Source organism: Nannobrachium achirus, assembly GCF_963921795.1.
Source record: "Nannobrachium achirus genome assembly, chromosome: 22".
In the NCBI taxonomy this organism is placed as follows: domain Eukaryota; kingdom Metazoa; phylum Chordata; class Actinopteri; order Myctophiformes; family Myctophidae; genus Nannobrachium; species Nannobrachium achirus.
Genome location: NC_137829.1, coordinates 36532848 through 36677026, shown reverse-complemented (window position 1 = coordinate 36677026; position 144179 = coordinate 36532848). Strand labels below are relative to the sequence as shown.

General features: G+C 41.4%; 3 protein-coding genes and 1 pseudogene across 4 annotated transcripts; 2 read left to right on the top strand and 2 right to left on the bottom strand.

Moving 5' to 3' along the window:
• Nucleotides 1–26848: 26848 nt before the first annotated feature.
• On the bottom strand, nt 26849–40464 carry asb1 (ankyrin repeat and SOCS box containing 1; the record flags this gene model as incomplete). The annotated part of the gene is made up of 5 exons (XM_080753150.1): nt 26849–27093; nt 28905–29296; nt 31231–31533; nt 37474–37612; nt 40365–40464. 5 exons carry the CDS (start codon nt 40462–40464, stop codon nt 26954–26956), a joined length of 1074 nt encoding a protein of 357 aa, XP_080609276.1. The 3' UTR covers nt 26849–26953.
• On the top strand, nt 33027–33823 carry LOC308308104 (chymotrypsin A-like; annotated as a pseudogene). The gene has a single exon. The product of its transcript is annotated as a chymotrypsin A-like (transcript).
• An 8829-nt stretch (nt 40465–49293) lies between the features above and the next one.
• Nucleotides 49294–97460, bottom strand: traf3ip1 (TNF receptor-associated factor 3 interacting protein 1). Its single transcript, XM_080753713.1, has 15 exons — nt 97232–97460; nt 91291–91359; nt 83757–83918; nt 80487–80615; nt 78637–79092; nt 76330–76404; nt 73075–73150; nt 72443–72463; nt 71999–72086; nt 69690–69776; nt 68938–69076; nt 67373–67409; nt 67199–67275; nt 52368–52585; nt 49294–49763 (listed from the first exon to the last, which is right to left on the bottom strand). The coding sequence occupies exons 1-15, from the start codon at nt 97352–97354 to the stop codon at nt 49598–49600; spliced, it is 1923 nt and encodes a 640-aa protein (XP_080609839.1). The 5' UTR covers nt 97355–97460; the 3' UTR covers nt 49294–49597.
• A 21786-nt stretch (nt 97461–119246) lies between these two features.
• Nucleotides 119247–131317, top strand: agr1 (anterior gradient 1; the record flags this gene model as incomplete). The annotated part of the gene is made up of 7 exons (XM_080752884.1): nt 119247–119349; nt 119672–119735; nt 120750–120802; nt 124985–125061; nt 125732–125795; nt 128360–128443; nt 131247–131317. 7 exons carry the CDS (start codon nt 119247–119249, stop codon nt 131315–131317), a joined length of 516 nt encoding a protein of 171 aa, XP_080609010.1.
• Between the last annotated feature and the right edge of the window lie 12862 nt (nt 131318–144179).

Genomic DNA, 144179 nt, shown 5'->3' with positions numbered 1-144179 from the left:
AGGGCCTTTTGGTGGAAATATCGAAAATAGCCGACCTCCAAGCTCACAACGCGTCGCGCTGCGACGCGTTATGAGCTTGGACGTCTGCTATTTCCGGTGCTTGATACCACACTGAACCAAGCATAATCAAGTCAATATTGGAGATGTGGATTACGTGCCTAGCCCTAGGTTTTTTCAACATAAGATGCTTCATTCAAGTTCAGGAGAGTTTATACAAGGCAATTCTCTTGAATGCTGCCTTCAGGTATGGCATGGAAAGAGGGCATTTGCATTTCTTTCACCATAGTAAAAGTAAGCCATTTACCATGAGAGGGAGTGAGTTGTTGGCTGATTTACCACTGTTTCAGGGTTGTGGCCCTGAAACAGTGGTAAATCAGCCAACAACCCACAACCCTCGAATGGTAAATTGCTTTTCTACCACTTCTACCATACAAATGAAAGAAAACACAGTTGTAACTTGCAAGGTTATTTAGTTACAATCATTAATTGTTTCAGTGGGCAGGGTCCATGAGCCAACTCAAGGTTGTTGACTGATTTACCACTGTTTTAAGCCAATCAGAATCCAGTATCTGAACATGTGACCACAAAAAGTGGTAGAAACTGCATTTATGGTCTGGAAAGGGCAGTTTTTTACAGACAGATAAAAGGGCAGGGGCTCAAGCCCCCTTTGATGTCTTTGTGTGCACGTGCCTGAGAGAGAGAGCATCAGAGAGACAGCTCGCCAGGCATCTCAAACCACACGTCCTCGACGTGGCCCAAGGAGAGCTGGAGCACCGCAGAAAAGGAAGAGAAACAGTCAGAGAGGGACAGAGGAAAAAGTGAGAGACGCGTTCCAAAATCCTAACAACAATCGTGAGAAAGGGTTTCACATCCATCCCGTGTGTTCTCTATCAGTGAGCTATAGCTGGCCGTGTCAGCAGCCGTGATGTGAGCCTCTAGAGCAGTGGTTCTCAACCTGTGGGTCGGGACCCCCAGGGGGGTCCCCAAATTATTTTGGGGGGTCTCCAGATGATTACCTTAATGTGCAACATTGTTTTCTCACTCAACAGTATACAAACCAACATAAAGTTTAAGTGTACAGAGGGTATCTGCACATTTCTAAAGTGAAAAATTGAAGGACTTTTTAATACATCTAAAATGACAAATTAAACATGGGCCAAATTGTCAAATATTAGAGGCAGAAATTGTGAAAATAGCAGATCTACATGCTCACAACGCCTCGCGTTGCGAGGCGTTGTGAGCATGTAGATCTGCTATTTTCACAATAGAACCGTGTTATACAAAATGTCTCAACTCTTAGTACTCGTCAGGGTGGGGGGTCCCCAGCTAAAATATGATTATTTTGGGGGTCACGGCCAGAAAAGGTTGAGGACCACTGCTCTAGAGCAGGGATGTCAAACTCAAATAGATGGGGGGCCAAATGTAAAAAATTATAAAGGTCGAGGGCCGGACTGGTTCAATGTTTTTTTGAATGTACTGAAATGATTGCGCATATTGAACCTGGACCTACTGTAACACAGCCTAATATTTTCTTATGGCTCTGTCTGTAATTTCAAGTGAAAACATTTTTTTTTTCAACTGGCAAACAGCAAAAAAGTACTTCAAAAATCAAATATGTCCCTTAATAAATGCAAAAATTAAACTGCATGCATTAAAAAGGGAATTAAAGCTCAGCTTGCTGCTCTATGATCCTCACCAATCACTGCTTTCATATAAACTAGCCCTTACCCGTTCAAAGATATGAGCTCTGAAATGATGTGCAGTGTGTGGGTTATGGGATGTGCACTGCACACAGTATATGAGGGATGGAAAGTAACTTTAACTGGTGCTTGCATGATAATATGTAGGAGCATCATTGTAAGAAATACCCGTTTCGTTTACTGTATACCGATCTGCATGATTTTTGGACAACATGTTGTCCGGCTGTTTTCACTAGTTTAGTTCATTTTTTTAAATGATAAAAACAAACGGTTTTGGACACACCCGACAATGACGATATGTGGTTCTCAAACGTTTTCATGTCAAGGACCCCCAAAATGATATGTATTTGGCCACAAGCCCCATCTCAAAATAGCAGATCTACAAGCTCATAGCGCAGCAATCGGTGAGCTTGTATATCTGCTATTTTTGAATAGCCAAAGTATAAAATAATGGTTGAAGTGGTTAACACATTAAGTGCCTAGGATAAATGCCTGGGATATATGTAAATACAGTAAAGTTGTTTTGCCTTACCCTGGGGTCTGGGCTGTCCGTTGTACATCCGTAATGGCCGTGGTTTGTTTACATGAGATGTTGACGTGCACGCAAAGTGAAAATCCTCCGCAGAAACCCATTGATCTTGCAACAAGGAAGCCTCATTATGTCGAAAAAATACATTTTGATCCCAAGGCTGGCATTTTTCATGGCAAAATAGCGCCCCAAAGATGGTTTTCCGCCATTACGGCCAGTTTCTAAACTACATCTGGGAAAAAAGTTAAGTGACCAAAAATCAGCGCATTTTCACCCCGGCTTTTCAAAATAAGAGCTGAGGCCTATGGGAGTAAAGGGTTAACTAAATAGGTTTTTAAGATTGTAAAGTGACACGGATGCATTTTCACTCAGATGTCAGTCAGTTTTGAGTACTAAAAATGGATGCCTCCGTTTCAGTGTACGGCAAGATACTGCAGTCGTCCCTCTGTCAAACACTGAAATAATGCACTTGATTATTTAAAAAGGTACAGCGATTTGTGAGTTTTGATTGGTTTGGAGTAAAACACATCATGACTCCATCATTTTTTATGGAGTCATTTATGTGTTGAGTGAGTTTTATGGATCCATGAAATCTTGTAAATCTTTGGGGTATGTTTAAAACAATGTGCGGGTGAAAGAATCTCTCCTTGATCCTTGAAAAACTACTTTTTGTTTTGGACATACCGTACGCGTTGTTTGTCTCGCAAGGGAGATATCCTGCCATTTGGCACCGGGCCAGAGGGAGACAGGGTCAGGGGTGTCGCACCAAATTCTGGGCCCTGGGTACAAGGATTTACTGCGGCACAGAGGCGTAAATTGGGTATGGCAAGATATGGCAGCTGCCATACCTTGGCTACAGGGGGAAATCGTGCCTGTTGCTAAGGTATGGCAACATGACTGGTGTCTAGCAACATGACTGGTGTCTTGCAAGACACCAGTCATGTTGCCATACCTTAGGTTTTTTCTGAACTGATGCCGCTGCTGCGGCACCCCATGAAAGTTCTTCATAGGGGAGGGGATTTAACCCATTTAGACTGGGAACGCATTATTATTACGCATTGTTTTGTGCTTTAGCTATTGAAAAATAGCAGATATACAAGCTGCGAGCTTGTAGATCTGCTGTTTTTGGAAAATTGTGAACATTTGTGATTTTTTTTTTTTTTTCAAATCCTTCTAAGGTTTTTTGAAAAACCTTTGTTTCTATGTCAGACAAGGCTGTCGCACAAAAGTAGTGAAAACAGCAGATCTACAAGCACACAACGCCTCGCGGTGCGAGGCGTTGTGTGCTTGTAGATCGTCTGTTTTCACTAGTTTAGTTAATTTTTTTAAATGATAAAAACAAACAGTTTTGGACATACAAGGTTTCCACCCGACAACGACCATATGTGGTTCTCAACCTTTTTCATGTAAAGGACCCCCAAAATGATATGTATTCAGCCACGGACCCCCATCTCAAAATATTTAGTTCCAGGGACCCCCAGAAGCAAAATTTGAGTTACAAATGTTCGCTTAAAAAATACATATATTCAAAGATTTGCACTCGGCGCCGCGCTGTGATCATGTATATCTGCTATTTTTCAATAGCTAAAGTATAAAACAATTAAGGCCCCTCCACCTTGGGCCCTAGTACCGGTAACTCAGTCCCACTTTTCCCCCCCTTGAGACACCCCTGGAGACAGGCTATATAGACCAGGGGTTTTCAAAGTGGGTGACGGGGCACCCTGGGGTGCCGTGGCGGCAGTCCAGGGGTGCCGCGAGATCATTTGAAAATATTCAGAATTTATTTGGCCACTTGAAAAAAAATGTAGTATCATTTTAAACTTGAAGTACAAAGTTATTTTCAGTCAGTTCTAACCAAAATGGCTATTATCTCAACGTTTTCCTCGCAACATAATCACTAAAATATCGTCACTGTCGGGCAGAAACCTTGTATCTCCAAGATTCAAATGTGTACGTCTTTTGATAAAGTAAAGCCCTGCTTCATCATACAAGACTGTCGCACAAAACTAGAGAAAACAGCAGATCTACAAGCACATGTGTGCTTGTAGATCTGCTGTTTTCACTAGTTTAGTACATTTTATAGATGATAAATACAAAACGAACGGTTTTGGAGATACAAGGTTTCCACCGGACAACGACGATATGCTACAAATATAAGGTGCTGGGAGTGAAAATTATAATGTAGGGATGCCTCGGATTAAAAAAATATTCATGGGGTGCCCCGAGACAAAAAAGTTTGGGAACCCCTGATACATAAGTGACACAATGTTTGCATGGCTTCAGTTTACACGCTGAGGAAGGCCTGTGAGGCCGAAACGTCCACATGTACTGGCTGCTGGGGGAAAGCAATTTAATAAACAAGAAGGAGTCTATCTAAAGTGAGTGCTGGCGTCCTTGCTCTAAGTTCATTGTTCACCTGAGCCGTGCACCCTAGACGAATGTTTATGTGAACCACTTTTTTGACGAGTGCTCCTCTTCTCTCTTCCTGAACCCCTGATATAGACTACACTCTATCCACAAAGGGTCAGATATAATGTAATGGCAGCGTCTCAATCTGGAGATCAACTGGTTTGAATAACCAGCGAGTCTTAATTAAAGAATTATACACAATAGAGGTATTTAAACAGATGACAAATCAAAATAACATATGATTAGGTAGATAGAATTACCCTCCAGGATTGATTAGCTACATAAAGTGTACCGACTATTGTCCAGATCAAAGGCCTGTAGCAGCTGTGCGTCGTGTTGCCCTGATATTTACGCTGAGGTGATTTTGTTTTTTCTAGATTTAAGCAAAGCACAGCTCCACACCGGCTTCGTCCATGACAGAGGCAAGGATAGTTTGGACTAAAACAGACCTTGGAAGAGGTTGTGAGGAAAAGAGAGAATAATTATTTCATGTTTACTCAAGGAGATGGCTAACAGACACAGGAAGCATGAACAATAATCTTACTTTGGGGAGAGGACATCCCAGCACTTTCCGTACATTGGTGATGTCCCCATTCATACATTCAACCTGCAACTATTTAGTATAGGGGTGTAACGATATAGTAATTGAATCGAAAAATCGATTTTAATTTGCAACGATACTATATCGATATGCAAAAGCATATATCGTTTTGGCCTTGTATATCGGTATCGTTTTGCAATGCAGATAATCGGTATCGAATCGTTTTGCACTGCAAATAATTGATTGTATAGAAACTAAGTATTTGTGCCTTGTATTTAAAATGTTTAAGAAGGAAAATTAAAAAGAGGGGTTTAATTACTCTTGGTATATCGATAAATGTGTGTAATCTCTGTGTTCATGTCAAGGTGCGGGTTTGTCCATGTAATTGCTAGAAAATCAGTGTTTACTTATATCCATAATAATAGATTTTCCCTTAAAAACATGCACTATTGACACACAGATTTAATGTCTTTGCTAAATAGTTACTATGGTATATCGATTTTAAATCATTGAATCGAATTGTATCGCCATGAATGAACCAATATCGTCCATGTATCGCATCGTCGACCATGTATCGTATCGTTGTTAAAATGTATCGTTACACCCCTAAGATTTTGTATTTCAGACACCTTGTATAATCTCTACATTAAAATAGCAGATCCACAAGCTCACAACAACTATAGAAATTGAAATCGAATTCAAGCTAATTCTTTGCAACAAAAAAAAAAGTATACCCCAGTATGCAAGGACATTAAATCCCAAGTACCTTCCTGTTAATAATCAGAAAATAAGTGTTTGGTGTTGTTAATTCCCTAAGTTTGTAAATCAGTTGGTAACACTTTAAAATAAGGTACCATTAATAAACATTAATTAACATTTATTAACATGCTTATTAACAGTTAGTTAATAGTTAATTAACAACTTTAATAACTATTAATAAGCTACTTTATTAACAATTAAGAAACCATTTATAAGACATTTACTAACATTAAAAAAACATGTATTAACATGCTTATTAACAGCTAGTTAATAGTTAATTAACAACTTGAATAACTATTAATAAGCTACTTTATTAACAATTAAGAAACCATTTATAAGACATTTACTAACCTTAATTAACAGTTATTAACATGCTTATTAACCCTTAGTTAATAGCTATTTAACAACTGAAAAAACTGTTAATAAGCTACTTTATTAACAATTAAGAAACCATTTATAAGAAATGTACTAACCTTAATAAACAGTTATTAACATCCTTATTAACATTTAGTAAATAGTTAAATAACAACTAACAAACAATTTATAAGAAATGTATTAACATTAATATATCTTAACAAAAATAGATAATAAAGAGGTTATTCAACCTTAATAAACATCTAATAACCTATTTAAAAGATACTTTATTAATGAATAATAAGCCATTTATAAGTAGCCTATTAACCTTATTGTATGGTTAATTAGTAGATAGTAAGAAAGTTGTTCAACCTTAAATAACATCTAATAAACAAATTATTAGCCACTTAATTAACAGTTATTTAACCGTTTATTAAACCTTAATTTAATATTTCTATATGTTAATATGAGGATAATAAGAAAGTAATACATCCGTAATTAACACTTAATACACAATTAATAAGATACTTAATTAACAATTTATAAAACCCCCATAACAAACTCATTAACTATATTATACTTATTAGCACATTAACAGACATTAGTTAGCCTTTATTAATAGCTCATAGTGCATTTTTTAATTATTTACTAACCATTTATTAACACATTAATTAAGTATTTTGCAGTACCTATTCTAAAGTGGGAGCAGTGTCTTATGAACATTAACAAATCATTAATAAAGCACTCATTAAAAACAAATTTGTTTCTTAAAAACATCAACACATTGTTTATTAAGCATTTATTAACACATTAATTAAGCATTTCGCAGTACCTATCCTAAAGTGGGAGCAGTGTGGTATAAACATTAACAAATCATTAATTAATAACTCATAAATAATGGAACAGTGGCTTGTTGACATCAACAAAGTGTTAATAAAGCATTAATTAACACATTAGTTAAGCATTTTGCAGTACCTATTCTAAAGTGGGAGCAATGTGGGATAAATATTACCAAACCATTAACAAAGCAGTCATTAACAATGGAACAGTGTCTTGTTAACATCAACAAAGCGTTAGTTAAGCATTTATTAACACATTAATTAAGCATTTTGCAGTACCTATTCTAAAGTGGGAGCAGTGTGGTAAAAATATTAACAAACCATTAACAAAGCACTCATTAACAATGGAATAGTGTCTTGTTAACATCAACAAAGCGTTAGTTAAGCATTTATTAACACATTAATTAAGCATTTTGCAGTACCTATTTTAAAGTGGGAGCAGTGTGGTATACACATTAACAAAGCATTAACAAAGCACTCATTAAAGGACAACTTTGTTTTTTACAACAAGGGTTCATATTTTAGATTGTAATTAAAGAATATAAAAGATGAGTGTTAAAGTTATTTCATTTACATCTTTCTATTGTCTTAGAGATTCTTATTTCAGTGGTTGGGGGCATGCGTACAAGTGGCTAAATATGTAATTTTACACAGAGTAAGCCCATTCCCAAAATACAACGCAACCTTTCATGGATTGACGTGACTTATGGGGGCTAGAAGTGTTACTGTAAATAGCAATAAAGAAACTGCTGGCTTATTGTGTCTAAAAAGACATATTTGGCCACTTGTACGCATGCCCCCATGCGTACGCATGCCCCACATTTTAGCACAGTAATCGCGATAAAACAATAGAACAAAGCAAATGAAAACATTTTGGCACACACTTTTTCTTTTCCCTAATTACAATCTAAAATATGAACCCTTGTTGTAAAAAAACAAAGTTGTCCTTTAACAATGGAACTGTGTCTTGTTAACATCAACAAAGCGTTAGTTAAGCATTTATTAACACATTAATTAAGCATTTTGCAGTACCTATTCTAAAGTGGGAGCAGTGTGCTTATAAACATTAACAAAGCACTAATAAAGTATTTATTAACACTAGAACATTGTCTTGTTTACATCAACAAAGTGTTAATAAGCATTTATTAACGATTTGGCAGTTCACATCTACCCAAAGGGGGTAAAAACAGGTCCAGAATACATTATGTTCACATAAGTTGATTTAGCGACTAAATATCTTACTAGATGGGGGTTTCTGCCGAAACAATGATCAAATGTGAAAGCATGATGGCATATAAAAACAAACTATTTAACACCCTTTTCCCCCTTTTTTATCTATAGACCCAGAAATGCGTAAATTGCCTTACATAGGCATTTGTGTAGGTTCTATAAAGACTATTAAATAAATACTACAATATAAGGACTACTTCACAGACTTTCAAGCTTTGTTCATATAATTGGTCCTAACTAATGCTCATAAATTAGGGTACCATTGGCTGTGAACAGTTTAGGAACCCGCCTACCATCATTGATCGGGAAACCAAGCTAATAGAAACTGCAGGCTTTCTATTCCTGGAAAGTTAGCATGACAGAAGCTATTTTTGTCGTGTTATTAAAAAGTTAAAAAAGTGTCACTGGTAAGCAGGTTTCTGAAGTGTCCATAGTTGAACATCTGTGAAGTGGTCCTTTAAGCGTTGTTGATGGCATACTATATAGCCTTACCAGGACTGGGAAATGTACTCAAAATATATTGAAACCGATATCTGGAACCAAAACTTTATCATTTTCATGTTGGTTAATTGAATAATCAAGGTGCAGGCTTTAAAATGATTACCTTCACACACAAACTATGAAAAACATCTGAATGAATTGTATACTGTACTATTATGTATTGTTGCAGAATCTTCCATTCAGTTGCTCAAGACTGTCCAGAATAAAATTCATTTAATGCTAACAAACAGCATTATTCAAGCATACATTTTACAAATTCTCTTGGAGGGAAAATATGTGCCAGTTGACTTAAGGTTTGTGTCCTACTTGGGTATTAAAATAAATGCCAAAAATTGCTCCTACTGATGTCCTACCCTACTGGCTCATCTGCCAGTGAAAAGCCCCCTTTGGAAGGACGTAGCAGCTCTTTTTTACTTATATTTTATTAGTAGTACGAGATAAAAGATCAAAATGACTGGATACTCTGAAAATAGTTTTGGGTACAGACACTGTCACTTTCAACATTTATCTTACTTTTTACTTTAGGTAAATAACAGGGGGTTATTTATTCCTAAAGGAAAGCTGTAGACAAACAGAAGTAGCAATGTTTTGGGGCTAGTGATTCCTTTGCAGTTCATATAATATCATTCTAGTACAACTATCACTGTTGTATACTTCTTCCTCTTCTTGCCATCGTTTGAGGATGAGGAGCTTGAGGAATCTCTGGCGAAGGTGGCAGAGGTAGAGTAACTGGACTCGTAGAGCGACGGTACAGATGGTGACTTGACAGATGTTGCAGACTACTTTCTTTCACTGGTGTGTCTAGATGCTGTGACAACAAAAGGCAACGTTTAAGTAAATAGCAGGTTAGGAGACAGTCTTCAGGCATTTTAGACATTTTTTGTTCATAAAGACGTTCACTTTTCAGAAGGTGTCTGTGTTGAAAATATATTTCGTTTTTTTCATTTTGTGAAAAGATTACATTTGGAGCTGGAACTGGTTTCTGCACGACAGCAGAGATATTATAATTATTACACCATTTCTGTGTTTCTGTGGGTGTTAAAAAATAATCTAGAAAAGGGTTCATAGTAGTAAATTAATCGGTGGAGGGACGTGGGGTTCGAAACATCATGTCCATGGTGTAAGGAACAAAACATACAAAAATATCTGTAGGGCCGTCACCAAAATAAAAAGCCTTTCCCAGCCTTTTTTGAGCTAGGTCAATTCGACTCGGCCTGTTGTAGAGCCACCATGAGGCTGATTTGAACATTTTCAAGTGGCATTTCTTCCTTAGCCTAGTGCATGGGTCTTCACCAGGGGGTCCGCGACCCCTAGGGGGTCCGCGGAGGTACTGCAGGGGGTCCGCAAAATTATTTAAAAAAAAAAGATTTCCTTTTTTTTTTTTTTTGCCATTTTCCACATTTATGTTAAAAAATAAATCATGATTCTATCCATTTTGAATAGCTTGAATACATGATTACTATGCAATTGACATATTGTTGATATTATTGACATTTGTCAGTTAATAAGTAGTTTGTTTAGAAATGGTTGTGGTACGGCCCACCCTGGCTGCTCGCTGTAACTTGTACATGTTTAAAATAAAAAATATGTCGTAGCTCCGACCCCCCCACCCTACGAGGTGGTAGGGGGTCCCTGCTCCATCTCCCCATCAGTTTGGGGGTCCCCGGCCTGAAAACATTGAAGACCCCTGGCCTAGTGGGAATTTGTGTGCAGTTTCACTGTAATCAGACACTACTTTCCTGATTTGCAACATTTTGTTGGGCCACCTCTACAAACTAGATTTCAGTGTTTTTTACACAGTGAAATACACATTGGTAAATTAGCCAATTAATTTATGTGTACCGATTTGCATTTATTTGGATAAAATCTGGAGGAGTAAAAACAATGTTTTACATAAGTCAACCTCCTTATATCTGCCTATAAAAGGCAGATATAAAAATGCATGGCAAAATAAATAAAATAAAATAAAATCCCTGGCCTCAAGAGAGTACGCATAAAAGGTTTTTAGAAATCAACCTGTTATAGCGCCACCATGAGGCCAATTTGAAAATGTGGCATTTCTTCCTCGGCCTTGTGGGAATGTGTGTGTATAATTTCACTAGCCTGGTTAATAAACCAGACTGCACAACACCACCCACCGACACGCAGTGAGGAATTAGTATGAGCAACGCCAGGCTATAATTTCACGGAAACCGTACGCTGTATTCATGATTTGGGGCATTTTTTTCTTCAAAACAGAGCATCCTGCAAACTTTGAAAGCCAATCTGAGCCAATCAGGTTTGAATATTACACACGCACCACCACTCACTTCAAACTTGGTTTGATTTTTTTCCCCCTTCTCCACCAGCATACAGTATCAGGTTGCTACAATTTCTACAGTCCAGTAACTACAAGCCCTGGCCTCCCCCCTACCAACAACATACCACACAGCAGCTTCTATTTTTTTCTCTATCCCACAAAAACATCAATCAATCAGGTAGTCACATGTATCACAGTAAAGCTCAAATTATAAACAACAATGGTGTCCATACATTAGCATAATGACTTAATAGTTTGGTCTCAGTTGTTATATGTGCAAATAAGCCGAAAAGCTTACTAGGATCTCCTTTTAGTTGACCTTGTACCAGTGAACTTTACTGTCGTGAAACTGTACCTTTTCCTATACAAACTTCTAATAAAGTCTTCAATCAATCAATCAATCAATCAATCAATCAATCAATCAATCAATCAAACAAACAAACAAACAAACAAACAAACAGGGATAGACAGCACTTTAACTCTGCAGCAGCAGTGGGGCCTCCTACAAAATAGTACACCAGTTATTTTAGACAGCAACTTTAGCTTAGCTTACTTACTTGATTTAAGGGACCCTAAACCTAACCTCACTAAAACTAATGCTGTGAGGTGGGGAACATAGAGAGGGGAACATAGAACCTGGGGAACATAGGGTGGACCCCACATTGATACAGGGTGTACCAAAGCATATGTTACAAAATTGGACACAAAGGTTTCAAACCCATCATTGTTTTTTTTTTTTTAAGAAAGGTATCTGGACTTTAGCAAGCAATCAATGTATGTAGGACCTAGCTAGCAACAGGGATTGAGGCCTGTATTGCTAGCTATGTGTTATCATCTTATCAACACAATACTTGACTGAATTATTTTCCCTTCACAAACTATAATAACAAAAGTGATTGTTAGCTATCATACAGTATATTATATTATCAACAAGTTATTATGATCTTGTGGTGTATACATACCATTAATGTTCACAGCACGTTCTCAGACCTCCTTCTTCTTCCTGTTTACTTTTCTCAGACCTGTTCTTCTTCTTGGCAGTTGGCAAACCAACTTAGGTGCATTACTGCCACCACCTGGATTGTGTGTAACAATTGATCTCATATTATGCGTGACAGGCAGTGGTGTAAAGTAACTAAGTATGTTTACTCAAGTATTGTACTTAAGTATATTTTTTAAGTATTTGTACTTTACCTGAGTTTTCCCAATTTCCAGTACTTTTACCTCTACTCCACTACATCTCAAAGGCAAATAATGTACTTTTACACCACTACATTTATTTGAACACTTTAGTTACTAGTTACTTTGCAGATTTTGATTATTATTATTACAAAACATACCATAAGTCATATACTTCAGCTATATACATTTTGTCCATTTGAAAATAGCCGATCTACAAGCGCATTGTGAGCTTGTAGATCGGCTATTTTCAAAAGATGTTTGTAGAAACTTTGTACACTTGAAAACTTGAACTGCAATATTCTGCATAATGAGTACTTTTATTTTTTGTACTTTAAGTAACATTTAATGCCAATACTTTTGTACTTTTACCAAGTACATTGTGAATTCCAGACTTTACTTGTGAGGGCACACTCACATCAAACTAACTACCGTCCTATGAGAATGGAGAGCTTTTTGCAGAAATCCTCTGTACCGGCAGCAAACTGCCCCATTCCCATTGAAATACATTGCCGGAATTGGGAATCCACTCTCATATGTAGTTTGGTGTGAACGTCCCCTAAGGGCACGTCACACAGGAAAAATATTCTACTTGTGAGAGTGGATTCTGCCAATGCATTCCAATGGGAATGGTGTGGATTTATGGTCTTGCACAGCTTTATGCTTGAAGAGAGAATTCGCTGTCTGGAAAAAACAGTTGGCTGAGCACAAAAAGAGTTTATCAGCTGACACCAAAGTATGGTTGCTAGCTGATAAATGGATTCTGCCAATGCATTTCAATGGGAATGGAGCAGATTTTTTGAGAAATCTGCCATTTGAGGATTTCTCCAAACATAATTATGTTCCATTCCCATTGAAATGCATTGGCTGAATTGCGACCGTCAGGTCGCTACTATGAAAAGCTACACCGGCTGTCCCTCCGTCCGTCCGTCAGTCTGTCCGATGCGTCACGTCACGTCACACTTTTGCCCTACTCTTACTCCGCCATGCACCGTTTCCCCTGTCCATACCAAACATTGCACACACACTCCTTGGCTGGCAAACCACAACCTCCAGCCCTGATTTCTCACATGGCCCTGCTCTATAGCGCCACCATGAGGCTGCTTTTCGCTGAGAACATTAATGGACACTGCTCCTACAGATCTTGCCTAAAAATCATGCAAAGTGGTACACACTATATCCCAACTCATGTCAGCAACATGCATATATACCATTTCCCATATTCCCTCCTGATAGGCTACACTTGCCATCTAAAGTTTGCTGGATTGCTCCCTTTTCAAAATAATGCAGCAAATCATGAACACCACTAAGACTCCCTAATCGGGAGACCAGTAAGACTCCCTAATCGGAAGATAAGAGACCGTTAGGTTGCAGCGTGATTTTAGGGCAAAATCTGTAGGAGCAGTGTCCAAAAATGTGTTTGAAAAAATCTGCCTGATGGTGGCGCTATATGGGACAGATCCATGTTGATGTCATGAGTGTAGACATACTGTGTACCGATTTGCGAGATTTTTGGGGCGTTTACCGTGACCCTTAGGGTACGGTCACACCAAACTACCTATGTGAGTGGATTCCCAATTCTGCCAATGCATTTCAATGAGAATGGAGCGGTTTTGGCAGATATCCTCTACTGGTAGGAAACCACTCCATTCCCATTGAAATACATTGGCAGAATCGGTAATCCACTGTCATAGGTAGTTTGGTGTAGCCTTAGGGCACAGTCACACTGGAAAATATAATATGAGAGTGGATTCCGCCAATGCATTTCATTGGGAATGGTGTGGATTGAAGTACCCTTCTGTCCAATCGGGTGAGTCGAAGACGGACTGTCCCAAGCCTCACGAAATGACAAGTGGTTCAGGCCTGGCGCTACAGGGGGGCCTGGGGGGGCATTGCACCCTCTATGCAAAGTCAAGAAAATATCAAAAACAACACAAATATTGGCTGAATATTATTATATATTATTATTACCATTATTATTATTACCCCCTTATTATTATATTTTATTATTATAAAACTGGCATCTGTTGTAGGTATTATAGATTTATAAAATGAATATTCATTATTACTAGCCTATATAAAAATATATGTGCCCCCTCACAATTTTCAAAAGCCCCCTTTGTCATTTCATCCTGCATCCGGCCCTGAAGTGGTTGTCATTGGTTATCGGGGGAATCCACTGGCTGCGAAAAACAGTTGGTTGAGCATAAAAAGAGTTTGTCAACCTGCCAGCCATACTTAAATGTGACCATGTCCTTACAAGTAAAGTCCGGAATTCACAATGTACTTTGTAAAAGTATAAAAGTATGAAGTCCAGAAAGTAAAAGCAGTCATTATGCAGAATGTAGGCTACAAACATCTTTCGAAAATAGCAGATCTACAAGCTCACAATGCGCTTGTAGATCGGCTATTTTCAAATGGACAAAATGTATATATAGCTGAAGTATATGATAATAATAAGTATATAATAATAACCAAAATCTGCAAAGTAATTAGTAACTAAAGTGTTCAAATAAATGTAGTGGTGTAAAAGTACAATATTTGCCTTTGAGATGTAGTGGAGTATAGAGGTAAAAATACTGGAAATTGGGAAAACTCAGGTAAAGTACAAATACTTAAAAAATATACTTAAGTACAGTACTTGAGTAAACATACTTAGTTACTTTACACCACTGCCTGTCACGCATAATATGAGATCAATTGTTACAGACAATCCAGGTGGTGGCAGTAATGCACCTAAGTTGGTTTGCCAACTGCCAAGAAGAAGAACAGGTCTGAGAAAAGTAAACAGGAAGAAGAGGAGGTCTGAGAACGTGCTGTGAACATTAATGGTATGTATACACCACAAAATCATAATTACTTGTTGATAATATAATATACTGTATGATAGCTAACAATCACTTTTGTTATTATAGTTTGTGATCATGAAGGGAAAATAATTCAGTCAAGTATTGTGTTGATAAGATGATAACACATAGCTAGCAATACAGGCCTCAATCCCTGTTGCTAGCTAGGTCCTACATACATTGCTTGCTTGCTAAAGTCCAGATACCTTTCTTAAAAAAACAAAAAAAAAAAAACAATGATGGGTTTGAAACCTTTGTGTCCAATTTTGTAACATGTGCTTTGGTACACCCTGTATCAATGTGGGGTCCACCCTATGTTCCCCAGGTTCTATGTTCCCCTCTCTATGTTCCCCACCTCACAGCATTAGTTTTAGTGAGGTTAGGGTTAGGGTCCCTTAAATCAAGTAAGTAAGCTAAGCTAAAGTTGCTATCTAAAATAACTGGTGTACTATTTTGTAGGAGGCCCCACTGCTGCTGCAGAGTTAAGGTGCTGTCTATCCCTGTTTGTTTGTTTGTTTGTTTGATTGATTTATTGACTGACTGACTGACTGATTGATTGATTGATTGATTGATTGATTGATTGATTGAAGACTTTATTAGAAGTTTGTATAGGAAAAGGTACAGTTTCACAACAGTACAGTTCACTGGTACAATGTCAACTAAAAGGAGATCCTAGTAAGCTTTTCGCTATTATTATGCTAATGTATGGACACCATTGTTGTTTATAATTTGAGCTTTACTGTGATACATGTGACTACCTGATTGATTGATGTTTTTGTGGGATAGAGAAAAAAATAGAAGCTGCTGTGTGGTATGTTGTTGGTAGGGGGGAGGCCAGGGCTTGTAGTTACTGGACTGTAGAAATTGTAGCAACCTGATACTGTATGCTGGTGGAGAAGGGGGAAAAAAATCAAACCAAGTTTGAAGTGAGTGGTGGTGCGTGTGTAATATTCAAACCTGATTGGCTTAGATTGGCTTTCAAAGTTTGCAGGATGCTCTGTTTTGAAGAAAGAAATGCCCCAAATCATGAAAACAGAGTACGGTTTCCGTGAAATTATAGCCTGGCGTTGCTCATACTAATTCCTCACTGCGTGTCGGTGGGTGGTGTTGTGCAGTCTGGTTTATTAACCAAGCTAGTGAAATTATACACACACATTCCCACTAGGCCGAGGAAGAAATGCCACATTTTCAAATTGGCCTCATGGTGGCGCTATAACAGGTTGATTTCTAAAAACCTTTTATGCGTACTCTCTTGAGGCCAGGGATTTTTATTTTATTTTATTTGATTCGATTTTATTTATTTTGCCAGCAATTTTTTATATCTGCCTTTTATAGGCAGATATAAGGAGGTTGACTTATGAAAAACATTGTTTTTACTCCTCCAGATTTTATCCAAATAACATGCAAATCAGTACACATAAATTAATTGGCTAATTTACCAATGTGTATTTCACTGTGTAAAAAACACTGAAATCTAAAGTTTGTAGAGGTGGCCCAACAAAATGTTGCAAATCAGGAAAGTAATGTGTGATTGCAGTGAAACTGCACACAAATTCCCACTAGGCTAATAGTAAGGGAAAGTTAGCCTATTGCTACATCAATCTGGGAACTAAATCTAAATCACTAGCTTTCTTCACAAATGTGTTCACAAAGGTGTCTACTATCACCTCTGAACTTTGTCAAACCTGGGATTAAAGGGGGAAAAATAAAACATGGCCAATATGAACGTATGAAGTGTGTAATTAGGGTATTGTTGGGCTGCTGAATCCATTCCAACCATTAGTTATAAGTAAAAATGACTCTTTGGCCATAAAAAAGGCCTAATTGGCTAAGGCTTAGCCAATCATGTCATTCGAGTTCACCTGTGTCCTGTTAGTCCCTATGTTTTAAACCCTGTGTTTGAATGTTCCTTGTCAGATTGTATCATGTTATCCTGTGAGTCATGTGTATTACCCACCTGATCTTGAATAGTTTTCATGAATTCAAACACTACTCCAACCTTTTTTTTATTGCCAATATTATATGTCTCATGGACACACAACATTTGGTGTGGCCTATTTTATGGCCAAGGAGTCATTTTAACTGAAAACGAATGGTTAGAATGGATTCAGCGGCCCAAAAATACCAAAATTACACACCTCATACGCTCATATTGGCCATTCCCCCCCCCCCCCCCCCCCCTTTAATCCCAGGCCCTCGGGATACCCAATAACTTTGATTGGCTCCCACAAAGTATGTCAAGGGAGTTGGGTTTGACAAAGTTCAGAGGTGATAGTAGACACCTTTATGAACACATTTGTGAAGAAAGCTAGTGATTTAGATTTAGTTCCCAGATTGATGTAGCAATAGGCTAACTTTCTCTTACTATAAGGAAGAAATGCCACTTGAAAATGTTCAAATCAGCCTTATGGTGGCTCTACAACAGGCCGAGTCGAATTGACCTAGCTCAAAAAAGGCTGGGAAAGGCTTTTTATTTTGGTGACAGATATTTTTTTATGTTTTGTTCCTTACACCATGGACATGATGTTTCGAACCCCACGTCCCTCCACCGACTAATTTACTACTATGAACCCTTTTCTAGATTATTTTTAACACCCACAGAAACACAGAAATGGTGTAATAATTATAATATCTCTGCTGTCGTGCAGAAACCAGTTCCAGCTCCAAATGTAATCTTTTCACAAAATGAAAAAAACTAAATATATTTTCAACACAGACACCTTCTGAAAAGTGAACGTCTTTATGAACAAAAAATGTCTAAAATGCCTGAAGACTGTCTCCTAACCTGCTATTTACTTAAACGTTGCCTTTTGTTGTCACAGCATCTAGACACACCAGTGAAAGAAAGTAGTCTGCAACATCTGTCAAGTCACCATCTGTACCGTCGCTCTACGAGTCCAGTTACTCTACCTCTGCCACCTTCGCCAGAGATTCCTCAAGCTCCTCATCCTCAAACGATGGCAAGAAGAGGAAGAAGTATACAACAGTGATAGTTGTACTAGAATGATATTATATGAACTGCAAAGGAATCACTAGCCCCAAAACATTGCTACTTCTGTTTGTCTACAGCTTTCCTTTAGGAATAAATAACCCCCTGTTATTTACCTAAAGTAAAAAGTAAGATAAATGAAAGTGACAGTGTCTGTACCCAAAACTATTTTCAGAGTATCCAGTCATTTTGATCTTTTATCTCGTACTACTAACAAAATATAAGTAAAAAAGAGCTGCTACGTCCTTCCAAAGGGGGCTTTTCACTGGCAGATGAGCCAGTAGGGTAGGACATCAGTAGGAGCAATTTTTGGCATTTATTTTAATACCCAAGTAGGACACAAACCTTAAGTCAACTGGCACATATTTTCCCTCCAAGAGAATTTGTAAAATGTATGCTTGAATAATGCTGTTTGTTAGCATTAAATGAATTTCATTCTGGACAGTCTTGAGCAACTGAATGGAAGATTCTGCAACAAGACATAATAGTACAGTATACAATTCATTCAGATGTTTTTCATAGTTTGTGTGTGAAGGTAATCATTTTAAAGCCTGCACCTTGATTATTCAATTAACCAACATGAAAATGATAAAGTTTTGTTTCCAGATATCGGTTTCAATATATTTTGAGTACATTTCCCAGCCCTGGTAAGGCTATATAGTATGCCATCAACAACGCTTAAAGGACCACTTCACAGATGTTCAACTATGGACACTTCAGAAACCTGCTTACCAGTGACACTTTTTTAACTTTTTAACAACACGACAAAAATAGCTTCCGTCATGCTAACTTTCCAGGAATAGAAAGCCTGCAGTTTCTATTAGCTTGGTTTCCCGATCAATGATGGTAGGCGGGTTCCTAAACTGTTCACAGCCAATGGTACCCTAATTTATGAGCATTAGTTAGGACCAATTATATGAACAAAAAAGGGGGTTTTTACCCCCTTTGGGTAGATGTGAACTGCCAAATCGTTAATAAATGCTTATTAACACTTTGTTGATGTAAACAAGACAATGTTCTAGTGTTAATAAATACTTTATTAGTGCTTTGTTAATGTTTATAAGCACACTGCTCCCACTTTAGAATAGGTACTGCAAAATGCTTAATTAATGTGTTAATAAATGCTTAACTAACGCTTTGTTGATGTTAACAAGACACAGTTCCATTGTTAAAGGACAACTTTGTTTTTTTACAACAAGGGTTCATATTTTAGATTGTAATTAGGGAAAAGAAAAAGTGAGTGCTAAAAGGTTTTCATTTGCTTCGTTCTATTGTTTTATCGCGATTACTGTGCTAAAATGTGGGGCATGCGTACGCATGGGGGCATGCGTACAAGTGGCCAAATATGTCTTTTTAGACACAATAAGCCAGCAGTTTCTTTATTGCTATTTACAGTAACACTTCTAGCCCCCATAAGTCACATCAATTCATAAAAGGTTGCGTTGTATTTTGGGAATGGGCTTACTCTGTGTAAAATTACATATTTAGCCACTTGTACGCATGCCCCCAACCACTGAAATAAGAATCTCTAAGACAATAGAAAGATGTAAATGAAATAACTTTAACCCTCACACTAACTCACACTAACACTCACTGCTTTGTTAATGCTTTGTTAATGTGTATACCACACTGCTCCCACTTTAAAATAGGTACTGCAAAATGCTTAATTAATGTGTTAATAAATGCTTAACTAACGCTTTGTTGATGTTAACAAGACACTATTCCATTGTTAATGAGTGCTTTGTTAATGGTTTGTTAATATTTTTACCACACTGCTCCCACTTTAGAATTGGTACTGCAAAATGCTTAATTAATGTGTTAATAAATGCTTAACTAACGCTTTGTTGATGTTAACAAGACACTGTTCCATTGTTAATGACTGCTTTGTTAATGGTTTGGTAATATTTATCCCACATTGCTCCCACTTTAGAATAGGTACTGCAAAATGCTTAACTAATGTGTTAATTAATGCTTTATTAACACTTTGTTGATGTCAACAAGCCACTGTTCCATTATTTATGAGTTATTAATTAATGATTTGTTAATGTTTATACCACACTGCTCCCACTTTAGGATAGGTACTGCGAAATGCTTAATTAATGTGTTAATAAAGGCTTAATAAACAATGTGTTGATGTTTTTAAGAAACAAATTTGTTTTTAATGAGTGCTTTATTAATGATTTGTTAATGTTCATAAGACACTGCTCCCACTTTAGAATAGGTACTGCAAAATACTTAATTAATGTGTTAATAAATGGTTAGTAAATAATTAAAAAATGCACTAAGAGCTATTAATAAAGGCTAACTAATGTCTGTTAATGTGCTAATAAGTATAATATAGTTAATGAGTTTGTTATGGGGGTTTTATAAATTGTTAATTAAGTATCTTATTAATTGTGTATTAAGTGTTAATTACGGATGTATTACTTTCTTATTATCCTTATATTGACATATAGAAATATAAAATTAAGGTTTAATAAACGGTTAAATAACTGTTAATTAAGTGGCTAATAATTTGTTTATTAGATGTTATTTAAGGTTGAACAACTTTCTTATTATCTACTAATTAACCATATAATAAGGTTAATAGGCTACTTATAAATGGCTTATTATTCATTAATAAAGTATCTTTTAAATAGGTTATTAGGTGTTTATTAAGGTTGAATAACCTCTTTATTATCTATTTTTGTTAAGATATATTAATGTTAATACATTTCTTATAAATTGTTTGTTAGTTGTTATTTAACTATTTACTAAATGTTAATAAGGATGTTAATAACTGTTAATTAAGGTTAGTAAATGTCTTATAAATGGTTTCCTAATTGTTAATAAAGTAGCTTATTAATAGTTATTCAAGTTGTTAATTAACTATTAACTAGCTGTTAATAAGCATGTTAATACATGTTTTTTTAATGTTAGTAAATGTCTTGTAAATGGTTTCTTAATTGTTAATAAAGTAGCTTATTAATAGTTATTAAAGTTGTTAATTAACTATTAACTAACTGTTAATAAGCATGTTAATAAATGTTAATTAATGTTTATTAATGGTACCTTATTTTAAAGTGTTACCGCTATTTTTGCTTCTTTTGAATTGGAATCCTGAATGATTTTTTGTTCTTTTTTAATTGGAATCCTGAAATGTAACATTTTGATTTAATTTCAAACACATTTAGTTATAGACTCATGTTAACGTTATGGACCTAAATACAAATACATTGGACATTTTTTTTTATTAATACTACTATACTAGTCATTAAGCTACTAATATAGACTGACGGAATTAAAGCAGGTCATGTTTGGAATTGTAACAGCTGAAACCAATAATATATCAGTATTCCGGTATTAACCTGCGGGCCGCATTAAGTGAAGGTGGGGGCCGCATGAGGCCCCCGGGCCGCCAGTTGCCCATGTATGGCATAGGGAAAGTATAGCCCCGAATTACCGGTTAGGCAATGGCACTGGGTGAAAAATGGGTTACAAAAATCGTGGGGGAAAAAAGTAAAGAGATAAAACTAGCATCCCTATTTTATACACATCATTATGGGTGACATTTTGAAACTTCAGAAACAGCAAAAGTACAATCTCACAATGACGTGTTGTCAGCTTGTAGATCGGCTATTTTTGCCATGAATATAGGTGTGCCTTGAGATTGTGACTTGCATATTCCTGCGCCTTGTGCACAAGTTTGAAAACCACTGGTCTATACTACTATGTGGACATAACAGTACCATAAGAGTCCATAAGAATGACCTTCATCTGTAAATGTACAATATGTAGTTGTACATAGAACAATAACATGCCCTAGAATAAGTAAGTATTTGCACATTTATGCTCAGTCATTTGATCACGTTTATAATCAGACATACAAAGCAATGTGTATGGACACTTCAGTACAATACAGTTAAGAATACAAGGAAATACCATTAATACTTGCAAAAATGGCAACAACAGCAGCAACCAAAAACAGATTTGGTAAAACAGGCTCACACCAAAGCCAACCATCTGAGTCATAATTAAATAGCACAGCATCTGGGTCAGAGGAATTTCATTTCTCATAGATATCATTCATGATCTTAATTACATTATTTTCCATAACAGATTGTCATTGTCTCCCTGTAATTAAGTTTGTGTTGGTATTCAGTCCTTAACCATGCCCACACATTTAATGCATCATTCATCGAACTGATTAATCTTTGTGGCAGTTTTTAAAGGGATGATTCATCAATTAAATCAGCCATTCGATCTCTGACATTTCAATCCTCAACCATGATAGGTCTTCAATCACAGTCAGACAGCCTGTTTGACATAATCAATGTTTGAAATAAATGAAACGTCATTTTAATGCATTTTAGGGGTGCTAGCATTCTATCCAACTATCTAAACATTAGGGGTGTAACGATATAGTAACTGTATCGAAATATCGTTTTTAATAAAAAGAATCGAAGTATATCGAAATAAAAAACTGCTAAAATCGATTCGTATCGGTTGAGTTTGTATCGTATCGAATAAGTAGTGAAAATAATCGATTGTATCGATACTACCTAAAAAGAAAACATGAAAAAGAGGAGTTTAATTACTTTTCCTTTGCATATAGCTACACTGGTCTATCAATAAGTGTGTAATATCTGGGTTCATGTCAAGGTGCAGGTTTGTCCATATGTGTTCAAATACAATGTCCATGTATTTGCCAGATAATCACTGTGTTTACTTATTTATATCCATAATAATACATGTTTCCCTTAAAAACCTGCACTATCTTTTCACATATATTTAATTTCTTTGCAAAATAGTTACTATATCTATACTATATCGATTTTAAATCATTGAATCGAATCGTATCGCCATGAATGAACTAATATTGTCCATGAATCGTATCGTCAAACATGTATCGTGATATGTATCGAATCGCTATTAAAATGTATCGTTACACCCCTACTAAACATACATTGGAAGGTAAGCTAATGAGTGAGAACAAAATTCCTGGGTACTTTGACCCTTGTATCTCTTAGTACTGGAAGCTTCTAATGATGATCACATTCTACTACTGTTGCAGTCAGTGTAAGTGGAGCAAAACAGTAGACAAGAACAAGTTATCTAAAAGTGTATCACTGAGCCACAGCATGCAATGTTTTCTCTGCTTCAGATTATAGAATTACAGTATAAGCCAGATTGATATATTGGATTGACAGAAATATCGGCCATTATTTCACTTTGACGGTATCTGCCAATTTGTAGCCGATGTGTCCTGATTTTTAACCGCTTTCATCCTGGCGTCCCTATATTTTGGGGAAGTCATTATATTAAATAAAGAAATAGCAGATCTACAAGCTCACAACATGACAAGCTTGGAGACGGGCAATTTTTGAAATATCCGACAAAACATTGGTCTCAGTGGGCTAGGACTCTTCCAAATGTAGTTCATACTCAATAATCCACCATTGTTCAGACTCTACTGTAAGCTATTATGGAATCTGAAGGAAGCGCATGCGGAAGGAGCGCTTGTTTTATGTGATGGCGACGGAGGCGTGCAGTATCAGGCGACCTTGATCCACGCGAGACACCGGCGAGCGAGCGGCAGCGAACGAGTCGCCATGCCGAGCGATGTGAAGGTCGCATGAGCCGACTCAGCGCCGTTAACGAGTTATGTGCCATTATGGACAGAATAGTAAATCTTCATCCCCCCCGACCCACCTCGTTTGGGGGGACAGGATCAAAGGGTCATCCATTAACTCATTCTGTGCCGATCCCGAACTAGTTCGGCTTTATTTCAATCCAATACAATTTTTTTTTTATTAATTCACTTACCCCGAGCTGCTTGTAGAGTCGTGGGTGGTCCTGGCTCGCTAGCCGCTAGCCAGTTAGCCATTCTACTCTGTCCGATGATATATTCCATTAAAAATGGTTTAAAATACATTTTTGAGCTCCCCAATGTTCACCCGATGTTCGGCGCCACTTCCGATGAGTACACGAGTGTGCCGATCCCGAAGTAGTCCGGCTTTTTTTAATTAAATGAATAAAATGATAAGAGGCCTTCTGAAGCCTGGCCTGATTTTTCTAGCTACTAGCCGAAAGCTAGCAACCTCCCGGCCGGCCGTCATTTGCGAACGAAATCGCCAATCTCCGCCTAATCCAATGAAAGACCACATCTTTGAAGGCTTATATCTCTGGATTGTGTCTTTAGGGAAGCGGCGCGAGGTTTATTTACGGCGAAATCGCCCAAAAATGATCTTTTAGATGACAAAATGGGAATAGCCATTCTGTTAGCATTATCATCCGGGACATTTCCATGACGTGCATGAACGTGAGCACGTGAGGTCCTGGAAGGTGAGGTCCTGGAAGCTAAAGCGCTCGCCTATGAGAGATACCCTGGCATTCCTTGGCCCCTAGAGGGCGCTGGCACAGAATGAGTTAAGATAAACAGGTTACATGATTACATGTTGTTGGGGCCAAAATATTATTTTTTTACTTTTTGTAAATTGAAATGAATGGTCTGGCCTTGCCAATAATGTCAATGTACATTTCTTATGGTTGCCATGGTTGCCTCCGGCTGTCAATCACTGAAGGTTACCATGGTAACTGATTTAAACCTGCCAGTGATTGCGGCCAGGTGGGGCGATGAGTAGGACGAGAGCAAACGGTTTTCGACCGTGATATGGTGTCTGTGCTCAGTGTTTGTTGAAAGGAATCTTTTTTATATATTATTTTTGTGAATAAACGGATTGGCATATCCAAATACATCTTGGAACCCTGGACATTGAGTTAATGAATCGACACACACGCGTCAAGCCTATGTTTTTAAGCTTGTTGCCCTCGCAGTAGCTCTTATTGGTAGAAGAGTCTACACATGTTATGCTTCTGATAAGATGATTAGAAAGTGAGTGATTAGCATTTTCAGGCTGTAGTCACAAAGCTTTATCCATCAGGAATGGTTATAGCCGGGGACCCAGTCACCAAAATGGGAGGGGACATGTGATTTTCTGCCGTACTTTTTATTTCTGTTTTATCTATTAGTTTGGTCATTAAGGTCCACAGAATGAGAGGCCTGCTCTGCTGGAAACATCGCGAAAGAAAGTTATGGCCATTTGTATATTCACTGTCCCATTGACTCCACTAGAAATATTTAAAAAAAGAAAAAAAAAGTCTGCTTTAATTAGCATGTGAGGGGTTAAACTGGGGGGTTTTCATGATCCTGAATCCATTGCAAGCATTTGTTTTGCATGAAAAACAATCCTTGGGCTAGATTTCGGCCCCCCAATTACTTTGAAAAGTGATGAGTCATCACCTTTTTTCCTCTTTTCACAGTTTTGGGCTGCTGAAAGTTAACCCAAGGAATGTTTTTCATGCAAAACAAATGCTTGAAATGGATTCAGAATCATGAAGAACCCCTAGTTTGACCCCTCACATGCTACTTAAAGCACATGTATTTTATTTTTTAAATATTTCTAGTGGAGTCAATGGGACAGTGAATATACAAATAGCCATAACTTTTTTTCGCAATGTTTCCGTTTCCGTAACACATTTTAATCGCACTTAGTTTTTGCACCACAGAACCTTCAGTTTCGGGCATACCGATCATAGCGATGCACTAACCAGGAAGAGACAACAAACGCAAAGGCCTGAGAAGGAGGCGGGAGGAGCTGGGAGAGGGTTTGGGGAGGGGTGGGCAGGCCTGCTGAGCAGAAGGTGGGGCCAAAACTGTCTCAATAGCGCAGTCCTCCCACTCAGGACAAGGTGGTACTGCAGCTGAAAATGCTCTGAAAGCCAGGCAGAAATGACAGGGGCTCTGTATTCAGGAGTGGTAATTTAGCCTCAAACCTTTTGAAAAGGTTTTTTTTTCTTCTTTTTTTTGGGACACAAACAATGTTACAGTATATACATTATATTTAAATAGATGGTGTTGAACCTTTAATGCATGTCATATCCCGCCCTTCCTGTCCCCCTGTTTACCGTCCTACATAAAATGCTCCAAATAAGTCTTATAAAAGAAAGGTTTATGGTTTGAGTCAGACCAGGCAGAAATCTGTTGGCTGATGTCAGATGCTAAGGGTCGATTCACACTCTAATAAGGGGAGCCTAACTAATTTCGGTTCGGGAGGGCTCCCCGACCGAAATTATTTAAGTTCGGGGGGAGTCGATTCATACTTTCTTAACGGCTAGTGCCGAAGTCGCTTGTACATATTGGAGGTCCATGGCATCACATTATAGACGTGCCGCCTCTCTTGCTGCATGCATGTCATCACACAGTCACAACTCGTCGTGGAAAACTTATAAACACGGAACACTAGCAAAGTTGTGTTTAAGCTCTTCTTTTCTCTTTAAAACAGTCGGCGACTAGCGAGACACGCAGCAAAGCTGTGTGTGTGTGTGTCGCGCACGCGGCTCCCAGTCCACCACTCTCGTCTCCAGCCAGAGCGAGAACCAGATGACAATGTATCCGCTCTGCGACGCTCAATACACGGCTAGTCGGCCACACAAGCATTTGGAAGTCGGCGTGTCTCCCTCCCAAACGACCGCTGTTTCCTTGGATTCACAGCCGAGAATATGAACTTGAAGCCGGGCTGAATGAATGAGAAAACACAGCTGAGTACCGAAATTAAGTCGGGAGGTCACAACATTTCGGCAGCACCGTGGAGCCGAGTTTAGGTCGGTTGACGCCCCCCCCGAACCGGGGAAGACGACCCATATTTGGGTTTGGACAGTGCCGAACCGAAATTAGTTAGGCTCCTTATTAGAGTGTGAATCGACCCTAAGGAGGAGCAGAGGGACACACACACCCAGTCAGTTCTGATGGAGCAGGAACTTCTTGATGGGGTCGGGGAGCGGCAGTGACGTCATGTGGTCTAGAGACTCTAGACGGTTCTTGCCCATCGCTCTGCGTATCCTGATCCGACACAGGTGGCTCAGTCTATGAGGACATCCTGGGGAGACAAAGGGATTGATTTTAACTTTGGAACTCTCCTCTCAAACATGGCTCAAAAAGAAACTGTTTATGGAAACGTGAACATGAAGCTACCGTATAGTCCCGACGTCAATTAGAGCCAGATCGATATGTCGGCCATTATTTGACTTTTATTTATCAGCAATTATGCAGCCTGTGTCCCAATTTAGAGGACAATTTCAACCTTATCTTAATTCATCCTCACTAATGCTCATTTAAGATGGCACCATTTATGTCCACTTGCTCTGTGTCTCAGAAGAGGTCTGTGGATAGTTTAGAAGGTGGAGGGGCCTTAATTATTTTATACTTTAGCTATTGAAAAATAGCAGATCTACAAGCTCACAGTGCGGCACAGCGCTGCGAGCTAGTAGATATTCTATTTTTGAAAAGTCGTGAAAATGTGTGCAAATCTTTGAATACACATATTTTTTAAGCAGACATTTATTCTCAAATTTTGCTTCTGGGGTCCCTGGAACTAAATATTTTGAGATGGGGGTCCGTGGCAAAATACATATCATTTTGGGGGTCCTTCACATGAAAAGGTTTGAGCACCACTGACATAGAAACATGCGTTTTTAAAAAAACCTTAGAAGGATTTAGAAGACTTGCACGAACTTTCATGATTTTTTCAAAAATAGCAGATCATACAGTACAAGCTTTGGATATCATCTTCAGAGCACAGAGAACACACAGATTGACACATGCAATGTTCGAATCCAGGTTGTGTTATTAATAGCACACATAGCTTAAACATCAACTTCTCATGGTTATGGGTGGCAATGATGTCGGAGTTATGCAGAGACCGAGTCATAGGAAGTTAGGAACACACGCCTTGCCCATACTTAACTCAAAAGTCTGCAAATATGGACCAGTTATTTATAATATGCATAAGACAGCAATTTCCTGTATTTTAACTCCTTTGCTGCCCTTTAAAATGGCCACTTTCAGGCTAAACTACCATATTTACGATATTATAATTTCTTTTTTAGCGTGCATGGATCATGCACGGCCATGCACAGATCATGCACCACGTGTGTGCACGCCGTGAGCTTTCACACAAGACAAAATCCACTTGGAAATCTGTTCAGGCTCAATTTTATACAATATGTAGTAGGGGGTCCCTGCTTTATCTCCCTCTCAGTTAAGGGGTCCTTGGCCTGAAAACGTTGAAGACCTCTGACGCTAAGGTTTAAGAAACGATCCGTCCCCACCATCAATACTACTGCGTCCACGGTACACACCAGCATCTCTGTCACAAGGCCCCCCACCAATCCAAACTCCAGGGTTCCCACACATTTTTACCGATTAATTTACAAAACTTTTCCAAAACTTTTCCAGAATATTTAACCCAATTTCCAGGACTATATAACAATAATTCAGCTCAATAACAGGTTGCTTACTCCTATGCGCAACAATGCCCAAAGACAGGTAGTGTATGCCAGTGGTTCTCAACCTTTTCAGGCCATGACCCCCGAAATCATATTTGAACTGGGAACCCCTGCACCCTGACGAGCACTAAGAGTTGAGGAATTTTGTATAACACGGTGAAAATAGCAGATCTATGTGAGCATGTAGATCGGCTATTTTCACAATTTCTGCATCTAATATTTGACAATTTGGCCCATGTTTAATTTGTCATTTCAGAAGTATAAACAAAATCAATAACCAAAGACAATGCATAGCTATTTTTTCCAGGACCTTCGATAAATTCCAAGACTTTTCCACTACTGGAAAAAATCTTTTTTTTAATATTTCCAGTAATTTCATGACCGTGGGAACCCTGAAACTCACTCCTAGCCTCCATGAAGAGCCCGAGCGCCTCTTGGTTCACCTTCCCCCGTTTGGCCTCCCCCGCCAGGCCCGTGTCGTCGGCCCCCCAGGGCACCAGGGCCGGGTCGGCGCCGTGGTCCAGCAGCAGCTGGACGAAGGAGGCCTGGCAGCCGTGGCGGAGGACGGCGTCCAGCAGACAGGAGGCCAGGCCTCGCGCCAGGGCCTCGCGGCAGACGGGGCCCGTGTAGTTGTAGTCCGGCTGGGCGCCGGCCTGGAGCAGCAGCCTGAAGCAGGCGAGGTGGTGGTAGGCGGCGCTGATGTAGAGCGGGCACACCACCAGGGTGTTGAGGGCGCGGGCGCTGAAGAGCGGCCGGGGACCCAGCTGGTGGTCCACGTCAACGTCTGCACGGAACCTGGGGGGAGGGGGGGGGGGTGTCACCCTGTGTTAAAGCAGTGGTTCTCAACCTGTGTGGTCGGGAGCCCCAGGGGGGTCCCCATCCACCTGTTTCCGCGGGGGTTTACTGGAGATTATTTGGACCTGTTTGCACCACACTTCCGGTTTAACAGCAGACATACAAGCTCACGTCGCGTCGCAGATGCAGCCTGTTGTGAGCTTGTAAATCACACTCGGCTGCGGCGCCGGAAGCTCGGTACAGCGTCTGCGCAATGCACTATGGGGCGTTGGAAACTCGTGGATAGGTACCTTACCTGTGCCAACCCTGAGTTTCCCGAGTTTGGGCCGTTTTTGAAGATTTTTTTTTTTTTTTTATGATTTTGGACCTCCAAAAATGTACTAGGTATGATCGCGATTGCGAAATTGCATGTTTAACCCCCATAACAAACCCCATATTTCAAACATGGCAGCCATGTTTGTTTACATAATGTAAAAACAGAATGGCTGATATCTCATGAATTCCTGACGAGATTTCCAAGCGGATTTCTTTTGTTTGAAAGCTGTGAACAGAGATCTAAACATAAACATTTCAATTCAATAAAGCAATGACAACCAACAGTTTCAGGGTTGTTTGGCACTCAGCTTCGCCTCGTGCCACAACCCTGAAACAGTGGTAAATCAGCCAACAACCCTATCATGGTAAATGTCTTACTTTTTAAATTATTATTTCAAATCATTTTCAAAAAAACTAGCAATTCCTTGGAGAAATAAAAGAAAAATGGAAGAAATTACATAAATTAGAAAACAAAATGTTTAAGAACTGGTGAAAGTAGCCGATCTACAAGCTCACAACGTGGCACGAAGTGACACGTTGTGTGCTTGTAGATCGACTACTTTCACTTGTTTGGGTCCCGGCGGGCAAACACCATTTCTCTTTTGGGGTTTGGTCCGGTTCGGGAGCGGAAACCACTTTACGTCATGTTGTAGTCCTAGACTACACTTTGGCCAGTTTTAACCCAAAATATTCCCCTGCACTCAAGGACATATTTTTAGGACCTACCCTAATAAATACCCTAATAAACCTCTTGATGCGGCATGTTGAAAGATGTTTATATTATGTTCAATCATTTAAAAAATAGTGAAAATAGCAGATCTACAAGCTCACAACGCGTTGCGATGCGACGCGTTGTGAGCTTGTAGATCGGCTATTTCCACTATCAATGTTCTTTTTAAAGTGTAAAGTTGTGAAATATGTCCTTCACTTCTTTGTATATTTAGGTTACGTGTCATATCTGCCATGTGCAATTTCAAAGCCTACAAGCCAAACAGAAATTTAATTGTCAATGACAAAAACACAATTAAATCGTTAATCGCAATTATTTGCAGGGTTCCCACACATCTTTACCAATTAATTTCCAAAACCTTTCCAAAACTTTTCCAGAATATTTAACCCCGATTTCCAGGACTATATAACAATAATTCAGCTCAATAACGAGTCACTTACTCCAATGTGCAATGCCTAAAGACAGGTAGTGTATGTCCGTGGTTCTCAAGCTTTTCAGGCCGTGGCCCCCGAAATAATCATATTTGAACTGGGGACCCCCCCACCCTGACGAGCACTAAGAGTTGAGGAATTTTGTATAACACGGTTCTATTGTGAAAATAGCAGATCTACATGCTCATAACGCCTCGCAATTCTCACAATTTCTGCCTCTAATATTTGACAATTTGGCCCATGTTTCATTTGTCATTTCAGGTATTAACAAAATCAATAACCAAAGGCAATACATAGCTATTTATTCCAGGACCTTCCAGGACCCTTGATGAATTCCAAAACTTTTCCAGTACTGGAAAAATATTTTTCTAATTTCAAAATATTTCCAGGAATTTCATGACCGTGGGAACCCTTTATGTAAAATGCCATAATGGTGACAGCCCTGCTGAACAGCTCACCTGATGAGCTCCTCCAGGATGTCCAGCCTCCCCACCCGCACGGCGTGGTAGAGCGGGGTGCTGCGGTGGTGCCGGCTGCCGTTGGGGTCGGCGCCGGCCTCCAGCAGGATGCGGACGCAGTCCAGGTGGCCGTTGACCACGGCCACGTAGAGCGCCGTCTGGCCCTTCACGTCCACCAGGTCCACCTGGGCCCCCTGGGCGATCAGGAAGGCCACGCAGGCGGCGTGGCCGGCCGTGGCGGCGATGCGCAGCGGCGTGCAGGGCAGGCAGCCGCAGCACCACACCGACTTTTCGTTGACACGCCTGGACAACAAAGAAAGCAGTGGTGGAAAAAAAGTATTCACATTGTTTGCTTAACCCATTTAGGCCTAGAACTATTGAATGCTTTAACCAGTGAAAAAATGCAGATATACAAGCTCACAGCGCAGCACCGAGTGCCGCGCTGCGAGCTTGTAGATCTGCTATTTTTGAAAGTCGTGAAAATGTGTGCAAATCTTTGAATATGTGTATTTTCAAAGCGAACGTTTGTAACTCAAATATTGATTCAATCTGGGGGGGTCCCTGGAACTAAATATTTTGAGATGGGGGTCCGTGGCCAAATAAATATCATTTTGGGGGTCCTTCACATGAAAAGGTGTGAGAACCACTGCCATAGTAGTCTCTCAAGAACAGACTAACTGAGCTCCATTTAAGTGAAAAGGACCTTTTATTTGGCCAGATTGCTGACATAGAAACATAGGTTTTTCAAAAAATCTTAGAAGGATTCAAAAGACACTTATAGAATCAGGTCAAAATTCTAATTTTCACGATTTTTCAAAAATAGCAGATCTACAAGCACTGAGTGCAGCGCTGCGAGCTTGTATATCTGCTATTTTTCAATAGTTAAAGCATTTAAATGGGTTAAAGTAGGACTGTCATCTAAAGGGGTACTGTCACTTTAAAAAGTAATCTTAAAACATTAGTTAATATGTAAGTAGGAGATGTCTGCGCTTCCCAGCAGTTATTGGTAGAAGGACTCGTTGGTGCTCAACAAGGACAAACTATATCAAAAAGACATTACCTGGGCACTTCAAAAATGACTACCCAGATAAAAAAGATGGAGCACTCAACTGGTCTGCACGTTCATTTATTGTAGAGCGACAGGGTGACTGACGTTTCGATGTGATGTTGGTGATGTCACCAATAATGCTAGTCCCGCATTGGCTGTTACTGGTGACGTCACCGAGGCTGCGTTCTTGGTGATGTCACAAACAACAAGTGCGACCTGATATAGATAACACGGTGCAAGTTGGCACCTCGGCAGAGTGCCAACTTGCCCACCCACATACATAGAGACAGCACCGAACAGCCTTGGTGACGTCACCATCAGTTTGTTCTGGGATCAGACGCCCATACTGTAGGTTCGGCAATTTCCGGCTGATTAGATGTTCCGCCCTTTTTGCCTTTTGCAACTCCTACAGATTTCTTTCTAAACAAGGACTGACAGATACAGAGATTTCCATATTTGGGCGTAGTGAAGACTGAGTGACGACATGGTGAGGATACTGTAATTACAGTATTTAAAGGGTTGCAGTCACCCCATCAGTGCAGATGCAATAAGTGTTATCCGGGGTCTTCTATTATAACCAAGACTAGAACCTTCAGAGACCAGCTTCTACCAGGAGAGAGTTGAAATACTTATCGTCTGTGCTAGAGTTAGACAACCAGTGTGCTAGAGTTAGACAACCAGTCTTTGTATTGTATAACTCCATTACAAAGGACGCTGCAGGCAGCCTGCCAAGACTCGAGTTGAAACCATGGCTTTGCGGTTGATTTTCCTCTGCCTTGCGATCGTTACCGTTGCTTCTGGCTGTGGCGTGCCCGACATCCCTCCAGTCATCACGGGATATACCCTGCCCGTATTGTCGGGGGTGTAGAAGCTTTAGCCCACTCATATCCGTGGCAAGTGTCGCTGCAAGATGGCGCGGGCCACCATCTCTGCGGCGGAACCCTGATCAACGAGAGCTGGATCGTGACCGCAGAACTCTGCTCTGTGAACCAGGATGACCGCGTCATCCTGGGCGAGCACGACCGCTCCTCCAACGCTGAGAACATCCAGACCATAGAGGTGGAAAGGTTCTTCAAGCACCCTCAATTCAATCACCCCAGCTGGGTGAACAATGACATCCAACTGATCAAGTTAGCCAGGCCCGCAGAGTTGGGCACGCATGTGTCTCCGCTGTGCGTGGCTGAGACCAATGACAACTTCCCGGGTGGAATGATGTGCGTGACATCTGGCTGGGGCCAGAACAACCTGCCCTGGCCCACCTCTGCCCGGCTCCAGCAGGCCGCGCTCCCTCTCCTCACTAATGAGAAGTGCAAGAAATACTGGGGCTCCAAAGTCACTGAGCAGATGATTTGCGCTGGAGCCAATGGAGTCTCTACCTGCTATGGTGACTCTGGGGGCCCTCTGGTCTGTGAAAAGAATGGCGCTTGGACTCTGGTTGGTGTGACCTCCTGGGGTCATAGTTCCTGCAGGGTGGACTATCCCGGTGTGTACGCCCGTGTCACTGAGCTGCGTGCCTGGATGGACGAGACCATGGCTGCTAACTAACTCCCGGTAAAGGAACAATGCACATCAAATATGTCCATAAAATATGGCCTGCCTGTGTGCTTGTGTTGCACGTTAGAACTCCCGATGGACGCTATGGACCAGAGCTAAGCCAGAGGGAGAGGAGATAACCTATTCACCTTATTCCTGTCCCTCTCCAGGGCGCCGCCATTGCCTTTTACAGAGGGCGCCATTGAGTGTATCTCTGTGTGCTGCTTCCTTCATTCAACATCTTGGAAGTAAGTGAACAGGGAATCGGCGTGTTGCAAGATTTTGCCAAAGAAACAAGCGGCCAGGTCACATCGTGACACATTGTGAGCTTGTAGATCTGCCATTTTAAAAGGATATTGGGAAAAGATAATAATATTTGGGATATTTTCAGATGGGTCCGCGACAAATAAATATTAAACTGGGCTCCTTGATATGATCCACCCCGATGCTAGAAGACCCACGGGAGTCTTTTAACCCCACCCGCAGATGGAAATAACGGATCAATAATATTCTATGGATTTTCAAAGGTACATGAAAACACTCCGATTTGCTGGCAAGAGCAGAGCAGACGATTAGCCTCGCTTAGCTTAGCATCTGGCAGTCAAAGAGTAAAAAAAAACAATAGAAAGCATTAAAGCAAGCCCAATAAGCAACTACACTTAAAAAAAATATATATATTATAAGCAGACATGGCAACACTGGTAAACAGGAAACTCAATGATGTGGAGATCTGGCCGGGAGAACCTCTTTCCCAGGTGTGTTTTTTTTTTCCCCTCTTTCTTTTCGGGCATTTCTGGGGATTCGACTAGGCTCTAACGAAGCATCACATTACTGTAATGCAATTTCTTGCAATTTGCTTTGCTCAGTCATGCATCATATCCTCGCAAGTGTCAAGGGACTGTAATACAGTTACTCTGTACAGGGCTGGCATGTGGGTAAAACCTTGAGAGCTTTAAAAAGTAGAGATTTTAACATGGCATTTAAAGTATATTGGTATTGAATAGGTCAAAACTACTACTCAGGAGAGAGGCATTTTGGATCCCTACACTAGACACTGTTGATAAGGGCCTAAATGAAGCCCTCCATATCAGACCGTTTCTGTAATGATTGCACAGGTGTGCCATTTCAGCCCAGCCCTGATTGGTGGCTGGTGTGAGGTGTTACCAAGGAGTGTTTTCAGATTTTACCGCACTTAGCCGCCATATACGTTCTTTAATATCAGACGGCCGTCTGATACACCCCGCAGGCGCAGTAATGCAGGGACTCAATTTCCCATGATCCTTCAGGAGATGCACCAATGCTAGAGAATGTATCTAGGATTCTACTCCCAGTTCCATCCAAGACCATCCAAATCATCCAGAGACGCTTTTTTCAACGGACCATGATTCCCTCACCTGAGGGAGAACCAAAATTTTTTTTAGTGAGGAGAGAACTACCGTAGCCCAGATCTTGGCATTAAGGAGATTAATCGAGGAGGTGAAAAAGGATAACCTGACAGCTGCACTGTGCTTTATCAACTTCAAAAAGGCATTTGATTCGATCCACAGAGGCAAGATGGTGAGGATCCTTGAGGCCTACGATGTCCCTCCTAACATACTACGGGCTATTGAGACCATGTACGCAGGAACAAGGGCCAAGGTGGTGACTCCAGACGGCAACAGTAAGGAGTTTGACATCCGAGCTGGTGTAATGCAGGGAGACACCCTAGCCCCCTTCCTCTTCATCATTGTCCTAGATTACGCGCTCAGGAAAGCCATCGGTGGACGAGAGCAGGATCTTGGCTTCACACTAACACCAAGGAGGTCGAGACGACATCCCACAGTAGTCCTGACGGACCTGGACTATGCGGACGACATCAGCCTGCTCTCCGACCACATGACACAAGCACAGGAACTCCTGAACAGAGTGGAGTTAGAGTGTGCCAAGGTTGGCCTTAGGCTAAATGCCAAGAAAACTGAGGTTATCACCTATAACTTACCGGAACACCCACCTCTGACAACAACAGGAGGCGCTGTGCTGAAGGAAGTCAAGGACTTCAAGTACCTGGGCGCATGGGTCAACTCAACCGAGAAAGATCTTAAAGTGAGGAAGGCACTTGCATGGAAGGCCCTGAACGGCGTGAACAGTGTATGGAACTCCAACCTCCCCCGCCAAATCAAACTCAGCTTCTTCTTTGCAACGGTAGAGTCTGTTCTCCTCTATGGCAGTGAATGCTGGACCCTGAAGCCAACCCTGTCTCTAGACGGGTGCTACACCAGAATGTTGCGTGCAGTACTTAACATCAGCAAGAGTGCACATGTTACCAACAAGAGCCTGTATGAGGGAATACCAAGGGTTAGCGAGAAAATTGCTGCCAGAAGAATGAGACTAGCAGGACACTGCCAAAGACATCAGGAGCTTCCTGCCAGCAAACTGGTGCTGTGGGAACCAACACATGGGCACCGGTCACGAGGACGTCCCACAATAACATACGTGGATGTACTCAAGAAAGACGTAGGAGCACAAAGCACCAACGAGCTGGCCAGATGTATGGAGAACCGGGATGACTGGAAGCGACGATGGAAGGCTCGTCTGAGGACGACCTAGAGAGATGATCGATGTTATAAAAACCACCTGGCAAAAAAGGTGTTAATGTAAAAATGTTCTGGCTTCACATGTTAGCTTGCTGCAGAATATAGTCATGGCAACCACACTAGCAATTTTCAATTGCATCTTTCTCGTTATTTTTGAGTGGTGGTAAACCACTCCATAGTGGCTGTGCGTGTGTCTGTAGCCACTTTTCCTCAGCGTTTTGCCATAGCAATGTGTTTTCCTCAGCGTTTTGCCATAGCAATATGTGTGTGTAGCCATATTACATCACATTACATCACCAGTTACATCCTAGACCTATCTGTAGCCACTTTTCATCAGCGTTTTGCCATAGCAATGTGTTTTCCTCAGCGTTTTGCCATAGCAATATGTGTGTGTGTGTGTAGCCATATTACATCACCAATTACATCCTAGACCTATATCCTAGTCTTTTTCCTCAGCGTTTTGCCATAGCAATGTGTGTGTGTGTGTAGCCTCTATTACATCACCAACCAATTGAAGACGTTATGCAAGCACGACCACCACTTCACATTGGGTGTGATTTTTGAGCGGTGGTCACACCGTCTCCATAGCGTGGCCGTGTGTGTAGGTATGTTTGTTTGTTTGTATGTGGGTGGGTGGGTGGGTCTGTATGTAGCCTCAAGCCTGTGGTGTAGTACCTTTTATGGCCACACATGTTAAGGGAGGGGCGCTGTTTTCAGGCCAGGCCAGGCCAGGCCAGGCACACACACACACACACACACACACGCACACACACACACACACACACACACACACACACAGGGGGGAAGGGGGGAGGGGTAAACCGGTTGGTGGGTAAACCACCGCTCAGTTCACACGGGTGTGATTTTTATTCTAATAATGATTTCGCCTGGGAGCATTAGAGCAGTGGTTCTCAAATGTTCCAATTTTAAGGTTACCCATAACTCTGAGAGTGTATAAATGGAACCAAATGGACCCCCCCCCCCCCCCCCCCCCCCGAAGAACCCTGACGGTCCCTGTACCCCACTTTGAGAACCACTGCATTAGAGGCCTACAGAGACATGCTCATCTGACATGTTTGTCTCCCTCACTGTCTGAAGCAGTCTTCTTGTAGAAGGCTCCTCAGGGTGTCCAGATCTCCTACATAGGCTGCGTTGTGGAGGCGCATGTCCTCTTGCTCTGAAGGCTTGTCGCTGAATTGTTCCAGGAGCCATTCCTTCAGGTTACGGCCTGGTGTGGACAGGAGAGCAGTTAAGAGACGTTGGCTGTAAATTTACAATATCCAAAAACATGATATTTAATCAGCTGCCACTGTGAATGGCCTACAGACAGAAGGTCAAACACTGTATGAGATCATACAATTGTTAGCATAGTTAAAAACAGCCCCTCCTCCAGGTTTTCACCAGATTGATTGATTGATTGATAGAATACTTTATTAGAAGTTTGCATAGGAATAGCACAGGACAGTACAGTTCATATACAAGGTCTACTAATAGGATTTAAACCAAGATTTTCTTTTTTGTACTCTAACATTTCATCTTTAATATCCTAAGATGAAATGTTTTCAAGCTTTATTCAGTTTCATATGGTACTAGTCCTGTGCCTGGGGGCATAGGCGATTCTAGCCTCTTCCAGCAGGGGGTGCACGACCTCTATTACCTCATGCACGCGCGCACAGCGCGCGTGCACGACGCTCGCGCGCGCGCTTAGCGATTTTGTAATGTTGTTTTAGCGGATTTCTGCAGTTAATTTTGTACCCAAATGTAACACAATATAAACAAAAAAAGTGTAAAACAGGTGCTTCTTTTTCTAGACACCATGAGCATATGTCTATAGGATTTATTTACTTATTTTGCAGACAGAGGCAGCACAGCCAGGACATATAAAGCCAAACATCAAGTTAATCATCATTCATCAAGCAATCAAGCAGTCATTTACATTGGTGGTGTGGCACAACCACACCACCAAAGATCCATAACCAGCAGCTACCAATATTTACAAGCAAGTGAAGCAAGCATGCGCGCGCGCGCGCGAGCACACACACACACACACACACACACACACACACACACACACACACACACACACACACACACACACACACACACACACACACACACACACACACACACACACACACACACACACACACACACACACACACACACACACACACACACACACACACACACACACGGAGGAGAAGAAAACAGGCTGGCTAACTCCACAGTGAACAGATAGTTAAATAAAGCCATGTCTTACCTTAAGAAAATGACAAGAAAATATCCAATGTTATATTGAGGTGCCCAGAAGAAAGTGTTATTCCTTGGAGGCACAGAACACATCGTGTAATCCAGCCTCTTTGAGCAGCGCCTAAAACTTTAGTTCACGTATGGTAAATGTAAAAGCTATCCACATGTCCTATGGATGTCTGTAGTTAACCCCAGGTAGCATATTCCACTGTGAAACAACTGTTTAATTCTGTTATTTAGATAAATCTGCAGGTGTCATCATCTGCCGTTTGTTTTTCAGCGGTGCTGTCAGAGACGTTCAGACAGTCACTGTGATTGGTTGAGAAACCAGTAGTCCTATTACCTCCCGCCCCCCATTTGCTGTGATTGGTTTAGAAGTCATGCTATGGGTGCTTCAAAGGGTCAAAAAAGGCGAATTTGAGATGTTCTTCTTCTTAATCATATTGCGTGTTTATTATGATCAAAAAAAACAAAATGGCCGCCTGGCGGCCAGGGGGTGCACGTGCACCCTAGGACACCCCTTAAAATCGCCTATGCCTGGGGGGTATGCGTATGCACACACAGTATATGAGGGATTGAATGTAGGCGTCTCAGAAGTAACGTTGGGCAGAACAGTCACCATTGATGTCTAGTTGCAATACCCGTTGTATCAGTCTGTGATGTCCAGTGTTGGGTGTAACAACGCTATAACTAACGGCGCTACGTAGCGCCGTTAGTTTTGGTGGCAACGGAGTAACTTAACGAGTTACTTTTGAAATATAGCGGGATCGTTACCAGTTACATTTCCCAAAAAATAACGGCGTTAATTAAGTATTTATTAAGACTCTGAGACACTGTTTAGTATCAGTGATGTCAGCATGTAGACAGACGGTCAGACGGCAGACATTCGCTAAATTAATAGTTAGATGATTTCAGCCATGTGCACAGTGTGTTTTGGGACAAGCCTTCTTGTTTGGGCATAGCAGTGGGCATGGTTTACTGTTGCCACAAAAAATCCCATTCATTTTCCCCAAAGACCTTTACAAAAATATGTATTTATTTTAAGCCAAAAATCAAATGTACATGTTGTATGCCTATATCATATAATAATAATAGTAGGCCTATGTGAACATGAACTGTGTAATGAATAGGAGCGTGTACCCAGTTTTGTTTTATTTTGTCTTTCTGTCTCTGTGTCGTAGTTCTTTTTGTTTTTATGTAGGTGACGGTTTTTTCACGTGTTTTAAAAAAATGTCAAAATGTCTATACAGGGACATGACATGTAAAAAAACATGAACAATGACAATGAAATTATTATTTAAAGGATATGTTACATGTTGTCTGACTTAATAAAGTATTAAATAATAATAATAATAATAATAATAGCACACACACATATATATATATATATATATATATATATATATATATATATATATATATATATATATACACACACACACACACACACACACACACATATATAACAGAATCAAAGGTTTTATGGTCGTAATCCACCCGGATCCTGGATGGCTTAAAATATATACATATTTTTTTGGGGGAAAATGAATGGGATATATTTTTTTAGTGGCACCAGGCAGTAAACCACGCCCACAGCTATGCTTGTGTTGTTGCAGCTTCATGCTGACATAAGCATGACATAGTTTCACAGAGCCTCATTTCTGTTACACTGTTTTCACTTTGATTCTATAAACCATAACTCCTAGCCATTCATTCATCATCATCATTACCTGCAGCTGTAGCAGTCGGTAGATCAGACACAGTGATGAGCGGTGGTAAACTGCTGCTACTGGGTGGGTCGTCAACGTCATGGTCGGACCCGTCGGCCATCGGCGTCTGTTTACTCTCTGTTTACCTTTAATTCTACTTCTATCAAACCTTTTCAGTGAAACTCGAAGTGCGTGCAGTAGGCCTATTGTGTTGAAACGGGTTGCTGAAGCCAGAGTCGTGATGATCAGCGTGTAAAATGATGCAGCAGAACAGATATCCACGGCGAGGGGAGAATCTATAAACAAACGTGAAGCTGTCAGTGTGGTCGGTGCTATGACTTCCTGGATGCTCTTATTTGGAAACAGTTAAAGGGGAACGACACTTCCAATGTTTGGGTGTGGGAAAAAAATTACATGACACCCTTTTCTAATTATTTGCACCAAGCAGTTGGAATAAATTGTTGCAATGCGACTAGAGATATAATTATCAATACAGCTTTGCAGGCATGCCATGATTGGAGAGACGGAGGAATGTCTCACGAACAAAAGGGAAAAGTGGTGCAGTGGCGTCAGTTCAGCAAAAGCTAAGGTATGGCAACATGACTGGTGTCTTGCACGCGCGCCCTTCGCGGCTCTTCGGGCCGCTCACATCTAGAGATCGTGCCCGCTTTGCGGGCGATCACAGCTACGTTGCAGCAGTGATCCAACTGATATGGCCATATATGGAGATCTGTATCTGTCAGTCCTTGCACACTTTCCCACATGACCCTAGTGCCCAGTTGTCCAGGTGCCCACCTCTCCAAGTGCCCACATGTCCCTAGTGCACAGCTGTACAGGTGCACACTTCTCCAAGTGCCCAGTTGTCCAGGTGCCCACCCGTCCAAGTGCCCACATGCCCCTATTGCCCAGTTGTCCAGGTGCCCACATGTCCCTAGTGCACAGCTGTACAGGTGCACACTTCTCCAAGTGCCCAGTTGTCCAGGTGCCCACCCGTCCAAGTGCCCACATGCCCCTATTGCCCAGTTGTCCAGGTGCCCACATGTCCCTAGTGCCCACCTCTCCAAGTGCCCACATATCCCTAGTGCCCAGATGGTTTTGGTGGCCAGTTGTCCAGGTGGCCACTATTCCAACTGCCCACATGTGCCTAGTGCCCAGATGTTTTTTGTTGCCAGTTCTCCAAGTGCCCACATGTCCCTATTGCCCAGGTGTCTGTCCGTCCGTCCGTCCGTCCGTCCGTCAAAACAGCAACGTTCTATCGCCAGTGGAAGCTTGTGATTGGCTGAACCGGAGGTAGGGAGCGCTCCGTTGTGTTCGCCTGGACCGCGCGGAGGTGACGAAATTCGGGGGGATGAAGATTTACTATTCTGTCCATAACGGCAGACGGCACATAAGCCGGTAACGGCGCTGGCTGAGTCGGCTCATGCGACTGTCGCAGACTCGCAACGCTCGACTATGCGATGTTTCATAACATATATAATCATAAACATTCTATATTTATAAGGTCAAGTATTATACTTAATAATTGGGACTAATTAAGAACCATTATCATAGTTATAATAGGCCTACATTTACAGTAGTTTAGGCATTTTGGTTTGATAAGGTTGTGGGCAGAACATTGACGAAATTAAAGACACTTCATACTGAATTCGTGATTATAATAAATAGCCTATGTCATGATTGCTAGATCAGATTGTGTTTATAATATAACGCCGGCGTGCCTCCGTCATCTCCACCGAAAACAATCGCTCCCCCCTTGTTCCATTGTCGAAACCGCGTTGCTGTTTTGATTCACACGGCGAAAGTAGCTTAGTTGCTTGCCAGAGTTCTGAGCAGTACATTTGCCAAGCGGGGAACCGGTAGGTGTACTGGTCTGCTGTGAATAGCAGCACTAAGGGCGGTGGAACTCCATGGACCCCTTCACTAATTACATGATAGGATATCAAATATCTAAATATTGAATCAAGCAAATTCAAATCTGTCCAGGGTGTTCACAAAAGCCTGAGTAGATGATACAATTATTATTATTATTTTCTTTTTAAGTGGAATATCCCTTTAAAAAAAAACACATTGTTTTGCACCAAAGATGTTCTATTGGTCAAAGAATTGTTCACCAGTCTCGAGAGGGCTGTAAGCTGCAATAAAACACAACATACATTTTAATCTGTTTAAATACTTTTTTACTTGGACTCATATAAATCCATCAGAAATAAGAGCGCCTGCTCAGGGGCCTGACTGAGTTCAGAGACAGTTTGATGTATAGCCTACAGTACCTTGTGGCAGTGCAGTGCACTGGATATGAGCATCACAGTAACTACGATGTTATAATGCAAAGGCACAGGGACGTGCTGGCCATTGGGAAAAGTGGGACAACTCCTGAACGGCCAGTTCATTCCCGGCCGGTCCAGGCCGGCCATTAGGAAACATTTTTAAATAAAATGTCGGCCTTTGTTCCATTTTGGGGGCTGGGCGCCCAAACAAAGTAAATCGTCACTGTCGGGCAGAAACCTTGTATCTCCAAGTTTCAAATTTGTAAATGTTTTCGCAAAGTAAAGCCCTGCTTCATCATACAAGGCCGTCGCACAAAAGTAGTGAAAACAGCAGATCTACAAGCACACAACGCGAGGCGTTGTGTGCTTGTAGATCGGCTGTTTTCACTAGTTTAAATCATTTTTAAAATGATAAATACAAAACAAACGGTTTTGGACATACATGGTTTCCACTCGACAACGACGAAATATAACTTGTGTAATTGGCCCACTGGCTTGTCAGTTTGTCACAAATCTTTGAGTAGCAGCAGCGGTATAGAGAGAGATCTCTCTCTATAGCGCCCAATGAGGGCCTCTCCAACTCTTTTTCCTGGGCTGAATCAGGGGCCCAGCATGTCCCTGCAAAGGCACCATCTTTTTAAAGGCTATCTATGATAATGTGAATGCACCATCCTTTTAAAAAAAAAACGCTTTCTAACCAGGGCCATCAGTGAGGTGAGTGGTGCTTGCCGACGCATTTATGCACCAATGCGCTATTTTGTCAGCCTCCGGACAGTGTTTCCAGTCCCCAGTGTTACTTGCGATAGGCCTACTCTTAATTGGTGCCCAGGGCTGCAGGCAGCCGGGCCTATCTTTTTTTAAAGATTCGTTTTTTGGGCTTTTATGCCTTTATTGGATAGTAGACTGACAGGAAATGGGGGGAGAGATGGGGAGTGACACGCGGCAAAGGTTGTCCGGATCGGGAATTGAACTGGCGACGCCGCCAGGCATCCATGCCTATGTGGCAATGCCTAAGTGGTACAGTATGTGCCTGGACTAGTAGGCCAGCGGGCTCCCCCAGCCAGGCCTATCTAACATGTTGATACACCATATGTTGTACAGTACTTGTCATACTTTAGCTATTGAAAATAGCAGATATACAAGCTCATACATAGCTATACAAGCTCATACATAGCTATACAAGCTCATACAAGCTTTACAAGCTGCGAGCTTGTAAATCTGCTATTTTTGAGAAGTCGTGAAAAGATGTGCAAATCTTTGAATACATGTATTTTTAAGCGAACATTTGTAAATCAAATTTAGCTTCTAAGGGGTCCCTGGAACTAAATATTTTTAGATGGGGGTCCGTGAACAAATACATATCATTTTGGAGGTCCTTCACATGAAAATGTTTGGGCACCATTGACATAGAAACATAGGTTTTTCAAAAAACCTTAGAAGGATTTGAAATATTCAAAGACTTTCACAAATCTTCCAAGATTTTTCAAAAATAGCAGATCTAAAAGCTCGCAGCGCGCGCTGTGAGCTTGTATATCTGCTATTTTTCAATAGTTAAAGCACAAAATAACGTGTAATAATGCGTTCCCTGCAGTCTACAGTAAATGGGCTAAACCCCCTCCCCCTATGAAGAACATTCATGGGGGCCCCGCCGCAGTGAATCCTTGTACCCAGGGGCCCAGAATTTGGTGCGACACCCCTGGGTGGGAGACTGTGGTCGCTGGAAGTTTCGCGTGGAGCCAAGGAGCTGTGGCTTTCACTGCAGCCTGACGACAGTTGAACCGTGGATGTATAGCGGCTCTGGCGGCGGTCTAAAAATAAACAGACAGGTCAGCAGTTCCATGTGTCACCCTAGGCCTGGACAGACAGGGCTAAAGAGACCCTCCTCCAGCTCTGTAAACACACTCATACACCGTCTGTGGTGGAAAAAAAAGGAATACATCTGGAATTTCTTCAATAAAGTATCTATATCAGTCAAAGGCAATACTCCTTTCTAAAAAGGCAACTCTTGATACAATGAATGTTAACCGAGGGACCATAAAAATGTCTGAAGTTCACAATGGCGTAAAAGTCTACATTATTGCGACTAGTTTTTTATTTAAGGTTTTCGCTGTAAAAAATAGTATTACTTCAGTCCTTAAATTATAAAGTGTAATAAAAGAACATGTAAAATGATAAACTGGCAATGAATGCAGTAGTACTTGAGAGCTGCAGCTATGATTTTGTGAGGTTACAGCCACTCTAGCAGTCCAAACCATGGCCCTGTGCTTCCAAACAAAGTGGTGTGGTTTGTGTTAAAATTAAGGATTGGCCCTTTCAACCTGGCCTACTACACGGATTAGTGGGTAAAGCAGGCCAGAGCAATGAAAAGGGTGATGTGTAACTTAGGAGCCCACTCCAGTTGTCAAATAAAAGCATTCATTAGTAGCACCGACCATTGTCAAGCTCAAAGTCTAAAAGTTTTGAGGCAGCCTTCTCCTTAAACCATGTCACTTCTTGCTAGTTTTTGACAATGTAGTTTTGTCTGTGGTAGCCTGCGGTGAAAAAGTAAACGCAGATGGATAATGGAGCTGTAACTGGACTGCACTGTGGTCTCTTAATCCAACTGTTGAGGCGAAGGCCAGCGTCTTTACTTAAAGCAGGTGCCCACCCTCTCTGCGAGGGGCCTTTGGCTAAATTGATTTGTATCACAAATGCTCTTTCCAAATCTTTCTTAATGGCCATTTAAGGGCTTCCAAATGCTTTTTGTGGGTCGCAGCTGTTTCATGGCTTGCCAGAGAAAAATCTGTGCCTGACGTTATAACTAGGGGCCTTTAATGAAAATGGTAAGGTTTTGATTATGTCATGTCAAGTTCGCCTTTCAAGAAAATGCGTCTCCTCGCAAGTGTGACTCGGGACGGGTGTTCCAAATGCCACAAGGACTTTGGTTGAACTCGTCAAAAAACAAACTATGGTCATTTGTCATCTTGCATATATTATAATACCAATCAGTTGTTGTAAAAATACGTCTAAGAAAATTACATGGAGACAAATGCTTATTGAAATGTAACCATTTAATTCACTCCACTACAAAAATTATATAATTATCTTAACTATGATACAGACTCCAGATATACATAATATACAGTTTAAAGCGCAACTGTGGAAATGGTACAAATTCGTTTACATTGGAAATGGTCCTTTCATACAAAATATAAGGAATATTTTATTTTACGTAAATGGGCCCCCACTGTCCAGGATCTTCAGTTGATAAGTATTTAAACTATACATGTTTTTATTTAACAATACATCTATGTTCACATTTACATTTCATGGGCTATAACTATAATACTGATATGAAAATGAAGTGAAACTGGAATATACAATACATCCATGACCACAGACTTCACTGTAATGTGATGAAATTTGCCTGCTTTATACTTGGTTGCGCTCTGCGTGGTGCATCAAACATCCATATACAAACTCACTTGTAGATATATTTGTAGATAGGCTATGCTATTTTCAGTCCAAATCATGCTTTCCCATTGCAAAAATACTCCATTAGTATGTTCTAATATAGCAATTATATTTCCCTCAAGATCTCATTGGTTTAATTATACCAAGTACAGGAAGAAATATGTAGATACATTATTGACATTTTCTGGAAAATCAGGACACTGATTTGGTTCTTTCATCATCTACAATTATCATGTTGACAGCGACCAAATATGGCTTCATATTATGTTTGTATATCATTTGTATGTATTGAATTTCATGAACAAAAGTAGCTGCATACTACTATACTAACCAAAGTTGGGAGGGCTCCCCGAAAAAAAAGGAGGGAAAAAAAAGAGACAAATAGCATTTCATACAGTCATAGAACACTTTGTGTTCTGGAAGCCAGAACCCACCCACCACGGCTTGCGTTGTTGGTGACGAGTTGACTGTCCTGAGCTAGTAGTAGCAGCTTTGGGCCAGCCGAACCAAACAAATGTTGCCTGTTCTGGTGTACGTAGTATGCATTGGGTTTAATATAGAAGAAGCCATCATCCCAGGTCTTATACCTACAGTACTGTTTTATACTCACAGCGGTACACATGGTTATTTTCACACAGCGAGCAACCAAGTAGAGTATTAATCAGGTATGATATTGCCTTGCTCCAAAAAGAGCATCCAGCAAACCCTATATTTAGGATGTACGGACCTCCACAGTAATATGTGAAAAATACATTCACCACAAATAGTTTTATTTTTGCTCCTAATCTTTTTTTGGTAATTCCGGAAAAAGTTGTCCTTAAAAAAAAAAAGAAAGGAAAGAAAGAAAGCATAGCTATTCTAGCTACAGTAACTCCTTTAACCACTTTGAACATCGCGTCCTATTTTGATGGATTTCATTTTTTGGGAAATTTCCATCGATAACGACATGCCAAAATAGGGATGCCAGGGTTAATGTGGTAAAGTGGTTAATATTGTTTCTCAAAGTGCAGTGGTGCTTCACAAGTAGAACAATGGAAGAGATGCCACTAGACAAACAGGTACACATGGAGTATATTGCTTTTTACAAGCTACAAAGAGGTTCAGGTAAACAAAGAAACCAGTGGCTGTCAAAACTGCCAAAGCGCGATTAGTCGGAGTTGTCCTCGGTTGATGTTACGTGGAATATAAATCAGTTAATAAGTTGGTGCTTTCAAATAAGTTGATTTGAACATGTTTCCAGTTTTCAACCAGATGAATGTGCCACTGAAAAGTACTGTAGACTTAACCACTGTTGTACTACTCCAAGATGTCCATGATAGATGCACCGATCATTTTTAAAACCAGGCAACTTAAAGAACATAATACTACAGGTCCAATGAGACTCTAAGGTTCTGCACGCTGCAGTGGGTTTTAGGGTTAAATACTGTCTGAGGTTGTGTTTTAATTGGTTAATGAAAATTAAAATATTTGAAATTGGACTGAGAATTGCTTTAGCACTTCCGTCACCCTTGGTCTTCTCACGCACTTACAAACAACAAACCTTTTTTTGAGCGAAGTGAGGCATTCACTGGCTGATTCATTTGGGGCGGCCGTAGCCGAGTGGGTGGAGAGAGCGGGAATTGTAAGGTTGCCGGTTCAAATCCTCATCCCACCCAGTTATACAGTACATATCAGAGCGTTCTAGGGAATTCACCAAATGTTAGAATATTAGAATATTCAAATATCAAAGCACTATTCGACGTTGTTCACTGAAGTCGAATATTCGCTTATTTTTATTTTTTCATTGTTTTCTCTTTAAAAAAATGTATAGTTTATAAAGCTTGGCTAGATAGGAAGTCATAAGAATGAATTGTCAATGCCCCTGGTGGAGGAAAAAGGTTTGAGAACCCCTGGTATAGATACCAGGGGTTCTCAAACCTTTTTAGGCCGTGACCCCCAAAATAAACATATTTGAACAGGGGACCCCCACCCTGACAAGCACTTGGAATTGTAGGTACCGGTATTACATTTAATGTGACTCGGTTCCACAGATAAATATGTAGATCGGCTATTTTCACAATGTTCGCCTCTTGCTTACTTAATATTTGACAGTTTGGCCAGTCCTGTCGAATATTCGACAATTCGAATACTTTGAGGTTGAATAATTCAAATACTAAAAATCACTATTCGTGAATGCCCTAGATCGTTTCTGAGCAGACACTTGACTCCTAACAGCTCTCCCACATGCGCTCACCACGACCATCTGAGCAGCCATCGGCTGGGTGAAGACGGAAACTAGTGCAGGGTTTTTCAAAATGGGTGTCTTGGCACCCTAGGGTGACGTGACACAAGTCCAGGGGTGCCTCGGAACACTTTGATAATATTTGACTTTGTAAAACCTGAGTTGCACTGCACTTGGCTCGTCCCTTTTCAGTCTACATTGAGTTCACGCATTATAGACAATTCTTCTGGCGAATGTTTCCCCTCTACAATAGTGATGCTGGGGTTTAAACGTCAGGTAGAAAGTTATTTTCAATCTGTCCTAATGGAAACTGATATTCTAAGTCTTCCTTGTGACATACTGTATATTAGGGGGGAAAGATTTACATTATTTATTTACGTACCGTGATATGACATAAATGTGAAGTTTCTATAAAGTATCAAAGTAATCCAGGGGTGCCTTGGATGAAAATGTTATGTGCAGGGGGTGACCTGAGACAAAAAGGTTTGAACACCACTGGCTAAGTGGGTAGGAGAGGCCCTCTAGTAATCAGAAGGTCACTGGTTCGCTTCCCGGCACGTCCGTGTCGAAGTGTCCCTGAGCAAGACACTTGACCCCTAACAGCACCCCCCCATCTGAACAGCCATCACCTGGGTGAAGCTGAAACCTCCCCCGCCGGGATAAAGGTCTTCCCTTCCACAAAGGCACAATGAAATAGTTAAGTAACGAGGCAGGGCAGGGGTGAGTGGGGCGTAGTGTGTGCATGGCAGGAACCTTTTCATTGTCCTCCATCCGCAGTGGCTTGCAAATTCACTGGCCACTTTTACCGTTTGGCCAGGCATCTGGTTTTTAGATGAGAACAGGACCTCCGCAAAGTGATTGGTTAACCTCAGTGGCGTCAGTTCAGAAAAAAGCTAAGGTATGGCAACATGACTGGTGTCTTGCGCGCGTGCAAGACACCAGTCATGTTGCCATACCTTATAGCAACAGGCACGATGAATTTATTTTAACAAGTACATTTTATTTCCCCCCCCCTGTAGCCAAGGTATGGCAGCTGCCATAGCTTGCCATACCCAATTGACGCCTGTGGTTAACCTGCCAGAGTGGCTGATAGAGGAGACAACCAGCCACAGCTACAAGCTACCAGATTTGGCTTGAGGTTTGTGCCAAGATCCTAAAAAATGGTAGCGTACGGATATTGTAGCGGAAACTGTTCTTTCCTTAAAACCCCTTGAAAGTGCAGCTTTTCCTCGTTACCGTTACTCAATGCAAAGACTGAATTGTCTCGAAAACGTCAGTGCTTACACATTAACAATCATAGACTTTTTGTCTCCTCATGTCCTGGAGGAAAAGTTGATGCTAGTCACCATCTTTTGGATCTTCTCTTCGTTCTTCAGGATGTTGGCCTTGACGGCACAGATCTTGTCCTGCTGGTCCTTGATCAGCTGCTCCAGCTCAACCAGCTCCACCTTGAGGGGCTCCACCGCACTGTCTGTCGCTCTGTGACACAGACAGTCAACACACAACATAGAATCACTGTCTGTCGCTCTGTGACACAGTCAACACACAACATAGAATCACTGTCTGTCGTTCTGTGACACAATCAACACACAACAACATAGAATCACAAAGCATTCAGTCATCTGACAATAGTGTGTGTGTGTGTGTGTGTGTGTGTGTGTGTGTGTGTGTGTGTGTGTGTGTGTGTGTGTGTGTGTGTGTGTGTGTGTGTGTGTGTGTGTGTGTGTGTGCAGAGTGGTGTAAAGTAACTAAGTACATTTACTCAAGTACTGTACTTAAGTACAATTTTGAGGTATTTGTAATTTACTTGAGTATTTCCAATTTTCAATACTTGAACTTCTACTCCACTACATCTCAGAGGCAAATATTGTACTTTTACTCTACTACAATTATTTGAAAACTAGTTACTAGTTACTTTTCTTTTTAATTTTGATCATTATTACAAAACCTACAACCTCAGCCCTACAATGTGTACACTGTCAGAGTTAAGGGGAGACCTTGAAATGTGTTTGAACAACATTGTGGTATAAAAGTGACCCTCCAACTTGTGCGCAGTGTGGCTGTGCATTGTGGAAGAAATATATGTGATGGAGAGATTTATACACAAACTCAAGAAGTTTGTGTGATAACAAGAACTGTTCCTTGAGAAATGGACTGAATATCAATCAAACCCAACGGAATTACACCATGAATGTCTGACATGGACTAAAATGTAATAATTACAATGATGTAATGATGTTGACCCTGTTTTGTAAATGTGACAAACTGCAAATAAAAATGTAGTTAAAAAATAAAAAATAAAAAAATGTTTGAGAAACCAGTGTACTATGTCAGTGGTTCTCAACTTTTTCATGCAGCGCACCCAAAAATAATTATTATATTTTAACTGGCAAGCACTAAGAGTTACAATTTGTATAACAAGGTTCTATTGTGATACTAGCAGATCTACATGCTCACAACGCCTCGAGGCGTTGTGAGCATGTAGATCGGCTATTTTCACAATTTCTGCCTCTAAAATTTGACAATTTGGCCAATTGTCATTTTAGAGGTATTAAAAAGTCCTTAAATTGTCACTTTAGAAATGTGCAGCTACCCTCTATACACTTGAACTTTATGTTGGTTTGTTTACTGTGAGAAAACAATGTTGCACATTAAGCTAATCATCTGGGGACCCCCCAAAATAATTTGGGGACCCCCCTGGGGGTCCCTCCGACCCACAGGTTGAGAAACAGTGTGGTGTGTGTGAGTGAGTGATGGCTGCGTACTAGGGGTGTAACGATATTGTAACTGTATCGAAATATCGTTTTTAACTTAAAAATCACACCCGTGTGAACTGAGCGGTGGTCGCGGAGGCTGCGCATCATCCATCCGTGTGTGTGTGTGTGTGTGTGTGTGTGTGTGTGTGTGTGTGTGTGTGTCTGGCCTGGCCTGAACAACAGCGCCCCTCCCTTAACATGTGTGGTCACAAAAGGTACTGTAGGCTACATACAGACACGCACACACACACACACACACGGACGCATACACACACGGCCACGTATAGGAGACGGTGTAACCACCGCTCAAAAATCAAAGTACTGTATATCGAAATGAAAACAGCTAAAATCGAATCGTATCGTTTTATTTTGTTATATTTTTATTTCGTATCGGCAGTGCAAAGAATCGATCGTATCGATACTACTGTACCTACTTGTGCGTTGTATTTAGCATTTCTAAGAAGAAAAAATGAAAAGGAGGGGTTTAATTACTTTTCCTTTCCATATAGCTACAATGTCCATGTATTTGCCAGATAATCACTGTGTTTACTTATTTATATCCATGATAATACATGTTTCCCTTAAAAACCTGCACTATCCACACCTTTTACACAGATTTAATTTCTTTGCTAAATAGTTACTATATTGATTTTAAATCATTGAATCGAATCGTATCATATCGCCATGAATGAACCAATATCGTCCATCAGGGTTCCCACATATTTTTACCAATTAATTTCCAAAACTTTTCCAGAATATTTAACCCAATTTCCAGGACTATAACAATAATTCAGCTCAATAACAGGTTGTTTACTCCTATGCGCAATGCCCAAAGACAGGTAGTGTATGCCAGTGGTTCTCAACCTTTTCAGGACGTGACCCCCGAAATAAATCATGTTTTAACTGGGGACTCCGGCACCCTGACGAGCACTAAGAGTTGAGGAATTTTGTATAACATGGTTCTATTGGGAAAATAGCAGATCTACAGCTCACAACGCCTCGAGGTGTTGTGAGCACGTAGATCGTCTATTTTCACAATTTCTGCCTCTAATATTTGACAATTTGGCCCATTTAATTTGTCATTTCAGAGGTATTAACAAAATCAATAACCAAAGACAATGCATAGATATTTTTTTCCAGGACCTTCCAGGACCCTTGATAAATTCCAAAACTTTTCCAGTGCTGGATTTTTTTTTTTCTAATTTCAAAATATTTCCAGGAATTTCATGACCATGGGAACCCTGGTCCATGTATCGTATCGTTAACCATGCCTCGTGATATGTATCGAATCGCTATTAATATGTATCGTTACACCCCTACTGCGTACCTCTGCTCCTGCAGCAGAGCCTGGGCGTGCTGCTTGTTCTCCTGCCTCCAGGTGAGCAGCTCGGCCTGCATGGCGTCCATGTCCTCCTGGATGTAGTCCATGATCTTGCCCAGGGGCAGCGCGCTGCGGCACACCGTCTGGACGGACGCGCGCAGGCGCTCGATCTCCCGCGACACCAGGTCGCGTTCCTTCCTCCTCGCCGCCTCCGACACCACGTTCTGGATGCCGGGTTTTTGGGTGGACAAGGGTGACAAGACAGCGAAAGTAGCTTATAGCAGGGATTTTCAAAGTGGGTGACGGGGCACCCTGGGGTGCCGCGACGGCAGTCCAGGGGTGCGGCGAGATCAGTTATTTTCAGTCAGTTCTAACCAAAATGGCTGTTATCTCAACGTTTTCCCTCGCAACTTAATCACTAAAATATCGTCACTGTCGGGCAGAAACCTCGTATCTCCAAGTTTCAAATGTGTACGTCTTTTGGTAAAGCAAAGCCCGGCTTCATCATGCAAGACTGTCGCACAAAACTAGTGAAAACAGCCGATCTACAAGCACACAACGCCTCGCGATGCGAGGCGTTGTGTGCTTGTACATCTGCTGTTTTCACTAGTTTAGTACATTTTAGATGTTATAAATACAAAACGAACGGTTTTGGACATACAAGGACAAAAAAATATAATGTAGGGGTGCCTCGGATTAAAAAAATATTCATGGGGTGCCCTGAGACAAAAAAGTTTGGGAACCCCTGGCTTATAGAGCTTGTAGATTCTGCTGTTTTGGAATATTTATGTGCCGATTTCAATCTCATAACAACATGCCCAAAAGTAGCAGTGGTTAACTTGGTAACACTGGTGCTCTCAGCCTCACAATGTTACTGGATAACAGCGAAAACCATGAACACGATTTCGCAATATTTAGGCAATATCAATAATGTTTGTGTTTCCCCCTGAAATAAATCTTGTTTTAGACTCATACACGTTTATCAGTCTGGATTTTATGGTGTATAAAGCACTAAGCTAAGGGATTGGGATCAATAGGATTTACATGATTAGTAAAAATACATATTTTTTTCTGTGAATTACCGTAAAGACATCTCTGCTTATTTCCCATCGTTCTAGCGTTGAGAGAGAATCACATAATGCACTGGGAAGTGTTAATTCAGATTTCTACACAACTATCTTGTTTTGGAGTTAAACTCGAGGTCTACCTGGCAAAAGTTAAAAAGTCACACGTGTTAGTCAGCTATTTTGGCGATAGGAAGAAAAAAGGTTAAAAGTAACTTGGAAGATGCTGCAAAAAAAAAGAAAAAAAAACATGCAAGAATGCACACACACACGGGAAAGTCCTGTTCTGGCGAAGCCCGAACTGGCGAAGTGGGGATTTGTCTCCTACCGTAGCGATCTGGCGAATCGATTGTCCACGACACTGCAAGCGGCGCGAAGGCCAGCGGACCTTGGTCCTGCTCTTCGCCCCCGAGCGCCGCAGGCGCGAGTGGCCGCGAAGAGCGGGCCAGGGCCGGCCGCGCGAGTTACGAAGCCGTGGTGAATGCAATCGTTATATTACGGCCTGGGCAAGCGCACGATAAACGCCCTGTCCAGAAGACGTTCGCCAGATCGCTACAGTATCGGACATTTCCCCACTTCGGGCTTCGCCTAAAAGGTACGTGCCCACACACACACACACACACACACACACACACACACACACACACACACACACACACACACACACACACACACACACACACACACACACACACACACACACACACACACACACACACACACACACACACACACACACACACACACACACACACACGTCCCCCCCCCCCCCAACCAAAACATAATAAACCCTCTTCAGGAATTCTACACTTGCTAGCAAAGTATCAAATGCCCATGGCCAGAGCAGGGCTGCATTTAGTGGTTTAGGATTTCAAGGCTAAAAATGTTAAGCAGGAATTCTACCAACCTAACTTGTATATATAAAGATCAAAAGCGTGGCTGAATTGTGTTGGTTAATGTAGGGGGACTGGCTGACGGGGCTGGTGAAGGCCTCCAGTGTACGATGGTGGAGTTGAGGGGGTTCCGCTATGTCCCAGTTACCCTCAGCCTCTTGATGGGGGGGAAGTAGGGGGGAGAGGTATTAGAGAAGGGCCTCCCCTTGGCACGACCAGAGACCAGCGATGTTTGCTCAGCTGGGCTCTGCAAGGCCTCTTCAGTGTGCGCGTGTGTGTGTGCGTGCGTGCGTGCGTGTGTGCGCGCGCACGCAAGTCTGTGTGTGAGCGAGAGTCTGAGTCAGTGAAATGACAGAGCGCTGGGTCTGCCTAGCCTAAACCCACATGCATGTGCACTCACTCACACACACACTCTCACACACACACACGCACGCACGCACACGCACGCACACACACACAGGTATAAGCACATGCAGATATAGTGGACACATGGCACCCACCCACACTCCTGGTCGTAAAGCCTTGTTTATTTAAGTAACAGGCTGTGGCAGTGAGGTTATTTTACTACAGTATTGAGTAACAACTACTACACTTATGCCCCCTTTCAAGTTCAACGCTCGGCCCAATTTATGTCATTCGGCCCCCGCAGATGGAAGCACCTGCCTTTGTGAGGCAACAGAAATCACCGTTTGCGACAGTGTGTAAACGAACTGACAACTTCCTCCTCAAAACACGCCGACCGTCGTGCAGTCCGCCGGGGGGTAGGAGGCCAAATATCACGTTTTGGCAAGAGCTGGTTCCACGTTTGTTAGGAGCCCCTGTCTTATCAAGCCATCTCTTAACCCATTTAGGCCTTGAACTATTGAATGCTTTAACCAGTGAAAAATAGCAGATATACAAGCTCACAGCGCGGCACCGAGTGCCGCGCTGCGAGCTTGTAGATCTGCTATTTTTGAAAAAGTCGTGAAAATGTGTTCAAATCTTTGAATATATGTATTTTCAAAGCGAACGTTTGTAACTCAAATTTTGCTTCTGGGTGGTCCCTGGAACTAAATATTTTGAGATGGGGGTCTGTGGCCAAATGCATATCATTTTGGGGGTCCTTCACATGAAAATGTTTGAGAACCACTGACATAGTAGTCTCTCAAGAACAGACTAATTGCGCTCCAGTTAAGTGAAAAGGACCTTTTCTTTGACGATGGCTGGCCAGATTGCTGACATAGAAACATGGGGTTTTTCAAAAAACCTTAGAAGGATTCAAAAGACACTTATAGAATCGGGTCAAAATTCGAATTTCCACAATTTTTCAAAAATAGCAGATCTACAAGCTCGCAGCGCGGCACTCGGTGCCGCGCTGTGAGCTTGTATATCTGCTATTTTTCAATAGTTAAAGCATAAAATAATGATACACAAAATGTGTACCCGTTCTGAATGGGTTAAAAACAAACCAAACAGCTCGGTAATTACAACGTTGAAAAGCGACTTAACGAGACAGGACCGCGCTGGATGAGAAAACACGTGGAAACCTCAAAATGTTTGCCGCTCGTTCCCTTCAGGAAGCGAGCGAAAGAAAATGTAGAAATTGACAAGTTGGCCTTCTTTTTTTTTTACCCTTTTTTGCGGTGGCCCTGGGGTGTGTGAGGGTCGAAACGCCCAGGCCCGAGGGTCCCTCCGTCAAGGTGGGTGGCTTTCCACCAGGCCGCGTGAACACAGCAGCTAGACAAACACACTATGGCTCATTCGCCTTGCACTGCCGCGGTCTGCCTGCCCGCCCGCCCGCCTGGCCCAGACAAGACCCGCGGCTTCACTCTATTTCCCGCCCCGCTCCGTGCCTCTGCCCCCTCTGCCTGTGTCTCGGAATATATATATATATATAAAACTAGGCGAGAAAACAGGACCCCTGGTTTGTGTGGACTCGTCCGGGGCTGGACATAAATCACTGCTTTATAGAGGCCTCTGTCGGGGCGTAACAACACCACCGAGCTCCTAGTTTTTCCTCTCTTTCTCACACCGATCCCAGAACAATATTTGTTTAGAATGTGGTGGCCCAGTAGGAGAAGCAGGAAGGGGGAGGATGGCGGCTAGGTTTTGCCATTATCTCAGACAGTGATGGAAGTCCGGAGCAGAGAGAGGGTCTAAAGGGGAGCCACGCTGCTACTGAGAGCAGGTGGTGCGTCGTTTAGCTGCCAAGACAGAGTGGTTGAAGACCATCGTCTTTGCTTCTATCGTGGGAAAACGTGATCCCGCAAAAAGAGCAAGAAAAACCCTTCTTGTTGTCTGTTAAGATACATCCATATTAATGTCCCCCCTATTGGTTTAGGACAAAACTGTTTGTCCTAAACCAAGGGTCTTCAAGCAGGGGGTCCGGGACCCCTAGGGGGTTCTCAGAGTTACCACAGGGGGTCCTCCAAATCTTTGTGTGATAGAAACCTTTTTCTATTTTCTTTATATTAACCACTTGAACCCTAGTGTCCATATTCTGAGAACTTGAGCCAAAAATAGCCGATCTACAGGCTCACAACGCCTCGCGCTGCGAGGCGTTGTGAGCTTGTAGATCGGCTATTTTCGGCAAAGGGGTTTGGTGTAGAGGGGGAGAAGAGCAGACTAAGTACAGAGTGAAAGATCAAGTTTATTAAGTATTGACGGTTCAAGTGGTTAAATATCTGAACACACAAATTGACATGAATCCAAAATACACTGATGATTGTGCTGTCAAACAATGAAACTATAATGGAATCTATGAGAAGGTTGTGGGGGTCCCTGCTTCATCTCTCTCTCAACTAAGGGTCCTTGACCTGAAAACGTTGAAGACCCCAACTTTCAACCCGGTGGACCCTATTTTGGGCATGTCATTATAGGTCAAATATTTCAAAAGCTTGTAGACAGGATATTTTTGCATACAACAAGGCTTAAGTGGTTATTGAAAGCACTTTGAATTCTTTGTTCCAACTTTTCACCGCTCCTGAAAAATCAGTCCCCAGGGCTATTATTATTGTTGTCTCAGGTCTGCCGCTGTGGGCTAGACTTCGAAATTAGATCGCATGCAACCCTTCAAGCCACCCTGCAATGTGGAATCCATCTTGTCCTTACATAGCTAATTAGTTTAATTAGGAATTGCGTGGCAAAAAAAAACATGATTTATGGCGTGGTAATAGGAGTTGCGGAGGAGGGGTGGGTAGGAGCATTCTTCAAAGTAGCCTCTCTGACAAGAAAATGACTAGCACGCACGGATCCCGTCGGAGCCTAGAAACCTCTTGGGTATCATTAATTAAAGACGCGTTAATATAGCCATGAATGGACGAGTTCACCACGAGGGAACAGCCTTCCCTCATGACGTAACGACCGACTTCATTCATCGGCGTCACGTTGGTCAGGACAGCAGGACTAGAGACAAAGGTATAAAGCTGTCATGTACTGAGCCATGTTGAGCACCTATCACTATAGGAACGCTGCTGCACTGCACAGGAGAAGTTCTAGTCTCGCGTAGCCAGACGATCAGTGATCTCCACCTGGCACCTATCCACGAGTTTCCAGCGCCCCATAGTGCATTGCGCAGACGCTGTACCGAGCTTCGGCGCCGCAGCCGAGTGTGATTTACAAGCTCACAACAGGCTGCATCTGCGACGCGACGTGAGCTTGTATGTCTGCTGTTAAACCGAAAGTGTGGTCCAAACAGGTCCAAATAATCTCCAGTAAACTCCCGCAGAAACAGGTGGATACAATATGTCTGGTGACCTCCAACAGGGGCGTCAACTGGGTATGGCAGGGGGTATGCAGCCGCCATACCCTGGGTCCAGGGGGGGAAATAAAAGGTATAAATAAATATAAATCCATGAATGTCTCTTTGTCTATCTGTACTGGTTATTATGTTGTTAAATGACAGTAAAATAACTACAAATGCAACATTTTACAAGATGGTCACTTTAACAAGGTATTATAGGCCTTATTCTCCCATCTTGACAGAAAGGTATATTCCCAGGTTCCGCAGGTCAGCTGCACAGGTGCAATGCATTATTGTTACTGCACTTGAACAACCGTTCCAGGCTGCCATATCCAGCCCAAGAAACTGCAAAAATAGCCGATCTACATGCTCACAACGTCCAATGACAATGTTTAGAGAATGATTTTGTAATACACTACTCGTCTAAAAATTAAGGAAACACACAGAAAACAGACACATTTCCACCTGTAAGGCTGAACCTCATTGAACAAAAGATTGTCATGAATGACTAATGATGACAAAATTATTCTTAGGGGTTTGGGAGAAACTGAAAGAAAAATATAGGACATGCCGCAATTGGCTTAACGGAGGCATCCAGATCAAAACACATATAGGGTTAAATCTGCCTTTTATCATACCCCTTCAAACCTGCTTTAGTCGATTTTTTTCATAGCTGTTGCTAGATTTTGTGGGCCCTCTCATAACTAACACGGTGGATTGCCCTCCGGCTAGTGCGGTTATTTCCTTTAACCCTGTATGTGTTTTGGTCTGGATGCCTCCTTTAACTAACCTGACTCCGCCAGATGGTGGCAGCAGTGCGTACCGCCTTACTTTACCATCTGAGACTGCTCTGGGAGAGTTGATATCACTCGTAAAGTCCCAAACCGGACGAACCAGCGGCAGCTGGGTGGGCTCTGAGCCAATAGAGTCTGACTGCAGACCACGTGGAAACCCAGGAGGCGGATTCTGGGTGTAACGTCATGCAGACAGGCCAATATGAGTGGTTGGAGTTGGCACTCCCAGACTGTGATAGAGACGGCCCATCCAATCACCTGCTAAATAATTTGAAAAAATGGCCCGCCCCTTACATCGGGTCTGCCCGAGCATTTCCAGATGTTAAAAGTAGGGCGGTATATGAAGTATACGCACTACTGCCACCATCTGGCGGAGCAACTTTTCAGGAACTCAATACAACAAACATAAAAAGAGAGACTATAGATTAATAGATCTATCTGTTATAGATTACTAGAGGTTCGCGGCCCTTCGGGCCGCTCACATCTAGAGTCCACGCCCGTTTTTTTTTTTTTTTTAATAAAAAAAAAAAGTAAAAAAAAAAGAATTTGAAAAAAAAATGTTTTTTTGAAAAAAAAAAAAGTTTTGGCCTAATTGTGTTATTATTGTTACTGTAATAGGCCTGCCAATGTTTTATTTTCATTATTTCAATGTTTTCATTTTAGCAACACACACACACACACAGACAGACAGACAGTCAGTATCTTGCTGTGAACTCTAGATGTGAGTGGCCCGAAGGGCCGCGAACTTCTTGTAAGATACAGGCTCTCAGCTAGCGATTGAGTCTCTCTCTCTCTCTCTCTCTCTCTCTCTCTCTCTCTCTCTCTCTCTCTCTCTCTCTCTCTCTCTCTCTCTCTCTCTCTCTCTCTCTCTCTCTCTCTCTCTCTCTCTCTCTCTCTCTCTCTCTCTCTCTCTCTCTCTCTCTCTCTCTCTCTCTCTTGTGCAGCGGCCCCCCCCTTCCCTCTTGTAACCTGAGACTCTCTCTCTCTCTCTCTCTCTCTCTCTTGCTCTCTAGCGAATCAGCGGACGGCTGTGCCGTGCATTCTACCGACAGCGGAGCTAGCTATGAGTTGAAGTGGATGTAAAGGGGGCGTGTATGGCCTTCTACCGACATCGGAGCTAGCTATGAGTTGAAGTGGATGTAAAGGGGCGTGTATGGCCTTGGAAGTGGGATGCGGCTCTAAGAAAAATGTAATAGTAGATGATTAATGGACGCATTACATCATCGAAGACCACAAAGACTCGAAGTGGGGAAACAAGTTGAAACCTCCGGGAACGCCCTTCGTCCTGGCTACAGTCGTCCATTTAGAGCAGGGGTTTTCAAAGTGGGTGACGGGGCACCCTGGGGTGCCGCGACGGCAGTCCAGGGGTGCCGCGAGTTAATTTGATAATATTTGGAATTCATTTGGACACTTGAAAATATATTTAGTATCATTTTAAACTTGAAGTACAAAGTTATTTTCCGTCAGTTCTAACCAAAATGGCTATTATCTCAACGTTTTCCTCGCAACATAATCACTAAAATATCATCACTGTCGGGCAGAAACCTCGTATCTCCAAGTTTCAAATGTGTACGTCTTTTGGTAAAGCAAAGCCCTGCTTCATCATACAAGACTGTCGCACAAAACTAGAGAAAACAGCCGATCTACAAGCACAAAACGCCTCGCGATGCGAGGTGTTGTGTGCTTGTAGATCTGCCGTTTTCACTAGTTTAATACATGTTATAGATGATAAATATAAAACGAACGGTTTTGGACATACAAGGTTTCCACCCGACAACGGCGATGTGCTATAAATATAAGGTGCTGGGAGTGAGAATTATAACGTACGGGTGCCTCGGATTAAAAAAATATTGATGGGGTGCCCTGAGACATAAAAAAAAAAACGTTTGGGAACCCCTGCATTACATCATCGAAGACCACAAATAGGGCTGTCATGATATGACATTTTACATGACGATTAATTGTCACTCAAATAAATGCGATTAACGATTTAATTGTGTATTTGTTGTTGATAATTACATTTCTGTTTGGCTTTTTGCTTTGAAGTTGCATAATGGTAGATATGACACATAACCTAAATATACAAATACATTACTGACATATTTGACAACTTACTACTAACATTGATAGTGGAAATAGCCGATCTACAAGCTCACAACGCGTCGCGATGCGACGCGTTGTGAGCTTGTAGATCTGCTATTTCCACTATTTCTGTAATTTTTCAACATTCACGATTATGACGATTATGACAAAATAATTGCGATAATGTCAAATAATCACGATTAGACGATTATGTAATAATTGTGACAGCCCTAACCACAAAGACTCGAAGCAGGGAAACAAGTTGAACCTCCGGGAACGCCCTTCGTCCTGGCTACCGTCGTCCATTTAGAGACACTGATGGTCGTCCAGCTCATTTCTCTTTTACTGAGCGTGTTCCCAGAGAACAGTCTCAGAGGTGGGCCCGGGGAGCAACACGTTATGATGAGAATGGGTCCTGGAGGAGGCTGTTCATGGCCTTCCGCCGCCCCACTTTTCATAGAAAGCCCGTCCAAAAGTCCAGTCAGATCATAAAAATAGCTGCGAGTCAGTGAGGTGAGCAGGGAAGTACGAGGGCCCAGGCCCGCGGAGGTTACAGGATGTTGTTATAGGGTCACTGTACCCCCCCTAGGGGTCACAGCTGAGATCACCACCTTGGGCCTGAGCTGAACCAGAGGGGGAACTCTCGACGGGGGGGGAACAACTAAAAAGGCTTCCATTGTACAGGACCCCCGACAAATGGGAACTCATATTATCCCGTTTAGAACGGGTACACGTTATTGTGTGTCGTTGTTTTGTGCTTTAAAGTTGTACTATGTAACTTTTTTTATAAAACAAATCTTAAAATTCTCCTAACTATTAAATCACAAAAGTTTTAGAAGATCCGCGCCGTGAATTTCAGCTGTAAAGCCTTCTCTGTATGTAAACTGAGATCCTTGCCGTGGACCGGATCTCGCGCCAAAATTGCGTCATCACACTACCGGCCAATCACAGCGAGGGTTATACAACTGCCGGCCAATCACAGCTCATCTTGAAGTGGGGTCGCTATGGCAGCCATATTTGTTGTCGCCCGTTTGTACCATCCCTTCTCTAGGTAATTTCGCCTACCAGGCAGGGTGAAGGAGTCCGTATCTCTGGAATTACTGAACGCACAGGAACAAGGGACCCCTTAAAAGATAGATCTCAGCGAGGTGGAGGCAGACGCGGGGGTCTGAAGGTACGAAAAACGTCCGAAAGACGCGGACGCGACCGCGGTTTGCTATAGGGCTAATGACCACTAGTTGGGCATCTTACACAGTATGGCTTTAACTATTGAAAAAATAGCTGCTATTTTTGAAAAATTGTGAAAATTAGAATTTTGACCCGATTCTATCCACGACTTTCCAACGCCCCATAGTGCATTGCGCAGACGCTGTACCGAGCTTCCGGCGCCGCAGCCGAAGTGTTATCTACAAGCTCACAACAGTTGCATCTGCGACGCGACGTGAGCTTGTATGTCTGCTGTTAAACCGGAAGTGTGGTCCAAACAGGTCCAAATAATCTCCAGTAAACTCCCGCGGAAACAGGTGGATAAGTGTCTTTTGAATCCTTCTAAGATTTTTTGAAAAACCTATGTTTCTATGTCAGCAATCTGGCGAGCCATCGTCAAAGAAAAGGTCCTTTTCACTTAAATGGAGCCCAGTTGGTCTGTTCTTGAGAGACTACTATGTCAGTGGTTCTCAAACCTTTTCATGTGAAGGACCCCCAAAATGATATGTATTTGGCCACGGACCCCCCATCTCAAAATATTTAGTTCCAGGGACCCCCCAGAAGCAAAATTTGAGTTACAAACGTTCGCTTTGAAAATACATTATATTCAAAGATTTGCACACATTTTCACGACTTTTTCAAAAAATAGCAGATCTACAAGCTTGCAGCGCGGCACTCGGTGCCGCGCTGTGAGCTTGTATATCTGCTATTTTTCACTGGTTAAAGCATTTGACAACTCTAGGCCTAAATGGGTTATTGAAACGCAGCAGCGGGGTGCGTATGTTATTCAAAACGTTATCTCCAGAGAGAGAGAGAGGCTCCTCCGGGGGGACTCTGTGAGATTTTTTGAAGATGATCGCCTCTGAAACGCTCTCCCTTGCAAATTCGTGCCTCGTAATCATAAATCCAGGGCCGAGGTCTGGCCTGAAATCAGATCATGCCAATTTCAGTTATTTCTCTCTGCAGAAACCTCACCCCCGCCTTCCCAATACCTCCGATGTGTCAACATGGCCTCTGCGAAAGCAATACGGCTAATGGAATGCTGCAGGGTCATTTCCCTTAAAAAAAAAAAAGGAAAAAGAAAGATGAAAAAAAAAAAAAAAGAAGAAAGTCTGGATGTTTATGAAGACACGGGGCCTGCAGGGAGGAGTATTTATTTTCCCGATGATTCTGCAGAGAGTATTCTGCCTTTCTCCTCCGTGACTCTCACTCAACAGCCATCCATTTGTGTGCCGCGGCGTTTATTTATACGCTACGAACCTTCATCAAGCCTAATTTGATGGGGGTAAAGAAAAGTGGGGGGGGAGAAAAGGGGGGGCGCGCAAAAAACAAAAAAAAATCTTATGAAAACGCAGCTGCTGCAAAGGGGGCAGGATTCTGTCTAAATAAAAAAAAAAGACACCCTCCGAGAAGTATCTTGGAATAATATACAAATGCAGCCGAGGAGGTCGCGAAGGGGAAGGTCGTCCCCATAAATATACAGCACATTCTTGGGTCGCACACACTGTGGTGGGGATATGGCAAAATACAATTGCCTCGACTGTTCGAGAGATCCCTTTTGTTTACGTCGGCTCAGCGATGCGGTGGGCAGGCGTTGGCATTAACAATAGCGAAACGGGTTCGGGGGAGGCGTAGAAGACGAAGTGCAGGACTTGGGGATGGGGGCATAAAAGCCGCAGACTGGATTCCCCTTAGAATGGCGTGAAACGGTAAAAAGTGAAAGCTTTTTCTGTGTCGAACTCGCACGTGCAGTCATAAATCAAAAGGGATCAAATCTAACTGAAAGACGGTGTATTTTGATAAACGTCAGCGATATTAAAAAAAAAAAGAAAAGAGAGAGAAAAGAACCACGCTCGCTGAAATCTCAAACCTGTCACGCCACACGGGATGGGGAAGCTCAATATTTACATTTTTTAACCCCCTCCATGTTCCGCCGTGATTACAAGAAAAGAAACGACTCCATTACGCTGACCCCCTCCACCCTTTCATGTTAGGAAGGAAGTCATTATAGTCCTTTTATACAGCTGACGAGGCAAGGCCAGTAATGGAGGAGGGGGGTTCTGAGCCGTTCCTATATGAGCAGATCTACCTCCCATTCCAGACTGTAGGGTACCTCAACAGCAGGACCACATACACAGGATACCCCCGAAATGAGGGTCTTGGAATCCGGGGAAAACTGATGAGGCTGTATTAACTCAATTAGGATCGATCCTATACGCTGTGGTCCAGTTGCACCGAGGAATCCAACTATTTTAGATTGCAGCTTGTTTATAAGGGGGGGAAATATCTCTTTCAATCGGAGGAAGAAACGGTGAGTTGCTGCAGGCATAAGAAGAAGACTTAGTAAGACTCCCTAATCCCCCATACACAAACTTTAGAAGGAAATCGTAGGCAATCAGGGGGGGGGGGGGGGGGGGGGGATATGGAAAATGGGACAGATCCATGTTGATGACATGACTTTAGAGATACTGTGTACCGCTTTGTGTGATTTTAGGACAAAATCAGTAGGAGCAGTGTCCAAAAAATGTGTTTAGCAAGAATCTGCTTCATGGTGGCGCTAGAAGAGGGCCATGTGAGAAAATCAGGGCTGGAGGGTTGTGGTTTGCCATCCAAGGAGTATGTGTGCAAAGTTTTGGCATGGATAGGGGCAACGGTGGCAGAGATAAGCGTAGGCAAAAAAAAAAAAAGAAAAGCGAAAATAGCAGATCTACAAGCTCACAACACACGTGTACTGTAGGGTTCATAGAAGTGGTTCATTTGCAGCCAGACTACGACTACGGTCCAACACATAAACCCGTGTAGTCGAGCAAGTCTCTCGTCCAGTCCATCGCTGAAGATGAGACAACCTCAGTGGAGTGAGTGATGAGGGACGGTGGGGTTGAGGTCGGGGGGAAGGAGGCAGCAGACCAGAGGCCTTTTCTGCATGAGCGGCACTCCAAAACAGTGCATCCATCAGAGTCAGGGTGGTCAGCTGGGCAGGGAGGCACAGAGCGCACGCTTCGGCGCAGAGGACCACCCAAAACAGGCGGCGCACACGGTACGGTACGCCACCCCGCACCGCTGGAGCACAGACCAGACTTCAAGCTTCACACTGATTCACTCTCCAAATATTGACGATGAGGCAGTGGCGTCAGTTTTAGGAAAAGCTAAGGTATGGCAACATGACTGGTGTCTTGCGCCTTCACGCGCGCACAAGAAACAAGTTGCCATACCTTAGCAACAGGCATGATACATTTATTTTAAGAAGTACATTTTATTTTTTTCCCCACGTTTCTACGGTTTCTTGGGCTGGATATGGCAGCCTGGAACGGTTGTTCAAGTGCAGCTAAACTTGGCATGTTAGTAAAACGTGCCACAATTAACAATAATGCATTGCACCTGTGCAGCTGACCTGCGGAACCTGGCTGGGAATATACCATCTTGTCAAGATGGGGAGAATACAAGTGTGGAGAATATAATTATAATACCTTGTTAAAGTGAACATTTTGTTAAATTTGGCATTTGTAGTTATTTTACTGTAATTTAACAACATAATAACCAGCACAGATAGACAAAAAGACATTCATGGATTTATATTTAAAAGTAACTTTTATTTTCCCCCCTGGACCCAGCGTATGGCAGCTGCATACCCCTGCCATACCCAAGTGACGCCTCTGCGATGAGGGAGCTCTCTCTCTCTCTCTCTCTCTCTCTCCAGCTGATAAACACACCGGCAGAGGACAGCGCGTGAGCGACGGCACCAATGCGTCACCTCGGCGCGCAGAGGGCGCGTTCAGAGTCATGAAGAATCCATCAAGGATGACAGGGCGTTTAGAGTCGGGAGGCCAAGACACGATGAGAGTGGAGGAGCCTGACGGGAACACAAGGCCGTCGTGCAGCGCGTTGTTTTTCATGGAGGACGTTCAGTGACAAAGTGAAGCTTTTGGGTTTGAAAATCCCATTGTCAGGAAAATTGGTTGTGCATGGTCGGTTTTCCACCATTACCTAATTCTGTCACAGGGCCACACGTGGCAAGGGGAGTGCGAACTGGCCAAACAATTGCTCCGAAAACTCGTTCTCCAGACAGCGTAGATCAAGATAATGGCGCAGAATTTTCAGGGAATGCTATAATCGAGACTCATTTAGGCATGTCTAAGAGGTGGTGTAACTCTATCTAGCCCTGAAAAAAAAAAACATGCTTACTTATGCTCCAGACATCTTGATTTGTGTGTCAATTGTGGTGTGATGTGTGTGAGGCCGTGCTTTGTTTGGTTGTTATTCCTTCTGCTTCAATGAAGAGGAACATTTTTCACAGGTTTCATGGCGTGGCAATTACACCACTGCACTTCCAATATCTTTCTTTTGATAATAGCCTGTGTTGCTTGGGGCTTTGCAATCTGATCAAAACTCCCAGCCCCAAGGAGCAGACTTTCCAGAAAAGTTGGCACATAACACCGATGTTGCGGCTTAAGGAGTCACAGGAGAGGAATGAATGAGATGGTGGTTCTCATCTATAGTCTGCTACTGCCCTCTTGTGGTGATGGATGAGAACTGCCACCGTGGTTGTTGTGCAATGTTGTTTTTGACAAGCACATTTTGATTTAGTTTTAGTCAGTCTTTTGAATAAAATGTTGTTTAATTTTAGTCATTATTTAGTCACCTGAAAAGTTTGAGTTTTAGTCTAGTTTTAGTCGACTAAATATCATATGTTTTTAGGTGACTAAATCTACAGTTGATTTAGTCAACTAAAATGTGTTTTGGCAGGCCTTGATGGCATCGTAATGACTGATTTTACACTTAGTTGCGTGTTGAAAATAGCCGATCTACAAGCTCACAAGCGTGAGCTTGTAGATCTGCTATTTTCAGCACACAACTGAGAGCAACCAAACATAAAATGAGTCTCTTCTCCACTAGTCCCTCCCTAACGTTTTAGTCTAGTTTTTATTTTGTTGACGAAATTGTCAATATATTTAGTCTTTGTTTTAGTCATAACAGCTTAGTTTTCATTTAGTTTTTGTCAGTGAAAAAAACACAGTCGACAAACATTTTTCGGCATAGTTTTAGTCGACGGAAAATCAACACTGTTGTTGTGCCTTACCTGCTCTTTGGGTTTTGGGGAGGACGGCGATGATTCGTAGTCCTTCTTGGTTTCCAGGATCTTTTTCACAAGCCCACCTATGAAGAAAAGTTACAAGTGAGAGATCCTTATCGTAACGCCACCGACTGTTGTGCGGTTGTTATTGTGGGTGAATGAAAAGATGGAGACAAATACCGTGTTTTTCTTCACCATCTAGTTCGTCTGGAGGTGCCTGCAATAGACAGGAAACAGGAGATTACAATCCTATGGTCGACTTTCCACCTCCCAGCGTGGCATTTAACCAAGCAACCTACTGCTAGAGCAGTGGTTCCCAAACACAAGCACAAAACACAAGGTTCCAAGAATCAGGTGCACTAATGCTTAACCCATTTAGGCCTAGAATTATTGAATGCTTTAACCAGTGAAAAATAGCAGATATACAAGCTCACAGCGCGCGCTGCGAGCTTGTCGATCTGCTATTTTTGAAAAAGTCGTGAAGATGTGTGCAAATCTTTGAATATACAGTATGTATTTTCAAAGCGATATATGCTTCTGGGTGGTCCCTGGAACGAAATATTTTGAGATGGGGGTCCGTGGCCGAATAAATATAATTTTGGGGGTCCTTCACATGAAAAGGTCCCGACTCAGTGTTTGGGAAACAGTGTGCTAGAGCATTGGTTCTCAAAGTGGGGTCTGGGGACCCCCAGGGGTCCTTGAGGGAGTTCCAGAGGGTCTTCGTCAAATCATAGTTAGGAACCAAATGGACCCTTATGGATATGTAACTTAGAGTGTACACATTTGTACACTTACATTAAATGGGGGTCTGTTTTTGTTTTGTTTTAGGACTTCCAACGTAATCAAAGCCGTAAAAGGTCTTATTAGGATGTTCCTTTTTGGACTGGATGTTTAACCGGCCTGTGCTGCAATGTTGTGTTGTCTGTACTTGTCAATGTTATTCATGTTTTTGTCCAAATAAATGATTCAATCAATTCATCAATCAATCAATCAATCAATCAATCAATCAATCCGTAACCAAATGCATGTCAAACTGGAGGTCCTCGAAATTAAAATGGTTGGGAATCACTGCTAGAGCCGTAAAAAATCCTCTCTTATGGGGGTCCCTGGCATATCTTTTCAAATGGCGGTCCGCGGGCTAATAAGTGTCAATTTGGGGGTCCTTGACATGAAAAGCTGTGGGAACCAGGGTTCCCACACATCTTTAATTTCATTTCCAAAATCTTTCCAGAATATTTAACCCGATTTCCAGGACTATATAACAATAATTCAGCTCAATAACAAGTCGCTTATTCCTATGCGCAATGCCCAAAGACAGTTAGTGTATGCCAGTGGTTATCAACCTTTTCAGGCTGTGACCCCCGAAATAATCATATTTGAACTGGGGACCCCGGCACCCTGACGAGCAAGAGTTGAGGAATTTTGTATGACACCGCTTTATTGTGAAAATAGCCGATCTACATGCTCACAAGCATGTATATCTGCTATTTTCACAATGTTTGCCTCTAATATTTGACAATTTGGCCAATGTTTAATCTGTAATTTCAGAGGTATTAACAAAATCAATAACCAAAGACAATGCATAGCTATTTTTTTCCAGGACCTTCCAGGACCCTTGATCAATTCCAAAACTTTTCAAGTACTGGAAAAATATTTTTCTAATTTCAAAATATTCCCAGTAATGTCATGACCGTGGGAAACCCTGGGGAACCTACGGTGCCAGAGGGCCCCCTTCGTCCACTTACCAGCTCCATCTCTGGGAGGTCTGGGGGCGGGGCGGCGGCCTCCTCCACTATGAACTGCTCGTCGTCGTCCTCCTCCTCTTCGTCAGACAGCTTCCTCCCCTCCATGATGACTGCTGCTGGGGGCTTGGCACTGGCTAGCCTGGGGGGGAGAGACAGAGGTGGAGGACATGATGACTGCTGCTGGGCAGTGTTGTTTTTGACAGAAAAGAAATGCATTTTGGCAGGCCTTGATGGCATCGTAATGACTGATTTTACACTTGTTTTGCTGCGACGCGTTGTGAGCTTGTAGATCTGCTACCTGAGAGCAACCAAACACAAAATGTTCTCTCCTCCATTAGTCCCTCCCTAATGTTTTAGTCTAGTTTTTATTATTATTTTGAACCCCTGCCATATAGAATGAGCAACCGGGGGGACAGGAGCAGAGCCTTCTACCTTCGGAGAGTTGCGTCACTCCCGTTCACTTCATGGGGCCAGGTCTTCTACGCACACATCTATTGGCGTATAGTGACAAACGGCGAACCGGACGTTTACAGAATGCATTGAAGTCTATGAGGTGTAAAGTGACAATGAACCACGTGACCAGCGCCGTTTCTGACCCCGCAGTGGCAGGACTCTCTGATTAGACGACTCTGGACAGGAGTAGTCATTTTGGACTCGGTAAAGGGACTTCCACCAAGACCAAGCACAGCCCTTGGCAGCATGAATGACAGCTGTCTGTGACATGGGTGTATGTAATGTATGTGTCAAGTCACCTCTCGGCTGGAATCACTTCATTACAGCTCTCCTGTCTCTTGACGCGGGGAGCGGCGGGCCGAGCGCTGCTGGGCCGCGGTGTTCGCCTGCATCAGATACATTCACATTTCAGTGACACAGAGGACACAAATCTTTGTTTGTGTGCATGCTTTAGCAATATTGATAAGAGCTGCGAATACCCTCGCTGGTTTGAGACCAGCTGAAACCCACTCTCTGACAACTTAACCCAAAGCATCATTATGTGATGCTTTAACTATTCTGCTATTTTAGAAAAATTGTGAAAATTTGAATTTTGACCCGTGTCTTTTGAATCCTTCTAAGGTTTTTTTTTTTTTTTAAACCTATGTTTCTATGTCAGCAATCTGGCTAGCCATCGTCAAAGAAAAGGTCCTTTTCACTTAAAGGACAACTTTGTTTTTTACAACAAGGGTTCATATTTTAGATTGTAATTAGAGAAAAGAAAAAGTGAGTGTTAAAATGTTTTCAGTTGCTTCGTTCTATTGTTTTATCGCGTTTACCGTGCTAAAATGTGGGGCATGTGTACGCATGGGGCATGCGTACAAGTGGCTAAATATGTATTTTTAGACACAATAAGCCAGCAGTTTCTTTATTGCTATTTACAGTAACACTTCTAGCCCCCATAAGTCACATCCAACCATGAAAGGTTGCGTTGTATCTTGGGAATGGGCTTATTCTGTGTAAAATGACATATTTAGCCACTTGTACGCATGCCCCCAACTACTGAAATAAGAATCTCTAAAACAATAGAAAGAAGTAAATGAAATCATTTTAACACTCTTCTTTTATATTGTTTAATTACAATATAAAATATGAACCCTTGTTGTAAAAAACTAAAGTTGTCCTTTAACTGGAGCTCAGTTAGTCTGTTCTGGAGCGACTACTATGCAGGGACGTGCTGGCCATTGGGAAAAGCGTTCCCGGCCGGTCCGGCAAAAAAAAAAAGGAAAGAAAAAACGTTGGCCGCTGGTAATTACGGTAACTGCCTTCGTTCAATTTTGAGGGCTGGGTGGCCCACAAAGTAAATATAACTCATGTAATTGGCCCACTGGCTTGTCTCTCATTATCTGAAATGGCCTATCTTTGACTGACAGCGGACAGCGGATGATTCAAATGAGTGGAAATATCTCAGAAGCAATGCCCAAATGCGGCTATAAAAACTATATAGCAAATATAGCAAAACTACAGAGAATGTACTAAATATTTCAACCAACACAAATCAATCAACACAAATACTTAACAAATTCCTTATTGTCTATGCCAATGTGCTACACATTTTACAATCATAGTATGTCTGCATTAATCACTGAGCCACAAAGAAACATAATAAGCCATTGTTTTGAAAGCCAATGTACAAGCTCACAATGTTTCTCATTATGTTTATTTATTTACTTCGCCTTCAATGACATGCCCAAAATGGGGCATGCCAGGTTACATTTTGAAGAAAACCTTAAGACTTCTTTGGGGTTAAGACAGGCATTAAATATAGCATAGTCTATTCCGTATCTGGGATTTCAATATTTGGGTCTTATCTGTACATTTAGTACTTCCATCGCCCATTACATGAACCAAAGGGCCATTTAGGTGCAGAAGTGAGTGGCTGCGTGTCATATGCTTATTGTAGAGATTGCTGTCTTGTCAGAGGTTAGCTGATGTGAGGAGGAGATCAAGTTCTACCAGTTCTACCTTATCAATCCAAAACTATTTTTTGGTACGGTAGCTTCGACAGTTGTGGTTTCTTTACATTGGGGTGATATCTTGATGAGAAATCTTCCATCATGATGAGAAAGTCTTAGACCTTGCAGAGTTGTGATACAAGATATGTGGAACAATGGAAATAGAAAGGTCATGTACTGTATGTAATGTACATGACCAGTGATTAGACAATTAGACAACTTTCTTGCAATGTCTCCTAACTTTAATCAGAGGTGAGCAGATTTATAAGCTGGAGGTCTGATGGTGATTGTATGTGGACCCTAGGCTGTGGTCAGTGGTTTCCACTGACTATGATTATGGAGTGTTACTACAGCATATTGTTATTTTTGGACACTTTCAAACACTTTCTCTGAAGGGTTTACTTGTCCAGTGCTGCCCTCCTTTGCTTTTGTAGCAAACAGATCCTTCTGAACAGATCTGTTTTTGATCTTTACCTGCACAATTTTTCACTGCGGTCCCATTGACCTTAGTTGTTTCATTGTCTGACCACCATATGAATCCATTGTTCAAAAACTAGGTTTCTCCAACAAAGGATTAAACACACGTTTTGCTATATTTCTTTAATTGTGTAGACCTGTTTGCCATGTGGGATGACACTGTAGGCTCTGTGATGTCTCCATTCTCCAGGGGGACAGGTCTCTCAGCCAACGGAGCCTCTCCATCTAAAATTGCACAAGGCAGATATGATAACTTAAATATACAAATAAATTATTGACATAATTAATAATTGTATACATCTACAAGCTTACAACGTGACGCGTTCTAAGCTTGTAGATTTGCTATTTCTGCTTTTTTACATTTGAACATTTTTCAACACGATTATGCAAAAAGAATTGCGATTATCTCAAATAAGTGTGATTAGATGATTATGTAGTAATTGCCTGCTAGCTCTTAGGCAATCATGTGATTCAATCAAACACTAAACCGCCATGTAGAGTAAATGCATGGGTAAAAAGCATTCAGATCCTAGTTTGTGTATGCATGTACATAATCTGAAAGAGTAAAGTAAAATACTTGCCTCCTTCGCTGTCTGATTCATCTGTAGGGAAGAGAACATGAAAACAGAAAAAGGGGCACGTTAGTTTATTCTCCGACACAGACATTCCTCTACCACAGGGGTCTTCAACGTTTTCAGGCCAAGGACCCCTTAGTTGAGAGACAGATGAAGCAGGGACCCCCACAACCTTTTCATAGATTTCATATAGTTTCATTGTTTGACAGCACAATCATCAGTGTATTTTGGATTCATGTCAATTTGTGTTTTCAGATATTTAACCACTTGAGCCGTCATTAACTAATACACTTGACCTTTCACTCTGTACTTAGTCTGCTCCTTTTCCCCTCTACACCAAACCTCTTTGCCGAAAATAGACGCAATAAGCGCACAACGCCTCGCGCTGCGAGGCGTTGTGAGCTTGTAGATCTGCTATTTTTGGCTTCAGTTCTCTATGGACAATAGGGTTCAAGTTGTTAATATAAAAAGGATTGAAAGATTTGGAGGACCCCCTGTAGTAACTCTGAGGACCCCCTAGGGGTCCCTGGACCCCCTGTTGAAGACCCCTGTTCTACCACATGAATCACAACCCTGATACAGATTTGAGAAAAAAATATAATCTAAACTTCTACTAAATGGACAGAAAGGGCTGTTACCTTGACCCCCGACCTTTGGCTTGCGCCTCTGCCCTTTGGCAGACGAAGGCCGAGGTATTCTAGCGGGACTGGCAGACTGGCATGGGAGGAGACATGGCAAAGGAAAAGACATAGTTTAATGACCACACACACACACACACGTACACTTTATAAAACAATCTCATCCTCCAGGCGTTATAGCAGGGTTCCCCAATAGGCGGCCCGTGGGCCATTTGCGGCCCGCGGGGAGCTACTGTCTGGCCCCCACCAACCCCAGTAATAATGGTGGTATAAGAGTAGCAACAACGCTAGTATATCGTCGTTGTCGGGTGGAAACCTTGTATCTACAAATGTGTATGTTCCTTCGCAAAGTAAAGCCCTGCTTCATCATACAAGGCCGTCGCAAAAAGTAGTGAAAACAGCAGATCTACAAGCACACAATGCCTCGCATTTCACTAGTTTAAATCATTTTTAAAACGATACATGCAAAACAAACCGTTTTGGACATACAAGATTTTCACCCGACAACGACAATATCTGAACTGTCGCTGGAGTAGCGGGAACGCCACCGTCGCCACCTGCAATGTTGTGGCCCTCGGCTTGGTACCCTAGACATAATTCGGCCCTTGGGAAAAACTAATTGGGGAACCCTGGGTTATAGGCTGGTAAAACACCCCGGTCGCTTTACCAGGCTACTAGGGAGAAGCACAAGAAGTACACCCATCTCCAGTATATGAAAGAGCGCAGTGGTGTAAAGTAACTACGTACATCTGCTTAAATAACTTAAGTAAAATGTTGAGTTATTGCACTTTATTTGGAATTTCCAATACTTTCTCTTCTACTCCACTATATCTCGGATCCAAATATCGTACTTTTACTCCACTACAATTATTTGAAAACTTTAGTTACTTTAGTTACTATATAATTTAGACCATTTGAAAATAGCAGATCTAAAAGCTCTATATGCGTCGCGATGCAACACATTGTGAGCTTGTAGATCTGCTATTTTCAGAAGATTTTTATACATTTGAAAGACTGAAATAGGACACTGCCTAATGACTACTTCTACTTTTGGTATTTTAAGTACATTTTGATACAAATAATTCTGTACTTTTACTCAAGTACATTTTGAATTCCAGACTTTTACTTGTAGCAGAGTACTACATTGCAGTATGGATACTTTTACCTAAGTAACACATTTGAGTACTTTTTTTCCACCACTGAAACAGAGCATATGACATCTCTGAAGGAACAGTGTTTGTGTGAAAACTAATGCGTACACAAACTACACACATGCAAACAACTATATAACAGCATAGTAGCAGGAAAGAAAAGACAAGTGGACTTCAGGGTTCTCTATTATATTATGCTTTGAATATGAATCTGATGTTACCTGGCTCTCTATTGCCTCTGCTGGCTATACAGAGAAAGAACAAAGAGCTAGGTCAAATACAAAATAGCTATCATTAACTCTTTTGCCGCCATTTAGGTTGTTTGCAGTCTGCTCACGGCCATCAAAGTAGCTTACCTTTGCGAATTTATAGAAATATAGCCATCCATTATTTCCTATCGCGTTCTTGTGTAAAAGACGGCTGCATTGCTCACGGAGCAGTGAAAAAATCCACAACATTATGGGGGCCGCCATTGCGGAGCGAGAGGCTCCCCCCCCCCCTCCGTTTGCGTCGGTTTTCAGACATAGAAATAGAGAAACTAGATCCAGGCATAGAAAACCACCAAAGAAGTGATCCCGCCGCCATTATTGTTTATGTGCGCTCCAGATTTGAGACTAACGTTACGGGAGCTGCTGCTACTGTACACACCCGCGCCACCCCTCATCTGCTACTGTGCTCAGACAGGGAAAAGAACGAACGCTCGTTATGTGGCGGCGGACACGTGAAACAAAGAACGAGCGCTCGCTTAGCAGTAAAAGAGTTAATGACTAATACTGCAACGGGAGAGACTAAATGGCAGCATACAAGCCAGAGAAGCTTTTAAACCAGTCATTCTACAAGCCTCTCTAGTCTTAAATTAAGCAACAAACAATGCTCAGAGCACACAACTACAGCACTCCTTACTATCCCCCCAACTTCTAAAAGCCATACAAAGAGAGGCTTCCCATAGAGTACATCAAAATAGAAGTAGCTTTTTTATTTATTTAGCTAGTTAATCTTACACATCATACTTACTTCAACAGAATCCCCAAATATAAAACTATTCCATCTATGAGAGCAAAATAAAAAGCATATAGCAGGCTAGGCGGGCAGGTATTATAGTCTACATGATGGACCTGTACCTCTGATGTTTCATCTTCAGCCTAAAATAATACATACAAGTTAGGAAAAGAGAAATGAACAACATTTCCTGCTTTGTGTTCAACGCAAAGTTCATCTTACCATATGATATTAGCAGAGGGTTTTGTTTTCATGGAATGACATTAGAATTAGGGCTGTCACAATTATTATTACATAATCGTCTAATCCTAATTACAGTATTTTCTGGACTATAAGGCGCACCTGACTATAAGGCGCAATGTCAATGAATGGTCTAAATTTCAAACTTTTTTCATATATAAGGCGCACCTGACTATAAGGCGCACATAATAGACGCTACCGTTGCGTTATGCACCCAACAGATGGAGCTGTGCTAAAGGGAATGTCAATGTCAATGAATGATCCATATATAAGGCGCACTGGACTATAAGGCGCACTGTAGTTTTTTGAGAAAATTAAAGGCTTTTAAGTGCGCCTTATAGTCCGGAAAATACGGTACTTGACATAATCGCAAATATTTTGTCATAATCGTCATAATCGTGAATGTTGAAAAATGTTCATACATTGACAAAGATTTTCAGAAAAAGTGGAAATAACAGATCTACAAGCTCACAACGTGTCGCATCGCGACGCGTTGTGAGCTTGTAGATCGGCTATTTCCACTATCAATGTTATTTTTTAAGTAGAAAGTTGATAAATATGTCAGTAATTTCTTTGTATATTTAAGTCATGTGTCATATCTGCCATGTGCAACTTCAAAGCCTAAAAGCCAAACAGAAATGTAATTGTCAACGACAAAAACACAATTAAATCGCAATGACAATTAATCGTCATGTAAAATGTCATAATCGTGACAGCCCTATACCATGATATTAGCACAGGGTTTTGTTTTCATGGGATGACATTAGAATGACAGGAATGAAACTCAGCTGAAGGCTTCTGAGTGAAGAAGAGCTCGTCAAAGTGCTAAAGTGTAATGTTTAAACGAAGGGACAAAACAACATACCACTGGCACAGGTTTGGCTGATTTACTGGGCTCTGCTGAGTGGGGCTTTTGTCGTGTTTCCTCTGATATTCCGGCCTACACACACGCACACGCGTGCACACATACACCCACACCCACACCCACACACACACACACACACACACACACACACACACACACACAGTTAAAAAGTGCAAGCCAGTAATGCCAATAGTGCAAGTTGCTGACACATGGAGGTGTGTAGATTTTGGCAGTGGTGTAAGGTAGCTATAACCTGACTGCCAGATGGTGGCAGCAGTGCGTATGCCTGCATAACGCTCTGCCTTACATCTGGGATTGCTTGGGCAGACCCGATGTAAGGGGCGGGCACCCTGTAGACAATATGCCTTCCGGTGTGTTCCAAGATTTCTAGCGGAAGTCTGCGTTTACGGACGTTACGTCATGCGGTGCAGGTCTGTTTACATTCCCCAGCGAAAAAACTAAAATAGATTGTAGCTCTTAACTCGCTCTTAATAGGTGTAACATTGCTTGAATCAATGTTTTTGTTTGTATATTGTTTATTGCGAGCGCAACCGACGGAGCAGGAGACGTAGAACAGAGTTAATTTCGTGCAGGGAATACGTTTGCAGGAACACCGCACCGTGAAAAAATACAGCTTCCGGTGAAATTCTCACGGCGGAAGTTGAACGCTTTCTGCCTTCTATTGTCACCAGGCTTTTCTCTTCGGAGATGAGTAAGCCTGGCTACGCGAGGCTAAGGGGCGGGCCATTTTTTGTAATTCTTTAGCAGGTGATTGGATGGGGCCGTCTCTATCACAGTCTGGGAGTGCCAACTCCAACCACTCATATTGGCCTGTCTGCATGACGTTTAACCCAGAATCCTCCTCCTGGGTTTCCACGTGGTCTGCAATCAGACTCTATTGGCTCAGAGCCGCTCAGAGCCCGCCCGTAGCTGCCGCTGATTGGTCCGGCCCGGGACTTTACGAGTGTTATCAACTCTCCCCGAAAGATCTCAGATGGTAAAGGAAGAGCGTTATGCAGGCATACGCACTGCTGCCACCATCTGGCGCAGTCAGGTTAAGGTAGCTACAGTAAGGACATTTATTTAAGTACTGTACTTAAGTACTTTTGAGGTATACTGTATGTACTTTACTTGAGCATTTCCAATTTAAAATACTTTTACTTCTACTCCATTACATCTCAGATCCAAATATTGTACTTTTACTCCATGACATTTATTTGAAAACTTTAGTTACTACCGTAGTTACTTTGCAGATATAAATTATAATATTATATAAAACAAACATAAACCACTTTAGCCCCATTTTATACCGTGGCTATTTGAAAATAGACAATCTACAAGTTTTAGATCTGCTATTTTCAAACATTTAGCTTGTTTACTTTTGTTACTTTAAGTGCATTTGATGTCCAACACTTTCATATTTTTACTCAAATACATTTTGAATTCCGGACTTTTACTTGTAAGGGTGCCCTCACACCAAAATACCTATGAGAGTGGAATCCGCGTTCCGCCAATGCATTTCAATGAGAGTGAAGCGGTTTCATGCCAGCAGAGGATTTCTGCAAAAAACGCTCCCTTATCATTGAAATGCATTGGCGGAACGCGGATTCCACTCTCATAGGTATTTTGGTGTGAGGGCGCCCTAAGGGTTCCCTCACACCAAAATACCTATGAGAGTGGAATCCGCGTTCCGCCAATGCATTTCAATGAGAGTGAAGCGGTTTCATGCCAGCAGAGGATTTCTGCAAAAAACGCTCCCTTATCATTGAAATGCATTGGCGGAACGCGGATTCCACTCTCATAGGTATTTTGGTGTGAGGGCGCCCTAAGGGTGCCCTCACACCAAAATACCTAGAGTGGAATTCGCCAATGGATTTCAATGAGAATGGAGCGTTTTTGCCGGTAGAGGATTTCTGATTGAATTCTCATTGAAATGCATTGGCGGATTCCACTCTGGGTATTTTGGTGTGAGGGCACCCTAACAGAGTATTTCTATATTGCCGTATTGATACTTTTACTTAAGTAAGATATGCGAGTACTTTTTCCACCACTGGATTTTGGATATCGTCGCTGTCGGGTGGAAACCTTGTATCTCCAAAACCGTTCATTTTGCATTTATCATTTTAAAAATGATTTAAACTAGTGAAAACAGCCGATCTACAAGGCGTTGTGTGCTTGTAGATCTGCTGTTTTCACTACTTTTGTGCGACGGCCTTGTTTGATGAAGCAGGGCTTTGCTTTGCGAAAAATGTACACATTTGAAACTTGGAGATACGAGGTTTCTGCCCGACAATGACGATATGGTACCTTCGAGTCTCCTTTCTCTGGGCCCTTAGTTCTGTCTGCGCCGTCCTTGTGTCTTCCACCGTCCTTCTCCCTCTCTTTGTCCCGGTCCCTCCGCTTGTCCCCGTCTTGTTCCCTTTTGTCCCCGTCTCCTCGTTCCCGTTCTCTGTCTCTGTGAGAGTCTTTGTCCCTGGTCTTCTCGCGGTCCTTCTCCCTCTCTCTGTCTTTCTCCCGGTCCTTCTCTCTGTCCCTGTCTTTGGTCCGTCCTTTGTCCTTGTCCCTGTCCCTGTCCCGGTCTCGGCTCTTGTCCTTGTCCCTGTCCTTGGTGCGGTCCCGCTCCGTGCGGTGGTGCTTGTCGGGGCGCTCTGCGTCGCGGTGGTGGTCGTTCTCTCCTTCCCTCCGCCGGCTCTCCTGGTCTCTGCGGTGGTCCGGGTCCTTCTGGTCCTGGCTGCCGCTGCGCTCCGTGATCTCCTTCCTCTCCTGGGAACGGACACAATTGCAAAGATTAAGACAGGGGTCTTCAACGTTTTCAGGCCAAGGACCCCCTTAGCTGAGAGAGAGAGAGCCGTCTCCAATGGTGTTAGCTTGTCAGTTGCCAACATTGGTGTGTGAATGTGGGAAGTGAGGACGCTGGCGTTGACTGTTCGCCGCTTCACTTCCCAATGTATGAATGAATGGAACATTGTAAGCGCTTTGAGTTCGCAACTTGCTTAGAAAAGCGCTATAAAAATGCAATCCATTATTATTATTATTATGAAGCAGGGACCCCCTCTACATATTGTATAAATGTGTGATGCAGATTTTCATCAATTTCATAGATAGATTCATAGACTTGTTGTCAGTCTGTTGGATTCATGTTTTTAGTTAACTTGACCTTTCATTCTGTACTTGGTCTGCTCTTTTTCCCCTCTACACCAATCCTATTTGCCGAAAATAGCTGATCTACAAGCTCTCAACGCCTCGCAGCACAAGGCGTTGAGAGCTTGTAGATCGTCTATTTTTGGCTAAAGTTCTCTTCAGAATAGGGATGCAAGGGTTCAAGTTGTTAACACATCTGGTGCCAACCCCTTGTTTCCCGAGTTTGGGCCGTTTTTGAAGATTTTTCTTTTTTTTTTCAATTTTCTTTTTTTTTTTCAAAAATGTTTTTGGGACCTCCAGAAATGTATTAGGCATGATTGCGATCGCGAAATTGCATGTTTAACCCCCATACCAACCCATTCTTTCAAACATGGCAGCCATGTTTGTTTACATCTGAAGAAAACATAATGGCTGATAAATCATGAATGCCTGAACGGATTTCCAAGCGGATTTCTTTGTTTGAAAGCTGTGAACAGTGTGCACACACGTGGTGCATCATCTAGGCATGGGCGTGCACGATCCGTGCACTTTAAATTACATGGAAGTCTATGGAGACCATGGCATCGCGGGACATTGAAGAGAAAAAATCATTGCAACATAAGTGTTAATTTAAAAGAATAATCCAATCACAAAGACTTGGCGGCCCCACTCTGAGGATCCCCTAGGGGTCCCCCTGTTGAAGACCCCTGCATTAAGAAATAAAATTAACTCTGGCAAGTTGCCAAAAGTCAAATGGAGCATGTATTTTGTCTTACAAGTAATTGGCTGGTAAAAAAAATGTAGCTGTAGAGCCTCCGTCCGCTCCCCAGTCCACAGGATTTCATGCAGTAACAATCATCACCCTCCCCCGAACACGGGCCAATTGTGTTCGTATAGACACTTGACAAAGCCAGATGCACAACGGCGGGTTCGAACCCCCATGGTGGTGGGCAGCTATACTTTACCCCTGGGCTGCCCAAACGCTTGACATTAAAAAAAGGGTTTGAGGACCACTAGTGCAAGGACGTTGGTCTCACCTCTCTGTCCCGCTGAGGCTCCCGTCCCTCCCGGTTCTCCTTGTCTTGGGAGCGGGACGTGCCGGCCTTCGTCTTGGGGTCCGGCTTCTCCCCCGCCAGCACGCGCTTCACCGCCTCCTCACTGGACAGCTGGAGACCAAAACACAGGATGTTCATGTGATTGGATACTACAATCATACCTGAGAGGAGAGTCAGTTGCTCGGATTGTGAGTACACTGTGGGCGCTTCTTCGAACCGGCAAAGAACCGGTTCAGGTTCTTTCTCCCGCCTGTGGGATGAACCAGAGGTGAGCTTTTCCACCGAGAACCCAGTTGGTTCTGAACCGTAAAAGTTGGTTCGGAACGGGAACCACAAAATCCTTGGTTCCTCTGGTTCAATCTGGTTCAATCTGGTTCAATCTGGTGGAAACACAAGCCGGTTAGCGGCCGGTTCGCAAGAACGAACCAAGGTTCCAAGAAAGTTAAACGGCACTGGTTCTTGAACCAAGGTTCTTTGGTGAAAAAGGCCCTTTGAAGTCCTACACAGAATCAGCGGTACAGTAGTAACCTGACAATTTTGAAGTGAGAATTAAAACATTTCATTGCAAATTCAGAGGCAAATTTTTTCTTCACTAATATTATATGACAATGGCAACTTTAGTTACTAGTCACTTTGGAGATTTATATTTCAAAACAAACATTAATTGATAAATTATGATTTATTATTATCATTATTATTATCTTTATTATCATTGTTATTATTGAGCGGTGCTAACCGCTCCTATATCTGAATGTGTGTGTGTATGTCCCTATGTCCGTAGTACAAGACCAACGTCATAGAAAGTATGTAGATACCGACATCACCACAGCTGATGTCACGGACAGAGCGGCCCACGTGTGTCATGTTTGATACCATGTGAAGTGAGGTGCGATTTTATTATTATTATTATATTATTAGCATATTACAATCCAATAATAGTATTGTGAAATGGGCCATTCTACATAATGAGTCATTTTACCTTCGATCATGTAAGTACATTTTGATGCTAATACCTTTGTACCGTTACTACGTTTTGAATGCAGGAATCCGAGTTCTTCTTCCACTACGGCATACATGGGCAACTGGCGGCCTGGGGGCCACATGCGGCCCCCACCTCACTTAATGCGGCCCGCAGGTTAATACCGGAACACTGATATATTATTCATTTCAGCTGTTACAATTCCAACCATGACCTGCTTTAATTCCGTCAGTCTATATTAGTAGCTTAACGACTAGTATAGTAGTATTAAAATGTATTTTTTTATGTCTAATGTAGGTATTTGTATTTAGGTTCATGGAGTCAACATGAATATATAATTAAATGTGTTTGAAATTAAATCAAAATGTTACATTTCAGGATTCCAATTAAAAAAGAACAAAAATTATTCATGTTTACAATTCAAAAGAAGCAAAAATAGCAGATCTACAAGCTCAAAACGTGTTGCAGTGCGACAGGTTTTGAGCTTGTAGATCTTCTATTTTTGCTTCTTTTGTATGAGATACTAGAATCACAAAGTAGGAAGTAGCAATATGCAACGTGGCCCCCTGGAGTGAAGGTGGAAATATAGTGGCCCTCGCCATCATCAAAGTTGCCCACCCCTGCACTACGGCAAAGAATGACAAAGACTTCTCTTTCTAATGCGACGCTACTCTTTTGCTAAATTCAGAGTGTAACGTGTCACACTTGCCTGTCCTCTTTAAAGCAAACTCTCCCTAGAGGGGCTAACAACCAGTTGTTTACACCTGCAGGTCTCTGAGGTTCCATTAAAACATTCAGAACGGGTACACATTATTGTGTATCATTATTTTATGCTTTAACTATTGAAAAATAGCAGATATACAAGCTCACAGCGCGGCACCAAGTGCCGCGCTGTGAGCTTGTAGATCTGCTTTTTTTTTTTTTTATCGTGAAAATTTGAATTTTGACCCGATTCTATAAGTGTTCTTTGGAATCCTTCTAAGACTTTTTGAAAAACCTATGTTTCTATATGTCAGCAATCTGGCCAGCCATCGTCAAAGAAAAGGTCCTTTTCACTTAACTGGAGCTCAGTTAGTCGGTTCTTGAGAGACTACTATGTCAGTGGTTCTCAATCCTTTTCATGTGAAGGACCCCCAAAATTATATTTATTTGGCCACAGACCCGCATCTCAAAATATCTAGTTCCAGGGACCACCCAGAAGCAAAATTTTAGTTACAAACGTTCACTTTGAAAATACAATAATTCAAAGATTTGCGCACATTTTCACAACTTTTTTCAAAAATGGCAGATCTACAAGCTCGCGGCTGTGAGCTTGTATATCTGCTATTTTTCACTGGTTAAAGCATTCAATAATTCTAGGCCTAAATGGGTTAAAACATTTCAGTGTGAAAGCCGTCTCCTGAGAGTCGGACCACTTTCCCCCAGGAGTCTAATGTGCAAAATAACCTACTGAATGTGCATTCATGTAGAGCCATATCATTTACGCTTCAACATAAAATGGTACAAAAAGTGTGTCGGGGGAATAAATTATTGACTGTTGTGTTGGGAACAGTTGCCGTGGAGTACAGTTGAAGGAAATACAGTCACCAATTGAGGTGGTATCACTCACTCCCCCTGGAGAGAGAACGTTTATATGTGGACTAGGGATGGGACCATACGCAATATTATCGTTTATCGCGATAAAAAAAACACTCACAATAATCGTATCGTGGGGATTACATTTATCGTGATATCATCCTCCGTCATGCACAATCAATTCAGCTTTTATTTGCCGAGCTGCATATCCGGTACCACTTAAACCCCCTATAATTGGTAAAAGGTACTTAGAATATACGTACTTGATACAGTCTTTTTTTCACTCTATCAAATGTCTTTGCCAAAAAATAGCCGATCTACAAGCTCACAACGCGTCGCGTTGCGATGCGTTGTGAGCTTGTAGATCTGCTATTTTTTGGCAAATGTTCCACCCCAGGATAACGGATTTTGATTATCGCGATAATATCGTAAATCGCGATTTCTTTGGTCACAATAACCGTGATATGAAATGTTCATATCGTCCCATCCCTAGTGTGGACACCTCCAGGCAGTGTTCCACCCATAATGCCTGAGCTGCACAAAACAGACCGAAAATAAAAGTGTCGAACCGAAGGCTCCCGTTTGGGCTTACAGAACAAAACGGGCGTTACATTTTTAGCACAGTGTGCCCTCGGTGGGAATGAACTCCCTAACCCCTGGCAGTGCAGCATCTCTTCCAGGTTGCACACATCACAGACCTTGCTGAGGCAGCACTTTGCGATGGCCTGCAGCAGCTCGTTGGTCCTCTCGGGCTCGTGTCCGGCCACGATGCGCGCAGGCTTGGCCGCCAGGAGCTCGCCGCTCACCAGCATCACCACGTCTATGGCCTTCTGCAGGAAGGCTATCTTGGAGTCCTTGTCCTGCAGAGGGATGTGGTATCAAGAGACAAGGGAAATAAGAGAGAGAGAGAGAGCATTGCTTTTGTTTAGTTCATTTTGCACAGAATGGGGGACTCTTTTCATCTATACCTGTAGTTTTGAATAATAATCTTTGCGTGGTTATGTTTTTGTCAGAGTTACATTACCGTTTCTCTTTAATGTATTTTAAAGCAGAGAGAGAGAGAGAGAGAGAGAGATAGAGAGATAGAGAGATAGAGAGATAGAGAGATAGATAGATAGATAGATAGATAGATAGAGAGAGAGAGAGAGAGAGAGTGGGAGGGGGGAGAGGGAGGAAGGGATAGGGAGGGAGACAGAGTCTATTTCACACGAGCAATAACCTGGCCAATGATGGCTACTGAAACCTCAACAGCACTGAACGATAGATCAGCTCATAACACGATAACCATGTTTTCTGCTTACAATTTGTAGATCTGTGTCAATGTTGGCTAAACATTGACACAGTTATACAGGTCATTTTGGTAATGACTTTGAAGAGAAGAAAATGTAAACACAAAAGCAAAAAATAAAGCTATTAAAGCGAAAATGGTGTGACATACTGTATGGCTGAAGTTGTGACTAGAGTCACTAAACGATGGCATGTTTTATTTATTTTTTATGCATATTGCATTCCCTTCCTCTAACCTTTCTGAGTGATCCACCCTACACGCTAATTCCAATGTACCCACAGATGTCAATTACTTGAACGGATGTATTGATGCCAGTATGGTCCTTGTGTGTGTCAGTTGTAAGCCTAACCGCTGCGTTATGTACAATGCTTGGCATCACATTTCTATGCACAACTCTACAGTGACATATTATTTTCAAACAAACCACATCGGATGTTACACATGAGCTCCTTATTTAATTTTGCGAGACAGTGTGTATTTATTTTAACGTGATGCTACTACAGACTTCAAGTAGGGTGATGAGTGCTGTATGGGGTGGGTAGATAGTGGCTGACAGTACAAAGGCTGGGCCCTTTAGCCAATGAGGGACCAGCGTTCTCGGTGGCATCACCACCAACAAGTGCGACCTGACATATAAAAAACAAGGCGCAAGTTGGCACCTCGACAGAGTGCCAACTTTCCCCATACCCACCCACCCACGCACAGACAGCATTCATCACCCAGCCTACCGTAATTGCTGGACTATAAGCCGCACCTGAATATAAGCCGCACCAGCTAAATTTAGAACAAAAAACAAATGTTTACATATATAAGCCGCACCTGACTATAAGCCGCAGGTGTCCTTCCTGCTTCCCGCTAGAGCACCCCTGGTGGCCGTAGCTGTAAAAATCTATATATAAATCCTTGTTAAAGACCATTGTAAAACAAACTAACTGGACGTTAGCTGTAAAAACTCTATATAAGCCGCACCGTTGTATAAGCCGCAGGGTTCAAAACATGGGAAAAAAGCAGCGGCTTATAGTCTGGCAATTACGGGGTACTTGCACACTCTGCTGGTCGCACTTCTTGTTTTCTGGCCTCTCAACAGACCGCAGTCTAGTTTGAGGTTTAACTTTATCTGCTTTTTATTTATTTTTTTACAAATTTGGTTACATTCGTGCACTCTTCGGGTTAAATAAACACTCATGATTTGTTAGGAGGTGATGGCAAAAATGTTACCTGGCACAAACTAGGGGTGGGCGAAATGGAAAAATACAATATCACAATATTTTCCCAAGCTGTATCACGATACACGATTTTATCTCGATTCTTGGAATGGACCCTTACAGGTCCATTTGGTTTCATTTGTATACTGTCAGAGTTAAGTGGAGACCTTGACATTTTAAAGTTTGAGAACTACTGATTTAGACCAAAATGCAGGTTTAAATTGAATTCTGCAATGAATCCCTGTATTAACGATTAAACAGTATGTTTTACAAGGCTCCCTCAATTGTATCACGATATAAACGATACCTCTGAAAATGCATATCGTGGAGACATTGTATCGTCTCAACGATAATTATCACCATATCGCCCACCCCTAGCACAAACCCTGTGACCCGGTTAAACGGTGCCTCTACCCTATCAACATGTTCCATCTAAGGAGGCTGCCAGCTGTGTAACATGAGGGCTTGTTGCCGGTGCCACCTGGCCCTGGCGGAGGACAGCTGATATCAGACTGGCCTTTTGTAATGTCTTCCCCTTTTTTCTCTCCGTGGCATCTCTATTCAACGGCCATGGCTGGCAGACGGTACCGAGACCTTTACTTCAATACAGCCCGACATAAAAGGCTTTAGAGAACGTGCGGTGGTAGGTAAGCTGCTAACAACCACAGGCCCTTTCAGCCGCTGAATGAGGACCTGCAATGTTACATGTTGTCTACGGCTACACGCATGAATTATGGAGTTTTTGTTTTTTTTATAACCGCATTAGCTAGGTTGAATGACAGTCGCGTTCAACCTAGCGTCGCACTATTCAGTCACCTACCAGCATTCCCCAAGTAAACAGATATGGCCAGGGACATGCTGGGCCCCTGATTCAGCCCGGGAAAAAGAGTTGTAGAGGCCCTCATTGCACGCTATACAGAGAGATCTCTCTCTATAGCGCTGCTGCTACTCAAAGATTTGCCATTTCAGATCATGACAAGTGACAAGCCAGTGGGCCAATTACATGAGTTATATTTCGTCATTGTTGGGTGGAAACCTTGTATGTCCAAAACCATTTTAAAAATGATTTTAACTAGTGAAAACAGCCGCTCTACAAGCACACAACGCCTCGCGGTGTGCTTGTAGATCTGCTGTTTTCACTACTTTTGTGCGACAGCCTTGTATGATGAAGCAGGGCTTTGCTTTGCGAAAAAATGTACATATTTGAAACTTGGAGATACGAGGTTTCTTTTTTTCTTTTTTTTAGATACGAGGTTTCTACCCGACAGTGACGACGATTTACTTTGTTGGCCACCCAGCCCCCAAAATGGAACGAAGGCCGATATTTTATTTTTTTCCTAATGGTCAAATAAATGGCCAGCACGTCCCTGGATATGGCTCTCACTTTGCCATGCACTCTATTACTCAATCTGGGAACCCATTGGCAAAAAGGAAATAATGAAAAAACAGCACCCTCTGCTTTTTTTCCCCTCTGAGGGCACTGCCCAATAGAATGTGGATGACAGGATGTTGGCCCGTTTGGACTTTTATCTCTCAAGTTTCCTCGTTCCAGTGTTCCATTTTGAATGCTTCCGTGAGAAGCTGCAAGACAAGTTTCTGTTTGTAGCTAAACGTATCTGACCAGTAAACAGACCAATTGGCTGATGATGATAATTTGTATAGGCAGTAGTGACTATTATGCTCAAGCTAACATGCTAGGTAGAACATTCACAACTGTGTTCAAAGCATGTGAAAGTAAATCTTTTCAGTGCATATTGTACTCCCCTATATAGTATATACTGCCCCCCTGTGGGTCAAGTTCAAGAAGACAAGTGTTCATATTTCAAACTGTAATTAGGTGATAATTATGGCGATAATTATCGTTGAGACGATACAATGTCTCCAAGATATACCTTTTCAGAGGTATCGTATATATCGTGATACAATTGAGGGAGCCTTGTAAAAAATCCTGTTTAATCATTAATACAGAGATTCATTGCAGAATTCAATTTAAACCTGTATTTTGGTCTAAATCAGTAGTTCTCAAACTTTAAAATGTCAAGGTCTCCACTTAACTCTGACAGTATACAAATGGACCCCGTAAGGGTCCATTTGGTTTCAATTGTATTGGATGTTTCAGTTACATACTTGTAAAGTTCAATTTAGACCTCCCAAAAGGAACCCAGAGAGTCTAGTTTTTGTCAAGTTACTTGAAAAATATCTATAAAAACCAACTTGAAAAAGAACCGTGATAAAATCGTGTATCGTGATACAGCTTGGGATAAATATTGTGATACTGTATTTTTCCATATCGCCCACCCCCAAGTGTAATGTGTGACGAATCCCTATTTCCAACCCAAACACTGAGACACTGATCTGAAGTCAGCCACAGTTGGCTTCACAGTAGACTGGCTTCTCTGTGCCTCTCTGTGCTTTCAGGTCAGCTCTTACACTGCAACACCTGAGTTCTGACACCTTAGCGGGCTCACTCAGTCATACCCTGCCAGATCCGCTGGCTTACAGAGTCTACATGTCACACAGGTGGTGTGTGTAGTGTTACAATCGACACTCTCGCGCACGTCGTCGCACACGCTCAGCACTGTGTCACAGACAGGTGCTCTGCCTGGTACACAAGCTGTTTGTGACGGTGAGTAGTAGGGATGGGGCGATAATAAGCGATATTATCGTTTATCGTGATAAAAAACACTCACGATAATCGCGTCGTGGAGATTTAATTTATCGTGATATCGTCCTCCGTCATGCACTGGGATCAATTCACCTTTTATTTGCCGAGCTGCATATACGGTACCTTTTAGTGGTAAAAGGTACTTATAATATACGTACTTGATACATTCTTTTTTCACTCTCTATCAAATGTCTTTGCCAAGAAATAGCCGATCGACAAGCTCACAGCGCGTCGCGTTGTGAGCTCGTAGATCTGCTATTTTTTGGCAAATGTTCCGCCCCAGGATAATGGATTTTGATTATCGTAAGGGATGGTCCGATCAGGTTTTTTGGAACCGATCACCGAGCACCGATCACAAAAGTTTGATCACCCGATACCGATCAATCACCGATCCGATCAAGTTATTATTTATATATTATTTATATTTTCTAAATGTTAATGTTTTAACTTTAATTAATTAATTAATTCACTCATGAATTCATTTATATATTTGCCTTATAGTTATTTACCAGCATTACTATGTATTTATTATCATAGCAGTAACTAATTATTCCTTCAGCACTGTGGAAATCAATACCCCAAAATGGCCTCAAGTGGGCATACTGAACGGCTGGTTGATCGGATGCACCGATCGGATCGGTGAATTTACCTTTTGATCCAAACCACCGATTATCGCCGATCACGCTTTGATCGGCCAGATCCGATCCATTGCCGATTGATCGGTAACATCTCTAATCACGATTTCTTTTGTCACAATAATCATGATATGATATTTTCATATGGTCCCATCCCTAGTGAGAACATAGTACAATAACACGTATAGGGCATTCACACCGAGTGCCGCGCTGCGAGCTTGTAGATCTGCTATTTTTGAAAAATCGTGAAAATTAGAATTTTGACCCGGTTCTATAAGTGTCTTTTGAATCCTTCTGAGATTTTTTGAAAAACCTACGTTTCTGTGTCAGCAATCTGGCTAGCCATCGTCAAAGAAAAGGTCCTTTTCACTTAACTGGAGCTCAGTTAGCCTGTTCTTGAGAGACTACTATGTCAGTGGTTCTCAAACCTTTTCATGTGAAGGACCCCAAAATTATATGTATTTGGCCACGGACCCGCATCTCAAAATATCTAGTTCCAGGGACCACCCAGAAGCAAAACTTCAAACGTTCGCTTTGAAAATAAATATATTCAAAGATTTGCACACATTTTCAAAAATACCAGATCTACAAGCTCGCGAGTGCCGCGCTGTGAGCTTGTATATCTGCTATTTTTCACTGGTTAAAGCATTCAATAATTCTAGGCCTAAATGGGTTTTAAAGTGTCCCCTCGGATCATAACTTCACAAGACGGCTTGACAATAACACAATAAACTAGAAATACTGTTCCTACGAAAGAGTGTGGGCTCGCATGGAACACCATGTATGGGCACAAAGATCTACCCTTTGGCTGTCTGTAATTTTTTTTAGGAGAATAACCTTGGTCTATAAGGTTTTGGTATAACATACTGATATAACATACTGGTCTCGAGCCCACGTGTTGTTGTAATTTATATCAGGTCGCACTTGTTGGGGGTGATGTCACCAAGAACGCAGCTCCTCATTGGCTAAGGCCCCTGCCTTTGTACTGTAATTTTTTTGGAGAATAAACTTGACCTATAAAGTAATGGTACGACCTTTCAGCGAGCCCACAATGAAAACCAGAAAGACGCCCCAAAGGGCGCTGAAACAACAGAGATATATGACAACACAATATGTCCATATATGGGCATTCCCAGATATGGACTTAATATTGATGACATCAGGGTCCAGGGATCTCCATATATGGGCATAAAAGGGACAAGGATGGAATTCATTTGCAAGTGTGACTTGCATCGCAATATGGGCTTAATATTGATGACTCAGGGATCTTGACCATTATGGAACGTGACATGAGGTGTGACAGACTTTCACGATCTGCAGGTTTTCATACTAAATGCGACCTTATGGTCGTGATGACATGGAGAACAAAATAATATGTGGCCATTGCTGGGAGAAAATGGTTTGCAAGAGGTTAATCTGGTGTCAACAGATTCACTCTCAGACACACACTGCTATCTTGGAATTCACTGGCTCCAGCTTTTGGAAAATAGGTCTACAGAGGACTATTAACTAGGGCTGAACAATTTGAGAAAAATATGCAATTGCATAGCAATTGTGAGTCGATCCAATGTGATTTCATTTTTGTTTTCTATTTTATTATATAAGTCAAGTTACCATAACATTAGCCTAGAAAAGTGCACCCCTCGGAGTGCAGATCTCCCCCAGGCCGGGTTTGCTACCCAGGTCCCGCACATTTTGAAAATCAATCATAGGCTATAAGAATCAGTCATGAATACTTTTATGAATACAGACAATTTTTCCTACACTAAAACTAAAACACTAAAATACTTTGTTTAAAAGTCAATTAACTTGTGCAATTCATTTACATATTAACACTACAATTTCAGGTCAGAGCTTTAGGTGAATGGTTGACAAGTATTTGAATATGAATCTGTTCAACCAAAATAAAACTTTTTTTTCTTCTCATTCTTCTGTGTGCATGACCATCTAAATGCTGTCCTGTGTCAGGTAACAGTCACATATTACCTAAAACCCTAGAATAACTGGACCCCCTTCTCTTTTTTGTAATTAATTGCAGCATTTGGAAGTTGCAATAGTTCATATTACGGTATTTTTTTTGGTTAACTGTTCAACGCTACTATTAACCGATCTCCTTCCCTCTCTCACACATTATGACAAAGGTGGCATGAAAGCCATTGTGGAAGCACAACTACCCAATATGTACATATTTCTGTATATATTTCTGTGTTCAAAGTTTACAGGATTGCTCCGTAAACTTTGTGATCTTATTCAGGGATAGATTTCATTGAGTAATTGAGTTTTTCAGCACGCCTGGGAGCACCACAGTAGTGTTACTCACCCCTAAATGTAGGTATTTGAAACCACTCCTTTAAAGAACAACTTTAGTTTTTTACTAAAGGAAGACTAGCCAAAGCTGTACCTAAACAGTTGAATCAAGCTCTGGTTGAACCAGCTTACCTTAACGTTATCAGACTTCATCTCATTTTCACCAAAAAGGCCTTTCATAAAACCAGTGGTCCTGATCACCTATAAGTAGGGAGCGACACAGAAAAAAAACAATGTATTTGGGAAAACAAAGTTGCACTGCTGAAAGCATCAAAAGAGAGGAATAATCACATTTACCACAGAACACTATGCAAGTCTTTGCAAGAGGGTCACTTTCTAAAGAAAGATTGTTATAGACAAGGTTCAAACTACACTGAGATCAATCATAGCAGTGAGGAACTTACCTATTGACATTTGTCCTGTTTTGCTAGGATTGAAACCATGTGGGATGACACACCAGGTGCCCAGGATTATTCAACATGTAATCGGCAGTTGCCATGGTAACCCGCCATTTTAGCTTGTTTTGAAGGGCTGGCAAAAAAAAGTAATCAGAGTAAATGTAATCTGAGTATGTCCTGTTTATTTTCACGATAGTATTTTCTTTCACTCAGGACAGAATTTTGACAATCGCGGGCCTCATTGCTTTTGTAAGGGCCGGTAGAGAAGGCCGCATTTTAAACATGAAGGTGATTTAAAAACTAGATTAGTAGAAAAATGCACTTTTGTGCAGCAGCGTAACAGTGCTGTGGATGAGGGAGACAGGACTTCCCGGTCACGTGATCTCGCGCTGCATTTCGGGAAATGGAGTGTTTTTCTTCACCGCGGTAGCCTTGTACAGTAGCACGTGTCGTGGGCACCGGGAGACATCAAAGAGTTTGACGCGTTGGCACATTGGGACATCCAATGAATGAGTTAAAGTGATCCCTGATTTGTAAGCCATGTAGGCCTTAATATGTTATAATAACCCTCTTTAACCGAAATATGCCTTTTAAAACACTTGGAATATATTCCTTTGAGAGAAAACAAGTGATATGTTCAACCCCTGGGGGGAGCCATTGCACTGTTCGTCGCATGCAGTTATGACGTAGGCAATGCATTTTGGCTGGTCGGGCCCATTTAAAATGGCGGTGTAAACAACTTTTAGATGTTGAATTAAACACTTACAGGCACGGCAAAACATCCTACTTGATATGAACAGAACAGAAAAGCACCACACTACTAACTACAGTTAATCTGAGCTTCAAGACAATGTTTTAAATATTGTAAAGAGAACGTTGTTTGACGTTCCATATTAACCCTATGGGCCCGACCAGCTAAAATGCATTGCCTACGTCATAACTGCATGCGACGAACAGTGCAATGGCTCCCCCCAGGGGTTGAACATATCACTTGTTTTCTCTCAAAGGAATATATTCCAAGTGTTTTAAAAGGCATATTTCGGTTAAAGAGGGTTATTATAACATATTAAGGCCTACATGGCCTACAAATCAGGGATCACTTTAAACATTTATTTAAAGTTTTTTATAGGCTTACGTCTCATTGACTTATTTGAGGATATTCATCATGGCTCAGTGACGTAATTACGTGCGCATCCCGCATCAAAAACTCATTCAAGTCACCCAGGGACTCATTCATGTCATGGTCCTGGGGTCCCGGGGATGCGCCTCCATTGGAGTCCATGTTAAAATAATTTACAGCGTCGCGGTAAAAGAAGAACATTTTCAAATTTCACAGACACCACCATTGTTCATGGGGGAAAGCATCCTACTTTATCCTACGTTAACACAAATAAAATCCATGTAGAAAGTCTTAAACAGGCGATAGAAACGTCAATGTTTTGATTCCACTGACGTCCGACTCCATTTTGCGCGCCCGAATTCATTAGGGGCACATGTTTTAGTAGTTTTAGTAGTTCTAAGTTCAAACATTAGCCAAATTGTAAAATAAATATAAGAAATAGGCAAACATTTTGAAAATAGCCGATCTACAAGCTCACAGCGCTCGAAAACATTGTATTGAGGACTCATAAAACTTTTCTGGGACCCATTTGAATGACCACCTGTGGGTCCCGGCCTCCCGGGACCCATTACATTGAAAACCTAGTAACATCATATTAATTTGACATTGTAGTGAAAATAACAGCTTGCTGTTTACTGTTGAAAAAAGGTCAACACTTTGGCTGGCTCAGAAATGTCTGTAATACCATGTTCACAGATTAAATCCATGAATTGACTAGAAGCAGTGCTCTTCCGAGCACAGGTCTCCACCAGGTCAGGTATGTAATTGTGGCCTCCTGGTGGTGCTATAATAGGCCAATGTGAAAAGGGTGCCATGTCTTCTTCGGCCTTTCACGGCGATCAGACGCTGCATGCATGATTTGAGGCATCTTGTTCAAAATCAAAGAGTTTTGTTAAAAGTTTACCTGCTGGTGGCGCTATAACAGTCCAATGTGAGGGTGGCATTTGTTCCTTGACCCTAGTGGGGATGTGCGTGCAAACTAAGGTTTTACGGAAATCGCAAGCTGCGTTCATGATTTGAGGTATTTTTGCTCAAAACGGAGCAATCCTGTAAACTTTGAAGCCAATGTTAGCCATTAAGGCTGGAATATGAAATATTGGACAGATACATGTCGATTACATGACGGTAGAGATACTGACTACCGATCTGTAGGAGTACTGTCCAAAAATTAGTTTTGCAAATATCGGCCTCAAGCTCAAGGTGGCGCTAGAACTAGCCCAAGTGAAAGATTTGGGGCGGAGGTTCTGAATCGGCATCCAGGGAGTGTGTGTGCGCAGTTTGTCCACGATGGGCCAACGGTGCCGGAGATTAGCTGGTAACCTAACCGATGGACGGAAGAACACACGGACGGACGGACGGACGGACGGACGGACGGACAGGGTGCAAATCATAGTCTCCCCATGCCTTCGGCCTTGCAGAGACATTAACGTTACCCCATTCAATTTCTGCAGTTAGACACACATGGCTAATCAGAAAAATTGAGTCAGTCACACCTGGCCTTTATCAAATATACATGAGCCGTGAAAGATGACACCAAGCAACAGTGGAGGGCATGAGATAACACCTCAGAGCTTTTTGAAAAAGGAAAACAGATTTCACCGAACTTGACACCTAGTCCTAAATGAATTGGATTGCTTGTGTGTGTGTGTGTGTGTGTGTGTGTGTGTGTGTGTGTGTGTGTGTGTGTGTGTATTTAGGCAGGTTTTACAAATCTATGCAAACTCAGCATGTCACCAAGTTACGGTTCAACTGCAAGTTGCAATTTTAAAACCAGAAACATCATACCAAAGACAAAGGCATTCATTCCTTCTAAAAAGTTGGACTTCTTGCTGTTTATAGGATAAAATGTACTTATGAACTTAATATGTAATTGTTACGATGGCACATCATTGCTGAATGACTCCAGATGGAAATGAGTGGAGGTGCTACTAGTCCTTGTGCTAAGGCGAGTCAGAGTACAGTCACTTAGGGCTGTCACGTCGTCACGATCATGTTTTTTTAGAAAAAAAAAATCAACCTGGAAAAAATTATGACGATTGAGCTAAATCATTTAAATTATCTCAAATAATAATGAGATTAGGCGATTATCTGTGTGTGTGTGTGTGTGTGTGTGTGTGTGTGTGTGTGTGTGTGTGTGTGTGTGTCTTTTGGAGTCGACGCGGGCCGGGGTCAGGGAAGGGGAAGAGAACGTAAAGCGGGCAAGCACCCTGGACAACGAGATGTATGTGTGTGTGTGTGCATGCGTGCGTGCTGCGTTGTGAACTTGTGAGCTTGCAGTCCTGCGATTTGTGCTATTCAAATCGATCAGTTAGATCAACTGCTGCACCTCTCATTTTGAGCAACTTTTGTCCTCGGCATCTCCTCTGACACTGATCTGAACTGAAACATCCAGCGGTGGTGACACCAGCCAGCAGACCGTACTCCAAAGAGATTAGAAGAAACAAACGACTACATCATGCTGACAGACACCTGTTGACCCAGGTCTGCACCTGACCTCACTTGAGATTCCAGAGGTCTTTGACAACTCAAGAGCAGTTGCGTTGATGGCAACTTTCAGGGGATAAAGAATATTTAATTGTGTAATAATGTAATAATAAACCTCTAAGCCAGGGGTTTTCAAACTTTTTTGTCTCTGGGCACCCCTGGAAACAACTTTTTCAACCACGTTGAAAAAGTTACGTATATTTTTAGAATTTTATATCATATTACGCTACGTTTATATGCACATCTTTCTCTCTAAGATACAGTTACAGTATGTCACGGTGAAATATCAGTTTCCATCAGAACTGTCCTCATGAACTGAACCTTATGCTTGACGTTTAACCACTTGAACCCCAGCATCCCTATTTTGGGGGGAAGGTTCACTAAAAATAGCTGATATACAAGCTCACAACGCGTCGCAACGTGATGCGTTGTGAGCTTGTAGATCAGTTATTTTTGCTGAAAGAGTTGGCCGTAGATGGAAAAAGAACTCATCAAGTACAGGGCAAATCAGGTCTGTTTTACTAAGCACAGTGAAGTGATGTTGGTGTAGTGACATTGATGAATTCCAAATAGATTATTCTGCGGCACCCCTGGCCTGGACTGGCATCACGGCACCCACTTTGGGAAACCCTGCTCTAAGCACCCGATCTCCTTGTACTGTCACTTTGCAAAGGGCCTTCTACAATCTATACTATAATTTTGCGAATGTCTGAGTGAGTGTCTGAGTGTCTGTCACAGCGTTTCTCCTCAGTGGCTGGAGCAATTGATCTGAAATCGCATCACCATAAGCAATTAAGCATATGAACACACCTGACATAACTGTGAAGCCCGTTTGTCACTTTCACAAATCGTATGCTGTATATTAGCATTTTTATGGTGTATCTACTATCTATTCTGTATCTAGCATGAGGCACATCTATTCTGCATCTAGCTTGAGGCAAAATGTTTAACCAGCTCTGTGTGTGTGTGTGTGTGTGTGTGTGTGTGTGTGTGTGTGTGTGTGTGTGTGTGTGTGCGTGCGTGCGTGCGTGCGTGCGTGCGTGCGTGCGTGCGTGCGTGCGTGCGTGTGTGTGTGTGTGCAGGCAGGCGGGTGTGTGTGCAGGCGGGTGGGCGGGCTGGGGGGGGGAACAGTATCTCTGTAGCCATTAAACGAAACGGGTTTCTTACATTGATGCTCCTACATCATGCAAGCACCAGTTAAAGTTACTTTCCATCCCTCATATACTGTGTGCACAGTGCACATCCCATAACCCACACACTGCACATCATTTTGGAGCTCATATCTTTGAACGGGTAAGGGCTAGTTTGTATAATCGTGTGTGTGTGTGTGTGTGTGTGTGTGTGTGTGTGTGTGTGTGTGTGTATGTGTGTGTGTGTGCCTGACTTTTTCTTGCAGTTGACTTAAAAAAACAAACAAATAAACTATTTAGAATCTATGAAAGGTCAGGTGGCCTTCATTATTAACAAGTAGTCCAGCAGCAAGCACCATAAGCTCCTTTGGATCAGAGCATTTAGATGAGACTGACCAGGTCAGATTATGATAGCTGATTATCTAACCTGAATGCATACTTCACTGATGATGAAACACACTCATTAATAGGTTCCATGTAGGATCATCAAGAGACGATCCACCCCGAGCCGAGGTCCAATGGTTTGTTGATAGTTATTGCAGGCTATAGTCCCTATAGCAACGAAACGACGCTTCTGGTATGATGATGATGGTGGTAAACGTTATAGATTAACCCTGTTGCTCTGCTATTATCATAGCTCTGTGACTTGGTTTGCCACCTGCTTGTGTGGTGCAGTTGACATGAAAAATGTTTTGCTAATTAGGGCAAAAGGTTTACACAATGTAAACTGTATACTGGCTTCTTTGTGGAGGTGAACTTGATTATTGTGGTATAGTTTGCGTTAGCACGTTAGCTGGCTAGCTCTCTCTCTCTCTGAGCTTATGCGTGGTGGTGGATGTCCCCCAGTCTTACAAAAAAGAACAGATCTACAAGCTGACGACGCGCCGGGTCGTGACTCGTCGTCAGCTTGTAGATCAGGTGTTTTTTCTAGCGAATCTCACCTCGCTGAAGATGTCGTGCAGGTATCTGAACGGAGGCTTGCTGAGCAGCTTCTCGGTCAGCGGTGGTTTCTTGATCACTTTCCCCAGAGACTCCTGGGTCTTTTTCACCACCGCCGCGTTCATAGCGGCAGGCTAAAAGTGTCGCTTCTTTGACGCTTTCCTTTGATAACGGCGTTGGGTTTTTAGGCCAACGTAAGGGGGAAAAACAAGCTATAAGCGCGAGCGTATAAATCGTTACTCCTATCCTCTCCTGCTTGTTGTTGCTATGTCAATACTCTGGCAATCCCACAGTGCAACATTGATGAGCACTGCGCATGCGCCAGAGGCTTATGGTTGCTATGCACCGCTTGTGTCCATGATAGACACACACAAACACATTGTAAAGTTTGTTTAGTAGTTGCTAATACCAACTACTAACTTTACTATTTCCTAAATAATAATAATAACATTATTATAATTAATAATAATAATAACAATAATAAAGACATAGAGTGATCCCTCCTCCAACAGGTGAGGCAGGGAACAAGGCACAAGTGGGGATCAAAGATGGGAACTTAGCAAACACATTACTATTATGTCATTCAAGTCACCTTATAATTCAACTGACAGATGCCAAAAAGAGGGGTTTTGTCATTTTCTTTGTTTATAAACATATATTTTAATTATAATCTTTTTAGGGGCATGTCATGTGGTCTACCTGCACAGCCTTTGTGATCTACAGGTACTGTAGATCACAATCTATCTTTTGGGCACCCCTGCAGTAGAACCATAATAAGTGGCTAAACTTAAGAACCAGTAGAGAACCTCTAAAGAACCATAGAGCAGTGGTTCCCAAACGTATTAGCTCGAGACCCCAAAAGAAAAATGTGATGTCTTCCCAGGACCCAAACGAGTGAAAATAGCAGATCTACAAGCTCACAATGTGTCGCTTCGCGCCGCATGGTGAGCTTCTAGATCAGCTATTTTCACTACTTCTTAAAAGTGTATTTTTAAATTAATTAAATGTAACTTGAGTCTAAAGTTGTGCAATAATTTGTAAAACATACTAAGGTGGACTCATACTGTGACAGCTTGGCTGCTCATCGGTCTGAGCACTGTCTCTGAAACTATGATAATGGCAGAGAAAACACACAAGAGGTTGTCATCAAAAGAAGATATTTTATTAAAAATATTCACAAAATGAAGTACAGTAAATGTAACAAAATCAGTACAAACTAGAAAAAGTGCTCGTCGGAGTGCAGGTCTCCGCCAGGTCGGGTAGGTTAATGTGGGCCAGCAATGTAGATGGAATATGAAGAATCGGACAGATCCATCTTGATCACATGTCTATAGAGATAATGTGTACTACATAGCATTTTTTCATAAAGCTTTTTTACTGACTAGGTGCTCGGTCTACCTACTACATACTCTCTGCCATATACCTTCGGCTTGGCGGTGACAATCAGTGATGTACGGAAGTGCATGGGTCAAACAAACAGAAAGAAACACAGGAGCTGAGCGAGAGAGAGAGTGTGGTGATTATAAGGTCATGGGTGATGTGGTCCTGTAGATGGTTTTGGTTGTTTTGCGAATCCATAGGTGTAGTCTAGTTTCTGATCCATAGTGGTTGTTTGTACGTTCTGATAGATGGAATCTGGACTGGTGGTCTGACGCGTAGCGCCCTCTTGTATGTTCTCATAGATGGAATCTGGACCTGTGGTCTGGCAAATATAGGACAGAGGAAGGGGGTGTTTAATTGGTGGAGCACATTTGCACATACTATACACAGAATTTGTCCTCTGCATTTAATCCAGTAAAACAGTATATTTTAGTTGCACCACAAACAGACTTAGGATAGGTCCGAGTTTGATTTAACCTTCATAATCATGAAGTTAACTTGACATTAACCATGTCCTGTCCATGTCAACCATTTTTTAGAGATTTGCATGGTAAATGGTGCATTTATAAACTGCTTTTATCCAAGGTGCATTACATTCACCCATTTCACACGCACATTCATATACAGATGGCGGAGGAAACCATGCAAGGCACTGACCAAACTGCTCATCTGGAGCAACTAGGGGTTCAGCGTCTTGCTCAAGGACACTTCGACACTAACTCTTGGAGAGTTAGTCGGGATTGAACCTAGCCTCATAAACCACCCACAATGCCTTGTCATTAGTGGTTTACGAGGCTAGGATCGAACTGGGAACCAAGCGAAGGAGCCAAGTGGCCACTCTACCCCTGAACCAATGCCGCCTCAAGCATCAAACACATTTCTGACAAAACAACATCAAAACAATGTTCAGTAAAAAAGAAAAAAAAAAGAAAAAAGAAAAGCACAACATCACCACACAGATGGTGTGTCATAATTCTCACCTCTCCATCTCCTGCAGTGGGGTTCCTGAAAGCGACGATAGACACTGGAAGATATTTACAAAACATCTTCATTTAACCGATAATATAAATGCAATTCTGAGTGATTCCAAATGCAATCCCTGTAGCTTAATAAGCATTACTTTTTGTGTGCACGAGTATACTGTATGTCTGTGCAAGTATGCACGTTTTTTGTTGATCACTGTGCTACTTACATTACTTACTGTGTGTGTGTGTGTGTGTGTGTGTGTGTGTGTGTGTGTGTGTGTGCGTGCGTGTGTGCGTGCGTGCGTGCGTGCGTGCGTGTGTGTGTGTCACACTCACTCTGTGGTTTTCTGATCCTCTTTATGTAGAACATCAGCGCTGCCACCACCGTCACTGCCAGTACAGCGGCTATTCCAACGGCTAAACCAACAAACAGACCTAGAAAGGCATGCAGAACAACATTTCAGACAGCAAGACATACAGTACATACATGGTATGGTGAATATAGGAACATGCACCCATTAGGCCTAATGGCGGCCGCTGCCCTTTTGTCCTCTGAGTCTGATGTACTGTGGTAGGCCTAATATCTCTATGAAGAAATACATGTAAAAAGTACTTTGTGGGCCACCAGCTGGCCTTGCGGTCCAGGCTCATACCACATAGGCTCTGATGCATGACAGCGTCTTGTGAGTTTGAATCCCGATCCCGACGACCTTTGCTGTGTGTCACTCCCCATTTCCTGTCAGTTCACTGTTCTATCAATAAAGGCATAAAAAAGCCTCCCCCCTCCAAGAAAAGGAGGCTACTTTGCTACTCTGAATCCATCTTGTCGTGAAAAGCATCACATATCACTCAGGTAGGCAGTTTTATTTATGAAACCATGTTTAACAACACTTACTTAGACGTGATGTTATTTTTATTTTACTTTATTTTAAATACTGTAATCCTTTTAGACCAAGTGTTTTGACTGTACTTGTACTGTTTTACATTTCCGTCTAATAAAATACTCAATCAATCAATTCCCCTCACACTGTAAACGCTCATCCAGCGTGAGGATAGGCCTCATCATGAACTGTCTTCACACCCACAAGACATTGTGAAGTCTCTTGGTCATTTTCACACATAAAGGACTATCATGATATGCTCATACATTTTATGTATTTGATTACCGGTATATTAATAGAATGAGGAGCACTGTGGCTATACTGTATGTCAGGGATCTTCAACAGGTGGTCTGGGACCCTTAGGGGGTCCTCAGAGTTACAGGGGGGCCAACAAATCTATGTGCGATTAGAACTTTTTAGTTTTTAGGTTTTAACCTAAAAACTAAAAAGTAACCACTTGAACCCTTGTAGCATGCCGGGGAACAGTAACTGAAGATACCAGATCTACAAGCTCAGTTTCAGTGGTTAAATGTCTGGAAAATACACAAATACATTGGATTTATAGCAGCTCTCCGAATGCAAGGCAATGAAGTGCTTCATCATAAAATGGACCAAACAGTAAATAAACAGCCTATATTTGCTGTTGTTAATAGAGGACGCGCTGCACAAAAAGGATTTGAGCAGCAGACTACGTACCAGCCACTGAAGATGCTGTGGTCACAGGAGCTGTGGTGGTCATCTGGGAATTCTGACGAGTTGTAACGGAAGCTGAAGATGCTGTGGTGGTCATCTGAGCATTCTGAGGAGTTGTAACGGGAGCTGGAAGCATTTTTGAGAACGAAAGAGGAATATAGTGTTTTTACCCATAAAAATGGAGGAGTTTCAAGTTATGGAGAATAAAACACAACATAGCAATATTTTAACTTTTACTAGTGTAAAAAGGATGCACAACTCATTATTGAAGCACAGACTTACCATCCTTAACATTAAGATGCACTTCTATGTATAAATCTTTGTACCAGGGTCTGCGCAGTCCACACCAGTATGTTCCAGAGTCTGACTTACTGAGTTTAGTGATGGATACAGATAAGTATTTTACTGAGTTCGTCAAATTAATTCTATCGTTTGCTTCAGTTTTACCAGAGCCTGCCTCGATAATGACGTATCCATTTGTGGTGCATGGATCTTTACAGAGGTACTTTGGATAATCAGTGACATCCCAGTCGACATCCCAGTCTGAGCAGGTGAAATTCACTTCACCCCCAACATGACCAGTTATGCTGAGAGGTGTTGTCTCCATAATACTCCACACTACAGTACAAGAGATAAGCAAGGAAACAGCTCATCAGTATGACACACAACTTATCAATTGACGACATGATGTGAGGAGTGTATTTTTGCAGAAGGATTCTAGATGCTCTACACAACAGTGGACAGACAAAGGATGAGACAGAGACATTGAGAGCATCATACAGACACTCAGAGACAGAGACAACCACACAGGCAGAGAGACACATGAAAACAAGCAGAGGTCACTCACCAGAAAGCAAACAGTAAATGTAGACATTTCGCATGATGACAACGAGCTGCAGGTGACTTGTTTAGTTCTGGCCGGAGAGAATAACTTCCTCATGCTATGCATAAAAGTTTAGATGTCTTTATAATAGATGGTTTTCTTGTTTTACTAAACTCCACCTTCCACATCCTCTTAGTTACCTCTACCACATAATTCACACATTCAAACATTTACGCTATATGGTCAGGGGGGCGGATGCCAACTCTACGCACTGGGTCTGAGATCGATCAACCCACCCACCCACCCACCCACCCACACGCACACGCACACGCACACGCACACGCACACACACACACACACACACACACACACACACACACACACAGTTGGGATGCCACGTTGAAAGTGGGAAAAAAAAGAAATGAATGGTTGCATACAATAAAAACATAACACGAGACACATGTAGATGGACGGGCATCGATTGCGAGGAAATCAGATTGAGCTGCAAAAATAATTCAAGGTTGGGGACAATAATGCATATTATGCATAAGATAACTGAATTTGAGGTTAGAATTTATGTGAAATTACGCCCCTGTATATGTACATACAGTAACATTTTTCTTGGCACCAGGTCCAGGACTTTGACTATAACTGACTATACATAGATATTTGGCCTGTGTCTTTCCTAAATCAATCAGTTAACCATGATGACAGTTCAGACAGAAATAGGACGGACAATGCACAAAAGATTCAAATGACACCGGTTTTGTCCAATCGGGAGAGATCAGGAATGGATTATGGCTTGTGCACATTGTACACGTGTACAGGGGCCCTGGAGCCAACATTTTGATCAGTCAGTCTAAGATGCGTTCCATATAACGTTTGAGACCCCAAATTGACATGACAGGTTTCCAAGTGTTCATATTTTAGATTGTAATTGAAGAAAATAAAAAAATGAGTGTTAAAATGTTTTCATTTACTGCTTTCTTTCATGTTAGCCATTTTAGCAATTTTGATTTCAGTGGCATGCGTACAAGGGACTAAATATGTATTTTTTAGACACAATAAGCCGACGATTTACAGTAACACTACCAGCCACCATAAGTCACATCTGCCCATGAAGGTTTGTATTTCATCTTGGGAATGGGCTTATTGTGTCTAAAAATGCTTGGCTTTCTCAAGAATTTGGCAATTGGCTTTCTCGTTTTGCCAAATTCTTGAGAAAGCCGCAAGCATGCAAGAACCAACTTGCTCATTGTGGGCATTTACGTACTATGGTTTTGTTGTCGGTTACTGTGTACGCATTTGTTTCTCTGTTTTTTCTAAGTAAAGCGAGCAGTTCTTGGAACCTATATATAGCTGACAATTTCAGGGTAAATAGTATAATTGTGGTCCCTTCACTTTGTCTCCTCTAAGTACAAAAGGTGTTAAACCACACTGCTCAGTATGACGCACAATGCCTTTCACACAAGTCTTGTGTCTTTACGTACAAAACGATAGGCCAATCAAGCCACTTTTTCTTTTTCAAATCGACATCACGTATGCGCCAGGCCAGCCAGCTTTACATTTTGGCCTACAACTCAACGAAGATGACAAAAGATTGCAAAGATTGTATAAGAAAGATAACAGCAGCAGGAGGAGGTTTACAACACTCCAAGAGAGCTCCTTGTGTATTACAGCAGACAGAAACAATGCTGTCTGATCTCACTGATTTTTAGCATCAGCAATTACAAAAGATCACTAAATCAAGAAACAAAATATGGATAAAAAGCAACAACCGTAACAACACTCGCAACTCTCAAATTTCTATGGAGTCTGTCCATGGACGCATCTGTCTGTGCATTACTAATTCTCTGACAAATCAGTAGTATTTCACTGTTTGGTATTGACTTAGTCCCACTAAAAACAGTAGCTCCAAGTACCTTTTATCAGCTTCCAGATACTATGCAAAAGCTAAAACTGAGGGGTATAGTTGTGGCGAGTGTTGCAGAGCCAGGACGATGCAACGGAAAGAAGCCATTTGTTTCCTCTAAGTAGATAAAGGTGTTAAAACCACACTGCTTAAGTGAAACTCATGACTTGTCGAGTAGACACTGCTCTTGTCTATATTATCCTTATGTATGTAAACCTGTCTTGTATTTGTTACCTGTGTTAAAAGTTTGTATATATGTTATGTGTCGCATACATGGCTGCTGTGTCGCAAGACAAATTTCAGTGTGAACTGACAATACACAAAGGTGTGAAAGCAGCAGTGCACACAATGCCCAGAAATCACGTCAATATGTTTAGAGCAGCTAACTTTATTATACACCTGTAATCTTATAATATTGCCTTATTTTGTGCTGTAGGACAAGAACGTTGGTGAAACAAAGTGGTATGTGAACCCACACACAGCTCTGTGAGACCATCATTCTAACTATTAAAAGGACAGAAGGTTATTTGAGATTATTGTGGCATGGCTCTGCAATGCCAGCAGTCTATTTGGAAACTATTTTGGAAGCTGTGACTGTGAGCTTGTACAGCTGTTATTTTTTCAATATATATCTAACATATAATTAGAGAGAGAGGTCAGTCAGTCACAAAATGCATTATCTATTCACTCGCTTCAGCGACTGATCTCAAATTTAACATGGCATTGGCCATTAGCATTATACACACGATGACGGAGCCCGAATTTCATTTTTCCCAAATTCTAGCGATTTCTTAGCGTTTCTTCACTCTACAGCTCTACAGCCTGTTGTCAGGGTTACGGTCCGTTCCTCCAGGCCATGGGATCTGTAGCCCCGGGCCCACACACACCTCTCTCACAGTTAGGAATGTTGCAGTCTCTCTCTCTTTTTTTTTTAAAGATGTGTTTATTAACAATTGTCAATCATTATACAAATACCATCAAACAATGTATCACTCTTTTTTTTTTTTTAGAAGAAGACAATAAAAAAAAGACAAGATGAAAGACAAAAAGGGTAACAAAAAAGACAGAAAACCCAATCCTCCCAAACCCACCCCCCACCCCTTTCCCCGAATGGCCCACCACTACACTCTTACTCTATATCAAGACATTATACTTTTCCACAGAACCCATTGACAGAACTCTCAGATCATCTTAAGACAACGAAGTCAACCTGTAGGGGATATAGTGGGCAGACAGTCCAAATAATCCTGCCAGATCTTTTGAAACATCTCAGGTTTTCTTCTGACATTGTACAGAATTTTTTCTGGTGTGCAATAAGAAGAAAGCTCGTTTATCCAGTGTCTCTGTGAGGGTGCGTTCTCCGACTTCCGATTAACTAGAATTACTTTCTTTGCAGCTGTGCTTGCAAGCGAGACAAAATATTTTTTTATAAAATTTAGATTAAAAAGAGTAACGTCACCCAGTATCCATATTCTTGGATCATGTGGTATATCACGATTCACCACCTTTGAGACAGTGGATATGACGAACTTCCAATAATCTACCAGACAAGGGCAGTTCCACAGCATGTGTATGAGACTGCCTTCGTTTGTTTTACATCTTTGACATAAAGCAGAAATATTCACATCAATCCTGTGTAACCTGAGCGGGGTAAAGTAAGTTCTATGGAAGATATTAAATTGCATCTGTCTGTGTTTTGTAGAAATCAGAACCGTTTGGGATCTTTCCAAAATATTTTGCCAATCTACAGGGTCATATACACATCCTAAGTCTGTCTCCCATTTATTTTTAAAAGGCATCAAGTCATAACTTGGTAGGTTTTTATTCAAAATATTATAAATGGAGGATGTTAGCCCTTTAGTAGAAGTAATCAGACTGCAAAATATATGATCCTCCAAGGGAGACTTGTTTGGTATATTAGGGAAGTCTGTGGACTTTTCTTGAACCCAATGTCTAATTTGGAAATATTTAAAGCGGTCATGATTGTTTAGGTTATATTTCGAAGACAATTGGTGAAAATTTGAAAATATATTGTTGCTATATAGATCACCTACAGTTCTGATTCCATTATTGACCCATCTTTTCAATACACCGTCAGCTATGGGATATGGGATATTAGGGTTATCCCACAAGGGTGTCCTTCTCATCAAAGAGATATCTTTTTTCAATAATTTATGAGAATCCCGCCATGCTTCAAAAGCGCTCAAAATTATCCGATTTTTAGTCAAAAGTGTAAGGTTTTTCCTTGAGCCCAGAAAAGGCACGACTTTTAAGGGAGTAAGGCCCAGTTCTAATTGTTCTATATGCAACCATCTGACCTCACTAACCCCAGGATGCAGCCATATCCACAAAGGACGGAATTGTGAGGCCAAATAGTAACACCTGAAATTAGGAAGATTAAGGCCACCCTTGTTATAGGGGGCCTGGAGCGTGCTTAGTTTGACACGCGGAGTTTTATTTGGCCATAAAAAAGACGTAGTTGTTTTATTGAGATCATTGAAAAACCTTTTAGATATAGAAAACGGGATACACTGAAATAGGTAGATACATTTTGGTAACACGTTCATTTTAACCGTGTTTACTCTGCCAATTAGAGATAAAGGCAAATCAGACCATCTTTGAAAATCAGTTTTACAGTCTCTCTCTCTCTCTCTCTCTCTCTCTCTCTCTCTCTCTCTCTCTCTCTCTCCATGGGTCACGCATGCAACAGGTGATGTGTGTCTCATCTTCCAACGGGTATAGAAAACTTATGTGGAGCAAATACATCCTCATACTTCTATTCACCTAATTTTGCTGTTAAATTATTTGTATCCATCATAAATATACACTCCTCCATGGGCTGCTCCTTACATTATGATGCTCCCACATATTCTCACGCACGCACCATGCAGTTACAGTTACTTTCCCCAAAACCCACACTCTGCACATATTTTGCAGCACATATATTCGAACGGGTAAGGTCTAGTTTTTATAAATCTTGAAAGTGCAATTTTGAATAATTTACAAATTATTTTTTAACAAAAGTCTTCTCTTCTGGGGGTCCCTACTGGCACGAACCATTTTCAGTTGGGGGTTTTGCAGCCAAATACATATCATTTTGGGGGACTAAAACACCTGACCATGTGGGCCTGCTGCATTTAATGAGACATGTTGTCTCTCCTAACCACTGTAAGAACTAAGCCAAATAAAATGTGGCCTATTGTCATTCATGCTTTACAAAACGTCTTCAAAGTCTTGACAAGTGCCCTTATTTCACATACTGTAAAGTTTGCTATGCTATTAATTCAAGGGAGGAGAAAAGAAAGGTCCACAGTTGTTACTGTGTACATGTTCTACTTTTTTTTTCTTTTCTCAACTTCTCTAAGAAATACAAGCAGTTCCTGGAACCTATGGTGACCACAGTTTAATGGTGTTCCAGCTCTGACATCACGCTCTGACCCATATATTGAGTTCCCTGATGTCATCAATATTAAGCCCATATCTAACAGGACTTCATTTGGGAATGCCCATATATGGAGGCCACATCGGCCACATACCACACTATCAGAATCTATATATGGCCAAGACAGGGATCTCCATGTAGAGAGAGAGAGAGAGAGAGAGAGAGAGAGAGAGAGAGAGAGAGAGAGAGAGAGAGAGAGAGAGAGAGAGAGAATGTGGTGATTGTAAGGTCATACTCTTCATGGGTGATGTGGTGGTACTGTAGATGATGTTATTATCACTCCATAGACTTGGTTCTGATCCATAGAGGCTGTTTGGAGGCTCTGATATAGGCAGTCTGGACCTGTGGTCTGACAGATATAAGGGAGGAGAAAGTTTAATTGGTGATGTACGTTCGCACACATCCTGTTCTCTGCATCTAACCCTGTCCTCACTGTATGCAGTGGGAGGCTACTGATCAACATCCAGGGAGTTCCCAGAAACCGACCGTATCGAGCACAAACACATTTTGGACAAAACAAAATAAGGACAAAGAAAGGTTGCAACGGTCGATTATTTTCTCTGCAATCTTTCCATCTGTTTCAGATAGAATACCTTTTTTGGTTAAGTGAATAATTGCGTGGTACTGGTAATCGTGGTAAACGTGTAATATTTTGTTTTTTATAATCAACTAAATTGATTAAGATAATTACAATATATCAGCAGGCTAACCATGCTCATTGTGAGCTTATATAGAACATAGTTTATTTTTATTATTTTAAATATTATGAGAAAATGTTACATTTTGCCAGAATATTGTTCATTTAAATCAATTAAAAACATGTTTTAATATGTTTTAATGTAATTGATTAGTTCAATTAACTGTTGTACCCCTACTACAATGAAAACAAACACACAAGTTACACAAGAATAAAGAACAGTGAAGAATCATAAGAATGCTCTTACCTCTCTCTGATCTTCAGAGGGGTTCCTGGACGCTGAAAAATATATACAAAATATGATCATCTAAAGTACGATTATATAAATGAAACGTGTTTAGATTCGGATTCACTTAGATGCACTGGTTATGTACATACAGACTACATGTGGAAAAACCTCAGCCCGGAAGCTTCACTAATCACTATGGGTCAATAGACCCCTATTAAAAGGAACCCAGAGTCCCTGGAATCCACTTTGAGAACCACTGCTGTACATTGCCAAAGCAAGACTCAAAATATAATAATAACAGTTGAAAATGGGGAACATTCAATCGGAGGGGGTACAGCATTGTGTACATGCTAATTACATGCTAATCTATATATATACATGGTATAAAGCTTTTTGAAACAAATAGCAGCAACATTTTGCATTTCATTTTTTTTCCTCAAAACGATTTAGGCTAAATAGTAGGCCTATAAAAAGCCCCAGATTTAAAATGCATTTAAAGGTAGCAGCTCTGTTCATATGTGCAATATTCACTATATGACTTATATTGATTTATTTGGTTGATTGATTGATTGATTGATTGATTGATTGATTGATTGATTGACTGATTGCTCTTAAAAGGGAAAAGTGTTGTTGTTACACCAATGTTGTTTTTGACAGCACATTTTGATTTAGTTTTAGTCATAGTCCTTTGAACAAAATGTCATTTAATTTCAGTCATAATTTATTCACCTGAAAAGTTTTAGTTTTAGTCTAATTTTAGTCGACTAAATATCATATATTTTTAGGCGACTAAAATGTATTTTGGCAGGCCTTGATGGCATCGTAATGACTGATTTTACACTTGGTTGCGTGCTGAAAATAGCAGATCGCCTATTTTCAGCATGCAACACCTGAGAGCAACCAAACATAAAATGACTCCACTAGTCCCTCCCTAATGTTTTAGTCTAGTTTTTATTTTGTTGACGAAATTGCCAATATATTTAGTCTTAGTTTTAGTCATCACAGCTTAGTTTTTATTTAGTTTTTATTTATTTTTCGTCAGTGAAAAAAAGACAGTCGACAAACATTTTTCGTCCTAGTTTTAGTCGACAAAATCAACACTGTACTATACTTAAAATGCCCTCTTGTGCATTTCAATTCCTTTGTATGCCTTAAAGGAGTAATCCAGACTCCAGCCCCAAAGTATTTTCTTCTTCCTATTGATTACTCATGACATGGAGACTTGAGTTCAATAATATTTTTTTGTATTTGGGTGGGGGACCAAAATGCATTTGGGTCCCCATCCGGGCTCCATCATGGCATGAGGAATCAAAAATCAAAAAGTAATTTTGGGGGTGAACTACTTCTTTAAGTAAAGCACTTGAAATTGCTTTTGTGTATTCGATAAAAACAGACTTGCCTTGCCTTGAAAGAACCAGTAAAGTGGGTTTGCATATCTCATTCCTCTCTCATTGTGTGTGTGTGTGTGTGTGTGTGTGTGTGTGTGTGTGTGTGTGTGTGTGTGTGTGTGTGTGTGTGTGTGTGTGTGTGTGTGGTGTGTGTGTGTGTGTGTGTGTGTGTGTGTGTGTGTGTGTGTGTGTGTGTGTGTGTGTGTGTGTGTGTGTGTGTGTGTCACACTCACTCTGTGGTTTTCTGATCCTCTTTATGTAGAACATCAGTGCTGCCACCACCGTCACTGCCAGTACAGCGGCTAAACCAACAAACAGACCTAGAAAGGCATGCAGAACAACATTTCAGACAGCAAGACATACAGTACATACATGGTATGGTGAATATAGGAACATGCACCCATTAGGCCTAATGGCGGCCGCTGCCCTTTTGTCCTCTGAGTCTGATGTACTGTGGTAGGCCTAATATCTCTATGAAGAAATACATGTAAAAAGTACTTTGTGGGCCACCAGCTGGCCTTGCGGTCCAGGCTCATACCACATAGGCTCTGATGCATGACAGCGTCTTGTGAGTTTGAATCCCGATCCCGACGACCTTTGCTGTGTGTCACTCCCCATTTCCTGTCAGTTCACTGTTCTATCAATAAAGGCATAAAAAAGCCTCCCCCCTCCAAGAAAAGGAGGCTACTTTGCTACTCTGAATCCATCTTGTCGTGAAAAGCATCACATATCACTCAGGTAGGCACAGTTTTATTTATGAAACCATGTTTAACAACACTTACTTAGACGTGATGTTATTTTTATTTTACTTTATTTTAAATACTGTAATCCTTTTAGACCAAGTGTTTTGACTGTACTTGTACTGTTTTATATTTCTGTCTAATAAAATACTCAATCAATCAATTCCCCTCACACTGTAAACGCTCATCCAGAGTGAGGATAGGCCTCATCATGAACTGTCTTCACACCCACAAGACATTGTGAAGTCTCTTGGTCATTTTCACACATAAAGGACTATCATGATATGCTCATACATTTTATGTATTTGATTACCGGTATATTAATAGAACTAGCCCTTACCCGTTCAAAGATATGAGCTCTGAAATTATGTGCAGTCAGTGTGTGGGTTATGGGGTGTGCACTGTGCACACAGTATATGAGGGATGGAAAGTAACTTTAACTGGTGCTTGCATGATAATATATAGGAGCATCAATGTAAGAAATACCCGTTTCGTTTAATGGCTATGGAGATACTGTGTATCGATCTGTGTGATTTTTGGACAACATCTGTAACAGGGCCAGACACCTAACCCTAACCCTAACCCAGAATAGATATAGATACACCATAAAAATGCTAATATACAGCATACGATTTGTGAAAGTGACAAAGGGGCTTCACAGTTATGTCAGGTGTGTTCATATGCTAATGGTGATGCGATTTCAGATCAATTGCTCCAGCCACTGAGGAGAAACACTGTTTCAGACACTCAGACAGACAGACAGACAGACAGACAGACAGAGAGACAGACAGACAGACATTCGGAAAATTATATGTTAGATGAGGAGCACTGTGGCTATACTGCATGTCAGGGATCTTCAACAGGTGGTCTGGGACCCTTAGGGGGTCCTCAGAGTTACAGGGGGGCCAACAAATCTATGTGCGATTAGAACTTTTTAGTTTTTAGGTTTTAACCTAAAAACTAAAAAGTAACCACTTGAACCCTTGTAGCATGCCTATTCTGAGGGGAACAGTAACTGAAGATACCAGATCTACAAGCTCAGTTTCAGTGGTTAAATGTCTGGAAAATACACAAATACATTGGATTTATAGCAGCTCTCCGAATGCAAGGCAATGAAGTGCTTCATCATAAAATGGACCAAACAGTAAATAAACAGCCTATATTTGCTGTTGTTAATAGAGGACGCGCTGCACAAAAAGGATTTGAGCAGCAGACTACTTACCAGCCACTGAAGATGCTGAGGTCACAGGAGCTGTGGTGGTCATCTGGGAATTCTGACGAGTTGTAACGGGAGCTGGAAGCATTTTTGAGAACGAAAGAGGAATATAGTGTTTTTACCCATAAAAATGGAGGAGTTTCAAGTTATGGAGAATAACACAACATAGCAATATTTTAACTTTTACTAGTGTAAAAAGGATGCACAACTCATTATTGAAGCACAGACTTACCATCCTTAACATTAAGATGCACTTCTATGTATAAATCAGCATTGTACCAGGGTCTGCGCAGTCCACACCAGTATGTTCCAGAGTCTGACTTACTGAGTTTAGTGATGGATACAGATAAGTATTTTACTGAGTTCGTCAAATTAATTCTATCGTTTGCTTCAGTTTTACCAGAGCCTGACTCGATAATGATGTCTCCTTCTTTGCATGGATCTTTACAGAGGAACTTTGGATAATCAGTGAAATCGACATCCCAGTCTGAGCAGGTGAAATTCACTTCACCCCCAACATGACCAGTTATGCTGAGAGGTGTTGTCTCCATAATACTCCACACTACAGTACAAGAGATAAGCAAGGAAACAGCTCATCAGTATGACACACAACTTATCAATTGACAACATGATGTGAGGAGTGTATTTTTGCAGAAGGATTCTAGATGCTCTACACAACAGTGGACAGACAAAGGATGAGACAGAGACATTGAGAGCATCATACAGACGCTCAGAGACAGAGACAACCACACAGGCAGAGAGACACATGAAAACAAGCAGAGGTCACTCACCAGAAAGCAAACAGTAAATGTAGACATTTCGCATGATGACAACGAGCTGCAGGTGACTTGTTTAGTTCTGGCTGGAGAGAATAACTTCCTCATGCTATGCATAAAAGTTTACTGTAGATGTCTTTACAATAGATGGTTTTCTTGTTTTACTAAACTCCACCTTCCACATCCTCTTAGTTACCTCTACCACATAATTCACACATTCAAACATTTACGCTATATGGTCAGGGGGGCGGATGCCAACTCTACGCACTGGGTCTGAGATCGATCAACCCACCCACCCACCCACCCACACACACGCACACACACGCACACGCACGCACGCACACACACACACACACACACACACACACACACACACACAGTTGGGATGCCACGTTGAAAGTGGGGAAAAAAAAGAAATGAATGGTTGCATACAATAAAAATACAACACAAGACACATGTAGATGGACGGGCATCGATTGCGAGGAAATCAGATTGAGCTGCAAAAATAATTCAAGGTTGGGGACAATAATGCATATTATGCATAAGATAACTGAATTTGAGGTTAGAATTTATGTGAAATTACGCCCCTGTATATGTACATACAGTAACATTTTTCTTGGCACCAGGTCCAGGACTTTGACTATAACTGACTATACATAGATATTTGGCCTGTGTCTTTCCTAAATCATTCAGTTAACCATGATGACAGTTCAGACAGAAATAGGACGGACAATGCACAAAAGATTCAAATGAACAATGTTTATTTCATGTGTGGTTACTTACAGTAGCTGTTGTTTTTCTGTTAAGACAAAAAGGTTTGTGTTAAAAAGTCAAATCATTGCTATAGTATAGAGTGTTTGTTCAGTAACCGGGATCTCTTCAACTATCCAGCTCTTTAACAGAAAATACATTTTCAGGCATGACACCGGTTTTGTCCAATCGGGAGAGATCAGGGATGGATTATGGCTTGTGCACATTGTACACGTGTACAGGGGCCCTGGAGCCAACATTTCGATCAGTCAGTCTAAGATGTGTTCCATATAACGTTTGAGACCCCAAATTGACATGACAGGTTTCCAAGTGTTCATATTTTAGATTGTAATTGAAGAAAAGAAAAAAATGAGTGTTAAAATGTTTTCATTTACTGCTTTCTTTCATTTTAGCCATTTTAGCAATTTTGATTTCAGTGGCATGCGTACAAGGGACTAAATATGTATTTTTTAGACACAATAAGCCGACGATTTACAGTAACACTACCAGCCACCATAAGTCACATCTGCCCATGAAGGTTTGTATTTCATCTTGGGAATGGGCTTATTGTGTCTAAAAATGCTTGGCTTTCTCAAGAATTTGGCAATTGGCTTTCTCGTTTTGACAAATTCTTGAGAAAGCCAAGCATGCAAGAACCAACTTGCTCATTGTGGGCATTTACGTACTATGGTTTTGTTGTCGGTTACTGTGTACGCATTTGTTTCTCTGTTTTTCTAAGTAAAGCGAGCAGTTCTTTAGAGGAGACAAAGTGAAGGGACCACAATTATACTATTTACCCTGAAATTGTCAGCTATATATAGGTTCCAAGTTGGAACCTATATATAGCTGACAATTTCAGGGTAAATAGTATAATTGTGGTCCCTTCACTTTGTCTCCTCTAAGTACAAAAGGTGTTAAACCACACTGCTCAGTATGAAGCACAATGCCTTTCACACAAGTCTTGTATCTTTACGTACAAAACGATAGGCCAATCAAGCCACTTTTTCTTTTTCAAATCGACATCACGTATGCGCCAGCCAGCTTTACATTTTGTTCTACAACTCAACGAAGATGACAAAAGATTGCAAAGATTGTATAAGAAAGATAACAGCAGCAGGAGGAGGTTTACAACACTCCAAGAGAGCTCCTTGTATTACAGCAGACAGAAACAATGCTGTCTGATCTCACTGATTTTTACAAAAGATCACTAAATCAAGAAAAACAAAATATGGATAAAAAGCAACAACCGTAACAACACTCGCAACTCTCAAATTTCTATGGAGTCTGTCCATGGACGCATCTGTCTGTGCATTACTAATTCTCTGACAAATCAGTAGTATTTCACTGTTTGGTATTGACTTAGTCCCACTAAAAACAGTAGCTCCAAGTACCTTTTATCAGCTTCCAGATACTATGCAAAAGCTAAAACTGAGGGGTATAGTTGTGGCGAACGTTGCAGAGACAGGACGATGCAACGGAAAGAGGCCATTCGTTTCCTCTAAGTAGATAAAGGTGTTAAAACCACACTGCTTAAGTGAAACTCACGACTTGTCGAGTAGACACTGCTCTTGTCTATATTATCCTTATGTATGTAAACCTGTCTTGTATTTGTTACCTGTGTTAAAAGTTTGTATATATGTTATGTGTCGCATACATGGCTGCTGTGTCGCAAGACAAATTTCAGTGTGAACTGACAATACACAAAGGTGTGAAAGCAGCAGTGCACGCAATGCCCAGAAATCACGTCAATATGTTTAGAGCAGCTAACTTTATTATACACCTGTAATCTTATAATATTGCCTTATTTTGTGCTGTAGGACAAGAACGTTGGTGAAACAAAGTGGTATGTGAACCCACACACAGCTCTGTGAGACCATCATTCTAACTATTAAAAGGACAGAAGGTTATTTGAGATTATTGTGGCATGGCTCTGCAATGCCAGCAGTCTATTTGGAAACTATTTTGGAAGCTGTGACTGTGAGCTTGTACAGCTGTTATTTTTTCAATATATATTAACATATAATTAGAGAGAGAGGTCAGTCAGTCACAAAATGCATTATCTATTCACTCGCTTCAGCGACTGATCTCAAATTTAACATGGCATTGGCCATTAGCATTATACACACGATGACGGAGCCCGAATTTCATTTTTCCCAAATTCTAGCGATTTCTTAGCGTTTCTTCACTCTACAGCTCTACAGCCTGTTGTCAGGGTTACGGTCCGTTCCTCCAGGCCATGGGATCTGTAGCCCCGGGCCCACACACACCTCTCTCACAGTTAGGAATGTTGCAGTCTCTCTCTCTCTCTCTCTCTCTCTCTCTCTCTCTCTCTCTCTCTCTCTCTCCATGGGTCACGCATGCAACAGGTGATGTGTGTCTCATCTTCCAACGGGTATAGAAAACTTATGTGGAGCAAATACATCCTCATACTTCTATTCACCTAATTTTGCTGTTAAATTATTTGTATCCATCATAAATATACACTCCTCCATGGGCTGCTCCTTACATTATGATGCTCCCACATATTCTCACGCACGCACCATGCAGTTACAGTTACTTTCCCCAAAACCCACACTCTGCACATATTTTGCAGCACATAACAAAAGTCTTCTCTTCTGGGGGTCCCTACTGGCACGAACCATTTTCAGTTGGGGGTTTTGCAGCCAAATACATATCATTTTGGGGGACTAAAACACCTGACCATGTGGGCCTGCTGCATTTAATGAGACATGTTGTCTCTCCTAACCACTGTAAGAACTAAGCCAAATAAAATGTGGCCTATTGTCATTCATGCTTTACAAAACGTCTTCAAAGTCTTGACAAGTGCCCTTATTTCACATACTGTAAAGTTTGCTATGCTATTAATTCAAGGGAGGAGAAAAGAAAGGTCCACAGTTGTTACTGTGTACATGTTCTACTTTTTTTTTCTTTTCTCAACTTCTCTAAGAAATACAAGCAGTTCCTGGAACCTATGGTGACCACAGTTTAATGGTGTTCCAGCTCTGACATCACGCTCTGACCCATATATTGAGTTCCCTGATGTCATCAATATTAAGCCCATATCTAACAGGACTTCATTTGGGAATGCCCATATATGGAGGCCACATCGGCCACATACCACACTATCAGAATCTATATATGGCCAAGACAGGGATCTCCATGTAGAGAGAGAGAGAGAGAGAGAGAGAGAGAGAGAGAGAGAGAGAGAGAGAGAGAGAGAGAATGTGGTGATTGTAAGGTCATACTCTTCATGGGTGATGTGGTGGTACTGTAGATGATGTTATTATCACTCCATACACTTGGTTCTGATCCATAGAGGCTGTTTGGAGGCTCTGATAGAGGCAGTCTGGACCTGTGGTCTGACAGATATAAGGGAGGAGAAAGTTTAATTGGTGATGTACGTTCGCACACATCCTGTTCTCTGCATCTATCCCTGTCCTCACTGTATGTATGCAGTGGGAGGCTACTGATCAACATCCAGGGAGTTCCCAGAAACCGACCGTATCGAGCACAAACACATTTTGGACAAAACAAAATAAGGACAAAGAAAGGTTGCAACGGTCGATTATTTTCTCTGCAATCTTTCCATCTGTTTTCAGAATACCTTTTTTGTGAATAAGTGAATAATTGCGTGGTACTGGTAATCGTGGTAAACGTGTAATATTTTGTTTTTTATAATCAACTAAATTGATTAAGATAATTACAATACATCAGCAGGCTAACCATGCTCATTGTGAGCTTATATAGAACATAGTTTATTTTTATTATTTTAAATATTATGAGAAAATGTTACATTTTGCCAGAATATTGTTCATTTAAATCAATTAAAAACATGTTTTAATATGTTTTAATGTAATTGATTAGTTCAATTAACTGTTGTACCCCTACTACAATGAAAACAAACACACAAGTTACACAAGAATAAAGAACAGTGAAGAATCATAAGAATGCTTTTACCTCTCTCTGATCTTCAGAGGGGTTCCTGGGGACGCTGAAAAATACATACAAAATATGATCATCTAAACGATTATATAAATGAAACGTGTTTAGATTCGGATTCACTTAGATGCACTGGTTATGTACATACAGACTACATGTGGAAAAACCTCAGCCCGGAAGCTTCACTAATCACTATATGGGTCAATAGACCCCCCTATTAAAAGGAACCCAGAGTCCCTGGAATCCACTTTGAGAACCACTGCTGTACATTGCCAAAGCAAGACTCAAAATATAATAATAACAGTTGAAAATGGGGAACATACAGTCGGAGGGGGTACAGCATCGTGTACATGCTAATTACATGCGAATCTATATATACATGGTCTAAAGCTTTTTGAAACAAATAGCAGCAACATTTTGCAGTCGCTTTGGATAAAATAACAGCATTTCATTTTTTTTCCTCAAAACGATTTAGGCTAAATAGTAGGCCTATAAAAAGCCCCAGATTTAAAATGCATTTAAAGGTAGCATCTCTGTTCATATGTGCAATATTCACTATATGACTTATATTGATTTATTTGGTTGATTGATTGATTGGTTGATTGATTGATTGATTGATTGATTGATTGATTGATTGATTGATTGATTGATTGACTGATTGCTCTTAAAAGGGAAAATTGTTGTTGTTACACCAATGTTGTTTTTGACAGAACATTTTGATTTAGTTTTAGTCATAGTCCTTTGAACAAAATGTCATTTAATTTTAGTCATAATTTATTCACCTGAAAAGTTTTAGTTTTAGTCTAATTTTAGTCGACTAAATATCATATATTTTTAGGCGACTAAAATGTATTTTGGCAGGCCTTGATGGCATCGTAATGACTGATTTTACACTTGGTTGCGTGCTGAAAATAGCAGATCTACAAGCTCACAGTTGTGAGCTTGTAGATCGCCTATTTTCAGCATGCAACACCTGAGAGCAACCAAACATAAAATGACTCCACTAGTCCCTCCCTAATGTTTTAGTCTAGTTTTTATTTTGTTGACGAAATTGTCAATATATTTAGTCTTAGTTTTAGTCATCACAGCTTAGTTTTTATTTCGTTTTTATTTCGTTTTCGTCAGTGAAAAAAACACAGTCGACAAACATTTTTCGTCCTAGTTTTAGTCGACAAAATCAACACTGTACTATACTTAAAATGCCCTCTTGTGCATTTCAATTCCTTTGTATGCCTTAAAGGAGTAATCCAGACTCCAGCCCCAAAGTATTTTCTTCTTCCTATTGATTACTCATGCCATGGAGACTTAAGTTCAATAATATTTTTTTGTATTTGGGTGGGGGACCCAAATGCATTTGGGTCCCCATCCGGGCTCCATCATGGCATGAGGAATCAAAAATCAAAAAGTAATTTTGGGGGTGAACTACTCCTTTAAGTAAAGCACTTGAAATTGCTTTTGTGTATTCGTTAAAAACAGACTTGCCTTGCCTTGAAAGAACCAGTAAAGTGGGTTTGCATATCTCATTCCTCTTTCATTGTGTGTGTGTGTGTGTGTGTGTGTGTGTGTGTGTGTGTGTGTGTGTGTGTGTGTGTGTGTGTGTGTGTGTGTGTGTGTGTGTGTGTGTGTGTGTGCGTGCGTGCGTGCGTGCGTGCGTGCGTGCGTGCGTGCATATGCGTGCGTGTTTGGAGATTTTTTTCATTTATTACATTGCTGTACCAGTTTGGCGAGTTCAACTGTTTATAAAAAGCTCCGGTCAAGCCAAAACAGGCACTTGCTGTTTCCTGCAGTCAAAGAAGGTAAGACATCTACAACACAGTTAATCATTACAGACAAATTACTTTAGAAAAAGATTGTTGTCAATGAAAAGTGTTAAGAGCCTAAGTTTGGAGGCTTTTAACACTTTCAAGTCAACCATCATATTTTTGAATGTTTCATCTTTTAAAAAGGACATAAATAAAACAACTGAAGTTACAAGTATCACTGACATTTCAAAATCAAACATGTTTTGGGACTAACAATGTAGCAGACGCTCTTATCCAGATAAGACAAGGCTAGTTGGACTTTCTAATGTGCACCACGTATAAATTGCCTCCAGAACGATTGGACAAATACCACGACTAGTGAAAGCATTAAGATAATTCAATCATATCTTACTGCAATAACATGTCATTCTCTTTTGAAGGACTATGCTTCGCTGGACTGTGCTGGCATTGTTGTTGGTGACCTGTGCTGATGTTGGTGCACAGAAAGGCTGGACAGCTGAGAAAAAAGCAGCTGCACTGTCTAGAGGTGAGTCATTCTGACACATCCACATGTTTTTATGCCCATTATTTTGAGAATCTTTAGCAAATTTGTGTTAATTGTACTTTATGTCTTGTACTGTCCCTTTACACTGTATATGACATCCTGTTGTCCTTGTACCATGTCATTACATAGCACTACCTTGGGATATCTGTCTACATGTACTATGATGTTATGACAAAGTCCTTGCCATTTATTTGCACTTTTTAATGAAAGTTACTCTTACAGTAACAACATAAAGAGGATTGTCTGTGAAGCAGGAGGGATCTTTGTTTCATAACCAGTTTATTCACATTGCACATGCTCATAGGATGGGGAGATGGTATCTCCTGGGCGCAGAGTTATGAGGAAGGCCTGACGAAGACTAAAACCATGTAAGTTTCTTAACATGTTTTTATTATCATTTAATAAATGGATTTATTTAAAAAGTGACTGCTATGACTGCTAATGCTTAGTGTACAACATCCTTGTCGTGGATTCCTCCTCAAGGCTAAAGCGTAACAGATTAAATGTAATGGGAGTGCAGTAATCTGATTGCAGACGTAGTTAGTAGTGATTAGAGAGTCCGTCTGGTAAGCAGAAGGTCACAAGTTCACCTCCTGACCCTGTGGTCTACGTGTCGAAGTGTCCCTGAGCAAGACATTTAAAGGGGTATTTCACTTTCAAAAAAACTTTTGGTAATTTTATCATCTAATCAGGCTTTTATGAACACCCTGAACAGTTTTTAATTAGCTTGATTGAATATTTAGATATTTGATGTAAATGTTACCAGGCCCTCCAGGCCCAGGGCCTCTCCCCACACACACCCATTGTAACTTCAAACTTCATTTTAACCATGATAGATTCATTAAAATCACCCATTATTTTTTTCTGGTGACTCATACTACCCGATAACGTTTTTCATTTATTTTTAATAATTATTTTTTTTGTATTTCATTTTTTCCATTTTCCCAAATAATTATTAAAAATAAATGAAAAAAGTTATAGAAAAAACACGGCCTGCTCACGTATTAGGAGGGTAGTATGACAGATACAAAAATATCTGTCACAGATAAAACAAATATCTGTGACAGATATATTTTTTTATCTACCATCCACTTGAATTGAAAAATATCTGGAGAAAGAGATTTTTTTATCTGTTATCTGGCCCAGTGGGAATGGGCCTTTACTGGTATAATATAATTGCTGTGAATGAATAGGCCATTGTCTACTAAGGTACTAAGACATAGGTCGATTACTGTCTAAGGTTGACTTACATCAATCAATGGTCTGGCAGAAGAGACAGAGTTTGAGAAAGTTTCTCCAGTGATCAAGTGAGGCAACTCACCACTGTGCCTATTCTTTAGTGGAATGTTTTCAGTTCTTTCTCTCTGGTTATGTTCCCACAGTAAGAAGCCTTTGATGATCATCCATCACCTGCCAGACTGCCCGCACAGTCTAGGTATTTGTAACCACACAAACCCATCATATAGTGTCCTTATTCTGGGGGGGGAAACATTCAGGAGCTTGTAGCTTGTATAGGCTATTTTTGGTGAATATATTTTGTGTAGAGGGGAAAAAAGGAGTGAACCAAGGCCCTGGGGGACCTCGGTCCGTGGTCAACTAAATAGTGGTTGAAGAATAGACAAGATCGAGAGTCAATGTGTAGACTAGAGTGATCTGTAAAATATGCGGTTTATCATGTGCCTCCCCCATATGAGGATTTGTTGTTCCTGTGTAGCCTATGTGAAATGAGTTTCTCGTCAGCAATAATAACTTGATAGATTCCTGTACAATCCTTGTACCTGGCCATACATCTGAAACATGTACACGCTCTCCTTAGTCCTTTCCAATGAAGATATTTCTAATAATAACTTTCATATGGTGGGAACATGCCACAGCTGTTAGTATGCTATTGTTGTACTGGTAATGTTGGGCTAGGCCTGCCTAGTACCACAATGAGTTGATGTTCAGGTCTTACGTAAATTCCCTAAAGCTAACAATATCATTGTTATTAAAGCATTCGATGCAGGCAATAAATATACAGCAGAGAGGTGAAGTGATGGCAGGTGTTATAATGCTTGATGTAAGACGTATACAACATGACATCACTTATTGTAAATGATGTCAGGTGTTACAATGCTTGAAGGATCATTGTGTGCATGGTGATACCAACAGCAGGAGTTGTGAAAACAATAGGTGCATTCCGTAATACCTGCCGGGCAACTTGGGCAAGCCAGTCATAGTACAGTGCACTGCCTGACAGATTGCCCATAAGGAAGGCTCACTTCACTTTCTTTAAGAAGGTGTGGTCTCTTACTAGTGAACCGTTGGTTAAAGGAGTACTTCACCACTTTTCATCTTCATATAATTGGTCCTCACTAAAAAATAGCATTTTTTTTTCTCAGAGGAGGGTTATGGGCAGGTCAGAAACCCATTGTCTTGTGACATCATCGATTGGGAATCCAAGCTAATAGAAAATGCAGGCTTTATACTCCTGAAACGTTGCAATGTTAAAGTGGAAGCCATTGTTCTCGCGATAATACAAATCTAAATATTTTTTTGGGGGGGAAAATGATGATGTCACAAGACGATGGATTTCTGTACTTCCCACAGCTCTCCTAAGAGACTTGGACCGAGTAGAAAAAAATTGTGCCATTTTATTATGAACATTAGTGAGGACCTATTATATGAAGATGGGTTGAAAAGTGGCAAAGTCCTCCTTTAAGCTTTGATTCCTGGAGATGCAGGCCAGGGCATCTTTTGTTTTCGCTTGTGTCCTTTATTGATATAAATAACACCATCGTGACTACTAATTGAAGCCGAGGCCGAATTGGGCCGAATCGCATGGATGAGCCCTGACAGCACATGGTTGGTGCTACAGACTCCAAATTTCGCACGCAGATAGCTCAGACCTTTGCCTACGTTCTTAGCTAGGCCTCGACCCGACCCGATATGCGGTTTTCCGGAACCAACGCTAAAGGTTCGGAATCTCCATATGCGGAGTCCTGACTACTAATTGAAGCCAATGGACGCCGAATCTGAATGGCCCGAATCGCATGGATGAGCCCTGACAGCACATGGTTGGTGCTACAGACTCCACATTTCGCACACAGACAGCTCAGACCTTTGCCTACGTTCTTAGCTAGGCCTCGACCCGACCCGATACACAGTTTTTTGGATCCGGCACGAAAGATTTGGAATCTCCTTATGCGGAGATGACTGACATCGGGCTGTTCCGGAGCAAGCGCTGACTCATTGTGACATCACTTCATAAAAGGCTCTGACATCACATACGCTAGATGAGTCAACTAAAAATCTCTCTGAGTGTGGCATAAACTAAAGTCTTTCTTCCTCTCACTTCGAGGTGAGCAAAGTTCAGGGTGCTCTTCAGAGCGGTTGGGTTCAGGGGAATTAGCGGGCTGTGCCTTTAAGAGAACCAGGTGAATAATGTGGATAAGCCCGGGCAGTTCCCTCTCACGCTAAACTTAAATAATAAAGGGGAATAAGGAGCCCAGGGGCTAGGGAACTCCGGGGCGCTCTGTAAGTAAAGTAAGGGGTGCTGTGTCTGCAGAGATCTCCATATATGGGCATAAGTGGACAAAGGCAAACAGATGGTCAAAACGGGTCCTATGACAACAGGTATAATGGGGTTTGCATTAAAGGGTAGGGCCGGAACTGGTACTGTGTCTGCAGAGATCTCCATATATGGGCATAAGTGGACAAAGGCAAACTGATGGTCAAAACGGGTCCTATGACAACAGGTATAATGGGGTTTGCATTAAAGGGTAGGGCCGGAACCGGTACTGTGTCTGCAGAGATCTCCATATATGGGTATAAGTGGACAAAGGCAAACAGATGGTCAAAACAGGTCCTATGACAACAGGTATAATGGGGTTTGCATTAAAGGGTGGGGCATTCATTCCCTATTTTAAATTCGGCGCGCGTGTTTCCCGCCGCAGCAGGTAGTCGGGGGCACTAACAGATGCAGAGATCTCCATAATGGGCATAAACGGACACAGACATCAGATACAGAGATCTCCATATATGGGCATGAAATGGATGCAGACAGACAGATACAGATATCTCCATATATGAGCATAAATGGACACAGGCAAACAGATGGTCAATACGGATCCTACAGAGATCTCTATACATGGGCATAAAATGGACGCAGACAGACAGATAACTCCATATATGGGTATAAATGGACACAGGCAAACAGATGGTCAAAACGGGTCCTACAGAGATCTCCATATATGGGCATGAAATGGACGTAGACAGACAGATATCTCCATATATGGGCATAAATGGACACACGGCCAAACAGATGGTCAAAACGGATCCTATGACAACAGATATAATGAGGTTTGCATTAAAGGGCAGGGCATTCAGGGCATTCATTCCCTATTTACATTGTTCCCGAGTTGGCCAGGTCGCCGACTAGACGCTCGGCCGCCCGAAGGGCGGCTGAGCTTCTAGTTGTGTTAATATGTCGCTACTTCACAGATATATCGTAACTGTCAGGCAGAAGCCTTGTATCTCCAAGTTTCAATTGTGTACAGTATGTTTCTTTGTAAATTAAAGCCCTAATCATACAAAAGTGTCGCACACAAGTAGTGAACCACGCCTCGTCATGCATTGTGGGGCATTGTGTGCTTGTAGATCAGCTATTTTTCACTACTTAAAATACAGTATACTACAAAAAAGTGAGGTTTTGAACATACAAGGTTTCTATCCGACAACAAAGATATGAGAAGTCTTTTGTTCAACTTGGTTTGGAAACTGCTGGAGTATATTTGATACAACCTCAGTGGACCTTTCTGCTCTCTAGAGGGAGCACCAGACTAGAGAATTGAGGTCCCACCTGCCTATGCTAGCCTGTTTCTAGGTTTGCACCTGCTATCAACTATATTGATGAGAGTTCAGAGAACAGCTTTAGCAGTGGAACACAAGATGTGAAAAATAACTGAACCTTTGTAACCATTTACAAGTGGTGGAAGAAGTACTCAAATGTTTTACTTAAGTCAAAAGTAGCAATAGGCCTACTGCATTGTATAAATACTCTGTAATCAAAATCAAATGTAGGCTAATTAAAGTACAATAAGTAGAAAGTACTCATTATGCAGAATGCCCCATTTCAAGTATTCAAATGTATAAAAAATATTTTGAAAATAGCAGATCTACAAGCTCACAATGCGTTGCAAAATTGGAAATACTGAAGTAAAGTACAATTATCTCAAAATTGTACCACCCATTTTCAATATTGAACTATGTCATTAATATACCTTAGAGGAGTTGTGTGGAAATAATTTAAAAAAAAAAGTTCCCCCTCTTCTGTGTTGCCTAGAACTGGAGGATTGATTTGGGGGTTTGTATTGTAAAGTACAATGTGTGATGTCATCAAGTTGTGATCAATCCTCCAGTTCTAGGCAACAGAGAAGAGGGGGAACCTTTTTTTCCTCCTCTAAGGTATATTAATGACATAGTTAAATATTGAAAATGGGTGGTCTTCTCCTTTAAGTAAATGTACTTAGTTACTTTACACCACTGCCATGTACACACTCCATTTTCAATGATCACAATGTTGGCTACGTTTTCGATCCTGTTGTGAAACTAAACAAAAACCAAACAATTTTCACAGCACTGAAGAAGGAGTTTCTTGCTGATAAGGAGATCCAGAAAATGGCCAAAGAAGACTTCGTCATGCTCAACCTAGTGGTAAAAAAACACTTGTATAAATAAACCTTAATGCAGGTGATCTCCTTCAGTTTCAAATATTTCTGTCTGTCTCTTTGTATAAACTTTGTATTGTATTGCATTATGTGTTGGTCTACTGCCAGTGGTGGAAAAAAGTACTCACATTCTTTACTTAAGTAAAAGTATCAATACTGCAATGTAATGTAGATGTACTCTGTTACAAGTAAAATTCTGGAATTCAAAAAGTAAAAGTATTGACATCAAAATGTACTTGAAAAAAGCAGATCTACAAGCTCACAACACGTCGCGACGCGGCGAGTTGTGTGCTTGTCGATTGTCTATTTTCAAATATCTGAGGTATAAAATAGGGCTAAAATGGTTTATGACTTTATGTATGTTTTTTAATATCATAATTTATATCTGCAAAGTAACTAGTAACTAAAGTTTCAAAAATAAATGTAGTGGAGTAAAAGTACAATATTTGGATCCGAGATGCTGTGGAGTAGAAAAGTATTGGAAATTGGAAATACTGAAGTAAAGTACAAAATACCTCAAAATTATACTTAAGTACATTACTTAGTAAGTCAATGTACATAGTTACTTTACACCACTGCCTACTGCATACAGTACATTGAGTAACGGCTATTCCATTTATGTGTTATGCTGAGTACTGTCATTCTATGTCTTACAGAACGAGACCCCAGACAAGAATCTGTATCCTGATGGCACCTATGTCCCCAGAATCATCTTTGTTGGTACGCATTTCTGTTCATCATAATTTGGAATCAATCCAATCGATCTTTAGTCTTATTGTGCAATTGATTTGGGCCATTATTCAACGCAAAATCACTTTGGAGCACTGTTGTTTTTGACAGCAAATTTTGATTTAGTTTTAGTCATAGTCTTTTGAATAAAATGTCATTTCGTTTTAGTCATAATTTAGTCACCTGAAAAGTTTTAGTTTTAGTCTAATTTTAGTCGACCAAATATCATAAGATTTTATGGCGACTAAATCTACAGTTGATTTAGTCAACTAAAATGTTTACACTTGATTGCGTGCTGAAAATAGCCGATCTACAAGCTCACAAAGCGTTGCGCTGTGGCGTGTTGTGAGCTTGTAGATCTGCTATTTTCAGCACACAACACCTGAGGGCAACCAAACATAAAATGACTCTCTTCAGAATTAGTCCCTCCCTAACGTTTTAGTATAGTTTTTATTTTGTTGACGAAATTGTCAATATATTTAGTCTTAGATTTAGTCATCACAGCTTAGTTTTAATTTAGTTTTAATTTAGTTTTCGTCAGTGAAAAAAACGCAGTCGACAAACATTTTTCGTCATAGTTTTAGTCGACGAAATCAACACTGCTTTGGAGTCATTGGTAAATGGATAACATACCAGAGGGGTGCCAGAATAGTGGGCTCACTGTAGCAGGGTATTTCAGCTATGGAAAAGTATAGGCAATTCTTAAAATGACTTTCAAATACATGTCTATAAATGTCTATTTAAGATCAAACACTCCATAAAGAAAAGGAATGCTTAAGGTTATCCAAGGTCTGCTTCAAGGAAAAGTTCTACTGGTTCCCCAAGAGTCATAAAAAAAACAGTCTTCCTTTCTTTCTGTCTTTTCTATTTCGGAAAAGGATTCAAGTATAATAGATGAAATAGTCACAGTCCAGAAAAGAAAGGAGATAGTCTCATTAATACTTATGCGTCCTTAATGACAGTGCAGCAAATGGTAGGGAGAGTGGAACTATAGTTTGGTCTTTTCCAGTCATTCATTCTTCTTGAGTTGTAAAGACTTAACAACTTTAACCCTGGCATCCCCAATGTCATTATTGTAAAAATAGACAAAAAAAAAAGTACGGCAAATTTTGCTCTTCATCATTCGTCAAAGTATGTAGGACTTAAAGGGATATTTCACTTAAAAAAAAACCCTTTGGTCATTTTATCGTCTAATCAGGGTTTTATGAACACCCTGAACAGATTTTAATTTGCTTGATTCAATATTTAGATATTTGATGTAAATGTTATCAGTCCTCCTCCTCCAGGAGGAGGGCCCCATACACACCCATTGTAACTTCAAACTCCATTTTAACCACGATAGATTAATTAAAAACACATATTTTTTTCTTCTTCTGGTGACTCATAATACCCTCCTAATACGTGAGCAGGCCGTGATTTTTTGATAACCTTTTTCATTTATCTTTAATAATCTTTTATTGTATTTATTTTTTTCCATTTTCCCAAACAATTATTAAAAATAAATGAAAAAAGTTATAAAAAAAACACTGCCTGCCTATTAGGAGGGTATTATGTGTCACTAGAAAAAATAATGGGTGTTTTTAATGAGTCTATCATGGTTAAAATGGAGTTTGAAGTTACAATGAGTGTGTATGAAGAAGCGTCCTGCAGGAGGAGGGCCTGGTAACATTTACATCAAATATGTAAATATTGAATCAAGCAAATTAAAAACTGTTCAGGGTGTTCATAAAAGCCTGGTTAGGTAAAATGACCAAAAGGTTTTTTTTTTTTTTTTAAGTGAAATACCCCTTTAAGTGGTTAACTATACAGGAGCCTTACCAGAGGTCTGGGGCATCATTTGGGCCATCAGGGGATGAGAATTGCCACCACCTAGAGTTCACATTTAACCTCACATTCTCTGAATTGTTGTAGCAGATTAATCTGATTTCATCGCAATCAATGCCTGTCCATCTACGCTTGACACACGTTATAATTTAGATAAGCCTTTTATTGTATGCAACCGTTAATGTATTAATTAACCACATTCAAACATTAATGTATTAATTAACCACATTCAACGTCGCGTCCCAATTTTGGGAATGTCATTATAGGCGAACATTTTCAAACATTCTCATTCTGAAATGACTCCTCAGCCAGAAGTGAGTGACACCTGTCTGCCTATCTTCTCATTCTCACTCATTCTGACTCTCTCACTCGAGCCCAATCTCCATCTGCCCTGCCCTGCACCTCTCTGTCCATCACTGGCTGCCTAGCCGTCTCTCTTAATTTCAGTCTCAAATTATTCATGGGGATGACTAGCTGTCGTACATTTTTGAATTATCCAAAAGAAGTATTCCAGTCAGGTGTGTATAAGCCAAACAAAAGACAAGGAAGACAAAAGGAATGCTTGCACACAACATAACAAAGGGAATGTCCACAGATGTTTGACCGATGCAAAAATATTATTCTTTAAAAAAAAAATGTTGATTTTGAACATACATTTTAAAACATTTTCTATTTCTTCCCATGGTTATCTTCTGTTCCCTCCCTCTGTCCTATAACCCATCCTGCTTCAGATCCATCCCTGACTGTCCGGGCAGACATCACTGGAAAGTACAGCAACCACCTCTACACCTATGAGCCCGGTGACATAACCCTCTGTAGGTGGAGCGACTTGGACAACATTTGTCTTTGTTTTGTTTTTGAAAAAATGCACAAGTAGATAAATTTGCACTCAAACACCTATTAGACGTAGATAAATTTGCACTCAAACACCTATTAGACGTAGATACATTTGCACTCAAACACCTATTAGACAGCCTATTACTGTACACCATACATGGGCAACTGGCGGCCCGGGGCCACATGCAGCCCGCCCCCACCTTCACTTAATGCGGCCCACTGGTTAATACCAAAATACTGATACCGGTATATTATTGATTTCAGCTGTTACAATTACAACCATGACCTGCTTTAATTCCGTCGGTCTATATTAGTAGCTTAATGACTAGTATAGTAGTATAAAAATGTATTTTTTTGATGTTTGAAATTAAATCAAAATGTTACATTTCAGGATTCCAATTAAAAAAGAACAAAAAAATATTCCGGATTCCAATTCAAAAGAAGCAAAAATAGCCGATCTACAAGCTCAGATTTGCTATTTTTGCCTCTTTTCTATGAGATACTTAGAATGACAAAGTAGGACGTAGCAATATGCAATGTGGCCCCCTGGAGTGAAGGTGGAAATATAGTGGCCATCATCAACGTTGCCCACCCCTGCTGTACACCCCTCCCTGTCTGTCAGACCCAACTGCTTATACTGTAAAAGTTACAGTATGACTTATGAATAAGTTACAGTCTGTAACTTATTCATTTGGCCTCATTCTCTTCGCTCACAACTTTTGTAGAGTTGGACAACTGGGGTTCTGGAGTTAGGGAAGGTCTCGTATCCACAGTAAGGGGTAATTCAATTTCAGACGGCTGCACACATTTTCCTCTGCAATGTTCCGCTTAATCTACGCTCTGTCGTACAGCGTGACGCGGATCTCTGCTGTGAGGTTCCAGATCGGTTGTTTTCACGAGGCATGACGACGTATGAATTCCGCTTGTTGGCTCACACAATTCTCAAATGCTTCCGCCTAAAACTCAAAATTGATCGGACACGGTGAAAAGTTGCAAAAATAATTAGGCCCAAGCGGATGCCCCGCTTCCCAACTAACCGCCGTTTCACCTGTGCAGTCGTCGTGTAAATAACTTCTACTGGAACAAAATGAACCAAAGCCATTCTATGTTTGCTGCTTAGCAGAAATGGAAATTCTAAAATATATCTTAAAGATATTTTAAAATATTTCTTCTGGTAAAGAAATGACAAAAATGTGGCAGCTGATCCTGTTCTCAACTTTCATGGCACAGAGTTACAGACTTTTGTTGTGTAAAGTCAAGTGTTGTCTGGCTTGTGAGACTATATCAATATCTCATTGCAAATCTTTGATCTGTACTAGGCTTAACAAGGGAGGTTTAGACTAGGGAAAGGTCTCAGGAAGAGAAGAGAGTGGGCGGCCCGTGGATAGATTCAGAGAAAACACTGAACAGTGGGCGTTAAGCTTGGGTGCAGCTGAGGTGACTCGCTGTGTAGAAAGTGTTGTGTAGAATGACAAAAGGATCTGTTGTTGTTTTCAACAACCACAAACACCTTCACACATTATGCTGTGATTAACACAGGCTGCATTGGGAAAGTAACACAAAAATATGTATGTAAAAAAGTTGTTCTGACAAATATATACATGGATGGAAGAGACATCCATTCACAGAATCAGCATCGCTGTCTATTGAAGTTATTAGCAAAACATGGTGGGAGTTACTGTGGCCATGCAATGTTGTAGTCGTGTAGAAAGCCTCTACATTAATTATGGACAGCAGCATTCTAAGCCATTCTAATAAGAGTTGGGTTTCAAAAGCCTCTTTTCAAATGGTGGAGGGGTGGGGATGGGGGGGCTTGTAATCAATATTTCAAGAAGTACCTTTGGGTTCTTTCCATGATTAAAGAGGAGACCCTTTTGATCCAAACAGAATTCAATTCATGGTATGTTTAAAAAAAGGAGCAAATTAGTGCGCCTATGTACAATACATTCGAAATAATAATAAGTAAATATAATAACAGTAATAATGATAAATGTACATTTTGGATTGACTATGTACAGTTCAGTATATACTATATAGCCTATGTATATTTTTTGCTTAACCTCAGTATTCATCAGTTCACTCCATCCCAAAACCAACTGTACTTAAAAGGATAATTCACCATGGATACTTGAATTCATGGATATTTTTAGTTTTTGTTGCATTTCAAAGCCAATAATTTGAGGAACAGCAGTGGTTGGTTCCCTATGGAGACAAAAGAGTCTGCTTTGTTCCCTATGGAGACACAAAGAGTCTCCTCAAATTATTGTCAAAGGAATGCGACAAAAACAAAAAGAATATCCACAAATTCAAGTCTCCATGGGTAATCGATAGAAACAGGTAATTTGGGGGTGAACTATCCTTAAAACCTCCTGATATTAAACAGGAATGTTACATGCTCCTCCACCTGAAAAGCTGTGTTTGACATATAACCTGGGGTCACACCTCGTGGCCACCACTCGAATGATCATCAAAATGGCAAGATTTCTACAGAAAAAAAAAATAAAGGTTTTGAATCAATAGGACACCCAAGCAGTTCATTTATAATGACTCTGGTATTTGGGGTGGGGATGGTGTTGAACAGAAGAATCGTAACATTTAGCAATCAGGAAGACAATTTCTCAAAATGACAATGCCATTTGACTCCCTTGGATTTACTGTCAAATACAATTCAGTGAGTTCAGTGACAACAACAACCTCTGTAGCCTATAGGCCTATGAATGTTATGAACTTATTTATTTACAGTTTAGAAATTTTAGATTATATTGTCTCTTTTTCTAACAGATGAATTTACTGTTTCAACAGTGGTCGAGAACATGAAGAAAGCCAAGTTACTCCTGCACACTGAACTCTGAACCTGGCTGTACGGTACCTATCTCCTCTGAAGATCGGCCCTGAAACGTTTACAAAGGATCCACGATGAATGTGGAGGAAGGCAAATAAAATGTACTCAAAACAACACCAGAGTTCCAAGTCTGTGAATTCCTTCTCATACACAGATGTTCATAGTTCATTCGGTAGTGAGTGTCGATTCTCCCGGTTAAAGTAACTGTGTAGACGTTTTGAAAATGTATATCGAATGTTAGACCCCATGTGTGGTTATAAATTATGCAAATATGTCTTCCCTGTGTATTTTTGGTTTCTTCCTGAAAGCTGAAAGCCTCAGAGGCAAATCTGTATCTCCAAGTTTCACATTTGTATGTTTTTTCGCAAAGTAAATCCCTGCTTCATCATACAAGGCCTTCGCACAAAGGTAGTGAAAACAGCAGATCTACAAGCACACAACGCCTCGCGGTTGCACACAACGCCTCGCACCGCGAGCTTGTAGATCGGCAGTTTTCACTAGTTTAAATCATTTTTTAAATGATAAATGCAAAACGAACGGTTTTGGACATACAAGGTTTCCACCCGACAACGACGATATACCGCTTTATTGACAACACTTTGGGTGTGGCTAACTTCAGCTGGGTCACCACCCACCTAAAAACCTGGTATACTTGATGAACAGGTGGCTGTGGCCTCATAGAAACATAATTTTAACACTTTCTGAACACTTTTTTTTAAATAATTCTTCCCTCAATATAATCATAATACCTGATGATTATGTTGTAGGGGGGGGGGGGGGGGGACAGGCACCTTGCCTTTAACATGAACCATGAAAAAATAAATCAATACAAATATACTTTTAAAGAGCGCGAATTAAGCATTCAGACTGTATGTAATGGACAACAGTTCCAGTCTGACACTGGTATGCTCAGGGACGTGCTGGGCCCCTGATTCAGCCCGGGAAAAAGAGTTGGAGAGGCAATCATTGCGCGCTATAGAGCACGCTATAGAGAGAGCCAATTACATGAGTTATATTTCGTTGTTGACGGGTGGAAACCTTGTATGTCCAAAACCGTTTGTTGTGTATTTATCATTTTAAAAATGATTTAAACTAGTGAAAACATCAGATCTACAAGCACACAACGCCTCGCGGTGCGAGGCGTTGTGTGCTTGTAGATCGGCTGTTTTCACTACTTTTGTGCAACAGCCTTTTATGATGAAACAGGGCTTTGCTTTGCGAAAAAAAAATATACAAATTTGAAACTTGGAGATACAAGGTTTCTGCCTGACAGTGACGATTTACTTTGTTGGCCACCCAGCCCCCAAAAATGGAACGAAGGCTGACATTTTATTTTTATTTTTTTCCTAATGGCCGGCCGGGAATGAACCGGCCATTCGGGAGTTGTCCCGCTTTTCCCAATGGCCAGCACGTCCCTGGGTATGCTGCAGCTGAGCTGTTCAAGGTGACAGCGTGGATGTTTGCTCAGAACACAAAACAAAAGATCTAGTGCATTGCTGCAGCTGAAAACACAATTGAAGAGTTATGGGGGTTTATATTCCCCTTTGAGGTTCTGCACAGCTCTCTGTGCGAAGGGCTTTCATTGAACTGCGTATGCACAATGGAAACAGCGAAGATTTGTCACTGCTACTGAGTACCTCATCAGTTTGCAGTTGCAGTCAATCAAAAACACTGTTGGGAGTGTGTTGAAGAAACTGAATGTGCCGGCTCTGCTGTCTACCATGTTCTGAAGGGAAGGGGAGATCTGTGTTAATCCCACAGGGGGGAAATCAGTTTCAGCGTCTTGTTCGTGGACACGCAGACATGTTTGAGCTGGGGAACAAGAGACCTTCTGATTACGCGACTGCTTCTCTATCAAGTCAGCTCCGGCAACCCTAATCCATATGTAATAAATGATAAATGTGACCAGGCACGTGCACACATAGACATCAAAGGGGGCTTGAGCCCCTGCCCTTTTAGCCATCTGTAAAAAAGTGCCCTCTCCAGACCATGAATGCAGTTTTTACTATGGTGAAAAAGAAATGCAAGTGAAAGAGGGCTTCCCATGCCATACCTGAAGGCAGCATTCAAGAGAATTGCCTTTTCCAAACTCTCCTGAACTTGAATGCACCATCTTATGTTGAAAGAATTGCCCTCTCTGTGTAGAAATCCATGCCTTCACGCCACATCTCCAGTATTGCCTTGATTATGCTTAGTTCATTGTGGCGTCAAACGCCGAAAATAGCTTGGAGGTCTGCTATTTTCAGTGTTTTCACCAAAATTACCCGTTTAGAAATGTCAGCCCCTGCCTCTCTAACATTCTCTGCACGTCCCTGACTGCGACCGTCACAGCTTGTCCGTGTCTGTCCGGACGGACGGACGGACGGACGGACGGGTAACACCTGACACTGTGGTTCCCCTGACACATCACAGTGACAAACTGACATCACAGTGATGTCAGATCAGGGAGGTGCTGGGCCCCTGATTCAGCCCGGGAAAAGGAGCTGGAGAGGCCCTCATTGCATGCAGCCAATGGCCGTGCACCAGATTCTTTTGCCTTCCGGACGCGCCGCGAAGCCCCAAATACTAACCGATGAACGGTTACTGTGATTTTAGGGCTCATTGTTTTTCTGGTATAAAGACAGTCTAATGATGTTGTATTTAGACCATCTAGGAGTAGTCAAGGAAACTATGGATTAGTGGTGGGCCCAGGGCCGTAGCGCGTCTAATCGGCGCTCTAGGCGAGCTCTCTCGAATGCGCCCCCCCCCCCCCCCCCCCCCCCCCCACTCCCGATTTTTGCGGGTTTTGCCGTGAATTTAGTCGGTTTTGGGCCGGTTTTGGGCTGGTTTGGGTCCACTCCCTCCATTTCGGCGCCCCCTCGGCGCCCCCTCTAGGATGGCGCTCTAGGCGACCGCCTATACCGCCTATAGCTAAAAACGGCCCTGAGTGGGCCGGTATTCAGATGATAGACAAGCCAGAGGGGCCAATTTGATGGCTCCTTGGGCTGCTGCTACTCAGCACCATAGAGAGAGATCTCTGATCATCTCTCTCTATAACGCTGCTGCTTCTCAAAGATTGGCCATTTCAGATCATGTGAGAGAAGCCAGTGGGACAATTACATAATTATTACTTTTATTTTTAGTTATATATACTTTGTGGGCCGGACATTTTTTTTTAATGGCCGGCCTGGACCGGCCGGGAATGGACCGGCCGTTCGGGAGTTGTCCTGCTTTTCCCAAAGGCCAGCACGTCCCTGTGTCAGATACTCAGAGCAGGGATCTCCATAAATGGGCATACAAGGGATTGTATCCCAGATGATGACCTGTTAGGAGAACCACACTAACAGAATCCATATATGGCCAAGACAGATGGCGCGACCTCGCCCTTTAGGCGTCTTACTGGTTAAAGGGGAAGTATATTACTTTTTTGTCCAGTTCTATATTCCAGTACTCCATTGCCAGGTGTTTTAGAAAACAGAAAATAAAAAAATCGGTCAGGAGAGCTTCAGTTTTATATAGTGTAGTTCCAGTTCCAATATTTTGTTTTGTTTCACCACTTCCAATTTCCCTTGTTTATCTTGTATCCTTGAGTCCTCTCTCCTGAACTTGGTATCCCAAAAATATGTTCAATGGTAGCCTCGCAATATATCCCTCATTGTCACCTAACCTTAACCGTAAACCTAATCTCACAAACACTAGGCCTATAACCTTAACCCTTAGCTCAAGGGTCTTCAACAGGGGGTCCGGGACCCCTAAGGGGTCCTCAGAGTTACTGCAGGGGGTCCTCCAAATCTTTGAGTGATATATATGTGTGCATATATGTGAGATACTTGTTTGCACTAACTAGCATTGACTGCTATGGTCTCTTTTGCAAGACACTTTATATATATATTCTTATATATTATTGGCCCCCTCTATTGATGCACCTTCTCCTTATTGGTACTGTACTGCTCTTGTCTTTGTTTTTGTTTTTTTTTGTTTTTTTCCCTCTTATCTATCTTTCTTACGTCTCTGTAACTTTGTAAATAACTGTATACTGCTGTGCTACTACTGGACAACTAAATTTCCCCCTTGGGATAATAAAGGTATCTATCTATATATTTTTTTTTCATATTAACCACTTGAACCCTATAGTGTCCATATTCTGAGAAATGTAGCCAAAAATAGAAGTTCTACAAGCTCACTTGTAGATCTTCTATTTTTGGCAAAGAGCTTTGGTGTTTTGGGGAAAAAGAGCAGACTAAGTACAGAGTGAAAGGTCAAGTTTATTAAGTATTGACGAAAGGCAAACTGATAATTGTGCTGTCAAACGATGAAACTATATGGAATCTATGAACAGGTTGTGGGGGGTCCCTGCTTCATCTTCAACTAAGGGGTCCTTGGCCTGAAAATGTTGAAGATCCCTGCCTTAGCACACATAAACTATGCCTAAACCAAACCTCAAAACCACGTCAGCGACATCGCGCGCCCCCCCCCCTCCCATGATAGCATAAAGATTAAAAAGAAGAAGATTAAAACAGCTGATTAAAATATCTGCTGGCACGATTAAGTAATTAATGAGCCGTTTCCTGTAAACATTGCAATACTACAGTGACCACTTCTGTGAGGAAAGGTTTACTAGTAAACAAACATTAATGCAAAATATCAGGACAATAAAAATGTATTTCCCCCGCTTTTATGTAATTTGCAGCATAGAGAAAAAACAATAGTACTGTCAATTAAAGATTTCAGCTGAGGGAAAAGGGGCCTTTCCAAACGAACCAAGTACACTTCACCCTTCAGGGCTGTTTTTCCTGATCAATGAAAAATAATGTAATAATTCACTCCTTTCTTCCCTTTTTCCTGTTCCCAGCTAGTCTACGAAAGGCAGCTGATGTTATATTCTGCCCCTTTTCTGCCTTACATTCTTCAGTGTTTCCCAACCTTCTTTTCTGATGAAATACATTTTTATGGACTCTATCCCTTGGGCTCATAATAGATTTTTTAGTCTTATGCTCAAACTTTCCTTTAGCAGACAATTCCCCATCTGTCTCATTGCAGTGTTGTTGAAAGAGATTTTACTTTATGATGATCCATTCCAGAGCTCCCCGTCTTCAAAAAATGTCATATTGCCTCCAGGAATATGAAGGATCTCTAGTTTCATTTGCGCTATCGCTGTCAAAACGCAAGAATTGTTTTGTGGATATGAAAGAAGTAAGTACTTTAAACGTTAAAAATAACTTAAATGACCTCCCTACATATAGGCTACATTATCATTTATTTCTGTAAATTATCAACTTACGGTTCAAGGGCAAACCGTGAAGAGGGCTGTACAGTACAGTATACCACCATGAGGCTGATTACAAGTGTGGTTCTTCCTCGGCCTGCAGGTAGTTTGAGTGCATAAAAACAGCTGACAGAAAAATCTTGATCACGTGACCACCAATTTGTGTAAGTTTTGGGCAAAATCTGTAGGTGTAGCGAAAGGTTTGTATGGTAGAAGACGCAAAAATGCCATGATCCAAGGAATCTATAGAAACATTTTTTTTTCTTTGACTTCAAGAGGTTATAGGCCAAAACACGAAGCACCCTATTATGGCGGTATTTCACAAAGATGAACACAATCCATCTCTCACCGCCTGCGTACGCATGCACAAACGAGCATGCTCGCGGGGGATTTCACAGGACCGCGCCCACTCGCCTCGCCGCCCCAAAACTTCGCTGCGCGGCAGAAAAAGCCGCCCGCCTCTCATTGAAAATGAATTGCTAGGAGGCGGTGACCGCGCCTAGTGTGGAGGGCACCTATGTCTTGACAAAACTACACTATCTGTAGACCTACCGGTACAGTATGTGCCAATAATAGTTGACAAATCACAGCAAACTGCATATACAGTACTATGTAATCTCAAAGTTCTTTACGTTATAGCTGATGGCATCTGACCTGTCCTCAGTTTGACTTTGGTAGGAAGGATGGGGGCACTTGATTATTAGTCCTAATGCTGCTTTGAGAATTCTGTCATTCAAATCAGCCCCTCGCTTGCAGTGTAACAGCCCCTTAATGAAGAGATGGCATAGGCCTATACACACACATGCACATAGAATGCAGAAATTATGTATGACCACAGTGGAGGCAGGCACCCATCACAGCATACTGTACATGTACACGCGCACACGCACGCACGCACGCACGCACGCACGCACGCACGCACGCACGCACGCACACACACACACACACACACACACACACACACACACACACACACACACACACACATAGATTGTGACGAGCATGATGAGACAATCATTTTGTCCCCTGTGTAAATCAAAAAGGTCAAAATGCAAATGTCAGCCGTTGTGGTTTTTCGGTGCTCGCTTCCCTTTTTAATTCTTCTGCCAGGCTCAATTTACACTCCTCTGCATGATATGTCACTTACTGAAAAGCAGTGTCGGAAATAACCAGTACTGTACTTGAATACAATTGATTGATACTAAACATTTTATAGGCAAGTAATATATCATAATCTTTACTCCACTACATTAACGGGTACACATTATTGTGTATCATTATTTTATGCTTTAACTAGGCCTATTGAAAAATAGCAGATATACAAGCTCACAGCGCGCTGCGAGCTTGTAGATCTGCTATTTCTGAAAAATCATGAATTTTGACCCGATTTCATAAGGTTTTTTGAAAAACTGATGGAGGGCCTGAGCTCACAGATAAGACAAATCTCTTTCTGCTCTTATACTATTATGGTATCTATGACCCTTCTCTCACACACTGACACCTATAGCCTTACCTCAAAGTCAATTGCAATCTTCTGTCTGTCTGTGTTATGCACGCCCAAAGGTTGGATTGAAATTATTATGTTATGTGTTACGGTATATGATCCAGGGAAGGTAATGGGCAACATTTTGAAATGAAAAGAATAACAATTATATCCAATAATCCACCCCACCAAAGCTCTCTGTTAAGGTAAACATTTGTTCTTGCTTTGATAAGTGACTGGTTGGCATCTTTACATAAACATGTATTTGAACCAATCTTCCCTTTAGGCTCATCACGAAGTAGAGTTCCATTTCTTTCTTTCGTTGTGAAGTGGAATGGTGTAAGATATTTGCCCCTGAATGGATGCCGCTGACATTTTGTCTTCTCTTCCTTAAATACTGTTCCGTCTGAGGAATCTGTTAGCACTCGCTTCTTTGCCATGGCCTCTGTGGCGCCGCTCACACAATGAGCTGCGCGCTCACGTGCATGCAGGGGCGTTGCACCAAATTCTGGGCCCTGGGTACAAGGATTCACTGCGGGCCCCCCCATGAATGTTCTTCATAGGGGGAGGAGGTTTAACCCATTAAGACTGGGAATGCATTATTACGGATTCATTTTGTAACTATTGCAAAATAGCAGATATACAAGCTCACAGCGAGCTTGTAGATCTGCTATTTTTGAAAAGTCCAGAACATTTGAAAATTTGACCTGATTCTATAAATATCTTCTAAATCCTTTGGAGTTTTATTTTTTATTTTTTTTGAAAAACCTATGTTTCTATGTCAGTGGTGCTCAAACCTTTACATATGAAGGACCCCCACAATGATATGTATTTGGCCACAGACCCCCATCTTAAAATATTTAGTTCCAGGGACCCCCCCCCCCCAGAAGCAAAATTTGAGTTACAAATGTTCGCTTAAAAAAAATACATATATTCAAAGATTTGCACACATGTTCATGACTTTTCAAGAATAGCAGATCTACAAGCTCGCAGCGTGGCATAATTAAGGCCCCTCCACCTTGGGCCCTAGTAACTCAGTCCCACTTAACGGGTACACATTATTGTGTATCATTATTTTATGCTTTAACTATTGAAAAATAGCAGATATACAAGCTCACAGAGTGCCGCGCTGCGAGCTTGTAGATCTGCTATTTTTGAAAAATTGTGAATTTTGACCCGATTTCATAAGTGTCTTTTGAATCCTTCTAAGGTTTTTTAGAAAAACCTATGTTTCTATATGTCAGCAATCTGTCCCTCCACCTTGGGCCCTGGTAACTCACTCCCCCCCCCCCCCTTGTGACGCCCCTTGCATGCATGCGCGCTGACAGACACACGCAGCAAGGTCAGGCGTCTCCCCCAGCCAATGAATAACAGGAGGCTATAGCGGGTGGCCGAGGCGGGGAGACTGGTCTTGCCATGTGATTCGCCACATACATCAACTCTGCTGAGCAGAAAATTGAAATGGAAATGTGGGGCCTTGAAAGAGTGCAGCTCCCCATTTACCCCTGGAGCACGTCTAATGATTTGTCATTTCTCTCAGGGGCACTAGCTTGTGCCCCCTCCTCGCACACTCATATCACACCGCGCACCGTAAAATCCTTAGTGTTCATTTAATGCGGAGAGTGTACAAAACGGAACCAAATGGACCTAGCAAGGGTCCGTTTGGTTGTGGCCTATACCCATCCTTCCTCTACTTACTTTTTTTTTTTCCAAGACCATTGATCATTTTTTTCTGAGGAGTGAGGGAAAGGAATTCTCATTTCACAAACCTTTGCCCCTTCATCAGCCATGTAATTAAATGCAAAGATATTTCCCATAGTTTCATGTCCCGTATATGCGGCACTTCTTTAAAACGTGTGTGTGTGTGTGTGTGTGTGTGTGTGTGTGTGACTGTGCGTGCGTGTGCGTGCGTGCGTGCGTGCGTGTGTGTGGGTGTTCATGTACTGTCAGTACATGATCCCCCCCCCCCCCCCCCTCAGGACTGTCTACTCAACACTCTTTCTGGCATCCATTGTGTTGCCCATGTGTAGTGAATTACACCCACTTGGTGCTATAACAAGCCATAACACTATTTGGTCCTGGTCTGACTTTAACACGATGCGTGCCAAGGCCACAAGAGGGCACCAAAGTGCCAGAGATAGTCCCATAGACCACCGCTGTAACATACGGGGACCCACGCAGCAGTGGCTTTTCATTTCACGCTGACCAGTGGAATGAAAATGACCCGGATGAAGAGCGCTACAAGATGGCTATAGGCTATCACTCATTTTAGAAGCCTGATTTGCGGCTATTTAGCAGCAAAAAAACTTTTTCGCTTCCATAGGAACACAGTTCAGAGAAAATGAGCTCTAAAGATGTGAGAATGTATTGGATTAGGCGGCGCGATGCGGCGGCGTTACCCGATTACGGGCCGATGGAAAGAGATCGCGGTCGGCGGCCTGGATGAAAATTTCGACGGAGGCTTTGCTGAGGCCTCCGATTAATTAATTCATTTTATGTTTTTGGGGGGGCTCTAAACTTTATTCTAAACCATTTTCAATGGAATAAATCGTCGGAACACGTAGAATGGCTCGTTGGAAAGCGTAGGACGAGCCAGGACCACCCACGTCTCTACAAGCAGCTCAGGGTAAGTAAAATAGCAAAAATAATATTGGATTGGATTGAAAAAAGAAAACGAAATTGTTCGGTTTTGGCACTAATAGTTAAGGAGAAATAGGTTAAACTGCGAATGTGAAATGAGGTTTGCACACCATATAATGACGTGCATGATGAGGTTCCTGAATAAGACTCATATAATATCATCGTTGTCAGGTGAAAACCGTTCGTTCGTTTTGCATTTAGCATTTTAAAAATGATCTAAACTAGTGAAAATAGCCGATCTACAAGCACACGCCTCGCACCGCGAGGCGTTGTGTGCTTATAGATCTGCTGTTTTCACTACCTTTGTGCGACGGCCTTGTATGATGAAGCAGCTAGGGCTTTACTTTGCGAAAAAACATACAAATTTGAAACTTTGATACAAGGTTTCTGACCGACAGTGACGATATGAAAGTGTATGTTAATACACTCTTAACCACCCTGTTAGACTGTACAAAATTCCCAAATTAAGGCAGCGCCACGTGTTTTTATTTTTATTTTGACTTTGTATTTACTATAATCTTTCGACTGGTGTCGGGCGTTTTGGGTAACCTGCTGCATCTATGTATAGGCCTACTAGACCTTCAGATGGGTTCAGCAGTTGCATTTTGAATTATTGATGTCTTGGACTTGGTTTGGCCTGTCATAAGGGCTTCAAAGTACCTCCTGGTCAGCTTTCATCATGCCGATCGATTTACGAGTGTTGGGGCTTCATGGCTAAAGCAAGACTTGATGTGTGATTTATTGATTGTCTGCGAGCTGAACCGTATCTCTTCAGCAGAGAGACGGACAAAAGCACACATACAGTACAGGTGTGTACTACTGCACATCTGGAGCGAGGGACACTGACCTAACGACAACACTAACCCAGTGCCTAATTTCTTGAAATGTTTGGCCGGTGTTATAGAATACCAGGGACGGACTGGGACTAAAATTCAGCCCTGGCATCTTGGCCAGACCAGCCCCCACAACCAGCGCGCGCGCAGATACTCTACCGACTCGTCGGGTCAAAGGCGGCACATATAAATAAATACACAAGCTTTTAATACCATAACGTTTTACAGACAACATAAATGATAACTACACAACTACACAATCCATAAATTGTATAAGTTAGCGTACAGTTCTCACCACCAACAAGCGGAGTATGAACATGATTAGTGCCAAAATGTGTCAGAACTTTGGCTAATTTTGACCGATATTTTTTACCGATATGTTTACTGATATCTTTTACAGATATATATATATATATATATATATATATAGGCCAGCCCCCCCTGTAGAATACAATATAAACATACCATATCACTCTATTTAGGATTCTTCTATAAACAGTAGAACAAATATATTTGATCATGTTTCTAGCAGTAAACGTCTAAAACATGTCAGAAACGCCCATAGCAAACATTTAAATCCTAAAACAGGAGAGGAGCCCTGACCTGACCATCACCAATCCATGCATCACTTTTCACACATAATTCCAACCATAACGCAACCTAGATTCTGACCATAAATCTAATCCCAATGAAGTCAAGCTTAACGTCTTCTTTTTTAATCCCCACATCTCTCTCCACAACGTGGGTCCCTTCAATGTGTGCATAATAAATGCACACATATAAACACGCAAACAAACTGCATGATGATGCCTCCAGCGTGAGGTTGGTTGGAGATTAAACCTAGCAGCAAAATGCACGAGACACCTCTGTCTGACTAATCCAGCCTCACCTTGAGTCTGATTGACAATATCCAGGATTGCAGCTTCTGGGTGCAAATAAATATTCTCCTCCCACCAAGCAAAACAAGTAATGCTGCCTAAGCTCTGAGATGACTGACATATTGTAAGTGCTGAAGGTTGTACGTGTATGTATTTGGTCTTCCCTTGTTTTGGTAAAAAAAAATATAATACTTTGAATTAACCCATTTAGGCCTGGGATTATTGACTGCTTTATCTGTTGAAAAATAGCAGATATACAAGCTCACGCTGCGAGCTTGCAGATCTGCTATTTTTGAAAAAACATGATTTTTCTTTGCAAGTCTTTGAATATATCTATTTAAAAGCGAACATTTGTAACTCAAATATTTGCTTCTGGGGTGGTCCCTGGAACAACATATTTTGAGATGGGGGTCCGCGGCCAAATACATGTAATTTTGGGGGTCCTTGACATGAAAAAGTTTGAGAAAAACATGATTTAGAAGAAGGATTTAGAAGTCGGATCAAAGATGGGGTCAAAGATATTCAAAGACTTGCACACACTTTCACGATTTTTCAAAAATAGCAGATCTACAAGCTCGCAGCGCGGCACTCGGTGCCGCGCTGTGAGCTTGTATATCTGCTATTTTTCAATAGTTAAAGCATAAAATATTGGGGCGCGTTCCAGGTATTTGAGAGTTAACTACTGTTCAGGTTCATGTTCAGGTTATTTATTTGTACTCACTACCCACAGGTTGATTTGCTCTAGACAAGGCATCCGTCATGGCTCACATTTTGCAGACAACCATGATAAAGTGCTCAAGTAATCATGCAGGACTTAAAAAGAGAAAAACAAAAATAAATATCCACTTGAATATGTAAGGTAAAGGGGTGCCTGCTGGCCTACTGGTCTAGGTGCATACCACATATAGGCTCTGATGCCTGACAGCGTGTTGCTGGTTCGATTCCTGATCCGGATGACCTTTGCTGCATGTCACTCCCCATTTCCTCTCAGTCTACTGTCCTATCAATAAAGGCACGAAAGCCCAAAAACTAATCTAAAAAAAAAAAAAAAGAAAAAGGCCGGGTTGACCCGCAAACTTTGGAAGGCAGTTACAGCAAATGAAATGGAATATGAAACATCGGAACAAATGGCCAGTTGGAAACTAGTGCCAGGTAGAAATACACAATACAGATACAATTTGTACATCTAGCATAACAAGGGTTCTAATTAGAGAAAAGAAAGATGAGTGTTAAAATGTTTTCATTTCTTTCTATTGTTTTAGAGATGTTGATTTCAGTGAGTTGGGGCATGTGTACGAGTGGCTAATGTCTGGCTAGTGGCTAGTGTCTTATTAGACACAATAAGCCGGCGATTTCTTTATTACTATCTACAGTAACACTATTAGCCCCCATAAGTCATCTTGGGAATGGGCTTATTGTGTATACAAAGATCTATTTAACTACTTGTACGCATGCCCCCACCCACTAAAATCAAAATCAAAATCACTAAAACGATAGAAATCAGTAAATGAAATCATTTTAACACTCATCTTTCATTTTCTCTAATTACAATCTAAATATGGACCCTTGTTGTAAAAAGAAAAGTTGTCCTTTAAGCCTTTTGAAATGGAGCTTCAAAATCATAGATGGACTGGTTAATATCCTGTGGCCACACCTCTTGAGTGTCTCAGTGAAGGCCATGGCGCATCAGTCTCTGAAGTCCTTCTGAAAAAGACCATTTTGTTTCCCTTTACAAACAATTCAACCTAGTCAGTATGGTAGGCTATACTGTAGGCCAAGGTTCCCCAATTAGT

Coding starts and splice junctions, on each gene's coding strand:
- traf3ip1 (XM_080753713.1), bottom strand. CDS start 97,354: ATGAACGCGGCGGTGGTGAAAAAGACCCAGGAGTCTCTGGGGAAAGTG. Junction 80,616..83,756: donor CAAAGTGCTGCCTCAGCAAG/GTCTGTGATGTG, acceptor TTTGGTCTCCAG/CTGTCCAGTGAGGAGGCGGT. Junction 69,777..71,998: donor TCATCCCACATGGCAAACAG/GTCTACACAATT, acceptor TATCTGATGCAG/GCGAACACCGCGGCCCAGCA.